The sequence below is a fragment of the Tinamus guttatus genome, unplaced genomic scaffold, assembly GCF_059628265.1.
Source record: "Tinamus guttatus ecotype Peru unplaced genomic scaffold, ASM5962826v1 Tinamus_guttatus_pri_ptg000188l, whole genome shotgun sequence".
NCBI classification, from domain to species: Eukaryota; Metazoa; Chordata; class Aves; order Tinamiformes; family Tinamidae; genus Tinamus; species Tinamus guttatus.
Window position 1 is genome coordinate 3,226,971 of NW_028288722.1, and position 109,674 is coordinate 3,336,644.

Sequence of the window (109,674 nt, forward strand, 5' to 3'; positions counted from 1 at the left end):
GAGAACAGATTTTGGGTTGGGTCCAGTTGTTCTGGGGCCGTTAGAAAGAAATTTCATTTTATCTGCCTAAAGGCATAAGCTCCATCCGTTTCCTCCACGTTCCTCACGGCATTTGACCATGTTGCTCTGCTTGCCTGGGTGCTCCTGATGGGTTCCAAAGGCGATAGTCCACCAAGCAAGCCTTGGTGGTGTCTGTGGAGTGGAGCTGCAGGAGCCTACGCAGCCAGCGCAGGCTGCAGGGACCTTGGGCTTGGGGCACCCATGGCTTGAGGGCATCACGAGTAGCTGTGGACAAGCTGGCTCCAGCACCAACTCTACCCAGCATCGGTCACTCCAAGCTGGAGGGGAGCTGCCTAGTAAAACTTTGTGGCTTTAAGGCCCTGTTGAGACACTTAAGGTCAGATTTTATCTTTTGGAAGCCCTTTGATGGCTTGGGTGCCTGCGCTCCCCTGCCTATGAAACTATCAATCACGGTTGGACCTGATGATCATGAAGGTCATTTCCAACCATAATGATTCTGTGATTCTATGATTAGCTCTTCTTGGGCTCTAAACCAGCTAAAATGAGACTGTTGTGGGCAAGACAAGATTAGGGAGCAAACCGTGACCTGGTGGGTTGCTTGGTGTCCAGGCCGGGGTGTCAGCCCTGAGGTGCAGGCCGGTCCGCGCAGGCCGCGTGGCTGCGGGGAGGCTCCGCACGGCCGGGCCCTCCGTGCCGTGTCCCCCAGCAGCCTGGGAGCCCTCCACTTCACACCTACTTACATGGCTGCCTCGCTTTATGGTCGTTTTGTCATTATATAAATATTGTCAATTGCTATAAAACAAGGCAAAACCACTGGAAAATGTCATAAAATAGATGTTTCCAAGTTTCCTAAAGGGAAAAATATCAGGGAGGTTTGGCTTTTCGTAGCAACTAGCGTTTGCTTCCCATCCAGGCACCTGGGCTGCCCTGCCTGCATTTCCACCCCGGCTATTGCCGGGGGGACGGAGATTTCCCCTGCTGTTTACAGGGCCGTGTGGAGGTGGAAGAGCTGCCACCCTGGCAGGGCGAAGCTGCCCCCACCTCACTTCTTTCTGGTGACAAAATCGCCTGAGTGCCTAAACTGTCCCTGGAAAGCTGCTGCCATCCTCAGCTGCTGCTTTGCTGTTGTGAGATAGTGGCAGGACCTCTGCCTTCCCAGTTCATCAGGGCTTAGAGATTAGGAGTTTTATTTTTCTGGGCGTAGATTTGCTTTTTTTCACCCCCCAGTGGAAGATCCAGATCTAGGTGGATCAAATCTCACTCACAACACGGCTCCAACACGGATCTCTGTGCCGGCCCTGCTGCCCATGGGCACCGCGGTCCCGCTGCCCCATGCAGGAGAGGCTGGGCACCTTGTACAGTGACATGGGACACCGGCCAGGCTGCGTGAGCGAGGGCCGGGCTGGGCCATTTTGGGGAAAACTGCCTGAGCCTGGAAGTGAAACTACTACTGTAGATGCTTGGGCATCTCGTGCGTGGATTCCTGTCTATCCGAGGGCTCCTCCGTTTGCTGACGGCTGCAGGAAGGACCAAACCCATGAAGGAGGAAGTCTCAGGCATGGGTGGGACGGAGACTGCAGTTATTAGGGGTGAGATTTTCCACAGCTTTTCCGCAGACTCTGGATGCTTTCCTGGTGATTCTGGTTATGAACCTCACTGAATGGAGGGGAGCGGAGCATCCCGTGGACTCCAGCTCCTCAGTGCATCTGGTGCAGCAAGTGGCTGGTGCGCAGCAGCGTGCAGCTCTCCTTGGGAAAACGGGGGCTGGAGCAGGGCATGTTCCCGAGTTACGCGCACGTGGAGATGCTGCCTGACACGGCCTCCCCTTTCGCCCCACTCTGTGCGTACGGCGGGCTCACCTGGCGCGATGGGATCAGCGTGTCCGTGCGGCTGGAGACCTCGTCCTGTCTCTCGGGTACTGTACAGCAGGGAAGCATTACGGCTATGACATACTGAAGAGTCTTTAAATAACCTATATTAGTTGATCCTCAGATCTGTGCTCAGGGGTAAGTCTCTGTTTAGTTTCCTCTACAATAACTGTCTCATTCAACCTAAGCTGAGAATATGTATTTTGGGGAGGGAGGGGGTTAATTCCAGCGTTGCCGTTGATTAGTTTCTTACAGGCTGGGTCGTTCCTGTGTCCATGCTTTGGAATTAGCAGACGTTAGCAGTTTTAAGGCAGTTTGGTGTCTCCGATGTCTTCAGCGAAGGGGCCGAAAGGAGCCGGGGGCACCGGGAAGCGCCGGCACTGCCAGCGCAGCTGAGGCTCTGCCCAGGGCACCCTCCTCTTGCAGCAGCTGGGTCTGTTTCCGCGGGCGCGACGCAAGGTGTCGACTCGGCAGCGCCACAGCGGTGACCCCCGGCCGTCCCCCCGGTTCGCGCCGGCCCACGCAAACCGCAAGGCGCCCTCCTTCCCCAGCCCCCAGCGCCAGGCCCTGTCCGCTCCCGGTTCTACACAAAGCAGCATGCACAGTCAGTCTCTCACGCACTCGCTCCATCGCCGTCTCCGCCTCTAGGCCTTCTTGCACTTGCCCTTCTTCTCCCGCTGCTGGAACTTCCTGAGCCGCCGGGCCCACGTATCCCGCCACTGTATCACCAGGCTGGTTTTGTCTGCAATGATGCCGCTCTGGTCGGGAGAGTCCTCGTTGTTGCCCAGCAGCAAGTACTTCTTCATGGGCTTGATTTTGGGGCACTTGCACGCTATGTCCTTGGAGTGGATCCACAGGGTCTGGTCTCCACGCCGTATCCGGTTGCTCCCTTGTTTGTAGACGGAGATGATGTTGACCGTGAACTTCCACCAGTCGGCATTCCTTTCTGCTTTCAGGATGTGAATCTGAACAGCTGCAAAAAGTCAAGGCAAGAGAGGAAAAGATGTTATGGTTTGGTAAATGAATATAAAGTCCTGATAGTGTGCGTGATGGAAATGATTTCTGCCTCTGGAGACCTGCAGACAATTCTGGTGGAGAACAACCATGGGCCAATCTGGTCATGGTTGCACTGAAGCCAGTTTTGTCTCCAGGGCTTTGGCTGAGAATGAAGCAGCCAGTGCTGATGGCAGAAGATCTCAGCAACGACAGTGCGACCACAGTGGGTGTGGGAGGTGCTCTCCAGGCCTGCCAAGGAGGAGGCCCAGATGAGCAAGACCCACTTACTTATCCCATGGCTGAGCAGGCAGGAGGACCCAGCAGGAGAGAGAAGCTGGGGGCAGCAGTACGTCAGGACCCAATTCATTCCCTGTGCTAGGACCCATGCAGGTGATGCAGGGCTACCCACTGTGAAGGGGGAGAATTGCTTCTCTCTCCTATCAGTGTCCTCAGGAGAGTCCTTCCCTATCCCAGGGACCTTCAGGACGTCACTATGAAGCAAATGCTGATGGAGCAGTTCCCCAGAGTCACTTGTGCAGCTCCCTCTTCAATGATATAAGAAAATCTTTTAAAAAAAGAGTCAGGTTCAGGTACGCCATAAGGTCACTGAGGTGCTAAAATCCGTCTTTTCCCTAAAAGCTACAAGCACAAATGAAAGTGGAAAATTAATAAACCTAGGGAAAATGTGTGCCTCCAGGGCTGAGCAGCGGCCAAGCGCAGGGCGAAGGCTCTGCGTGCAAGGTGAGCGTTGCAGGAAGGACAGAAACGGGACGCCAGCCCTCATCAACGGTGCTAAAACCCTGGCTTGCACCGTCGGGACCCGGGAAGAACTTCCTTCCTGCCACATGTGCAAACTCCAGCCAGGGAGACTCAACGGCAAGACTCAGTCGCTGAGTCTGGAGAGCACCGTGTGCTTCAGCAAGAGGAAAAGTTTCTGCACGGCCAGTGCCTCCCGCCCGCCTCGCTCTTCCTTGCCCGAGGGGACACTGGACACGTCTGCACCAACACCCTAAAGCAGCCCCAGGTTTTAAGATAGCACAAGCCAAAATCTGGACTGAAAATGCTGAGATTGGCCCTTATCTCCAAGCATTTGGCAGCTGGAGGTAGAAAAGATCTGTTAAGGCCTCCAGCACATCTGCCTGGGGCCAGCATAAGGAATGAGCTGCGCTGAGCACTCCGTGAGCACCTGGCATCTGAGAAGGCTCCTCCTGATGGGCCAGGATTCTGCAGCCGTCGCTGAGCCTGGATATGCAGCTGGGTCCTGCTCCTCAGGAATGATTGTGGTTGCTTTGACTGCTGTTTTTCGGGAATGTTTCTGGAGTGTGTGTTTCTTTGGGACACCTGCCTGTCATCTCCGGAGCCAGCCATGTTTGGCACTGAGCACAGACAAGGGAGCAGACAAGTGGCCTTGGACACCTCCCACCAGCAGTACAGGATGGTCACGGCATGAACCAGGAAATAGGTGTGATCCTACAGACATGTCACCACTATCCAAAATCAAGGTCATCTATACTGAGCCTGTTCCAACCTATGAAAGGATTAATAAGAGGGGAAATAGAGATATCGACGTGTTTCTAGGATATGGTTCCTGACCTGGTGCAGTTCAGTGTTTCCCATGGACGATGACATTGCTCGTAAAAAGCAGGAGTGAAGGACTGAGGTTAGTGCTCAGCGATCATAAGGACAAGTCAATGACAACCCAGTCAATCCAACCTGGATTTCTGGGTTTGATGGACTCATTTGAATATTACTTTTAATGTGCTGATTGGTAGCATCAGGCTCCTAGCACTATAGAGAGTATCTTGGGAGAAGCAGCAAGACAAAATATGAAAGGTCTGGGCAGGTAACGAGGAGATCACAGGCTCCTAGAGGAAGACTCAGTTGGGAGAACGAACGTGATCCATAAACATAAGAATTTCAAAATGATGCTGTGTTCCAGCCCCACAGCACATGTCATATAGCTCTGAAGAGGGACACACTTGCAGCCATGTGGACTGTGATGAAACCTGCTGAGAAACCTGGTGAAGACTCTGCGTCTCCACATCTTGCTCTTTCCTCAAACGTAGTCCTGAGTTCATATATTGCATTACTCTTATCTCTTCACCACCCAGCATCCATGGAGAAACAGTGATCCACAGCATTGCTGAACCAGTGCAAAGAGGAGCCTTTGCATGGTGATGTAGGTGGGAGAGGACACAAAGAAGTTGCAGAGCTGAGATGGTGACAGACACTGCTTTGCTGCCGGTGTCGTCCCGTGGGGTGAAGGAGATAATTCAGCTCACGTATGATTTCACGAAACCCTGAAGCTCCCATGGTTTTGCTTTGTGGGTCAGCACCAGGGCCATGACCCAGGTTGGTCCTGAGCAGGCTATGGAGCGACAGGGTTGTCTTCTCCTGCCATTTTCTCAGGCACAGCCTCTAGAGAACTGGCTCTGCAGGGACCTCCCGATGAAGACATGCATCCCTACACATCTGACACCACGTGCCTTGGTGACATCCACCAGCCCCCCTGCTCTTCCTCCTCCGTTGGGCACTGCATCCCAGCGCTGCCCTGGCTGGAGCTCATGGCATGCACAGCACCTGGAGTCCCACTCATGAAGATGTCCCCGTTGTAGACTCAGCTTCACAACCCACAGAGGGAAGGAAACCAAGCATTTGTCCACACAGCGTGGTGAGGAAGCAGAGAGAAGCCAGAGGCATCTTCTGCAAAGCTTCTGCACGTTCTTCTTCTGACAGCTGTCAATGAAACGACACAGAGAAGGCCAGAGAGGATGGGAGCAGCTATCGGCTGAGATCGCTTCTTGCCTTCCTTGGGAGAGGATAAACACTCTTCTCCTCCCTACAACTGGCTTCCAGGAAAATAGCTTCATTGGGAAGTGGTTACACAGACCTCATGTGTTTATTTGCTAATTGTGAGATGAGAGGAATCAATAAAATCAGAGACAGAAGGGGAGAAAAAAATCCAGTGGAAGTTCCAGCCCTGGACAAGAGACAAAGTAAAGAGAAATCTCTCCATGAAGGCTGCAGGCTGGCGCGTGTGGAGGATGGAGTCATGCTGCATTTTCCGTTTTCTGACCTGTCTCTGTAAATCACAAAACACTTTTTGACGGAGCCTTCAAGCCTCTTCTCCCTTTTTAGCTCTTACCTGCTACACCTTGGCACCTATCCCCGCTGCCCACCTAGCTGGCTCAGGGCTTAACCTCATCTGTGTCAGCCCTCAGCAAGAAATCTCAGTCACAGAGACAAAACCCAGGGATTTCTCATCCTGGTTTGACCCGCTGAATTGCCAGAGGAGCAGCAGCACCATCACGTTAAAGCTGCGACGTTCAATCCCATTTCAAGCTCTGGAAGGACAGAGGAAGCCAAGCTGCCCAGCCCAGCAATGCTTTTTAACACATTGCAAAATACATGGATTTTTTTTTTCTCAGATCATGTCATAGACACCAGATGCTTTCACTAAAAAAAAAAAAAAAAAATCGCACAACCCCAAGCTCTGACCACGTATTTCCCAGTCTGGTGTGAAGGTAACAAAATGTACAGATTAGCCCATTTTTATTTTTTTGGAAACAAATCTTTCCAAAAAGGCTTAAACCTTTGACCTGCCTTGGTCCACACTGACAAAATGGAGAAAATGAATGAAAAGGAACTGGAGCGAGGTGGTTACAGGAAACTCCGCTCTAAAATACACAGTCTGTATTTTTTTTTCTGATGTCAAAGCCCCGTCCCTTTTTTTTTTTTTTTTCCCTCCCCTCTTTTTGGTTTTCTTAATGAAGTGGAAGGAGTGAAAGCCTAGGTGAGGCCTGGCTGGCAGCACCGCAGCTGCGCTCACTGACAGCAAGTTTTATGTCCCGGCTTTGCTGGGAGGACCCGCGGTGTCCCCAGGGCGCGCGGCGGAGACACGGCCCCGGCCAAGCGCCTCTGCTGCTCCTGGGCGCCGGGAGGAGCAGAAAACGCAGCGTTTGGCCCCAGTTTGCTCCCCAGGGGCAGGGGGTGCTCAGGCACCTTCCGAAAAGCTTTGGTGGCTTCGGAGCTGCAGCTGAGCCATGAATGTGGCTGGGGCGTTGGAGGCTCTTCATCCCCATCCTCTTCCAGGGATGCAGAGAGGTGCCAGGAGGACTTTTGGGAAGCACCTAGGCTGGCCGGGTTCCTCCTAAAGGGCATGTAGGGGCTCATTTTTTCCCATGAAATGCACCCCCGACCAGCCCACCTCCTTCAGCACCCAAATGCAACTGCGTTTCTGGCCCGGGTGACCACGGGCAGCACTGACCAAGGCTCCGGCTCCCTGGTGTCCTGAGGGTCCCTTGGTCCCCCTGCGGGACCAGCTCTGGGATCAGACCTTCAGGCTGTTTTGAGCTGGGGAAAAGTGTTAAAATCAGATTTTTTACCACTTTTTTTTAATTCACTTTACACCCAGCGGTGAAATTTGCCTGTGCCTGGTTGCCAGTTTCCTACCGGCTTTAATATTGGAGATTTATGACTCTTATTAACTGGGGCTGGCCCAAGGAGGGGACATGATGTGGCCGCACACTTGCTCTCCTTCGTTCCACATGCGTGTACTTGCGGCAAGGGGTTTCTCCCTGATTTTTGGGCCAGGAATGGGATTCCTGCACCTTAATCTCTCACAGAGTTCAATTTCTATTGATTCCCTCCAAAACACCCTGCACAAAAAGCTACAATCAAATAAAAATAATAAATAAATAAGGGAAAATATTCCCTTTGGTTCTCTGGATGGCCGAGGGGCCTGAAGAGCCCTGCAGAGGAGCACAGCAGGGTGGTTGCTCCCCAGCCAAGTGCCTCTACTCTGGCTAATAGGGGTATTTTTCAGATACTTGGACACAACAGTGAGAAAAGGAGCCTCCTAATTGGCCTCCCGCTGCAGCGTTGGGCTCTACGTCTCCATCAGGCCTCCATGCGCCTTCGCGAGCCTCCCGGGCTGGGCCGCCACCGCGGGGCCGGCCGAGCACCCGGAGAGCACCCGGAGCAGCGGGATGCTCACTCGGACCGGCCGGTCGCCTCCACTCGCTCCTCCTTTCAAGCAAGTGTCACTCAAAGCAGCGCAGAAAGGGCTCCTTCCCGCACCCCCTCCTCCCCTTTCCCGCGCATCCCTCTGGAGCGCTTCATCCCCTGGGTGTTTCCGCGGCTCTTCGCACTCCCTTCCTCCCGCTGGGATCCCGGTGGGCAACGAGAGGCTGTTGAAGTCCCAAACCTCTATCAAACCTTCCAACCAGATTTCAGTCCTGCTCCAGCAGGAGCCCAACCCTTACAAGACACTGGAGAAGCCAGGTGGAAAAACAAAATCATATCTGTGCCTGAGGTGGGGAAGAGCGTTTGTCAGCGCTCACAACGTATTAGACAGCAGAGAGCCCTCACTGGCCAGACCTCGGCTCGGCCCCTGCGGCCGCGGGCAGCTCCGCAGGACTTGCTTTTCCCTTGGAAAGCTGCTTTCCGCAGGGGGCACGGGAGAACAAACAGGCCCACGGCGAGGGACGGCCGCATGAGAAAGCGCCGCTCGCCGCTGCGCGCCAGCCCAAATCCCTCGGCAGCCCCCCCGCCGCACGGGCAAACGCGGCCCTGCGAGCGCTCAGCGCGTCGGGGTTTAACTCGGTCAATGCAGGGGACAAGAAAGCGCGGGCGCCTCTCCCCCCCGCCCGCGAGCTCCTCCTCGCCCGGCGCGCCAGGAGCCGTCAGAGCACAAAGCCGGCGCGAAGCATCCCTCGCCGCCGCCACCGTCCCCGCCGCGAACGGCCTTGTCCCAGGAAGACGCCGTGAAGGGCTGGTTAATGGGAATTCGTTCTGCTTTGGCAAACACTTCCCGGATATGCGGAGCGGCTGCTGGAGGGTTCGGAGCGGCGGGGAGGAGTCCGCGTTCCTCCGGGAGCCTTTGCTATGGAGGCACAGGGGGCTCTGGTCCCCTAATGCTGGGGGACACCCGGCCGGGACCAAGCCCCACCAGGGACCGAGCCCTTCCCTCTCCCCTTCTTTTGGGTCACTCTCCAAGCAGGACATGCTGGGATGTGTCTTGCACCGGGGCTGTTTGCTTCGCCCTCATGGTAGCCAGAGCCGCACAGAGGTGGCCGCATTTGGCTCTCACCACAAGTCCCATAAACTGGTCCCAGGAGCCCCTGGGATTTGCCATTGCATCCAGGAATGGGAGAGATGCTCCTCCAAGATGGGCATCTGCTCATGGCCCTTTCCCCATCCACGGATCAAACACGATGGATCGCCTTTTCCCAAGCAGTTTGTACCTTCCCGTAGGATCAGCTTCTCCCATAACAATCCTGGGTTTGGAGATGGGAGCTGATTTGCAGCATACCGATTTAGCATCATTTCTAAACACCACCTGACAGAGTCCCTCTATTCGACCATCACTGCCTGATCTCTCCAGGTCAGTCCGGCTCCCACCACCCAGCTCAGCCCAGCAGCAGTGGCCAGAAGAACTCGGGCTGCGTGAGGGCAGGATGGGAGCAGAGCTGATCCCCTCTAGCCCCCTCTCAGACGGAGGGAGGGACTCACCAAGGTGGGGATGGAGTTGACCCATGTTAAAAATAACTCGAGAAGAACTGAAGGTGCCTCTGTGGGGGTCTGGTCCAACCATCCTGAGCAAGGTTGCTCCAGAAGACCATTTTTGACCGTCTCTGAGGATGGGGATGCCTCATCCTCCCTGTGCCCCATCCCAGAGGTGCACCACCCTCTTTACATGTTTGTGTATGGACTACAGGGCAGAGACATGATGATGATGAAGAACCATCTGCAACTTGTCCCTTCTCTGCAAGTGCAGTGAGAAGAACCACGGGCTTCTGGGGCCCACATAGGTCACGAGAAGCCAGGTGAGGAGACGAACCCTGATTTGAGGGACTACCCAAACACCGGGGCTCAGGTTTTAAAAGCAACACATCACACCCAAGCTCGGGGCTGAACATCACACCTCTTGTTTCCTCTCCAAACAAGGGAGAAATGATGCCCTGGATTGTCTGGCCCCCAGGGCACCTTTCCAGCCCAGGTGTCTGCAGCAGGGACTGGCCAGGACACCTTGGCTTGGCTACAGCCAGGACCCAACTGGGACATCCTGTGCCAGGAGCATCCCATGCAGGGAGCATCCCGCACCAGGGACATCCTGTCTCTGAGCAGTGTTTTCCTTGCAAGCAGGGCAGCAAGGGGCAACTCACCGTAGTCTTTCTTACAGTACTTCTTCATGTTGATCTTCAGCTTCCCCTTGGACGCCTTGCAGTATGAGTCACAATCTGGCCAGGGCGAGAGGGGGAGGGCAAGAAAACATTAACAAAACAAATTAGCCCTAAAATGAATAAAAGCTGGGAGGGTGGGGAGTGAGGGGGGGGAGAGGAGAAGGAGAAGGAGGAGGAGGAGGAGGGAGGCAGCAGCTCAAAGCCCTGAATAAGCGGCGTGCCGGCGATATCCATCTGCCGGCCCCGAGCCGAGGGGGCATTGAGAAAACCTGCCGCTCCAAAGAAAGCAGTGCACAAAAGCGCCGTCCGGCCGCCCCGGCCCCGCATCCTGGGAGACCCTGGGGCCTCCCTTATTGTGCCACCCAGGGCTTTTGAGAGCCACGCAGCCCCCCCGGCCCCCGGCCCGCGGCGCGGAGCCACAGAGGCCCCTTTGTCGCCCCGCGCCCGGCGGCCTTCGGCCTCCGCATTCATTGCAGGGCCGTGCGGGCCGGGGTCGCCCTGCCACAGTGCGGGTCAGGGAGGAAATTAGCAGCTCGTGAAGCATTAGCAAAGGCTTTTGGTGGCCCCTCCGGTGAAGTGTGCAAATAAAATGCCCCCAGCAGGGCCTGCGTGCTCCTAATGGGCCCCTGGCGTGGCTGCCAGGGCCGCGTGCGCGGGACGTCCCCGGCCCCGGAGCACGGCCCTGCGGCGCGGAGCACGGCTCCCTGCTCCCGCGCGCTGCAGGAGTCTGCGGGAGCCGGGAGAGCTCGACGCAGGCCGGGAGGGAGGCCGAGGCACGCGGCGGGGAGGTGACCGTCGCGGCTGAAGCGGCTGAGGGACAGCTCGGCCTGCTGCGCCCAAAGAGGCCTCGGGTAGGAAGGCTGCTGTGGCTGGAGCACAGCAGCCACCTCCAAAGCGGGTAACAGGAGCTATCAGACGGAGCTGGGAGAGGAAATAGGCTGTTCTTCCTCCTTTAGCTGAACCCCAGGTCTGTGTGGTGGGTTTGGTGGGTTGAGTGAGCCCTCGTAGGAGCAGCAGCTCTGGGCTGTGGCCCTGCAGCGTAGGAGGTCTCCATGGTGGAGGCTGCCCGGGTGAGGAGGACAGCAAGGTGTCCAGGCAAAGCAGTGTGTGCCACACAGCCCCTCAGCTCAACGGCCTCTGCACAGGAGTGTCCTGCGCTGTAGGACCCACATTCACAAACAGGGTGAGCTCAGGGGGACAGGAGATGCTCCATGAGGTCTCCTAGTGCCACCCACCACTCCCTGCTGACAGTAGAACCAAACCCAGCCTGGTCCAAGAAGCCACCTCTTTCTCAGTTCAGAGTTGGAGAGTGACAAGAGAGAAATGCAGAGAGCAGAGCATTCAAATAGACCAAGAACAGCACAAGATCTCACTGTGATCTGTGCATGTCCCATCCCAGTCCTTCCTCACCATGGCCAGCCAGACAGTCACATCATGTCATGTCATCATCACCCTCCTGGCCTAGGTATCTCCATGGCTGCCTTCTGTTCTCATTCCTCAGAAGAGTATGCATGAAAATAAGTGGCTTCATGCTCTGTTGACATGACCTAAGTAAAGTCAGGGCTAAAACCAAAAGCTATTATTTGAAAGATCACCTTTCAGCTCCGAGAGGGCCAGCCAAGATCCTAGCTTCAACCTGCCATGAGTTCTTAGAAAGTGAGGAGCCGAGATGATGACGAAGAGGTTCCAGCAACCATTGCCTTCCCTTTGTTTTCTTCATCTAATGTGAACCTGAACATCTCCCAGCACTTGAAATGCATTAAGACAGAAGTGAATCTTCCATTTAAAAATGCCAGAAGCTTACACCCATTTTAATTACTGTCTTGTCATTTCTGTTGCTGTTGCCTATAGGGCTTGCACTGAGAAAACCACTCAGCTGTCCCATGCACTAAATGTTTAAACTCACTTGCCAGAGCCCATTGTGGTGGTAGGAAAAAGAAGGCAGCACTCATAGTTCAGAAGATGGGGATTTGCTAGCAAAGCATGGACCATGCCCAAGTGGTGGGACGCCGCCATGCAGAGGGACGTGGCTGGTTAGTGTCACTGAGCGGGGCTGGCCAGGCTCCAGGGACTTGCCGATTCACTGGACTTCCCAAGGCCCACATAGGCAACGCAGCAAACACCACCAGCTCACCCTATGAGGCATGCGCCAAGGGAACAGAAACACAGAAACACGATCCAACAGGCTGGTAAAATGTTCCTGGCCATGAAGATGGAAGGAAAAGACTATAAAGGAAATAAATGTCAATGCACTGATTCACCAGCCCAGGACGGCTTTCTCTAGCCTGCTCGGCTGAGTGAGGGACTGACAAGAGATAGGCCCTTGGGTTGCTCCAGCAGTCAGGATTCTGCTCGGTGTGGATTGCTAATGTTTTCAGGACACTAATGGGGTTATGATAATCATGATGATGATGAACACTGCATTCTTTGGCACAAAAAATCCTGGAGCTGCATAAATATTCATCCCTTCTGGTGCATGCCCCTGGTAGGCAGCGTGGAGATTGCACTACCTGCGCTGCAGCAGAGAGTCTGGCACATGGACAACGCACTCAAGGGCAGGTGGAAAGCAAGTAACAAAGCAAGGACCTTCAGCTAAGCTTGAGCCAGCCAGAGAGGCACAGAAGAGCACCTTCTTGCATCCCTAGGCTTGCTGAATTTCCCAGGTCCTGCTGGGATATTTCAGTCTGCCTGAGGTTATTGATCTACTGGAAACCTGTCCTGGGGAGCTTCCCAGATGGAGAAACTGAACAGGCACTGCCTGGCCAAGCCACTCCATGGGGCTGCACCAAAACCTCCATTCACTCTGGGACCAAAACCACATTTGTGGTTTGAGACATCCAGTGACAGCCTAAATCTCTCCTTGCTTTTAGTAGTGGTGTCCCTCCTCCCCCAAATTATCCATCCTTTTCTCTTGTTTTTCTTCTCTCCCCCTACTCTCTGCGCCATAGGATGTATGAGAGCCTCAGCTGGTTTAAATTGAGCTTGATTGTGTCCCAGCTGGTGTAAATCAGTGTATATCATCAGATGCCAGAGCTGATTCCCATCAGTGAAGCATTTGTCCCAGTTGGTTTCCTCAGTCTCCTGCGTGGAGAGCTTGCCTGCTTCATGGGTGACTTTGGAGGTCTTCTGGGGTCTCTTTGGGCTGACAAGTTAAATCTCCAGACATGAAGTAAGTCCTGTGCTTGTGTTTGCCAGCAAGGGGTGCTGCATGCTCGAGACTGGTACTGCAAGACTGCTGCTTGCTCCAAACAAATGCATTGAGAGGGTGCTCTAGGATATTGTTTTAGCCCTGAAAAATACCTTACTCTTGTCTATCAAGTGATATTTCAGCAGTGTGGACTTTTGTAAGAAGGTTGTTGGGCTGCAGGTCCCTTGATACGAGATGAAAACGGAGCCAAACTTGGAAGAAGGGATGGGAGGAAGAGGCAGCAAGTGGAAATGGGAGGAGAGACAAGGTTTACTGGTGGCTGGAATGCTTCAAACTCTATCAGTAACTCGTGTCTTTGCTGGTACAGAGGGCTCTTGCAAATCTGCTCTACTTCTTCCTGCTTACCAGCCCACAGAGTCCCAAGGCAAACACCCTGGGCCTGGCCATGTGAGAGGCTCCTTCTCCTGCAGGTTTCTCTGGTAGGTTGTGGAGGATGAGCAGTGGGGTGAGCTGTCCTTGAAGGTGGATGCCCAAGATCAACTGAAAGACTGGGCAAGAATGAAATGATGCTGCTTGACGAAGAGGTTAATTACATCTGCTTTGCAATGGGGAGCAGTCTGAGAGATGACTGCTGAAGTGTGGGCTAGTAAGTAGGGCAGATGCGTCTTATCCACCCAGGGTGCAGTGTTGGAAGGGAGATTCCTTAGCTTGGCCCTGCAGGGCAGCTGACTTGGGCATCCTTTCTGCATTGAGTTCACATTTCTAGGAGTGCATTTCTGCACTTCATATATGTATATTTTTCCTTTTTTCCCGTAGATGTGGAGGACATTATTCTCTTCTTTTCTGCTCCTAAATTTTCCAGCTGAAACCAGAAAGACTCAGAAACCAGGCAGGGGAAGATGCAGCTCTCCGGGCGGTTGCAATCTTGGCACCAAGTGATGCTGTTGCTCCTGATGCCCCATAACGTAGCGGGAAGCTGCATCTCCCCGTGAGCCCTGCCACGCAGAGACAAGCCGAACGTTTTGCTGTGAGAAAACACAAACTTTCTGTGTTTCCCGGGTAAACAGAGCGAGAGGGAATTCGGAAACATGCAGTTGGCGCTACTCGCTCCGCGCACGCCGAGGGCTGGGAGCAGGTGGCGGGCGGCTGTTTTGTGTCCATCACAGCTTAGTAAAATGTGTCAGTGTAGCATTCAGCAGCTTTACAGCTCGGCCCATCCCCTTGATATAACTAATTCCCTGGCTAAGCAAAGAGTTTTCACAGCTAAACACCTTTTTTGTTTTGCCTTTTTTTTTTTTTTCCCCTCCAAAAGTTGCACTTTTTGAAGAATGTTTTCTTCGTTTTTGGGGATAGTTTCAGCAATGCAGAGCTGGGATTATTAGCAAGAGACTTGAAAGAGCTGTGGAAAAGGTTAGGGTGGGAGGACCTGTTTACCCCACGCTTGTCTATGTCCCCGTGGGATGTGTCCTTATGTCCCCGTGCGATGTGTCCCGTTTCTGACTGCCGAAGCCCATCCGATCTTTTGGGCTCAGGGTTGTATAGGATGAAATATGCTGACGGAGGCCTCAGCAGAGAGTTCAGAGTCATGTTCGCAAGGAGAAGCTATGCTGAGACTGCAACTTGCTTCGCTTGCAGTTCAGAAATGATCTTTAAGCCTCTGCGAAAGCCACATGTCGGTAACGGAAATTAAAGGCCCCTTGATTCTGACATGATAGAACGATTAAAGCCACATTTCTTGGCCTGGGTACCTAACTCAAAACACAGATATAAGACTTGGATCCCCGAAGGTATTCAGATTTCTAATCCCAGTTTATGCAGCTAAATTCCTATTGATTTCCCCCAGGTAGGGCCCTAAATATCTTTGTGGGCTGTGTTCCAAAGCATGGGTGTTGTGGTCTAGAAGGGAATACCCGACTTTGACAAATTGGCCTTAAAGTTCTAGCCAGTGAAGGGCTCCTGCCTACCTTCTATCTGCATGTTCCTATTGGATTGAATTTCCTTTTCGGGACTCGGTGGGTGGCTTTCTTGTACTGTGGATGCCTGGGCTCTCCCATCTCCCTTTGGTACCAGGTGGGACATGACTCTAGGCAGTCACTAAGCAGAGAAGGGAACCAAGCCACAAAAAGAGGTTGTGGGTCCAAATAGAAAATCTTACATCTGCCTTGATTTCCTTTCATGAAAGAAGAATGTGAAGAAAACAGAGCATGGATGGCTGAAGGAAAGGCTGGCACTGATGAGATGGAGATTCTGTTGTCCATGATTGATGTCCATGTCTGAACTAAAGTTGTCCATGCTCCCCACAAGGAGACAACTCTGGCCTACAAGGTAATGTGTTTGCAGAGCTCCAGAAATCCATGTCATCCCCAGGGGCCTGTGCTCTTCATCCGGGCTGTTCACCCTGCAGAAAATAGTCTCCAAACCCAAGACACTGTTTGTGAGAAAAGCCTTCAGATCTGAAGAGGGGAGCAGTGAATGTCTTCAGCATGTGGTTGGGAGCACAGAGGAAAAGCCCAATGAACAGAGGGGTCATTGGGGAAGAAAGAGCAGAATCCATCTCTATAATGTGGCTGATCAAGGGCTCAGGCAACTGCTTGGTGCTGAATGGAGAAACTGCCTGTGCTGGGAATGGACAACATTTCTGTGGGCAGTCTTGAAGCATCCCAGCATGCTGGAAGCCTTGCTTTGAGTCTTATGGCTCTCAGCAGAACATAGCTATCAGCCAGTGCAGTATCAGGACAGAAAACAATGCCAGGATTTTGCCAGGATTAGTTCTGAGAAGTTACAGCAGGGATCTTCTGGCCCCCAGACTTTTGGACATCTTGGCTAAATGATCATGAAACTCTTTCTCTTTTTCCCTTCACCCCACCCACCCCATATTGAAGCTGCTCCTTTCTTCTATCCCAAAGGATTATTTTAATATTTCCTCCATCAGTCTGGGTGAATGACTGTTAGAGTAATTTTGTAGAGTGCCAGCTCTGCTGGCCAAACATTCTTGCTCCAAACGAACTTCTCACTCATGTCCTTTGCTGACCAAGCGTCCCAAGGGAGGAGATGCTCTGGAGTAGCTCTTCCGTTGCCTGGGGAGTATAGATGGGATTTAAAGCTGTTGCACATGAGGTCCGAATGGCAGAGGAACACAGTGCGGAGGACTGTCTCGCTCCCAAGCCCACACGCGTTTGGCTCAGGGGCGTGCAGCCTGCTGATTGCTTTCAGGTTTCTCCCTGTGTGCCGAGCGGCAGGGGCTGTGCTGGGTACAATGTCTCTGGCTCGTAGACCGCACATTGACTGCGAGGAATTGATGCTGTAATTTAATTTTGGCTGGCCTTGAGTCAGATGCTTTGTCTCAGAGCTGCCTTCTTTAATGTAGAAGCAAGCTTAAGACAGAGAATCCCTCCTAGGTTATTTACTTTAGCAGTGGAATCGTTTCTTCTGTGCTCTCCCAAGCACCCCCTGCAGCCCCTTTCCCTGATCCGGATGCTGAACAGAGCGGTGGAGGCTGTTAGGACTAAGCTGGCTCTTCCTCTTGCACTGGCGATGACCCAGCTAATGTGCATAATGCCCTTTGCAAAGCTACCACTCGGATCAGGGCTCTGGGTTTTGAGGCTGGCTGCGGGACAGAGCGGCCTCCGCCGCCTCCCTGCAAGGGCATTCTGCACTACCAGCTCCTGGCAGAATTTGCAAGCCTTGGATGCGGGATAAACTGGACCTGAGTTGCTACAGTCAGGCAACGGGATGTGCAAAACTGTCCCAGACGGTCCCCCTCTTCTCAGCCTGTGGTCAGGGATCCTGAGAGTCTGGGTCTGCTTCTGGAGGGTCCATGCTAATTCCTAATGGAAAGAACGTCTCCAGCATGGGCTTGCACTGAGCTGTGTGGCCTTGCAGCACTCCTGGCAATGCTGTTAGAGCCTGCAGTTCAGCAAGGGTTGAAAAGTACTGGATGGGGTATTGGAGCCAGCTTGGCTTCAAGTTGGGAGAATTGGGCTGTCTGCAAATGCCATGTGCCCCTCCGGACATCCGGGCTCTTCTCAAGGGCCAGCTTGCCTGCAGACAGCCTATGTGGTTGTGGCTGAGTGAAATCGGGGTATTTATGCATCACTAGATTTATGTAAGCTTGTGTCCAGAAGAGCTGGACACAAGGAAAGTTTAGGCTTGAGGCAAGGTTTAGTCCAGCATAACCTCATGTTGGGAATGGGACTAAATCCCTCTTGACTCCTCATTGTCTGCTCTAGACCTATTTCTCCATCCCCAGCCACCTCCTGAGCTGACACAGGGCTTTCAACCTCAGAATTCCAGTCCTGCAACCCCGGAGTGTGACTCAACCAGGCATGACCAAGCAGCTGGCAACATGCTGAGGGTTTATGCCCTCACCCAAGACCCCGCTCCTCCACTCCAGGCATCCTCGGAGAGGGTCTGTGACCAAAGGCCTGCTCTCCTTGTAGACAGACCATGTAGACTACATGGAGATAGAAAATGTTGACTAAAGGTCCTGAAGCTTTTCTGGTCTCCAAAGTGACCTCAGGAATGCTTTTCACCAGCACACATGTACATGGGGCATGGGGGCCGTTTCTGCTGCACAGCCTTGGAAAAAAGTGAAAATGCTCTGGCTGATGCACTGGCACAGACACTGCAGGAGCAAGATGTGTCAGCCTTGTCTAGGCAGGAAAAACTGTAAATCATATAATTTCACTATTTTTTTTTACTGTTTCGTAGGCCCTAGCATTTCTCCAAGACACTTCTAGGGGGCATTGAAAACCCCTGGCAAACACTTTCCTATAGCTCCCCAGGACACCTGCATTGAAAGGATCCTGGTGCAACAGCCTGTTTTGGAGAGATCCTGGAGCAGCAGCCAGGCTGCTCTGGAGCTGAACACAGGACTGACTTTTTCTCCTTTTCTAGACAGTGCCAAGGGAAGGGATCGTGAAACTATGACTCTGAAACAGGCCAGGCAGTGCCCAGTGCAAAAAGGGAGCCAGATCTGTAGCCCTCCAGGCATTTCCAGCAAGGATAACTGCCATTAACCTCTCCCTTGGAACAAGAAGGTGCAAATGAGCCCACAGTAGCCTCCTTTCTTCTGGCTGAACAAGATTGATTGAAAAACAAATTGGCGCAAATAAAGCATGTAATTAGATTAAAGCCTCTCGCCTGGAGCAATGAGGATGGAAAGCAGAGGCCGGTGGTTTGCAGGACTGAGCCCACAGTCCTATTCCCACCTCTGAATCATCTGGCATGGCCAAATGCTCAGATGCCACCAGGTCCCTGGACGGGGCTGCCAGCATCCTGCAGGAATGGAGGTGGGGCTGCCACTGCCTCCCTCCCTCCTGCTGCTGGCGTGGGGGGCTTGAATGTTTTTCCCTGGCCTGGGGGGTATCCAACCCATGCATCTGACATGGCTTAGGGACTCCACTTATCCCGGCACCTCCTGTCCAGAGGCACTGAAGCCCTGAGGCTCTGGACTGGGTGGCACCTCTCCATCTGTCCCTGTAGAAGCAAAGCCCCAGGCTTGAGGCTGAGGCCCTCGCCCAGCCCTGGAGATACGTGGGCCATGCTCTGCCAGTCCCAACTGCACTTCGTTACTGCCGAGCACTTTCCCTTTGGAAACGGACCCCAGCCCTCTGCGGCTGGCCAAGGGGCAGCCCCGGACCCACGCTCCGACTGCGGACAGACTCCAGAATTGCCTCTTGCAGCCTCCCCTGGGGACACGGCTTTGTGCAGAGCTGCAGTCAACATGATTAAATGCATTAATAGGAAACCATCTGTCTTCAGCAGTATGGGCCACCCTGTAAATCCCCAGGCTGACAGCAGCTCCCCGGCTGAGCGGGCTGCGCGCTGGACAGAGCACGGCGTGGGCACGATGTGACCGGAGCTGGGGGCAAATCCCATGTTCTACTGCAGGGAAAACGCTGCCATCGAGAGCAGGTGCTGGGAGCCAGTTTTGCAGAGAAGGCTGTCCCCAGTGCCATCCCCAAGCTGCTGTGCTCAGAGCCCAGCACGGCAGTGTCCCAGAGCCGGGCACAGGGAGAGGTGGAGATGCAGGGTTGTGGGGAGGCCTGAGAAGAGACTTTAAGAGCTCAGTGCAGCTGTGCAGGACAAATTTCTGCCTTTTTTTTTCCATCTTTCACAGAATTTGTGGAATATTTTGAAGCGTCCAGAAGAAGTTTCTTCCCTGGACAGCCCTCGCCTCGCCCCCTCATTGTGCTCAAGGCCATTCACTGTGGATCACTGTGAAGAAAATCCTCTTTTCAGAAGCAAGCTGGGTCCCCCAGCCAATCAATCAGTCAATCAGTCACTCAGTCAATCCATCATTCTCTTACAGCCTGAGACAAGCAGGAGAATACCCATGCAGGACCGCATTAATTACTCATTCGCCTGGGTACAAAGCTAGAGATCCCCAGACTGAGCCCGAATTTCCACCCGGGTGACCAAAATAAGAATTTGGCCTCCCGATTGTACTGCAGATGGCTGTGGAGACCTCGGGGCTGTCTGCAGGACGCTTCTGGCTCCCAGCAGCGCTGGTGCTCACTCGTGGGATTGCTTCCTCGGAGCTGGGAATCTCCCGCCGCCAGGGCATAGCCTCCCCCACACCGTGCCTCTTCCCAGGCTTTGGGAACATCCGTGCTGAGACAGAGCAGGCAGGGAATGTGCTCCAAGCCCAGGTGGGAGCCCTTTGGCTGGGAGAGGAACATTTCTGAACCTTCCACCAGCCCCTCGCTCTGCTGAGCTGCTCCAGATGGGTGAGCACGAGCGCGAGCGTCGCACGCACACGCGCGGAGGCCTCTCCAGCCAGTGTCAGAGCCAGGTGATGACCCAGCCGTGTCCCTGCTTGAAATCAAATAACCTCAGGCTAAGCAGCACTCTGCTTGCAAAAGCTTTGTGATTTCCTTTGTTGGTCTGGAGACAAATCTAGTCTGAAATCAGCTATGTCTTCAGGCTTTTCCTTTTCAATACACATTGGCTGAAAAAAAAAAAAAGTGTTCTTCTGAGTCTTTTCAAGGTTCTTTTCATGCTAAATTTGCAAGGTGTTGCAATACGTATGTCTTTCTCTTGCTCTCAGTTTCCCTCTGTTAAAGGAGATCTGCCCCCAAAGTAGTCTCTTACACTAATGTATGTTCTTGCATTATACTTAAGTGCTCCTACAAGTAGTCAAAGAGCCCTTTCAAAAAAGTGCTTGGAGATAGACAAGGGATAGACAGGTTCAGCTGGAAACCCTCGCCCTGGAGCATTCTTGCGTGTTTTCCCTCTTCCCAGCAGGCTGGAAGGACAGGGCTCAGGAGGGTCCCAAGGCAGCTGCCAGTTCCAGGATGCTCCGGATCCCGTGCTCCTCTGCTTAGTGGGGAGCATCCCTTCCTCCTCCTCCTTCCTCCTTCCGCCTGTCCCCAGGCAGCACCCCTGGTGGCAGGAGCATCTGAGCATCTGCCAGACCCCTGCACAGGGTGGGCTGCAGGAGGGTTCATTGCTGTAACTTGCTGATCCCAGAAGCTAATGCTGCTAAGTGCCAAGATGCCCCAGCTGCGACCTGGACCTGCAGCCACTGGGATGCCCGCACCAAGCATGTCCACCTGAGATTCTGGAAGGGTTCAATGCATGTTGGGAGTCACTTCTAAGATAAAATTTATGGACTCCCAATGGTTGCTGCAATTGGAGATTCAAAAGTTTCCTGTCCTGAAGCATAGGCCATGGAGAAATGGCTCCAATCATTTCCAGTTACTTTAGTTCTTCTTTAAAGTGAGCAAACTGGGAAATTGGGAGGAGTAACCAATACCTGCCGAGGGCTGCGCTGCCATCCAGAGGGACCTGGACAGACTGGACAACTGGGCGATGAGAAACCTCATGAAATTCAATAAGGCCAAGTGCAAGATCCTGCACCTGGGGAGGAATAACCCCAGACATCAGTACAGGCTGGGGACCGACCTTCTGGAGAGCAGCTCTGCAGAGAGGGACCTGGGCATCATGGTGGACGACAAGGTGACCATGAGGCAGCAGTGTGCCCTCGTGGCCAAGAAGGCCAATGGGATCCTGGGGCACATTAAGAAGAGCGTCTCCAGCAGGTCGAGGGAGGTGATCCTGCCCCTCTACTCAGCCCTGGTGAGGCCGCATCTGGAGTATTGTGTCCAGTTCTGGGCCCCACAGGACAAGAGGGATGTGGAGCTGCTGGAGAGAGTCCAGCGCAGGGCCACAAGGATGATCAGGGGCCTGGAACATCTGCCCTATGAGGAGAGGCTGAGGGAGCTGGGCTGGGAGCTTCAGCTTGGAGAAGAGAAGGCTGAGAGGGGACCTGGGCAGTGTGAGAGGCACTGTCATTTTCCAAGCAAGCCTCGCACCCCTTATGGATGTTGTGGAGGCAGCTGGCTGCCCACCTGGTGTTGACTCCTTGCTTCCAGCTGCTCCATCTCATTAAAAGGTGTTATGGTATATTCCTTTCCTAATGTCACTTTTCCCTTGAAGCTGTTGCTGCAGGGATGATCACAGTGTTTATAAGATAGGGAAGTAAGTGGACCACAACCTCTGGGAGTGGAGATGTTGACCCTAAAGGAAAATGTTCTTCAGGAACAGATGGGTATAAACTGTCCAGTAGGCTGGAAATAAGGAGGTGCCTTCCAGCTACCGTAGCCATGAAATTCAAGAGCTGCCCAACATGCAGTGGGAGCAAATGATTCAACTCATCTTGAAATGGTGCTTGATGAGGCTATGCCTGAGAAATACGAGTGTCTGTGGCAGCAAGCCTGAAGGATAAAGGAATTTTCTTTCTTGCTTTGTCCCATTACAGGACTCCTGTGAATCTGTGACCACCCTATGACAATCTTTGTTTTGCTCTTTTGCCACGAGCCAGTCCTGGAGAGCGTTGCTACTGGATGACCCAGTGAGTGCCCCCAAGATGATGGGAGTACCTGAGAGTAGTGCGTTCTTTCTGGAACCTGCTTTGCTCCATTTCATCTCAAATTAAGCCTTCTGATCTTCACCCAAATGGAAAAATAACTGTTTTGGAGGAGTAGACCCAATTTGGCTACCAGAACAAAATGTTGTCACCGATGGCAGCCTGTGGCATCTGGGTCATTTGGCAGGTGCAGAGACAGGAGTGTCAAGAGAGGCTGATGTCCCCCATTCCCAGCTCCTACTGGTGGCATCCAGCTCAAACTCAAAAAATCTGCCCCAAAGCCCATGTCTTTAATCACGGGGCCACTGTCCCCTGATGCTGGTGGGTGTCCATGTGCATCCCATCCACTGGGCTGCCTGAGATGCTCCTGGGCTCCATGGCAATGTGCAGCACAGCGGCAGGAGCTCAAGCCCCACGACAGCCCCCAGCACCTCCTGGATCTTGCGTTTCTCTGCTCTATAGAGGCTGACCACAGCATGGGCCTGGTTAGTGCAGGATCTCAATGCAGATCCTTTCTCCATCCAAAGAAAGGACCCATCTCCTCCTGGGAGAGAGGATGTTTTCAAGTGAATGTTTCCTACTATTTCCTATAAAGTTGTTTTTTTCCCGGAGTGATGCCATAACCTTTGTGTGTGTTTTTTTCCAAGTGAGACACGCAGGCAGGAACAGTCTTGAAAGGCTTAGAAAGCCAGCCAGATTTGTTGTCCTTTTTTTTTTTTTTGGCCTTGTGAGGATCTCAGATTGTTCCAAAATAGAGACCTGCTGCCCATCTCCCTTCCCTGACCACCTCCGGAAGATATTAATCACACTTGCATACCACAGCATCCAGCATGGGCCCTCATCCACTTCTGTGTTGGATTGCCTGTAAACTTTGGGACAGTGATGATGTGGAGCCAGGTTTTTTATGGGTCTGTCTTCACTGAAGGCTTCATGGTGCTCCCCATGGCTGAGTGGCGAGGCCACAAGTCAAGTGTTTCTCAGAACAGATGATGCTCGCTGGGCTGTGGCAATCAAATGCCCTGCAGCATCTCTCTCCTTGCACCCGCACCCTGCCTCTTCCTTATCAGCCAGGTACAAAAGGGCCTGGACAACACCTGGAGCCCAAAGGTCTTCTGGAAAGGTCAGATCTGGGCTTTAAACCCAGGAGGCCTATTTCTAGGGGAAAACCAGGCAAAGTTGCATCAATACAATCACCTGTTTTTTATTTAAGCCCATGAGCTGAAATCATCCCCCTAAGATAATCATTTCCAAGCCAATCTGGATTAGATTCAGATAAGAGACTAACTGACTGGCAGGTTTGTAAACCTTTCCCTCCGCTGTTATTTCTGTCCTTTCACTGTGCCCCTTTCTCATCACCAAACAGACCAGAAAAGAACTGGATATTCAGAAGTGCTTTCCTAGCCTGGACACAAAATCAAGAAGACCCCCCTCCTCATCCTCAAATCTGGCATGGGAGACGATGAATGCATTTAATCTAAACAAAACCATTTTGGACATTTTCCCAAATTGATTCGAACCTCTGAGGGCTAAATGGAGCCAGGCAGGACCTCCACACACCAAAGTCAACATTGTTCCACTCGCTTGTACCCAAGCCAGCTTTGGCCCATGCTTTTTTGAAATTTACCCCTCGTTCACTTAGATCATTGGTGACGTTAATTCAGTTCTTGGCGAGGAAGCAGCTTTCTGTCATGCTCAGCTACAAACAAAGGAAAAAAAGCAGCATCTTTCCCAGAACTGGTTGCGCCCGAAGTCTCCTGCTAATTTCTTCTGGATTTCCATCCTTATAACCCATCACTGTTGTATCGTGGGGGGCTCCAGCTACTCCTCCAGCCTTCATCAGGGACACCAATTTAGCAGTTGCCAAGGGAAAACCAGGAGTTTCTACAGGATGCTGCAGGGTGATGGTGGGAGCTGGGTGATGCTGAGACCTGGGGCTGTCTGATAGTTTGTCCAACACTCTGAAGGGAAGGCTTAAAATATAGAAGGTTCAAGCTCTCTGGACAAAATGCTGCTTAAAAAGTCCAATAAAAATCACTGCAAGAAGAATTATTATCAGGCGCTGCGAGACATCAGGCCCATCAGATTGCTCAGTTTGGCTCAGTCTCCACTGAGCTGTTAAAGAGAGAGCGCCACACGTTGTGAGCTGCTCCTGGAAAGATGGATTGGTCTACTGTAACGGATCCAGGCAGGGAATGGGGAAATCCTGCCTTCAAATAATGCTGGAATCCAAGAGACTTTGTCAAGTCATTTTTCATTGCTTCTAGGACTCTTGGTTTGCTCCCAGCCCACGTATAACCTTCTCTTAGCTTCTAACAAGGCAGCCTTTGCTTAAGCCCCTAACTTCTCTAAGGCTTTTCTGATTACGGGCTTTAATGACGCCCGAGAAAATAAGAAGAGGATGCTGAGTTACAGCACTGGGTTACTGCCAGACTGAGCCATGCACCTCTGAACCCCTCCTAGCAGCCCTATTGATGTTCTCCCACACGTCCTCCAGGCAGAGGGTGGGTGGATGCGTGATGGGGTGATGGGGAGGGCTGTGCTGCCCTATGTAGGGTGCTCTTAGAGGATCCCGAAAAGATGCTCTGCAGCACTGCAGTCCCTCAACCCTGCTCACCCCACACACAGCTCGGGGGCTGCTAGCCCAGCTCTGGCCCCCGTCCCACCTGCAGCAGCGCTTGGCCCTGAGCCCGTGGCAGTGACTCCCAGCCTGGTGCTCCTGCAGGTCACACTGCCACAGCACATCAGCTCCGGGCAGGCGCTGACGACCGCTGTAGCCAATCGAGGTGGCACACGGAATTTAGGATGGCCGAATGCGATTACCCTAGTTGGCATTTGCCCAGGACAGTGCCAGGGGTTTGCAGAAAGGAGCTGTTTTTTCCCCTAGCTTTGTTGGTAACCAAAAGCAGGACACGGGCTGGGAGATGAGTGTCACCCGCAAACCACTCCTCACCCTGTGAATTGTGCAGGGAGCAGGGCTGGGACTTCCGCAGCGAATTTCTTTCAAGCCAGGATGTTGGCTGATGGATGTGGGTAAATACCGCTTCCTCCAAGCCCTCCGCCTGCATTCAGACCCTGCTCATGAACACGCTCTGGGAAGATGCGAGAGGACATGGGGCCTGGCAGGAAAAGAGGCTGTGAATAAATAACAGAGAATCTCCTCAGCAAAGCCCTTTTGGACTCTTGAATGGAACTATGTCCAGAAGAAACGAGCTCACAAAAGCAGCAAAAGGACATCAAGAGTTCTCTGTGGCCAGTTCAAATGCAGACTGCTCAAGTGTCACATCATGACACTAGCTCTGAGCAGCTGGCAGGCAACTTGGTGTGGCAAGTTGCATGCAAAGCTAACCTGGGAGGGCCTCAGACAGCAGTGACAGGGCAGGGAAGCAGCTTTTTACTTGTCCACAAATGCACCCCATGCTCCACAAGCCAAATCACAGCCAGCAGAGGTGATGGCTCAAGCCAGGCACTACCTTAGCAAATGGCCATGGTATGAGGAGGCTGTGAGACTGCTCAAAGGGTTGCCTGTTATCTCTACACAGATGCAGTTTGCTTTCAGGATCGAAGATCCTAGCAGGGGCCATGAGAAGACTTGGCTACAAATTTTCACCTGCCAAACACCCACATTTGTTGGCAGAACTTGTGTAAGTCTCCCTGGCATTCAAGTCTGCTCTGCCATCTCTGCAATATACTGGGAACACTTCCGTCTAGGGAGTATGTGAGGATGAGGAATAGACAGACCCTGGTTTGGAACATAAACTCACAGTGTTCCCAGGCCATTTTTTTCTGCAAATCACTCCTAGATAGCAGGATCCTACGATCAGCAACATCTGAGCTGGAGGCTGACGAGGAGCGGATTGTTGGTGTGAGTCTTTGACTTCCTTCCTGTGCTTTAGGTTACTGAAGACACTTCAAGAAGCACATGCAAAGCAATAGCCACAACCTCTAGGCTGCAAGGTATTTCTTGCTCCTACCAACCCGAGAGAAAATAGAGTGTTGCACCTATTGTGTCTACAGGAGACAGAACTTGGCTTTTAAAGCAGTCCTACAGAAAGATCTGAGCTTTACCTTCCTGTGACACTGGGAACTAAAGGTCTTGACCCTTTGCTTCTTAGGTTTGCCATCCTGGGAAGAGCTCCTGAGCATACAGCAACGCACACAGCTATGTGAAAAGCCCTGGCATGGGTGCACGCGCTCCTCTCAGAATTCAATTCAAGGTGATATTCATCACTTTTAGTATAAAATCCTTAATTTATGAACCTTCCTGCACTGGTGAGACAGAAGTAAACAACCTTTACTCTCCGTGTCCTTTGCAGACTTGGCACTGTTCAAACACTGCAGGAATCTGTGAGCAGCTGGACAGGATAAGTTACTTGCCTGGCATCCCCAGGCCCTCTGGCTTGAGCTGTCGGTGCCTGCTCAGACATGCCAGACCTTGAGGGGGTTGTGTACAGGCCTCTGGAAAGTCCCTCCGTAGCACGGAGAGGACAGGTTTTAGCCCCTTTGGGGCTTAAATCCGGAAGAGAGGAAGGTGGGGAATTGGCTGAACTGTAAGTTCTCTTACAGCACTTCTGTCTGAGAAGAAAACCATTAAAGTTTGACAATCAACCACTGCCCTCAGTCCAGAAGGTATATGACAGGCGCTGTCAATTCACTTGTGATTTTCTGTACCTGAACATCATGCTGTGATTTCACACGCCAACCAGAACTCACAAGGTGAACAGGGTTTCCCTGTGCCATGTCCTGCCCTCCAGACTGGGCTGGAGCAACTATCGCTCCCTTTACTGGCCACCACAAGGCCAGCAACAACAGCAAACCTGGAACCAGCAGAAATGCACTATTACACAGAGATTGGTCTAGAGCCCTTACCTCTTTCCCATCATGTGTTGATCCCACTTGAGTAACCTTGGAGAGCTTATAGATTTATGCATCTTTGGGAAAAAACTATCTGCATCTTCTACATATGCCCACTTGCTCCTAGAAGCACCCGTCTCTGGATGCTGCACACTTGTTTTGAGGACTTGGACGTTTTGGAAGTAAGAGGTAGCCACTTAATTTCAGTACAGGCAATGTAGTATTAATTTAAAGTATCTCAAAAGATGATCACTCATAAAGACATTTATTGTCAAGGCACAACGAAGGAGCTTTAAAAGAAGAGACAACGTACCTGCAGGTTCTTCCGTGCTGCTGGCTGCAGTGGTGGGAGGAGCGGCAGGGATCTCTGTGCAGGGATGGGCAAAACAGGTAGGAAAGGAGAAAATACAAAAGAAGGAGGCATTATTCCAGATCCCAAAAGCTCATGCCATGCACACACATTTGCTCCTCCTAAGCACATTTACGGTTGAGGTATGGCCTGAGTCTTGCAAGAACCTCAGAAAAGTGCACAGACTAACACACCAGGCACAGACATGCTGGCGAATCTTCCCAAGTGGGTGAGGAGAGTGGTATTTTATACCAAAAACTGCGGCTTGTGGCTAAAACAGGAATGTGGCTAGGTGATTCCAGGTTTCTCAAGCTACTATCATGCTGCTGGCCAGTTCACTGATGTGGTGCCAGAGCCAGCGGATGCTGTGGTGTACCCTTGTGACCCAATGCAATTACTAAATCCAATAGTTTCAGTGGTGATGATGAGCTCTCGCATGCGCTTGGAGGATGCACAAGCTCATGGCTGCAAAGTGGCCGTCCCCAGTGGGACACAGGAAAAGGGAACATTGCTGCCTTGTGCTATCCCAGGATGGCCCTCCTTTCCAACTGCTGTTTCCATTCCATCTGAGGAAGTGCTGTCTACATCTCACTCCTTGGAGTGAGATAGGATGCAAGTAAAGTATCACATCTATTCTCTGGGATGGAAATATTATTTCTCATATTTAAGGGAAAAGCAAATATATATACAGAGCTGAAACCACATAATGTTCTGGATCTTCATGCCCAAGTCTGACTGTGCTTGTTAAGGTCAAAAGGATGGGCTGCAGGTGGAGAACATTAGATGGTCCCAACTTCAGCAAGATGATCTGTTTTCCCCCACTGCACCTAGGGAGCTCCCATGAATGATATCTACTGCATGTTCAAGGATCAGTGGTGTGATTCCTGTGCATCCATGGGAAACTGGGTGTAGGAAAGACCTACTGGTCAAAATCCCTAGCTGAACAGGCAGCCCTACCGTGCTGAAGCTGACGCCTTGACAGATGCTCCTGCCTGTCACTGTGGGCTGCAGTGCAGGCAGGGCCCACATGTGGTCTCGCTCATTTCCCACAAAGGGATTTTTTTATGTGGCGATAAGTCCCTGGGGCAAGGAAAATACGTAAGCAATGCTAAATCGGAGAGTAACTGCGTTCTTGCAGGGAAGGCGGATGGGCTCATGCACTCACATATCAGCCTTCTCCTGGTTCCAGGCATAGCAGTGTGGACAGAGGTGAAAGCAAGTGCCCTCAGCCCTGCATGTATAAGATGTATGGGTATGTTTGTGAATTACACATACACTCACATAGGATAGGCTGGATAATGTTTTTCAAGGATGAAAATGTGGTCTTTTCTTTTTATTTTTTATTAAGATGACATACTCATGTTACCTGGAACCTGTGACTTTACAGACAGGCAAGAGCATTAACATCCTTGCAAGTACATTTCTATCAAAAGCTTCAGCCCCTGGAAAAATCTATTTTATAGTGAGAAAGAATTGAACCCAATAAAGGGAAAAAAAACCTCCCTGTGTGGCAGTGGTGTGAGGCAGGGAGCAGTGCGTCCCGCGGGGCCAGGCGGGCAGCGGTACCCCGGTGTCCCCGTGCCGTGCCGTGCCGTGCCATGCCATGCCGTGCCATGACACCAGGCTCTCACGCCAGCTGATTCGGCAGCTAGTGGGAGCTTAGCCCCACTGTGAGCGCCTGGTTTGATCATGTTGAAATCCTGTGTCTGTCTTTATTTAGCGCAATGAATCCCAAGGGAGATGATGCAAGGAACAATTTACCCTCTGATTTACCATGGCCCTGGGGGAACGATTAATGATAAACCTTTGCGCATACTTGCTGCAGAGCATACCGGAGCCATGACTGTAGCATCTTGGGGAAACAAGCATCTGGTTTGAGCTCTTTCCGTCCCATTGCGACACGGGGAAGAATGAATCTCAAGTGACCAGAAACCACCGTGGAATGTGCGTTAGCTGCAGTCCGAGAAGGTGGAGAAAGGCTATCATCTACCCGGCAGTTTGGCAACGGTGGCACTGCGAGGCAGACGCTGGGAATGGACAGAGCTGGAAGTAATTGTGGGTTTCTGGCAAAGACTTGGTTCTTTCAACTTTCACCTTTCTCTCCCCGATGGGCCTTTTTTTTTCCCCCTCTAAGCAGTCCCTTCTGCCCAGCCTGTGCTGTGTTTTTGATGCACCTCTTTGGGGAGGCAGGTGGGGAAGTCTAGCATGGTTATGTTTTTGATGCGTTGTAGGAGCGCCTGGATGAGCCAACAGCATCTAAGCACCAGGCACGGGTTGGGGTGCTGAATAGCGAACGTCTTGCCCATGGGCTGCCCCACAGCTCTGGTGGGCTTGGATGGGGATATGGAGGGGAACATGGTGGTGGTGGGACTTTGGGCACTGCGCCTGGTGTTTGGTGCTGTTTCTTCAAGAGCAGATGGCAAAAGCCATCTTGAGGAGGCCAACTAGAAAGCAAAACTAGGGAACCAAGCAGGAAAAAGCACATGCTTCTGGCTGGGTTGTGTGAGTGTAAGATGTTGGGTAGCAGTTCAGGTGCTCCCAGCTGCGTTATCACAGTGGTGGCTCAATCCAGCCGACTCCATCTCTGGTTTGAGCTCTGGGTGATCGCAGCATAGCCCAGTTTGGGAAATAAATTCTGCTGATAGCAATTTGCCACAGGATCCGGACCTAACATGGTGCCACAAAGAAGCAAATGTGCTCCCCAGCCACCTCTGGGGTCTGCAGAGCAAAATCACAGATTTCTTGAGGGTTACCAACTGCAGATGCACTCACACAACCTACCCACTATGATAAACGAGCCAAGTGGAAGTCAGAGTTGTATTTTGGATGTATGTGTGCCCATTTTTGCTAGTGCGGCTGGCTGAGATTCCCAGATGGCCTCTTTCCTTATAAACAAGCCATGGGCTAGCGCAGCCTGGGTTAGTAGCCACTCAGGCTGGCAGGGCAGCAGTTGAGCATGTGCTTTGTTCCCAAAGGTTGTGTTAGAGGCTAAATACATTGTGTTAGACACAGTAAAAATGGTCTACGTACTTATGCAGGGGGCAATGGGTGACCGGCTTTGCTGGTAGCCTTTGGCACATCGATTGCATGTGATGCCCGTCACGCCGTCCTTACAGGGACACTGGCCCGTGGTCTGATTGCAGGTCTGGCCAGCAGCGCCCACAGGGTGGCAATCGCATTCTGTGGGGGACAATACACAGCAAGAGGGTCAGCACGGGAGATTAGAGCAGAACCCAACACATTGGCTCACGCACGATGGCTTCAGCTCCACTTTCTCCATGAACTTGTCCTCTGGACAGTGGTTGTGCTTACCTGAAACAAAGGTGACATTTTGCACATTGGGTTTGAACAGCCACCGCTTGAGTGGGAAGGTGATGGAGGTGACCCCACTGCCATCAATGCCAGTGTGGAGCTAGAAATGGGAGAGGGGACATATTGCTTGGACATCACCCTTGCTCTGGTGGCCCCTACCTGGCTGCCTGGGCTGCAGTGGAATTGTGAGACTCTGCTCTGAGGACACCCCAACGTGGCTGCTGCAACAGTGGGGTCCCTGAAACACAAGGACAGAGGTCGCAGGACTCAGTGAGCCCTCACGTGCTCCCTGGACCCAACAGCATAAGGAAGAGGGGCAGAAGCAAGTTGTGTTTCAGTGCAGGAGAACTCAGGCAAGAAGCAACCACTTTTGGGACATTGTGAATTCATTTCACGTCTGATATGAAGAAAAAAGCCCTCTTTTCAGCACTGTTGCTCGAGCCCTCTCCCCGCTGAGCAGCATCCCTGGCAGCTGGTGCTGAGGGCGCAGGAAGGAAATGCCCTTGTGGGTTACGCGCAGCCTGGAGGACCTGCTGTTCCCGGCCAGATGGATGGAGGCTTGACTGCGGAGCCGGGCAGATGTGAAGGGTTTGGCAGGGGATGTAAATACTGCACTTGAAATCATTCACCATCTCATTTCCCACAGTGGGACTTACCGGCGCAGCTGTTTGTTAAAAAAAAAAATAAAAAGAAAAGAAAAGGAAAAAAAAAGAAAAACCAGCATTAGGGCCTGTTATCATCACCGCTCCAAAAGGATTACGGCCTCGCACATTTGTTAACAGCCCTGATTTCTAAGAGCTGCGAGCTCTGTGCCAGACTGTGGTCTGCCCCTGCTGAGCTGTGGCAGGGAAAGGCAAGAAAGCTTTCCTTTTCTTCCGCAGCATCCTCCGGATGCAGCCAGCCAAAGCCCTGCCTGGGGAGCTGATCCCTCTCTCCCCAAATCCCTCATGGACGCTGGCTGCCAAAAAGAGGATTTGGGGGCAAACTTGCCCCCCTTGCTTGCTGAAGACCGAATGGGCCTGGAAAGAGGCTGGTCTGTGGACAGGAGACCTGCCCGGCAGCTCCAGGAATTCCAGCTGCCTGGCATGGCCTCCAGACACCCCAAAATCCCACCGTGGGAGCATATTGCCCCCATGAGGGATGGTGCTGAGGGCTTGCACGCTCCTTAGATGCTTGTTGTGGGTTTGGGACATGTTGCATCCATCCCGTTTGGGGGCAGCATCTCATACCCAGCACTTCCTTTGCCCTCGGTGCTGAAGACCAGATGTTACTCCCCATCTTGTGGCATTTTCTTGGCCAGCCTGGATCAGGACCATGTATCACTGCCCATCAAAATGCTCCAGGCAGCTGGGAACGCATCTTGGAAGCATTACAGTCCTCATGTGCCAACGCAGAGCCACCCCTCTGTCCCTCTCGCTGTCACCAGTCTGCTCCAGCTCATTCTCCGAGTGTCTGTCGGCTTGACCTGCTCCACCTGGGTTGGGTCACTGGGCAGCACGTCCTGGACTGCTCGAGCCCTGCGAGCTTTGAACTGTGCAGGGAAATATTTGCATGGTGGTGATGGGGGAGTTTTGCTGCTCTTTTCCTCCCCTAATAGTCCTGATTCGGGCTTTTTATTTACAAGTCCTATTCTCCCACTTATGCCTCCCCTGCTTGCATGTAGCAGAAAAACAGTTTGCACTGGAAACTGAAAAGCTGGAGAAGTCTAAGGGGAGCAGGAAGGAAAGGAGTTAAAGAGGAGAGAACAGCAGAAAGGCAGGATTTAAAAGGGATACAAGCAAAGCAGGGAAGGGTTACACAAGAAGAAGCAAAGGGCAGGAGGAGTGGAGAGGAACATGCCTCATGTTACACTGCCTGCAAACCCCCATCCTGTGAGTAATCCTCACCCCAGCGAATGGATTCCACTGATTTCAGTGGGACCGCTTTGATGAGAAAGGGAAAAAGAAAAAGGAAAGAAAAAAGAAAAAAAAATCATTTGATGAGTAAGGTTTGCAGAGTCAGTCTCCTGGAGGACAGGCGTGGGTCTGTAGAGCGCTGAGCTCTCTTTTGGACACCACGTAAATAAATGCTTCCTCCCTGCATGAGGTAATGCCTCGGCAAGGCTTGTCCGAAGCTTCCGGGGTATTTGCACAGTCGTGTCTGTATGAGGTTGTCTGTCCCCATCAGGGCTGGAGGCTTCGCAGCCCTGCAGCCGTATGACATGGCCAAGGCTGCTGAGCAGTTGAGTGACAGAGCTGGACAATACCTGTCCTTGATCCCAGGGCTGTGCCGATGCTCCGCACGAGAGATTCCTGGCTGACAGCAGAAGGTGCTGCATGATGTACTTTCTGTAAGCAGTCCCACACTCTCACTAGTAGCACCAGGTCAACCTGCCAAAACACTCAGGACCCTGAATGTCCAGGATGACGGCAACATCCTCAAATATGTGGACTCATTTTGACTTTCCTGTCTTCCAGAAAAGCTCTCCAATCAGCAGCAACTCAACTTTCCTAGAGTGGGGAGGTAGGAACCAGCCCCAAGAGTGTCTGCAGATGTACATACATATTTGCAGTCCCTATCCCAGAGGAAATGAACCAGTGCCAGCAATTAGAAGCAATTAAAGGCAATTTGCAGTTCCTTGGCCAGTGCAAACACTTACCGCCAGCATTTACAGGCTCTTCTCGTTCCCCAGCCACGGAGTAGCTGAGCTGCTGGTGGTTAATGCTGGTTTTCCTAGCATGATTCAAATTCCTTTGGTTATAGCCCCAAATCGAGAAAAGAATGCACTATAATCACAAAGGGGATGTGATTAGTGCAAACACCTTTTTGGCACCCTCACTGACATTATGTCATGGATCTTTTGAACACGTTTTCATGCCCAGACTTTCTGAGGATGCAAGTGTTTGTCCATAAGCCCCTGCAACGCCGAATATCCACACGCTCCAACACCATGTGAAACAGAGACTATGAAGCAGCAGACCTGAGAATTCATCACAAATTGCCCCGGGACGGTGCCTGAGGCATTGCTAGAGATGACAAGGGTGCTAACACCTAACTTTTCTTCTGTAACCCCATGCCTTGCTCAAAAGGATGATTCCATAAAGGAGGAAGCAAAGCTCAGAGGAGCAAACAAGAACAATTTGTATACAAGAAAATCATATGCTTTTAATCTATTAATTCACACAGCAGCAGGTAGAAGGCGAGTAATTCCAATGATTCAGTAACTTTTTCAGAAAGTCTTTAAGAAAATTTGTGGTGTTTGTAGCAGTGGTCACCAAGAATTACCAGTGAAAAATAAAGTTCTTCCGTGCTTAAGAAACTGGCTGTGGAACAGAAAACGAGAGACGGGAGCATATGATTTAGCTTTTAATGGAGAATGAGGGTTAGCAATTAGGTTGCCTCTGTCCAAAAAGCTGGTTTCTCTTATAGGATATCAGTGACCAAGAAAGCAAGAAGGTAACAGTTTCTCTAAATGACCAACTTGATTTTGGCCACCCAAGACTCGAGAAGGCAGCGTGCATCTTCTGTGAGACCAGTCCAAGTTAGCTTAACGGGCAATGGAGTAACAGATAAAAGCCAACACACAGAAGGATGCATAATTGGAAGGAGTGAGCAGAATGGTTCATACACACTGAAAGGTCCCAGTTAATTGTAACCACTCCAGTGAAAGATCTAGGAGTCAATGAAACATCTGGCTGATTGCATTGGAGCTCAGAAGAGCAAACAAGATAGTAGGGTGTATTGTGAAAAGGGTAGAGAGTAACACTGAGTATAATATCATGACACTAGAAATCAATAGTACACCCTCAGCTGGGAAGCCAGAGTGAAAGGCACAGAGAGGCACCCATCTGAGGGTGATGGGAAAGATTAGAAGAGCCTTGCCAAGAGATGATGGAGGAGTGCCAAGTAACGCACTGCGGAGAAGGTCAGACAGGTGCTCCTCTCCATTGGTCCTTAAAATACAGGAACAAAGAGACATTCAATGAATTTAAAAGGCAACCTTTTTCAATGATAAAAGCAAATGCTTCTTTGCACTGCACGTAATTAACTTGTAGAACTCAGGCTACGAGACACCATGGCAAAGACCCAACAGGATTAGATAGGCCTATGAATGAGAACATCTGTAGTTACATTAGCTGGGATTAATATATATACGGATATAAGCACTCCAAGCCAGCTACTAACTGCCTGCAGTTAGGAAGAAATTTCCCCTGGGAGCAAGCTATTGCAAAATTGTCTGTTGTAGAGTTTAATATTTTTGTCTGAAGCTTCAAGACAAGTCACTATTATATGCATGCATCTGGAGAGACAGACGGTTGTCTGCTTGAGCATAAGCAATGGTACTTTTTTTTATGTTTCAGCTGACATTTGGATGGTTTGGAACCAAAAAGTCTGAGAGCAAAACCTGAGTCTGCTCATGAGAGGATATAAAATTCCCCGTTAGAGTGTTTTAATTTGTAGCGATCTATCTGGCTTGCTGAAGATTGACAAATAGCATGACAAAAATGCAAATATTGTTCCACCCTTAAATTTTGGTCAGAAGTATTCCCAGCTGCTAATCTTCCTCCTGTTGCATGTATTGAAAAGTAAATAGAGGATCAAATCTCCAGGATTAGCTCTCATCAAGCATGATGGTTTTTCGAGAAGGTGTCTGAAAGGACCTACATTTTTGGAGAATTAAAATCTTCCTGTTTTCAAGGAAGCTGTTTCCTTGGAATTTTTGGGGGCATGATGAAAAGTCCATTTGATGGCACAACAGAAGAAAAAAAAGAAGAAAAGAGTTTGATTTCATTACATGCCTGGATTTTTTTTATGTAGTATATTGTTTGGGATGCCCAGATCTAAAACACCGATGTTTGAATAATTTGCACTGTGCAGCATGCTGAGTAGAAAAACAGCAATGAATTGAACTGGAAAAAAAAAGCATACCTTCATTTCAATAATCATTGATTAAGGTTCCTATTCAGAGAAAGATCCTTCTTCAGGAACTCATGCTTAATTTTAAGTATGAACCTAAGTCTCATGTAGCCAATGTGCCGTAGGTCTATATTACATTCAACAATATTCTTAAATACTTTTCCAGAATCATGGCCAAAATTACCTCCTTTTTCTTTCTTTTCTTTTTCTTTCTTGCCTCCATAAATGTCCGCTAGACTGAAAAAAAAATACAGTTTTCTACTGGAAAGTGCACCAAAATCAAACTTCGTGTGTGAAAGCTCTGATTTGAACAATATTTTTAAGACAAAAATGTCAAAGCATAACAATTTAAATAATTTAAATTTGTCTATTGCTTCAATAATGCAACATGCATCATCTTGATGCAGTAAACATATTTCCCCTAGTCTTATGTTTTAGTATTTAGAGACTTATTTCAGATATTATTACTTAAACAAATCCTTGGTTTGCTCAAACTTTTTTTTTTCACTATTTTGTGTTTGGTTCAAAAGTTTAGTTTAAATTTTGATTCTATGAAACGCACCTGGCCAGGGAAGGCAAGGGAGACTTGTGGACCTCCTGTAGGGATGGGTCAGATGATGTTTAATGGCAAAACATCTTGACCACACAAGATTCCACAAATTTATTTTTGAGGGAAGGGAAAAACTGTGGCATTCCGTGTCCCCAGGCTTCATCGTGGGTTGACCTGCTGTCTCCAGCCAGCAATGGTGCAGGTTGCCTCGTTCATTTTTCTATTTGAAAATGTCGGTTTTGGTCAAAGATACCCAAGGGCAGGTATGGAGGCAGAGAACAGCTCTGGCAGCAGGGCAGTCTCCAGACACTATGTCTACATGTCTCTAAAATCAAGACAATGTTCTACCGACTCATTCAGAGCAGGGGAAATTGCTTCTTGTGTAGCCGCACCATGATGAAGGGTTACTTGCAGGAAAAAGAGAGGATTGGAAAATACTGCCTTTTTTCTTTTTCTTTTTCTTTTTCTTTTTCTTTTTTTTTTCTTTTTTTTTGGTACTGATGTATTTTTTACATGGTTCCTGAGGAAATGATGTTCCTACACGCATATTCTCCCACTGATAATATTTCAGTCAAATCTGGCAGCAGAACAAAAATCTCAGAGATAATGAGGTTGCCACAAGCCTTGTGAAACGAAGTGGCTCCATAGATGAGAGAGAAAACACAGAAATAGCTCAAAAGGGGAACCCTTCGGTATGTGCACAGCCCTTATCAGACAGAAAAGAATCCACAGAGGGGCCAGATAATCTAATGTGCTCAATGTCTGAGAAAAATTGTAATAAAAACTTCTGGGACGCTAATCCAGAGTTCCCTGCATTTTGTTTTTGTTTTTGTTTTTTGATGTTCGAAGAACTCTATGTTTAACTATATGTTAAGGCAAATTATTCCCTCCTTTTTTTTTTTCTATCTCAGTGACATGCAAAAGTCTGGGTGTGCAAATGAACTCAGCAGTTCTTGCTCTGTCTCAGACCTTTGATGGAGAACTGGTTTGTTTGTTTGTTTGTTTCAACAGTGGTGCCAATTCCCTTCTACTATGTCTCACATGAGGTACCCTGTCACTTCTGAAAAAGCGTGGTGCATTACTGCCTTTCAGAATTGCTTTTGGATGTGTTTCATAGAATCATAGAATCATAGAATCATAGAATGCTTAGGGTTGGAAGGGACCTCTAGAGATCATCTAGTCCAACCCGCCCCGCACACGCAGGGACACCTAGAGCACGTGACACAGGACTGCATCCAAGCGGGTTTCTGCTGAAAAAGCAAAACCTAAACTACAGTGTTGAAGGTTTTAGGTCCCAAATTTAAGATGTGATTTTCAGCAACCCAGAGAAGTTCCATCTCCATGTGAGGAAGAACTTCCCTCCTGGGAGGGTGGCAGAACCTTGGAACAGGCTGCCCAGAGAGGCTGTGGAGGTTCCGTCTCTGGAGATCTTCAAACCCATCTGGATGCCGCCCTGTGCCCCATGCTCTGGGTGCAGAGCACCTTGCAACCACCACGCTGAGCTCAGGATGTCCCTGGCAGCTTCTAGTATGGCTCCTTTTCTTCCTGGAGACCTTTTGCAGCTGTTTCAGCACAGTGCTTCCTGCTCTTCTGTACTAAAAGAAATGGGAGCTATCACTTTGTCACTAAGAGGCATCTCAGGCTAAACCAGCTCTCCCTGTGCTTTCCTTCTCTGGGAGCTTCTGCTTTGGTCCCAACTTGGCTCAGCGGAACAGGAAGAAGAGCAGGTGGTGTCCACTACAAGGGCTTTCCCCAGAAGGAGTTCTGGGAGACCCTTGGCACCACAGCAGGCACATATGTGCTCCAAGAGCTTATGCCAGCACTGGGGAGCTAGGGATGTTTCCAATGCACGTGCTGGATGCTGGCCTGGAGAAGCTGAGCGGATGTATGAGAGTGATACATGGAGATTTGCACTGGAGGTCAGGCCCTGTCCCAGTGCAATGCTCTTATTTATGTCTAGATGTCTTCCCAGCCCATTTGAAGATATGTCAAAGGCCCCCTCTGCACTTCCCCTTCCCTAAACTAGGTCTGTTTTAAATTTGACTTTAAAGGTGAGCTATTCTCTACCAATACCCGGATGTCCAAAAGAAGATGACCCTAAAGGGGAGGGAAGCTTTGCCAAAAAGAGTTTGGGAAGTGTCGATGTGGCTTTCTGGAGGAGACCAGGGGCCCAGTGTAGCAGCAGTCTCGCAGTCTTGGTGAAGGCAGGGAATGTTGAGATTCTGTGGAGATGCCCGGCTTGTGGGTGAGAAGACCTGTCATTGATGAAGAGTAGGGTCTTGCCAAGGGGTCAAATCATGCAGGGAAAACGCCTGAGTGGGAGTAATATGTGAAATCATTGACTTCCCTGGAGCTTTAAGATAGCTGCAGTCGAAGCATATTTTTGGCATTGAGGTGAACTGCTCTGATATTATCGCCAGGCACAGATAGGCCTCTCTCTCTTCTTTTCTCTCTCTCTCCTTGTTTTAGGATAATGAATTTGTAGGCCAACTTTTGGAGACCATTACGGAGCAGAGCACAGACATGTGTGCTCCATCTGGGATGAGGACAGCAAAGCCTCCCCACAGAGAGGGATGCCCCTTGCTGTTCCCTGGAACGGGAGACTCTGCAGGTCATCTGGCCTGTGAGGAGCTCGATTCCAGACTGCCTCAGATACATCCCACTGAAATCAAAGCTCTGTGAAAATGCTGCTGGATGCTGGGGGAGCTTCCCTCACTGGGACCAGAGAAAGTCAGCAAAGAATTTGCTAGGAAGATCAGACAACAGGATCTTATTCTTGTTCCAGCTAATTTGCAGAGAAATTAAGAACGAGTACCAGTATCAAAGTGCTTTCAGATGCGGCAGAGGTGCAAATTGCCCTATGATGAGTTAGGAAGTACAAAGCCTTTGGATAAACAAGGGTAACAAGCATGATAGTTGTGGTTTCTAGATGCTCTGGGGCACACACTCCAATGACCATGCATGGCTGCACCTCATGAGCTGGGTGGAGACATGGAACTGCCCTGGGCTTGGAGATGAAAGGGCTGCACGGAGCTCCTAACATTTGGGTTGTTCCTTGCTGATGGCTCACATCATAGATTAGATTTAATTAGAAAGTCCTTGGAACTGGAACGCGTGCATGAAAGGGAGAGAAGGACTGAAGATTGGCAAATGGATCCCCATCTGTCTTGAAGCAATTAGAAAGTGTCTCAATAGCTGTGCAGAGCCACAGTAATATTCCACCTCTCCGATGCAGCAAACTCTTCCCACTCTGGGTCATACATCACTGGCTGCTTAACTTTTAAATTAGTTGCTTAAATATAATTAAAATCACATATGTGTAAAAGCTGGCATGGACACATAAAGGTATTTCATCAAGCTAGAGTCTTCATTAGAAAAGAACTCAAACTCACTCCTTTTCCATGCTTTCGTGCTACAAATTCAAAATATTTTAAGAGTTTTCGTAATAATTGTTTCCCTTTCTGAGGCTGAGACCCTCCCAGCCCAAGTAGGTGAACAATGTGGCCCTGCCTGGGGACACAGAGACCCTCCGCATGCCTTGGAGGTGCCTGCACTTTGGGGCAGACCCGCTGAGGCCTCCTGAGAGGTGCATTGCTCTGGGACACTTCCATGGACCATGCCTGGGACTGACAGATTAATGCTGCACTTATGTGAATTTTCTCAGATTGGTCTGTGTATTCCTGGGAGTTGTTGATGACAAGTTTTAGATGTAGAAACCATAAACCAGCGCTCAACACTTGTAATAATATCAATACAAAGAATTATTGGTCCTTCGGGAGCAGGGTGACTGAAGCATAGCCACTAACAAATTCAGTATAGAAAAATAACTAGAAAGTTAATGCAGCAAAGGAAGAGCATTCCCTAATGAGAAAAGAAAGTCTGTATTTTTCAGATCAATGCCATGAATGTCTGGGCCTTTTCCAGTGGTGTGATTTTTTAGAGGTGATAAAGTCTTGATGCAAGAACTTGATTCAAATCCTGCCAACCCTAAGGACTGGCTCCTCTCTCCTCTAAATCATAGCTCAAGTTAGTTTTCCAAGATGAAGAAAAGATGAAAAGGATGGGAAGGAAGCTTTGATAGTGAAAGACAACTCTGCTGGTGGTGTTTAAAGAATTTATCGACTTGGACTTCATTGCATGAACACAAACACAAGCAGGACTAGAGATGGGCCTCAGTATGAGGCTGCTACGGGGACAGAAACCATCTCTCCTGGGATGCAGTTCATCTACTCCTAGAGTGGACATCAACGGTAGATCTAACAAACTGATATCCAGAAGAACCGAGTTCCCTGTGCTGATGGGATAGAGTCTGCTGACCCACCTTGACAGAGATGTCTCACTATGACGAGGAAAGGCCAGGACACATCTTCCATGGCCAAGCCAGTCCATGGCATGGCAGGGTAAGTCCTCCTCAGAAAGGGCTGGTAGAGGATCCCCAGACCGTCACAGGCTGAGGTGTTTCATTCAGTGATTCTCCAGGGTCTCTCTACACTCTTCATCAGAATCTTACATGTAGAAGTCAGGGGAGAACAAGAGTGGGAGATCAGCATGAGCCTGACTGTGGAGCCCATCCTCAATCTTTGCTCTGCTTCATACAATATGGATTTTACCCTGGCTGCCTATTGCATCCCCAGCTTCTTTGGGAAGCTCCAGACAGCGGGAACAGGATTCATCTCCCTTGGCTTTAGCCATATAAAAATGAACTCTGTGCTTTAAGCTGCGCAAGCAGCTCCCTCTATAGTCAGTGGAGAGAGATGGGGAGCACCTCCCAATGTGCCATCTCCAGGGCTCTCAACTCATATACATAGGGCAGAAGGAGTCATGGGGCCCAGCTACTTTAGGGCACCTCTCTACTCCAATGCGTGCAGCTGGGTGGGAGCAATCGGCATCTGCACCTACCAAACCCAGGGTCTGGAAGTGCAGCCCACAGAGATTGCAAGCAATCTCCCTCCATCTGACCCCAAACTGTTTCCAAAAAGCAGTGTCAAAATCTTGTACCTCTGGGTGTGCAAAACAGGGTGGGAGCACTCTTTTGCATAGGCCAATAATTCTTGAAAACAAATGTAAAATTCTGCCAGGATCACCAAAGGTCTAGGGCTGGAACAGTGTGGTGGAGGCAGCCAATCCCTTTTTCAATCAAAATCCCATATCCTAATGAACGTGATCGCTCCCGGTGCCAAATTCTGCCCCTCCACAATGGGTTTACACTGGCGGCCTCAGCAAAAGTGCATTCACAACACGTATCATTTGTCATCTTTTCATCAAAAGGTGTGTAAATCCTTTCCTCAAAGTTCAGAGCTGGTTTATAGCAAGCCTATAAAGCCTTGTAGAGTCTCTGTTCCAACAGGATTACATTAGAGCCAATAATCTGGCAAATATCAGAAGTAAATTTAATCAAAAGAACTAACACCAGTGATTTATAGCTGCTCATGATGGAATGGAATGGACAGAGGTTTGCAGGACTCAGACATGGAATTTCACTTGCAACATCATTTGGAGCAGAGGGAAAGCAAAAGAAATGGGAAACACAGTTTCAGTGCTCTGGGAGGTGTTCGTGCTCTCACAGAGTATCAGTGAGAAAGAACAACCCATCTTTGTTCCAAGTTTTAAAAGATGAGCACTCAACATCTCACGTCTGGGTTTCGGTTGCTAAAAGTTAAAAAAAATGTCAGGGAGACAAATTGCCAGGAGAGCCCCCACACCTATACGGTGTCCCTGGGGAGCAGGATTCAAACGCAGCTGTCTGAAGGGAGGTCCATCCTATTTCTGAGCTATCTGGAAGGAGGCCATAGATGCCCCACGGCAGAGGACCAGCCGTAGCTGGTCTCAACTCGAGCGCATCCATGCGAGGCCGAGCAGAGATCACTTGTGCAGTCTGACCTCAAAACTCCGGGGCAACCCAAGCTCTTACTTGAGTAACTGGTGTGTCTCGCTTCGCCTGGCCACCCACCAGCAGCACTCGTAGCGCTCCTTTAGCTCACAGCTCTGTCCTGGTAGGTTCTGGCTCACTCCCAACATTGCCACTTCATGCAATATCCCTGCTCCATCTGTCATCAATTCTTTTGCATGTGGTTTGCAGACTTCATGCCATGTTTTGCCTGTTGCATGGCTCTGGGACATGGCATCTCTGATTACTGATGACTTTACTCTTTCTTTTTGCTTCCTGAAAATAACTGGAAGCAAACATACAAGCGAGCAGCATGGCATGACTGCACTACTGTTTGGTTAACTACCATCAGCTTAGAAGTCACCTTTAAAGCCTAGTTTCTTATAAGCCTACAAATGCTGTTAAGAAAACTTCACTTAATTAAAACAGCTTAAAAAAATGAGGCACATTTTATCGTAAGTTTACTACTAAAAAAAAAGCATCACTCTAGGACGGACAGCATGGCCTAGCTTTGCTTTCTGCTCGTCATGTATTTCACTGTCTCAACCTCACACCATAGTCCTTCAATATGTGCAAAAGTTTGCAGCATTTGCTTTTGCTTCAGAGTTAAAGAAACAATAAACATGCAAACTTTTTAACACTAATAATTTGGAAAAAAATAAGTTACCCAAGCAAGGCATTCAGGCCATCATTTAAAATAACACAATTATGCCACTATCGTTCTCCTTTATGCAACATTATATGCACCATGAATTGAGATACATAACCTAGCCTATAGGATGGAGTGAGAGATAAGAAACATGAGGAAGAGGAAAAATGGTTTAGCTGAATGAAAGTGTCTGTTAGGCTGAATTAATGAAGTCAAGTTAATCCAAAACATCTTCAGCAGATCGTTCATAGAACATTTGTTTCATGTTCACCCTAGCTAACATATGCTTGTAAGGATGGATAAACTTGCTGCATAATTCCTTAACAGTTCTCAATCAATTCACAAGATGATCAAATGCATTTTGTTTAAAAGCATTATGTGTAAAACATGAACAGGGCAGTGTAATGGTTGAAAGAATCAAGTCTGACAGAGAAAACACAATCTGCTGTGTGAGATGAGATGTAAAGCAGTTGTAAGGGAGATGGCAGACACTACCGGACAGTTAATTTCTTAACTCTAAACACATTCAGTCAACATGAGATTCTGGGAGAGCTTTGCCCATCAACAGGTGGCTTGGTGACATGATAAATTAATATTGTTATCAATGGAGGAATGGCTGAAGTTATTAGGTGGTGATTCTTCCTAAATGCCTGTTTTTAACAATTATTTCAGAACGATTCCTGAATCAGTGAAGAAAAACAGAGAGAAAAAATGAATCCCCTAAATCATAATCAGACCTCAGGAAAACTATTTTTCAAAGGAACATCCTTTGCTGCAGAAAATGTCATTTCATCTGTGTCTGTATAAGACACTGGATTACACCGACAATAAACCACGCCAAATCCCGTGAAATTGTGCTAAGACCCTGAGAGCTGCGGAGCTGCTCATTTACTAAGCATATTCATTGCATACCTTGGTGATTATTAGATCCAGTAGCTGCATTTATAAACCGTGGGCGGGTTAGAGAAGAACTTGAATTTGTCGATCTCAAGTTTCATTAGAAGGAGTCGCTCAAGAAGGCAATGGGAGGACTGGAGAGCTATTGCAAGAGCAGTTAATAGAGCGATTCAGCAAAGGAGAAAGGCTGCTCTGAAGGAGCCCTTTGGCTCCCCTCTCTGTTGGCTCTCTGGCCTCTCCGGGCCCCCCAGATTCCAGTTTCTCCCCCACTATGGGTCTGCTCCTGTCCCACCAGCACCCATCCTGACCAAGCTGCAACCGTCGCGATGGCTGGGTTGTAAGCAGCTCCTCAAAATCATTTTTACAAGGTGAAAAAAAAATGAAAAAGTGGGGAGCAGCACTGTCTAAGTAATGATTTCTTTTTTTTTTTTTTTCTGTTTTGGCAAACAGGCTCTGTTTTCAGTGGAAAAAAATACTAAGAAGAGTTTTCATTAAAAAAGAATTGCAAACGCTGAAGACCTAGAGCTTCCCAGCCAAAAATATCCAGCTCAGGCCAAAAAGTTTTCCTTTCCTTCTGGAATGGAGCATTGAAAGAGAAGAGAGCTGAAGCTTTCTGTGTGAACCCCCAGCACCTCCTCAGCTGAGGTTTGAAACTGTGTCCGATTTATTTTGCCACTTCTAGCAGACAGCGGGGACTTTTTTTTTAAAAAAAAAAGGTTCGTTTTAAGGAGTTGCTCTTATACAAAACAACGGAGTGAGAGGGAAACACGCGGAGAGGTGGCTGTGCCATGAGCGCCCACGGCCGCTCCGAGCGTGCAGGGCTGCAAGGGGACGGGATCGCTTCCCTTTTGGCTCCCAGCCCCGCAGTCGGAGGAGCAGGCGGGTCTGTGGGTGGGCTGGCCACCGTCCCTGCCTCCCGCCGCAGCGAGATGCCCACGGGGCTTTGGCGGAGGCCGGCGGTGCTTCCACAGGGGCCCAGCCGTGCCCACCGGGGAACGCCAGGCGGGAAGCGAGCTGCTCCGCTGCCACGCGGGACGCTCCCGGGATGCTGCCCTTGGCACCGTTGTCTGCTCTCGCTTCTGCACCAGGTGCTCGCGCGGGCTCCGAATGCAACCCAGCACCACAGGCTCGTGTGGGAAGCTGTGGCAGGCCAGGGGTTTGCAGTGAAACTTGTAGGTGCTGCTTTGAGATGCTAACCCTGCAGCTGGGATCTACCCATGTCCGCTTTTATGTTCCTGCTGGCCGTGACAGAGTGGCATCGGAGCAGAGGGGCGCAAAACATAGATGTTAAATAATAATATGGTTATATATAATAATACATATATATGGATATATATAAGCTATAAGTGAGAAAATAACCCCTTAAAGGCCAAAAATATTCTGAAATTCATCCTCAGCAGCAAGGATTTTTTTTTTAAATCTTTATGGCCTTCTCCTCGCAAGGCAGCTGGAGAGATCAGGGAATGACGAATAAGTAAAGATGGAAAAAGAAAAGCCACTCTGAAGGTTTGGTTTGGGGAGAAAGAGGAGCAGGATGAGTTTGGCCATTGAAATAGCTGTGACAACAGAAGGAGGAGGAATCAGAGGAGCAGGATGCGCTTGTGGTCCCATCCCTCCCGTACCTTTGCAGGCTTTCCTGTGGGAGATGGGCTTGGAGAGGTCCCGGTAGAAGCCCTCCTTGCAGTAGTGGCAGTGCCGACCTGCCGTGTTGTGGCGGCAGTTGAGGCAGACCCCGCCGCTCTTGCGCCCCGACAGCTTGTAGAGCTCCATGTTAAAGCGGCATCTCCGGGCGTGAAGGTTGCAGTTGCAGGCTGTGGAGAGAAGAGCAGGAACGGTCACCAGTGGCATCCTGGGGGGGAACAGGGAGGCATCTACCTCATGGGGTCTGCACACTAAGCATCGAGTCCGGTTTTGGGACCACGCATCTGTGATGGAAAGAGGAGGGTGTCCAAGGAGGGGACTCCGCGATGGCATTGCCAGCTAAGGGAAGCCCTCTGCTGACCCAAACCTCCTCAGGGAAGTTGGCATGGTGGTGGCAATTCTGGCCTTTTGGAGGGGCAGTGTGGGGTCTGAGAGCACTGAGACTCTGCAGGGTTTCACCATGGTGACCTACAGCAGGAAATGCACCTTTTGCCTCTCCCCGCTCTTAATGTGACTCAAAAGCTGGGTCCCCATCCTCAAAATCATTTCCTGGTGGCTATGCAAAACCCCTTGGCCCCACCAATTTTGTCACAAGTGCTCTGCACCATTAGGGAAAAAAAAGTTTCTCCCTTGAGCTGTTAGAAAAACAAGTTTCCAAGCACCACGGGCCCATCTTTCCCACCACTTGCCGTTGCACGCAGTCCCAGCACATATGGGTATTTAAACTCCATATATTGGTTCAAAACCTTCTGAGCTTATTTCTGCCCTTGTATTTCTTGCTTGGTTTGGTACCTGCAGCATGAGGCTCTGTTACATTTCTGTGGCCCAGGATGTGCCAACAAAACTTAGTCCGCCTGCATCAGCATCTCTTATCTTGTTCCTGGGACACCCAGTTAGTCAAATACCAAAAAGTCCCTCTCTGCTTTGATTGAATCTGCTGTGATTGAACCTGCCAGGAGATACCCAATTTCTCCACCATATGCAGCCTAATGTCAACACAGGGACTATTTTAACAAGGGGCCTTTGCAAAAGAAAACTTAAGGACTTCAAAAGCTCGACCCCAGAGCTGTCAAGGGAACATCAAGAGGCAGTTGCTTGGGCAATGTGCTTTGCAGAGAATTTTATAGCTTGTTTTCTTTTCCCCTTGCTTTTATTTGCTCTTCACCCCTGAACAATGCATCTGTGCAATGCCAACCCACAGCTGGGCCTCTCGGCTCTGCAAGAAGGTGTCACCACTCTGGGCTTGTCACCTTCCTTTAGTGTAGAAACATCTTAATCCCTCATTCCTTCCTGTTTACCTTATGGTGCTTGCCCAAGACAAAGACATGCTGTATTTGCTTAATTATCAAATTTCAGCCCAGAAAATTAAAGTGCAGTTCTGGGTTATTTATTGGGAACAATCCTTGAATAACTCTTGACATGCAGCCAGAGGGTAGGTGGAGAGCAAAACCCTCTGGCTGCCTCAAAGCTGTGGGATGAGAAATGCCCTCTCTGCTCTTCCTCTTGCAATTTGATTTTTTCTGGCTAACACAGTGAGGCATGGCCTCATCTCCCCACCAGACCCAAATGTTTCCAGAGCAGGAGATGCAACGACCAACTTCCCGCTGGTGAGAAGAACAGCCCCGGAGAGGTTTGTCGACCGGGAGCAAGTGAGATTCCTGACACCAGCCAGGGACATCACTTTCATCTAAGGACACCTGAACGGGACAAGACAATCAAGGAGAACAGAGAGCCAGTTCCTGCTCACAGAGGGAATTACTTCTTTTTATGGCTGGCCTGTCCCAGGGACATATTTGCTGATGCTACAAATGCAGTTAAACAGGCTGTTGGCATCTAAAAGAAACGAGGGAGCATGCACCTGGTGCTTTCTGTGTTCCCCCTTGTAGATTTTTCCTCTTCCATCTTAATCTCAGGAAGAGCTTTCTAAGTTTTTGCTAGGAGCACCCTAGCAGCTGCTCAGCTCTGGTATTCTCCTTTTCCTGCGGGTTGCTGAGCAGCCCCTGCCAACACCACGGGTCTGCGGTTGTACAACTAACTGTTGTACAACCAGAGGATTAGAGATGATTCTTGCCCTGCACAGCTTATGATCTAAGCCTGCAGAAAGGAGGTGGTGACGCATTTAAAGTACCAGTCCTAGTTTTACAAAAGACAAACCAAGATATTCAGCTCAAACATTTTCTTGAGTCATGCAGCAAGCATACGGCAGTAGTGAGAACGGAGGATTTAGTTCAGCCTAGTGCCTTCACTGCAAGTATGGTCCTGATGAGAGGAGGATGGTGGCTGTGGTGTGGAGGCAACAGTCCAGAAGTCCTCCCACCTGTAGGTAGCTGACAAGGCAACAATCTTTGTCCTCAGAGGCACCAGCCTCAGGACTTGGGCTTTGGAAAAGGAAGCAAAGAAATTCCCCACCTGGAAGGTCTGTCATCCCAGATATAGGTTATAAATCCTGCAGGCACATCTCCAGTGTTCAAAGACTTGAGGCACATTGAAAACTATGTCTTGAGTGCTACAAGCTACAGGAATTAGTTCCAGCTGATAAATGTGAGGAGATATTTATCCATGGAGCTTCAAGAACTCATGGAAGATCTGGTTCTTGCTTGTAGCTAGCAGATACACATGTTTTTCAATGAGCATGAAAGCTCACCTCATTCTAGAACATATAAAATGCTCTTCTTCCTCATGCTTCCTGCCATCACCACGACACTTTGCTGGGCACCAGGCAAATGGAGATCCCCTCCTAATCCAAGGCACATGGATGCTTTTTCACCCTCCTTTTGAATACACCCATTTGTGTAGAGAGTATGGGCCAAACTGACTCAAGGAGACTAGATTTAATCAAAATTGTTCTCTCCCATTCTATATCTAAGTGTCTGAGCCCTGAATACCTGGGCGCTGTGTCCTGCCTGCCATCGGTCAACACTAACAGTCAGGTAAGTCTCTACCCTGATGCTCATACAGGTGCCCAGTGGGAGAGGTTTGGTCTGACTGGCCCATCAAGGCATAAGAAAGATCCTTGCTGGGGACCAGGCTGTGACATCATGGGATTCATCATGCTGGCACTACAGCTCAGAGAAGACAAGTGGTAGGAGCTCAAAGATGCTTGATGGACGCAATGCCTGAGATGCACCAGAGCTGGATTTCACAGATCCAGCAGCACATTGTGATACCTGCTGTTACCCTTAGGTCCCGCACCTGGCTCTGTAAGAGATCCTCGTGCATGGAGGACTCTCCTTGTGCTCTTTCCCAACACGTTTTGTGGAGTTGCACCAAGCCCGAGTGTGAGGCGCTCAGGAAATGAGTCTACCATCCACCCTTTCTCCCCAGTCCGATGGTTAATCACCCACTGTGCTAAAGCATTTTGCCTTGTTTCTAACATGAATTGGTCTGGCTTTAATTTCCAGCCACTGCTTCATGTTTTGAATTTCCCCACTTCCCTAAGTGGCTCTTCAGTGACCCATCTTTTCTTTCTACGAACGTCACTGTAAGAAAATCACATCCCAACATTACCATACCCAATGCTTCTCAGGCTGTCCTTTTCACCCAGTACAGAAGATGCATCTGCATGGTCTGCAGACACGCAGCAGACCTGGCTGGGAGCAGAACATTTGCCAGGTTCTGGGAAATCTCCGATGAAAGGTTTTGGCTCCGGTTGCTTTGCACTGCTGCTATCTCCTGCTCCTTTTGTTCTCTTACTTTGCCAAGGACTTCACTAGCCTTTTGTATGCCGATTTTATTGTGCACAGATGTACATACCTTCATCAAACAGTCCCTACCTGGGCTGCCAGGCTCTGATATGAACAACCAGATATCAGTTAAATGCAGATGTTTAGAAGCATAGAGAAGACTGGATCTGAAAAGAAGAGAGCTGTGGTTTGGAGCCTGTTGAAGAAACATCAACAGCAATAAATCCTCAATAAAAAATTGGTTTTGGTCTTGGTCAAATTAATTCATAGAAGAAGGTCAATGCGGGTAGGGTTTTCCATATGCAAGAATGAAAGGAGATATCTGAAGGAAAGGAGCGGGCTGGAGATGTGAGATGGGAGCTGTGGTCACGGTCTTTTCTGCTGCCACGATGTCCCTCAGGCCCTGCATCCAGGGCCCTGTATCTCCCAGGACACATTCCTCTCTGTGGTTTTCATTCAGCAATGACAATGCTTCGAGTCTGCCCTTTCAAAAGACCCCACCCTTTCAAAACTTATATTTCGACAATTTTTGAAATGAAAATTGCTTTTTTTTAAAAAAAGCAAAAACCCCAACACATTTTGTTTTAATTTTTATGAACAATAATTTGGGGAGAGGAAGAAGGAAAGAGAAGACAGAGGATAGAGGAAGCCAGGGGCTGAAAGTAATCTCTAAGTTTTACTTGAATTTATGAATAAAATTGGTCTCTTTAAAAGTATTCTCTTCCAAATCTCTCTTTCTCTTTTTTTTTTTTTTTTTTTTTTCCCACAGAAAAACACTAGTTCAGCCCCAAGCATGATTTCTCTCCTGCAGGAGCAAGTCTCACATGTCTTGTCCTTGTGTCCTCGGCAGCCTGGTGCAGATAGGGACTTACCACCTGGCTGGTTGCTGAAACCCACTTCTGCCAGGAGCCTCTTCTCTAACTCAGAGCAGCAAAGGAGGAAGGCCCATGGATTCCCTAGTCCTGAAAATACTCTTGGCATTTTCTTTTTTTTTTTTTCTTTTGAAGGACTTATTTCCAGCAGAAAAGTCTACCCTTGAAATAAAGTGAGGTGGGCAATGGAGATGGAGGAGCCAGGCCCTGCAGAGACCTGTCTGCTCGCTAAAATGGGGAAACAAAGGGAAAGTCCCTACAGACCAGTCAGGATGGTTTCCTTTATTCCCTACAGCATTGCATCCTTTCAGGCCTGGTGTCATTTGGTTGGTTCGTTGGAAGTTTTGGAGCAGCCAGGCATGAAACCGGAGCTGAGACGTAATGTCCCACAAAGGTGCTCACCCTTGAGCTGGAGAGTGGGATTTATATTCATGCCTACTACAGCAAAACAGAAGGGCATGGATGCACGCAGGCCATGATAGGAGTGAAGTACTCCATGATACTGCCAGCGTTTTGTCACTGGAGACATCGGAGTTGTCAGCAGTGGGATTGCCCATCACCCTTGCCGCTAAGTGACTGAATCCATCCCTGTTTGCAGGACAAGCTCACAGGACCAGCCGCTAGGGCTGCAGGGCCAGGGCTCTCCCAACATGGCTTGGTGCCATTAGCCACAGACCCAGCTGGCCGACACCAAACAAAAATGTTTGCTTGGGAAAATGTATCTGAATGTGCTGGTAAGTCTGCGTATGGAGGAGGATCGGAAAGAGGTTTGGATTGCTTGAGCTAGTCCACCAAAGGGGAGATCCATCAGCCTGCTGCGACTAGGAGAGGGAGACCAAGGGCTTACGTTTTCCTCACAGTCAGAGTGAAGGGATGGAGGAAAGTGTGCAGAAACACCACCTAATGCATAGCTGTATTTTGGCATCGTCTATGAAACCTTAGCCACAAATCCAGCCTGCAGCAGAAAAGAGTTGATGAAGGAAAGCCCTCTTCTTGCTGATTCACCCCTGAGCATTCCTTGAGTTTGGTTGGGGCCAAAGCTGTGCTGGGGAATGTGCTAGCCCTCTGATCCTTCATTCTGGCAACCGAGGAAGGGTCCTCGGTTGCCAGAGGGTACTGCAAACACCGGAGAGGAAAGAGGGAAGGGTCCTGGGAAGGAATGTGATGATAAAGTCTTCCTGACTGCACAAAAAAATGAGTAGGAAAACAGAGGAGATTTGTAGGTATGAAAAAAAACTAAGGAATGACAATTTCAGGTAGAAACCACATCAACAGAGAGAGTCTGGTCTTGTCCACCTCCTCCAGACTTGTTCTTGAGAGTGCCATGTTGCTGCCTGGAGGTCCTGGAAATATCCCCCACTTGACTTTGGTTCTGCAGGGTGTGAGAACACTTTGCAGTATTGGAGTTAAAGTTAGTAACAGCAACACTTACTTCTGCCCAAGATTTCCAGTGATAAGACCCTTGTTTTCTTCTACATAAAAAACGCCAAACTCACTGTTTGGCCTAAAACATTTGGGACCAAAAGTCTGACTCAGACAGAGTAATTCTGGAAAACTTCCTGATAAAATGATTCAACTGCTAATGAGAAACAAGGCTAGTGAAAAATATAGTGTTATGTCAATGCTAACAAACTTGGGGATTTCTTTCCTTAAAGAAAATCTATCAGCTTTATATTTGAAGTCTAGACTTAAGACGAAAAACACTGCTCCTTGGTAGGGATGTTCCTTTCACTGTCTCTCAGAACTGATAAATTTGACTGAGTTTGTAAGTTGCTGAAAAATGGGAAATGTGCTCAATCAAAACTGATGGAGTTTTGCTGCTGAATTCCCTGAGCATCTTATTTTTACTGGCCAACCTAAGCTCAAAACAGAGCCTGCAGAGACAGGATGGGGTGGAGAGGGAGAGATCAGCCAAAGTGTTAGGTGTCAGGAAAGGGTGGCTGGCCAGGGAGCATTGCCTTGGATGGATCTGGAGATCTGGAGACAGCTGGGATTAGGGATGGGGAGACTCTAGGTGTCTGGATGAGTTGAGGGTGGCCTGAAAATACAAACTCAGTGGAAAAGGAATGAGGTGGGAAGACACAGGAGTAGCGCAGCAGGAGGAGGGACAGAGTCCCCCTCCATTCCTTAGAAGGATGTCGGTGGGTCCTCGACCCTCCTGCTTGCACCCCAAGCCCTGGAGAGCACCAACAGCCAGTGGCAAAAATTAGTCCTGCTAGTGACTGAGCCCAGCGATGAGCACAAATAGGCTGCATGCAGTGGGCATTAGCAGCTGCTGAGCTCTGCTAGTCCAGCAATGCTCTTTATATAAACAAATTGCCTATGTAGACCAGACTTCCCAAGCAACCTGGTTTACTAGCAGGAACGTTAGCAGGAAGAGTGAACTTTCAAAGCTGCTAGGGACAAGGGAGGAAAAGCAAATGCTGAATGTCAGCATCTGAGAGATCCAGCCTATGAATGTGATTTGGGGATTTGCCCTCACTCAAGCAGAGGATATGACTAACTCTGGCACCTCCAGCTGCCAACAGCACCTGAAGCCAGCTCAGATATGGGATGTCAAAACTGGGCAGCACACAGTCGGGAAAGTCCAGAACTAGCACCTGAAATGACTGTGCTGACCTGTGATTTTGAGAACACATACATTGAAAAAGTCCAGAAGAGGAAATAACAGATCCCCTCAAATAAGCTATTGGGGGTTGTTTTGTTAATATTCACAGTAACCCAACTTTGCTCCAGTTCTGTGAGACCAAAGCTCTTTTTAATAGCATGATATTCCTTCAAAAGTCCAACAGTCTCTGCAAACCAGGCATAGTGGCTCCCTATCCACCCCATCTGATGGCATGGGAACTGGCTCCAATGGTGAGAGACACCACTCTTGACTTAACTGGTAATGTGAACCTGTCTGAATGTGGTCTGATGTATGCTTTTATTAATTTCAGGGAAGGGAAATATTTTTGTAGCTGCTTCCACAATTATTAGTTCCAGATTGGACTAAGAACCCAAATTTCACTAGGTATTTCCAGGCAGTCCACATGATATTTCTGGCCTGACAGGAAGCATCAGGAGGAAGAGCAAGATTTATTCCTGGGTGATTTACAGCTCTGAGATGTTCAGATTAAAAACCAGATTCTAACCATCTCTGATCAGATCTCCCCATTACTAGCTGACACATGTGGCAAACAGCTGTTTTCAGCCAGTGAGGCCTCAGTGATTTGCATGCCCCTGCCTTGAATCCTCTGGGACATTTACAATGACCTTCAATGACTCTTTCAAAGCCTCCAGGCAGTTGACTATCCATCAACAGTCAACAGGGACGGATAAGAAACCTGTTGGCCTGATGAGTTTTATTGAAATATTATGAATTTAGTGGCAACCTTGTACTAAAAGCATTTTTTCTAAGACAAAAGCAGCCTTGCACAATACAACATGCAAATCATTGACCAAGTCTAGCCTTGTTATAGCTCACATGGTTGTGCTGAAGCTGCCTGCTCAGGAGTAGTCATGGGTGTATTTGGTGCAGCAGCTAAGGTTAGTGGTTGCAGCTCCTCCTTTCTTCTTCTACTGGGCATGCCAGGAGCTAGAACCTGCCTCTCTTGAAGGGAGAAAATTAATTGGAGCTTTCATCAGCGCAAGCACCACTGCAAGCTCTGTGGAGATGAAGGCTTGAGCCTCCTAGACAGTTCATGAGTCCGTGTTGACAAGGGCCATGAGGGACCTTCTCTAAGGGGTGGAACAGGAGCTCCAGTTGGACCTTGCATCTGTGCTGACCAAGAGGTAGTAAGGGACCCAGTCAGACTTGAGTGCATGCCAGTGTCCCTTCATTTCACACTGGAACTGACACATTGCACCCGTGTTGAGAATCATGTGAATAGGCATATTCTCAGTGATGTAGTAGGAACCTCCCTTTCTTCAGTAGCTGAGGACCCGACAAAAAGATTTTTCTGGAAATCAGGTATCATGCAGGAGATTTATAGGTATGCTTAAGCCTGAAAATATTTTTTTTTTGAAAGAAAATGTCAAGAAGCAAACTTTTCATTTCAATCTGGGAAACCTAGGCTGCCATACACTTTCTTATTTAATTGCATCATGCAAATCCAGCTTCTGAGGTTGTAAATACTTTGAAAGAAATTGTTTGTATCCTGTAATTCACCCAGGTGCCATCCTAAGGCCAGAGCTGATGAGAGAACTCACCCTTCAACCTACAGGTTATCAGAGAAAGTGCACAGCAGTCAGCCTTGCACTGCCCGCTGAACCGACCTCAGAGGTGCTCATTAAGTGTCGATGTTTATTTGGAGCCCGAGGGGAATCCACTTGGGAACAATTTATCCACTTAGACTGCTGGCCTTTGTGGTTTCTCTCTTATCGGGTATAGATCTGAGCGAGAGCTTTCCTATGAGCACTGCAGGGCTTGTTGCAGCCACCTGAGGGTTAAAGTCACAGCAGAAACAGATACTGAAAGAACCAACACATTCAGAGCAAAGGTTATTTGAAATGCAAAGGGTCTGATAATGCAACAGATGCAGTAAAGAGTGAAAAGCTTCCAAAGTCGCTTTTAAAACTGGTCGGTCTAAAAGGACCAGGAATACAAACAACCTCAACTCTGCTTCTATCATTGCCCCAAGGAAATGGCAAACTTGGCCATGAATACCCCACAACCGAGGGGTGAAAGCTGTGCAAAGCAGCTTGAAACTAGCCAGCTCAGGCTGCGATTCCTCCAGGGCAGACCCAGTTTCGAACCATGCCACTTGTGTGCCCAGTCACTGTTGCTCCAGTTGTGCTAAGTCGACTGCCTGTGAGGTCGGGCTGTGCCAAGCTCTTTTTTAAAAACAAACAGAGCGTGCTCGAGAACGCGGTGTGTTGTTTTAACCCTCCATCATTTCCCAATCTTGTTTGGAGCTAGGGAAAATGTTCAACCAGCACCGGCCAGATCTCCCACCAAAGGGAATTGAGGGCAAGAGCAGTTGGAAAAGCCCTGTAACATACGTGGCTGGTCACCCCCCAGCAAGTTTGTGCTGCTCAGGTTATATGTCCATGGTGCAGCTCATGGGGACAGACTGGGGAGCTGCATTTAGATCTCCGCATGGTGCCCACCCTGAAAGAGGAGCTTTGCCATCACGGGCCCAGAAGAAGTCGAAGTCATGGACTAACTGCAGCCAGCTGGCTACCTGCAGCAGTGACACACAGGTGGTACCGCTTGGATCACCTGTGCCACCATCCTTCTGGCACTTCCCCTTGTCACTGCCCGGACCCTGTGGGCCAATAGAGCAGCCATAGACTGTAAACATCAGCATGGGGGTGCCCCTTGCTATGGGCAACCTACCTCCTTTTCCCAGAGGCCAATCCACATGCCAACCTTCACTTTATGGGCAGGAAAGTGACAGCAAATAGAGGCCAAGTGTCCCAACTCAGGCTGTGCCACAGGACAAGGCAGGGAGAGGACACATTGCTCTACTGAGCACTAGCAGGATGCTTCCCTGGTCTGCTAAGGGCTTCTCCAGGCGCTGGTGTTCCAGAGGGGTTCCATGGGGAATAGTCTGGCTCAAGAAACACTTTTCTGAAGACAGAGTCCAGCAGGATTTTGCTTTGGAAGCCCAGCCAGCAGCTTTCACCTTTCAATTATCCTGTCTGCCTTCCCAGAGACCAGCTTTGCCATCAGCTTTGCCATCCCAGCCATGGTTCTCCAGCTGCTGGGCAAGGTGGCCCAAAGCAAAGGGACTCCTGCCCGTGTGGCAAGCCTTCCTCGAGCACAAGGAATAGCCTGGGCATCTGGCCGGCTTCAGGACTCTCTGGACATTGGTCTTTCCTAGGGAAATGCCCCCATGCAAAATCCTTTTGCTGGGATGCAGATCTCCCCTCTCTGTTGCAGGACAAGGGGCCGCACTGCGCGCAGCGAGGGGCTGTTTCATGTTATACTTGCCAGCCAAGGGGGCCTGCCTGCAAAACACTAGCTGAGGCACATGTGCACATGGAAAACATCATTCCGGCAGCCCGGGGCTAAGCACCAACACGTCGCCTGCTTATTATGTTAATAAAATGCATTAGGCTGCTGCAAATTAATCCCCGTTTAATCACTCCCGGGTTGGGCAGGACCCATAGTGGTACGGGCCATCCGTTCCCCATGGAAGGGCTGTAGGAAGGTGGGAAGCCCATCTCCCACACGTTGCATCTGCTCCTCCTGCTCTGCCCTTTTTGCTGCTCTATCAACGTGACAAGTTCACAGCCATCCCAGTCCTGGGCAAATCCACAGTGCTCAGATCCCAAATCATCCTCCCTCGGAACAGGCACAAGTGTGTGCCGTGCCTGGCTGTGGAGCCGTGAATCTGGCGGGTCCCTGGTTCTTCACAGGCCTTTTTCCTCCTCGCCATTGTCATCCCTGTGTTCCATCGCTCCAGCGCTCACTCTTGGCTGCAGAACAGTCGTGTCTGCAGGACCAGCCCTACACTGAGGACAAGGACAGGCACAGCCTGAGCACACAGCACTGGGTGCTGGAGCCAGCTCGGCTCTCACTACTCGGGAGCTGCACTGAGCTGCCAGTTCTCAGCGCGCTGCCTTGGGTTCCTGCACCGCACGTCCCTGCGATGGGGCCAGCCCTGGCTAAGGTGAAGGGTGCCAGGATTGCCTTTCCTTCTTGCTTTGTCGTCTCTCTGGATCCAGGGCTGTAATCCGGATGTCCGGAGCAGGTGTGGAGAGCCCAGCGTGGCTGTTTGCTTGCCGCTCTGAGTCCTCCTTTGAGGCCACAGCTAAGCCCTGGGCAAACAGCAATATCTTATCGCTGCCTGCATTATCGAGGCATTGAAGAAAGAAGGAAAATCCCGGCTTATGCACCTGATTGGCACTCCCATTGCTGCGGGCATGGAAATGTTTGCAGGAGGTGTCAGGACAAGCAGGTTTCCTTTCTGCTCAGCACAGGCACGATGTAGGCCAGGGCAGCACTGCCCTGGGTTTACCCTGGGGTGTTTTGCTTTCCTAGAGATTGGGTTTTTATCAAGAGCAGACTGGCTTATCCTGTCTTATCAGAGCAGCGGTGCTACTGTTAGTAACTCTGTAACAGGCTCCAGGCTAAAAATGGTGATTGCTACCCGGGCTGGAGTGGATCTCGGAGGGCCAGCACAGCCACGGAGCGAGCGCAGGATCCTCTCCCCATGCAGGAGATTTCCGTGGAAGCAGCTGCTGCTGTCCTGGATATTTTGCCCTGTCATTCATCAGTCCTGAGGCTCTTCAGGTGCCAGAATTCAGGGGCATCTCATAGCCCTGCCTGGTCTGGTGCTAACAAATCCTGCTTTCGTCTCCTCACGTGAGGGCACAGTTATATCTGCTTTTATGGAGGGGGGAAACAAGGCACAGAAAAGATCACCATCTAATCACAGCGGCTCAAGGTTCCTAATAGAGGAAACAAGGAGGTGGCAATTTAAGTATCTTCGAGACCAGCTCTGTTCCAGCCTCTCTGGGATCTCCTGGGAGAAGGATGCTGTCACCAATCTCTTAAACTCATGCCCACCGATGCTTTCCAAGCTGTGTTGTACCCACTGTCTAAAGCGGCATGAAACCCCACACGGGCATCTCACACGTGTAACCCCAGGGTGACTATTCAAAGCCACACGAGGCAAGGAAGGGATGGAGAGATGAGGATGAGACAGGCCAGGCCCCAGCAAAGGTGTTGACAAGCTCCAGTGGCTGGGGAGGAGGAGGAGGGTGAGTGATATAGGGGGTCTAAGTGAGTCCCTGTCTTCGGGGAGGCCATTACCCCTGCACGCTCCTGAGATACTCAGATTTTATCATCACCCTTTAATTAGCTTATCACGGGCAATTACCTCCACAGCTTAGAGTGCCCCTGGCATAGTTTGCAGATCTGGAACATTTCAAACCTGTTCGCTAGTGCTGCAGCGGCGACATCCCCAACAAATCTACAAGACTTCTGGGCTGGGAAAGGCAGTCTGCCTGGAGAACTGAGCCCCACAGCTCCTGCCTGCCCCACACAGCACTGAGGGTGGCCAGGAGGATGCTCTCAGATGGGTTGTGCCACTCCAGGCCAAGAGATGGACCACTTTGCCTCTAAAACCATCCAGCCCTCCAGCTGGAGAGGACTTTTGCCCTGAATCTTGGCCTGGAACTGATACAGAATTCATGACCATCACTCTGGTTGTCAGGAGAGATGTTGGCCTAGAAGATGTTATTTTGCCCAGGGCCCAGCCTGTAACAAGCAGCAAGGCCAGCGCAAGGAAGGAGTATAAGAAGGTGCTTGCTTGCATGGTTATGGGGTGGCCTGAGCATGGGCAGGATTTTATAAAGGCATAAAGGCAGTCCCAAACATATTCTCCTCCAAAAGCACCCTAAAGTTATGTCTAGAACTTAAATTTAACCTATCAGGGATGCTTCTCAGCACAGTCTGTCCTGGTGGACTCCCCTTACCCCCTGCCTTCTCCATCCAAACTTCCCAGTGGGAATGGTCTCTGGATGTTTGACTCCCAGTCATGCATGGGAGGTGTCTGGGAAAGCTGGTCCAGGCCAGCAATGTGTCGGGAACCAGGTAGCACAAACGGGCTGGACACCGAGATTTGTTGCTTGCAGCAAGAGGGTGGACGTAGTGTGATGGTGCCACATGATACAGCTGCTTTTAGCTGGTCACGGCTGGGATAAGATGCTACTGTTCTGGGATGTGGTTGGAAAAGCTGCTTGCATGGAACTAGAAAATTAATGCTGTGCAGGGCAGGGTGACAGGATTAATCCATTAATTTGGGGTTTATTCTCTTTTTTGAAGCGATCCCTGCTTTTCTGCAGTACTGGCTGCTGTGCTTGCTAACAGCAAGTCCATCTTGGTGGGAGACCTCCCTCAGGCTTGAGCTGAAGTTCATGAATTTTGCCAAAGTGTTGCGGACAGGAGATTGCATTTCTTCTAAGGAAACTGCATTTCCTCTAGCTACAGCAACTGGCTGGTGGGAAGGACTCCTGTATTTTAATTTAGCCTCTGCTTTTGAGTTTTGGACGGTGCTCTGAGCCAAACCTCTGATCCTGCTGTGATTCATTTTCAGGCGCGTGTGCCCCAGCAAATTTTTTTAAAATTCATTTTTCATACAGAATTCTTTTGCTTGATGGGTGCAGTGAGAAAATATTTCCCAAACAGGAAAGAGATCCTCCCTCCCACCCCCTCTCTCTCGTGGATGTTTTTAATAACAACATCAATTGTTGTTTGCAAAAGACTTATTCCTTTCTGACCTCAAAGCAAATCCTGGTTCATGCATTCCAGCATGGCCACAGAATAAGTCCCAGTTCCTTCCAAGGGACCTTCAAGAAGTTTTCCATAGTAAATGCATGTTATGGAAGGACCTGATCCTGCACGATGCAGAGCTGTCCTTGGCCTTGCAGGCGCTGAGGATGCTGAGTGCATTCGGATTGAACACAGGGTGCCTGGCCATGTTGTGGCCGGGCATCTCCCAGCATCAGAATTGGCTCACGCTTCTAACTTCAGCTCCTGCTGGCCTCCTCCTTCCTCCCTTTGAGAAGGAACCATCCACTTGCAGGACCCCCTCGCTTGTCCTTTCTGTTCCAGCCTGGAGTCCTGTGGAACTGTTTGGGTTTCTGATCTGCGCTGCAACATGAGCGGGATGAAAGTCCTCCCACGTGTCTTGCTGTCAAACGGGGCAGATGAGGAGCATTTGTAATGGGGTAATCAAGGGAATAAATGGCCAGAAATCCTCATGTTGCCATGACCTGGGGTAGATGTGTTTCCTGTTGTGCTATAATCTACACCAGCCCCCAGTCTGATGCCCCACAGTACTCACTGTTTAACATACCAATGCAGACAGAGATCACAGTCTAAGCGCAGTCCAACTTGGAAGTTTTGGGGCTTTCTTCCATTTCCATCTCTGACTCCAATACCCACGTGGCAACCTCAATGCTGGCTGCATGGGGAAGGGCAAGATGTGTCCCAACACCCTCTCCCATGGCAGCACACCTCTATTGACTCTGAGATAGCTAAAAGATCTATGTGCAGCCTAGTCCACCCAATCCGCTCAGCCCCAGCAGTTACTCTGTCTGTGGATCCTCCCGAAGGCTCCTCCTTAGCAGAGCTCATCACTTGGCTTCAAGGATTTCCAGCAGTTAGTTAGAGCACAATTTGCAAATTCACAGCGCCCCATCACTTGACCACAGAGATTGACACAGGCCACAGACCAAAGAACCTCAAGGCCACAGGCTCCCGATGCAGCCAGGGGGCATTTCCCAGCCAAAACCAACTTCTGACCGATAAATACAGCTTGGGAATAGCTGGAGCTGTTCATAACATCATGGTGAAGGCTTTCAGATCTAAAGGAAAGCTAATTTTCCTGTTAGGCTATTGGAAATATCCCTTTAGACCTTTTCAAAATGCAACATTTCATTTATTTTTCTCCTTGAGAAAGGGCATGGCAAGGCCAAGGGCTCCTCAAGGTGACTAGAGGAGTGAAATCAAGTCACTCCAAGCAGAGTTTTGGATTGAGAAAGTTCCGATAAAATAATTCTATAGCCTGAAATCCTGGTGGGAAGCAGCAGGGAGGACAGCAGATGCTTTGGCAAGGAAAGGGAAGTAAGAGGGAGTTAAGCCCAGCTCCAGCCAGGAGCTCTCGCAGTTTCCCAGCTTGGCCCCGTCCGCGGCCGCTCGCCCACTCTCGGCTCCCGGAGCGCGGGAACGGGGATCCTTCGAGCAGCGAGAGCATCACGTGGGCCAGCTCCATCTGCCAAAACCCACCCAGAAGAGCCCTGTGGCACAGGGGGTTCCCAGAGCAGCCTCACACACAACCCTCCCGCTGCCTGCATGCATGCTAAAGTCAGCCTGGAACTCCTGGGGACACCCACAGGCATCTCTTCGGCTCCAAAAAGCCTGGTTATGGTGGAGGCTGAAGGGCTACGTCCCTCCTGCAGTACTTTTTCAGCCATGTTGCTGGGCCGGCTGGTCTTGTGGACCACTGGCCACCTCTCCACGGATGTCCCACCTGGACGAGGTGTCACCCTGCTGCCAGTGGCCTTGGAGCAGAGCGGGACCATATTCCCCAGCCCAGCCTCTGCTCTCAGCAGCTCCAGCACACATTGGTTTCCTTCGCCTTCCTCTGGGCAACCGGTTCCCCCAGCCAAACCTCTGAAGTGTCTATGGTTTGCCCATTGCTGCACACAAGGTTTTTAAGTGCTTGTTTGCCACAGTTTGCATCGCTGGCACAGAGCTCGCCGCAGCCCTGGAAATAACCCTGAGCTGAAGCCTGATCCTCACGGCAGGAAATAAACATCATTTTATAAGTGTTAACAGACAGCCGAGCCCGGGCAGGGACACGCGGCATTTCCTAGGATCCCAGATGTTTGCAAAGCGCTTTGCCGCTCCAGCACGCTGCATCCGCGCTGATGTCAGGGAATGCTCAGGGCCTAAAGGAATGTTCCTACATTAGGAAACAATGTCTCCAGCAACCGCAAGAACAGGGACTGCAGAGGAGGAAAACGAACCCTCGGCACCCCCCCAAATCTCATCTTGTCATGACATCGGGCTGAGCGTGAGAGAGCAGGATCAAGTCTCATCGTAAAGGGCTTTAGAGCAAGAACAGGCTGCCACCAAGCCCCACCAAGATGCAAAGGGGGGCTGTATCTTTGCATGAAGCCGAAGCTCTCTTAAGTCCTTATGTGCTCAAATTTGGCCCTCAAATTGTTTTCTGGCTGTCACACAGTGGATTGGACTCATGTCCTGGCAGTCGGCAGCAGGATGCTTGCTGCCTCCCTGGGAAAAAGGCTGTTTTCACCTGAAAGACCTAGGAAGACTAGGAGAGCAAAGGTGCCTTTGCCTTGCAAAACAAACATGGACTATCTGCCTGAAACTCTTTCACATGACTCCTCCAGGAGCTGAAATCTTCTTCACTTACGGCCAAGCACGTACCCCCAGAGGGAGAAAACCCTTTTCTCTGCAGTGAAGCAGATTCTTTCCAGCTGCATCTTTTAGGGAGCAGGATTTATTTATTGCTTTTGTTGACAAGCTAAACTAAACCAACACTCATAATCTGAAATGGGAGTATCTCCTGCAGTCGCGTGCTGAGCTGGCTGGGGATATGAGCTGAGCTAGGGCTGTTGGCCAGGATCCAGCCTTGGTACCGCAGGGCCACCCATCCCAGTTGGGACATTCCATACTGCATGTCCAGCTCACCCCAGTACACCTCTCCCAGCACACAGGGAAAGCAGCACTGGAGCCAGCAGCACATGTAAGGCCACTTAAGCTAAGTTTGCCAGTGAAGGGAGGACATGAAGATGGAGAACACCAAGGATGGGATGTTTCTGGGAGCAGCAGTGGGAATGCTGTAGGACAAGTGCTCACTGTTCAATGCTGCTTAGGTGTTTTCCCTAACTACCAATCCCTGGTACATATTTTTTGCCTGCATTAAAATTGGTGGCATGCAGCAGATCTCTCCCAATGTACAACATGGCCTCACAGCCCTGCAGGGTGTTATCCTGTCCCTACTGTGGGCCAGGCCACCACAGCAGAGTGTGGTCCTGCCTTAGAGGGGACAGAGGGACCAGGGCCCATGTGATGCCCTGGTAATGCTTCTGCTGCCTACCTCGACCATGGAGGGTGATGTGAGTTGCTCTGTGCCAAAGGAGGGCATTCCTAAAGCAGTTAGGATTGTCCCAGTTGAGAAACAAACTTGTTTTCTGTTTATTTTATTTTACTATATTTTATTTTTTACTTTTGCCAGGCCATTCTGCGTTGGGTCTGTTCTTTGACCCACCTGCTGGGTGGCTGTGCCCCACACCAGGGACAGGATAACGTCCGGGGAATGGCACAACGGCATGGCCAAGCACCGCAAAATCCTCACCTGCATGTCCCTGTCTTGCAACGAGGTTCCTGCTGCGAGGTCAGTGGATCTCAGCGCACAGCTGGGCAGCCCACCCTCATCATGCACCCAACATGAGGCCTGGTAGATGAGCACTGTCCCAGACGGTCTGTGTGTCAACGAGCCCTTTGAAAGGACGCAGGACTCGATAGCACCATCCCCAGATGGTGCCTGGGGTTGTTTGCTCTGCTTCCCACCGCGCCTGCCCTTGGCAGCAGAGCTCCAAGGAGACTGTAAGAGTATCATTCCAAGGATGCACACTCCTAATGAAGCTTCATTAATGATAAGCCTTTTAAAACAACCTTTGTGTTTGTTGCCACTATGCTCACGTTTGTAATAAACTGGAAGATTAATCTTCCAAGAAAAGCAGTCCCAGCTAAGCATTCATCAAACTGAAGCCCAGGGTCCCTGCTTGGCTGGAAGAACCCTTGCATCTAGAGAAGGCAGAGGTAAAGAGATGCCTCCAGCTTCTGGAGTTCATCTACGGTGAACACATCTGCAGTTGTGCCCTTAGCAATGATGGTAACCACATCAGCAAATATGCACGGAGGGTTTCTTTCCCTCAGCCTTACTCATCCTTAACCCAGCACTGTTAGTCTTGAGCTTCTCCACGTGTTTACTCCTGGTGGGATTCCCCTCTCTCCCTTCAAAGAAAAGAAAATACCAAGAGATGGTTTACTTAAGAGAGGTCTTATTCAAGCTCACTTTCACAGCTGTATCACACAAAGGGCCTTGGCGCAGCTAACAGCCCCCCCGGGCTTTCTTCAGCACACAACTCGAAGCCTTTTTGCTCTGCTCCGCTGGCCATGCATGGCCACCATGTCCCCCTGCCCATGCAATTGCCCCTGCCCTGGATTCTCGCCACATCATTTTTAACCTTCAGCAACTTTGGCTCTAGCAGATCTATGGCTGCTCCACGGGCAGCCTATTCCGGCCAGCGCTCCCTTGTATTTGCCTCTCCAGGTGGTAACAGGCTGAAAAGCGCCTGTAATCCTCCTGAATAAACCACGCAGCACAAAAACAAAGTTGAACTCCATTATATTATGTTCACCTCCTTTTAACATAGGCTGGTGCAGCCACCCAAGCTAATGCAGGCAGGGATCTCACACCTCGCTTTGCTGTGACCCAAAAATAAGAGCCAGAAAAGCTCCCCTTCATCCCTCCCTGTCCCTGCTGGAATTATCTTCAAGCTTGCCAGTGCTCCTTCCATCTTAATTCAAACACATGGAGAAAAAAAGGCCCCTGTCCCACAACCAGTGCTTTTCACCACTTTCTTCCCAAAGTTAATTTGGCTTTTTTTTTCCCCCAGTCTTGGTTATGTTCTCTATTTGAGAACGATAACAGCTCCCATTAGAATGGTATTGCATCTCCTGTGGCTATAAATGGGAGAGACCTTGTGCCCCTTGTCTGAAAGCCATCCCTCCCAGGGCAGTGCACATAACTCCTCACTGGCACCTCTCTGAACCCCATCGACCTGCAAGACAATGTGCAAAGATAAATGGAGAGACTTTTGAAACAGTTCAGGTGACCAGCAGTGAGTGCAATGTATTCCTGATGCCAAATGCTGCATTTATGACTTGTTCTTCTGGTCCTATCCCGCTCAGGTTTTAGGCAGCCTGCTCTCCATTCTCCCTGGCTGTCAGATGATGCTTGCGGATCACCTGCTGCTCTGCACCCTGCCAAAACACTCAGCACAACCGAAAGCTGCTCAGCAGCCGCAGACAAGGCTGGGCAGATAAGAACAGCCTCAGGCAGAGAGCGGAGAAGCAGAAAAGCAGAGCAGCCTCAAGAGTTGCATCTTGGCTAACAACTGAACAGAGGTGGCTGCAACTCCCACCACATTCAGCTCTGCACCATGAAGATTTAAGCCGCCCTTGTCTTACAGAAACCCCTTGGTGTGCTTTCCGAAAGAGAACTCTATGCATCCTCCTGGTCTACACGTGTGTTTGCAGCGGTTCCCACTTGCTGTGACCTTGCACGTGCTTCTCCGGCTGCTCGCGTAAGTAGTCGTGGCACTGAGCAGCCGGCACCTCGCCATGATCTACGGGCACACGGTGTGCCAGGGGGTTTCGGGCATGCTCTGTGTGGCATCATCATCACCTTCCACCGGTGGAAGACTAGGTCAGGCACGAGAAGACAGAGCTTTGCATTAGCAGTTTGGGAGACAGCACCTGTGAGGGGTCCGGAGTGGGGCTGTACCCACTAGCATTGGGAAAAGTCCCTGGCTCCGCAAGGGCTATTCTGTTCCTTCCTTCCCTGCCTCCCCACAGGCTGACTGCAGCTTTACCTCCCTGACCTAGAGCTGCTTGGGCCAAAATGAACAAGACCTCACTGAAGAAGCAGCTATGAGCTATGTTCTGTGCATAGCTCTGTTTAGGTGAAAACAATCGCCCTCTGCCAGTTTAAATACAATTCCCCTTTCCTTACTTATATAACGTGGCAACCTTCTTTCAACAAATTCGCTTTATTCTTGGCCCAACAAAGCATTACAGAGCCCTTATATTTCTTGGCCACAATGACCAAGACCCTCAGAGGACAGCAAAGCTGTTGAGAGCCAGTGTCAGCTATGTCTTGCTGGTATGTGTCAAGGCTTAGGTGACGCACTCGTTGTGTTGGGATGTTTGATGAGGGCAGGGTATGCTGGCAGGACACAAGTGCTTTCTTCTGCCCATTTTTTGCCTCATGTCACTGTGTAGCTGAGTGTGGGTGTTTAAATGTCAGTACAGTCCAGACTGCTTAGTATCTCCTGAGGTTTTTCCTTCTATCTAATGTGTCCTGGGTGGTGCCAGACAGGTCCTTGACCCAGCATGGGAATATCCCTGGTGCTTCCTTTTTCTGGATGGATAGGGCTCTTGGTTTCCAGCAGGAAAAAGCAGAATAAGGTTTCAGCTCTGGGTCCCCACAACAATAATCAGAGTAGACCTGTTTCCCAGGACCTTCACAAGCAGTCCGAGATGGCCTGTGAGGAAAGCAGTGGAAAAGGGTTTAGATCTCCTCATGGTCAAACCCCGGCAATGATGGAGAGAGGTGATCACATGAAATCCAAGGAGATCCGCCTCGTTCCTCTTCACTGGGAATAGGCGATTGCTCCACCTATAGAGGCCAGTTTGTGAAGTCAACTGTTGTTTCAGAGAGGCGCCTTGTTAGCCTGGCATTTTCCAAGAATACCAGAGCTTTGGCAGGGGCCAAACAGCGCTCTGAGGTTAACAAAACAGCTGCATGTAGACAGGCACTCCGGTGCTTCAGAGACCTCCTTGATCAGCAGCTTGGTACGTGCTGCAGGGATCTATGCAGATGCCAGGGATGTCCCTTACTCCTCTTCCACAAGCCCTTCCAGAGGTTGGGAACACGGTGCGTCCACAGGAGGAGAGTCCATGAGATGCAACAGGAGAACAAAGTTTCCTAGGCCTGCCCAAAAGGCAGCAATTGCCTGGCTCCTGCAGGCATTTCTCCACTACAAATGAGTGCTGCAGCCAAGAGCAACCTTTCAGACATCCAACACGCTGTCTCCTTCAGCAGTGCTTGGCCTGCAATAGCAACGCCAATCTCAGGGGACAAGCCCGCCTGGAAATGTCATTAGCATGTGTCACCTCTGCCTGCTAGGAGGAATTAATCAGAATGAGGAGCCTGCTTTTTAATGAGCTCTTTCATGGTGTGTTATTGGGGGGGGAGTAAAAATAAAAACCCCCAAGCGAAACAGATTTTCCAATAAAATTTATAGAGCATGAAAACGACTTCTGGTGCTAGGGTTCAGAGGTGAGTGGCCTTGTCCAAGTGGAGGCACCACCCTCCTCTGATGAAAACAAAAGAAAAAAGCAGCAAAATCTAGGGAGCAGAGAAGTGAAATCACATCCTTCCCTGGAACTAGTAAGTTGGTTTTGCAGTCAAGTGACCCTTAGGTGGATAAACTGCATCCTTCGAAGCATCAGCGCTCGGTGGAGCTGGTATGAGCCCTCCACCATAACCATAAGGGCTGAGCTCTTCGAGAAATGCTTTAAGATATCCTTGCACACTAGGAGATTTCCTATGCACAGGTTTTACTTGCCTGGAAGTAGCACTTAACAACCTCAGTCTACTGGGCCGTACTGTACTAGGTATTGTGCATATATTTACAAGATGATGCCAGCCACAGAGAGCTCACAGACTAAATGCATTAAGTGGAGAAGACAAACTCTGAACAGTGTTGAAAGCCTGCATAATTTACAGTATTGGTCTGACAACCAGGGCTAGTGTGGGTCTACATCTGAGCTAGGCACACCAAAGTCCCTTTGAGAGTCAAGGGGGAGAAGAAGTCACCTCTGGGGTGGCTTAGTCCACCCCCAGATGAGTGTCCATGGAAGATGCGACAAGATGCTCTCTCAGAGGCTCCAGCACTCAGAGAACACTGCAGGTGAGAAGGGCAGCTGGATACCTCCCTTGCAGCCCTGGTGCAAGAAGCAGAAGCAGCACCCGGGGTGCTCTGTTTCCCAGGGCATCGTCTGCTCAGACACAGCAGCACAAGAGCAAGGGAGCAACATCCGTGCCAGCCATTCCCTGACTCCCCCCGTGCTGGCTCTGCCCGTCCTCACCGCAAAGCTCTGTCTGACTCCACCATGTACAACCACCACCCACCTTGGGAGCCAGCATCCTCCTTTGGGCGAGTGGCAGCGGGGGCAGAGAGAAGAACAGGGAAGGGGGTGCAGGATTTCCATGGCCAGTCAAGAGAACAAACTATTCTTGCATAGTCCACCCTTCCCTCCAGTAGCGAGTAATCCTGGCAACCATGACAGCCACTTCTCTTTGCCCCGGAGAACTGTATAAATCAGAGCAGAACAAAAGTCCTTTGCTAGGAGCTGGGCATGTGCACTGTGTTTCAAAGGGTAGGCACATTTCTCTATAGATCTGCATTCTCCAGGGACTGTAACTTTGACAGCAAAGAGATTAAGCAAAGCAACCCACTCAACCTATCCTTCTCCAAGATCGCTCCATGGGTGGAACAAACCCATCATAGTCAAACCACAGAGCAGAGCCATAATTCACACTTGTTACTTTACTTCTTAGTTGTTTAATGCCCTATTTTTTCCTATTTAATGTTTTCAAAGTTTTGGATAATAATTACATAGAATGCAGGCTCCTTTGGCGTTAGAGCTGGAAAACTTAGAAATAATGAAGACTAGCAAACCAAATATACCAATTATTAGAGTCCTCAGGGAACCTGCAGAGCTCTAGTGAGCTGTATCCAAACCTTAAGAGAAGTCATTCAAGCTACGTTCCTAGTCAGACTGGTAAACATGCATGCACGAACCCTCGCCCACACACCCCCAAGTGAAAAGCTTTAAATCAACCCAATGATACCAGACAAACTTTTAAAGTTAGAATATCTGAAGCTTCCCTGGCTATTAACAACCTCTCGTGCTGCAGCAGGATAGTGCTGCTGGTGGTAGCTCTCATGCATACAATAGTCAGAGCGAGCCAGATAACTTGGGAGTGAGACAGAGAACTGATTTCCTCCTGTGCTCTTATAGAGCAAGATCCATTTTTTTCTTGTAACTTTTCTAAGCCGTTAGGGTAGCAAACTCATTTCTTTCCCTGCTGTATTTGTACCAGTGGAGCCCTGGGCACAGGCCAGCTGAATGAGGTACTGAAAATGAGAGTCCTGGGGAGTTTAAGCCCTTCTGCTCCTCAGGGGTTGCTTGGGAATGGGCAATCTTTTTGTGTGTTCCTAATTATACAGCTATTTGCATGGACAAATTGCTGGCTTCTGGGCTGTCCCCAGTCTGCCTCCTTGAAGGATTGGTTATTGGGGGTGTGTGTGATCATAACCTCAGTAAGCCAGAGCACATCTCAGTGTGGTCTGCACATCTCCTGCAGTGGGCTGGGGACCAGTCCCTGTCTCACTGGCACTGCTGGAGTGGAGTTGAACATCTCTTAGGTGGCAGCTGTCTGCAGAGGACACACTGTCATGGATGAGAGACCGTCCAAAAGTCCCTTGAGGCATCTTGGAGAAGATCCTGGGGCCACCTCCATCACCCCCAATCACAGGCGGCAATGAGTGCTGCCTGGAAAGACTCTCCCTCTGCATTACATGAACATAATGGAAAACCTGGCCTGAAGATGTTTTTAAAGGGAAAGGAAGTATCAAAGACTAATGAATGAATAACAACCACACGTGAATATCATTATTGACACAAAGAAGCGCCATCCCCAAGAAACCTAATGCCATGGAGTTCTCCATGGATAGGAAAAAGCAAGGAATTGTGCAATTGCAGTTATTGTCAGACTCTGAGACCAAAGCAAGGAAGTTAAATTCAGTCTCTTGCCAACTTGCCTGGGTGTCAAATCTAAAACTGATTATGAAATATGTGTTTCACATGAAAAAAAGAATCACAAGAGTAACACTTTTGGTGGAGATGTTTGTATAAAGTATTTTCATTTTCCAGTGCGAAACATCTAAATGGAATAGAAACATTTCTGGGTTTATTTCAGATTGAAATGGTTTCATTTGGGGTTGTGAAAGACAAGACAAGCCAAAAGTTTGGATTTAGAACAAATTTTAAAAAAAGGAAATATTTCTATCTTGTCTTCAGTTGCCTTGCATCGGATAGTCAAAAATCTTCATGCAAAGGGAACCGTTTCCTCTGGGCATTCGCATTCACATCCAATTTAAAACAATACGTTTAAAAAGTTTAATAGTTTTAAACATCTCCCTTATTAGTAGCAATATAACTTCCTCTGCACAAATCACCCCATTTTGATCTTCCATCACGCCACTAATGCACATTTTGGTCCTAAGGCAGTCAGTTTGAGGCTGAATGTGGCCAGCTGGTTTCCAGACAGGCTGAGCCTTTTCTCTGCCCTTTGGCAGTGGTGCTGCTCCCTCAGCACCTCTGGGTCGGATGGACCTGGCCAGGTTGCCCCTGCAGTGCTTTGCTCCCTGTCTCATGGCTACATCCAATGGCTGTTTCATCCTACTGTAGGCGCAGGAGTCTGGCAAAGGATCCAGGTCCCACCAGAGCTTATTTGCATGCGCAAAGAGAATAAGAAACTGTGTTCCAAACAGCTTCCAGCCTATAAACTGAAGCTAAATATATTTACACTTTCCAAACTTTGGGGAAAAAATAGTGATAAAATGAGGCTAAATCTGCTTTCTATTTCCCTCTCCCTCTTTAATGTAGAGTAGGTAAGACTCTTGAGCCCTGGGGATATCTTTTATTTTCTCCTTTATGATATTTACTAAGGACTTAAACGTGGGAAGAGGCAGAAACCTATGGAGTATATGGGCTGAGATGAAAAGGTCCCGGATCCCCAGTGGGATAGGAAGGCTTCCAATTGGAGCCACAAGCTGCTTGGCTTTGTTTCTCAATTCAAACATGATACCATGCACAAAAGGAGGCAAATAATATCGCTCTTCTAGGCAGCAAGATCATGCCTTGCTGCTTGCCATGATAATAATAATTCAAAACAAGAACAAAAGAAGGATGACAGAAAAAAAAAAAAAAAAAGATTTGGGATTAAGGGCTCCCATATCCCACCTGCTGGCTCTGGGTATTCTGCTCAGTAGGCCCTCAACTTCCTCAGACCACGGGCACCCCCGGGCAAGGCCCATCCCTTTTTGGGCCACCATTGACATGCTCATGGGATCAAAAAGCCTACAGAAAGTTTCCCAGGGATTTGGTCATGTGAATAGAAGGTCAACCTATCAATGACTCCACTCTAGCACAAACACAGGGTTTATGGTTAAAGGGCAGCTCAGGTTTCCTGTGATACAGAAGCTGTGAGAGGCGCAGGCAGCACAGAGCGTGTTAATGCCTGAGCTGACCAGGCCTAGACAACTCAATGACACCCCAGGATCTCCTTGTAATCTGCCATTATATCGCCCCTTTGAGATGGCTTTCCTCAGCTCAGGGGTTCTCTCTGAGATTTGTTCCCAAGGAACAAGGCCAAGCTGGCTAGCCTGCCCCTTCCTGAATCTCAAAATGTGTGGACAATAGTTAATTTTCTCCTAACGGGACAAATACAACAAGGTGGTCAAGCTAGACCTAGATGTCAATACAACAGCTCTCTGATTCACATTTGACCTTGTACTAAAACCTCCTCCTTTTCCCCTTTAACCTTAAGTTCACATAAACTTTTAGCATCTACTACATCTGAAGGCAAGGCACTCCACAGTGCTGGAAGAATGGTCTCCTTTTTATTGGCTTGAATCAAGATCCTATTGGCTTCTTTTGTTGCCTCCTGTAGAAAGCTACACTCATCCCCACAGGTGAAGATCATTGTGGCCCATACTGGTCCCTCCCTTCCTGTGTCCTGCTCTGAGTGATAAAGGGAAGAAGCCTCCTAAAAGAAGTCTAGAGGAATGATGCTTCCAGGATACAGTCCTCACTTTGCTCCTCCTTGTGAGGAAGGGATTGAGGTAGGGATCATACTTTTTAGTTGTGGGTTTATACCAGCAGTACCGTAGAGTGCTGTGGCTCTTGTTGCATGGCCAGGCTGTTGCTGAAGTCTTCCATTATTAATGGAAGATAGCTCTGTCTACAATGTAAAACATCTTGGTGTTATGGGAGTACAAAGCAGGATGTAAGAGATGTTATTGGGGGGGTTGGGGGGGGGGGGGAAAGCATCCCAGCTCTGTTCTGATCCCATTTATTCTGAGCTGGGATAGGGAGGAGTTGCACCAAAGGGTGAGAGGGAAGCAGGCAGCCCTCTCTTCCTGCCAGCTGGGGAGCATTATCATGACCTGGATGAAGGCACAGAGTGCTCCCTCAGCAAGTTTGCTGATGACACGAAACTGGGAGGAGTAGCTGATACCCCAGAGGGCTGCGCTGCCATCCAGAGGGACCTGGACAGACTGGACAACTGGGCCGTGAAAAACGTCATGCAATTCAACAAGGCCAAGTGCAAGGTCCTGCACCTGGGGAGGAATAACCCCAGACACCAGTACAGGCTGGGGACTGACCTTCTGGAGAGCAGCTCTGCAGAGAAGGACCTGGGTGTCATGGTGGATGATAAGTTGACCATGGGGCAGCAGTGTGCCCTCGTGGCCAAGAAGGCCAATGGGATCCTGGGGTGCATTAAGAAGAGCATCTCCAGCAAGTCGAGGGAGATGATCCTGCCCCTCTACTCAGCCCTGGTGAGGCTGCATCTGGAGTTTTGGGCCCCGCAGTACAAGAGGGATGTGGAGCTGCTGGAGAGAGTCCAGTGCAGGGCCACAGGGATGATCAGGTGCCTGGAACATCTGCCCTATGAGGAGAGGCTGAGGGAGCTGGGCCTGTTCAGCCTGGAGAAGAGAAGGCTGAGAGGAGACCTGATTAGTGTCTATGAGTACCTCAAGGGAGGCAGTGAGGAGGATGGTGCTGGCCTCTTTTCACTGGTGGTCACTGACAGAACTAGAGGAAACAGCCAGAAACTGAAGCATCAAAAGTTCCACAGGAACTTAAGGAAAAATTTCTTTCCTGTGAGGGTGACAGGGCACTGGAACAGGCTGCCCAGAGAGGTTGTGGAGTCTCCTTCTCTGGAGATCTTCAAAACCTGCTTGGATGCAGTCCTGTGCCACGTGCTCTAGGTGACCCTGCGTGTGCAGGGGGGTTGGACTAGGTGATCTCTAGAGGTCCCTTCCAACCTTAACCATTCTATGCTTCTATGACGTTATGATCTTCCTCCCCATTCTGGCAGATGAGGGGAGCAAAGGGCTGCACTGGGACTATGTGGGAGCCTCTCCATGCACCCTGCTTGCCCTGCTGACAAATATTCAGTTTGCAGGTCTGAAGCCCTGCCACTCCAGAAAGCTTCAGGTCCTGCTGTGTGTGCCGAACGCACGGCTGAAATTTTCCCTCGGGCGCAGCCCCGGCAGTGGGAGGCAGCCGGAGCGCCAGCGGAGCGTCCTGGCGCCCCGCGGTGTGCCTGCCTTGGCTGGCTCTGGAGCACCTTGGCAGCCTCTGAATGAAGGTCCCGCCGGCCTTGCTGAGCCAGAAGGTCAGCGGTGCTGACAAGGCGCCACTGCAGCGTGGCAAGTAAAGGCTAAAATCTGATGTTGGAGGGAATGGAGCTCTGACTAAGGCTTCCTCGGAAAATAAAACCACTCTGTTGAGTCTCTCTGCTGGCTTGGAAACCTCCACAGGCCACCTGGAGAGCTGTGCCCTTTGCAGTTTATACAGCAGGCACTGCGCAGGCACGTCACTCTATTTATCCTTGGCATAGTGGGAGCAGGGATGCATTCTCTGGAGCACAGGTAACCGAGCACTGGCATTTTCCATCCTGGGGCTCTGCCCTGCTCCCACTGTGATCAATGGGAATGATTCAATTAAGTCCACAGAGAGACTGCCATCCGCCCTCCCATCAAATTTATCCAGTGCAGAACAAGCAGTTAGAAGCCCATAAATAAATAACAGTATTTTAATATTACTTTTGAATTAATGCCAGTGGGGTTTTTAACTTGTTAATAACCTAGTCTACATGTCCTTCCTTTGCCTGGTGTATTGCATAGGTATTGGATATTTAATGGAAAATAATGCTCCAGCTTCCCTCACAACTATATTCATCATCCCACTGTGAGATACCCTTTGTAGGTCTGAGACAACCCAAAGGGAGCTTTGTGGCTCCAAGGACAACAGAGAAGTCACAGCTTGGAGAGAAGGTTCAGCTCTGTACAGAGCATGATGTTAAGAGGCATGTGCACGTACTAAAAATAGTCACTATGAAAAGCTCCCAAACCCAACTTGGCCCCTATTCCTAGTTTGGCCCAGGACCCAGGTACTCAGGATGCGTAACCTTGGGCAGCTCTTGTATTCAAGGGCTGTCAAAGCTAGGAACCGAAGTAGGAAGGAATCAGGAAGGTCAAGGCATAGGGGTAAATCTCTGCCTGCAGAGAGTTGTGGGATCCTGCTAGGTCAAGGCCATCCAAAAATATCTGGAGCAGTAAAGAGAAGAGCTGAGAAAAGCACTCCGTGAAAGGAGAGATGCTGGGAACCCGAAAGCCTCAAAATGAAGGATGGAGGGAGCTCACAAATGTGAGAGTCGTTCCTGGGCCTCTGCCGAGCATCTGCAGCAGGAGCTGGAGCTGCAGTCTTGCCGACAAGCCTTGCGCTGAGAGGTGTTTTCAGTTGGGCTTGCTGCTTGGTTGGATGTCTGTTTCCCTTGGAAGAGATGCAGCCAAAGCTCTCACCTGTCTTGGCAAGGATGGGAAGTGGCCATGGCCATGTCACCAGAGGAAAAAGTCCCTCTTTCAGACCAACGCACAGTGACAGTGATGCTGGTGAGAGATTGCCTTCTCCTGCCCTTATCTCTAACTCCTGATATAACAGAAGTTTCTTTCCTCTGGTGTTAGTGGAGTCTTTTACTGTTTCTCTTCCTAAGAATAGATAAGTTATGTCAATCGAAACAACCTGAAGAAATAAAAATCAAGAAAGAATACAGCTAACATAATGTTACACCAGACAACCAAACCAGGGTCTGAAAGAAGTAAAGACTCCTGACAGTCCCTGCAGTCTGTTAAACACCATTGCCAGCTTTCTGATCACACCACCATGGTTGGCTATCTGAGTGCCCCTGCTTTAGCTATTGATGTTTAGTGGGATCCTTTCAGCGTTCTTTGGGGAACACAGCATGTTTTGTGCTTTGTGAGGCCATTCAGTATAAAAAATTTTCCTCTTGCAGTTTCCATACTGAGGTATTCCTTTGTAGCTATTTCAGGACAAATGTTTCAGCTCTATGAAGTTATTTTTAATGATAGCACCAAGATGCTGCTCTTCAACAGAAACTTCTGAACCAGTCACTGGAACACAGAATAGAAGGCATGCTGCACTAGCCCGACGTCATTAAGTTGTGTCTTTGCAATCCATTTAGGCCTTTCCCATAAATTTAGAGATGGTTTAAAGCCAAAGTGAACCCTAAGACTAAATCAAAGGGCAAAACAATATCTACACAAACATGTCCATATCAATCCTACAAGGTGTAACAGAGCAACAGCAAAAATATCAGTTAAAAATATCTAAAGACTGAAAAGATGATGGAGAATCAGCCTTAGTTAACTATCAAAATGATGTCGTAGTGTTAACATCCTCATTAAACATTGGAACCTTATTTTCAGTGTTCTAAACAGATTCAATTTCAGCTTGCCTTATTTTGACAGACCAATCAACCACCCACTTTCTTTTGTATCAGTTCTGCTACTAATAATGATTTTTCTGGTCATCTGTACATATGCATGAGGACAGGAATTGACCTATGTCCTTGAAGGGGTACATCAAAAGGCATTGCAAAAGAAGACAATCTGGGGGTTGTTACAGCCGCAAAACACCATTTCACTGTTGGGCAGTTGTATGTCAAAGCCCAGCTGAAACACAGCTTTGAGCAGGAGACCATGATGAACCAATAATTTTCCTCACATCTACAAAAGCGATCTGCATCATATTTATCTCAGGGAGAACCGGGAATCTCCTGCAATTTTGCTTTTATACAAGGATTTGAATTTGCAAGAGATTCAGCCTGCGTATCTGATGAGAAAGGGAAACTCTGGGTCTTACGTTCTATGCTGCTGTTGACAAACTCCACAGCATCTCCTCAGACTGGCAATTTCAGTGTCTAACAGGGTATTGAATCTGGAGTTGTCCAGGAGGTTTCTGTTCTCCATCTATCATTACTCCCTCCTGCAAGGTTGGAAATTGCTGTGGATTTAACTCTATTTTGAGAGAGGGTAGTTCTTGACTCCTGCATGGTTCAATTTCCAACTGCTTTACTCATGGCTTGTGAACCATGGCTTCTACAGGTTTATGGCAGCAGTCGTAGGTCTGCTGCAAACTGGTCCTTCTTGGTTGTTGTAATCCCTAACATACCCAAATCCAGGCTGGAGAGGAGAGCCCAGCTGGATTAGGGAAAAGTGCAGGATGGCCTCTCGCAACGCGCGCCCTGTTCCTGCTCCCCCAGTGCTTCTCCTCTAGTAGGCTGCCTGCGCTTGAGGTTCTGCACTTCATCTTGTTCATAAAACTGATGCTAGGCAGAATACTTGGCTCAGCTCAAGCATGACCCACGGCTATAAATCTGTGCTATTCCCCTTCCTTACGCCCCCACAGAGCTGCTGTCACTGCCCATTTTAAGTTGAAAAACCAAACATGACATTTCCCAGGTGCAGACATGTTAGTCTCCGCTCTCTTTCAGACTTCCTTGGCTTTTCCCTCCTTTTGAAGAGCAAGAGATTTAGCAGGCTCTCCTCCTGAATGGAAACGGTGAGGCAGCGGCCGGGCCGCGGCTGCTGGGGCTGCTCTGACGTGCAGGAGGAAGCGGCTGCCCCATTAAACGGCCGTGCTGAGGAGCAGGGCTGGAAGCCTCACCTGGAGACTGGGGAGGAAGCAAGTTTTCCTTGTTCCAGGGCTGAGAGAGGTGAGGAGCTTGTGGAAGGCTCCCTAGTGCTTGCTGGCTGCAACAAGAGCTCTAGGGAGCTGAGAACATGGGTTGTGAAAGGAGGACAGGGGAGAAAAGTGGGGAGAAGAGCAGATGATGTGGAAAGCAGATCTTGTGGCAAGGCACTAAACTGGACCCAGGGCTTCTGCCCTTGATGTATGATCCCAGCAGGACCAGTATGGCAGAGTCTCAGCTGCATAGTGCTATGGATGGTGGTTGGCAGTGCTCTTCAGGGATGTAATATCCTGGGCCCATGACTTAAGTGGAGTATAGGGAACTTTATGGACTTCTTGCTTTTAGGAAAGGATAGACAAGTTGCAGCATGACTATGAACCAAGCCTTTGGAGCCCAGATGGTCCCAGTCTCTTTCAGGTGCCATCTCTTGCCAGCACCTTTCCAGTCCCAATTAATTTATATTAACAAATGGAAATGTCCCGGATGTGTGATCCATGGAAGAAAAAAGTCCAACAACCTGCTATTACTGCCAACATGATACTAATATTAATTACAAGGATGCCTTCTTTGGTTGAGAGCCCTGTGATAAATGCTACAGAATACACCAGAACGCTATTGCCACATGCCTTCCCAGTACTTAAATATCTCACTCACTGCAGGCTCCCCTTGTAACCATGAAAGGATGAAGGATTTCCAAGAAGGGGGTTCAGAGGGGAAATAAGGTGCTCTTGAGTCATCTCTGGAAGAACATATTTCTCCCAGAGACCACATTGCCAAGAAGTGAATGACAACATTCAACCCTGCTCTAGTGTTGGCTGTAATCCTATTTTGATCAAGTTAGACTAGAGCCCGCTGAGGTCCTTCCCAAACAATATTCCCATGATTCTGTGATCCTGGAAGTACATCATCAAGAGCAAAGATCAAAGACTGAGGCAAGTGCTACCTGGAAATGGTAAACCCTGAGAACACACCATAGATTTTTTTGTTGTTGTTGTTAAAAAAAAAAAAAAGAGCCTCCCAAACTGTACCCCGAGGACAGCAGGTTCTCAAGTGGAGACCACAGTACTAAGCATCCACCTCCTGGATTGCTTCCATAAAACATGCTCTGGCTGGCTGTGGGCCCTACTGATCAACTCAGGGGGACAGAAGAGTTCCCTGCTCCTGTGGCGGCCCTGTGTGATTTTTATAGCTTATCGTCTGCTTGAGCGCCAGAAGCGCTCATGTCTCTCAGAGCTGTGTGGAAGTGGGTCTCATTTATGCAGCTGGTGCCAAAAGACTCCTCTTCAGATAGCACAGTGATAAGAGGTGACTGGGACTCTTTATGACGGTGCTTAAAGAGCTGATGACATTTTTACGAACAAAGTCCCAAGATTACTAGACTTGTTGATTCATCAGAGATGCCAAGACTCTTCCCCAGCTAGCAGACTTCATTCATATACTTCTTATTAGGTGAAATATTCAGAGTAGCCTTTCTCTTCCTTCCTCTCACTCCAAGTTGTCCTCTCCTTCTCCCGACTAGCCTGAAGTCAGATCTGGAGATAACCCCTTTCCTTTGGCTGGGACGTTTTTCCCTTTCACAGTAGGACAGGAGGCTCCCAAAACAGGAACGTCCATGGCTCTGCAGGCTGGAGCTCACCAAATGGAACTGGAAAGCAGGTCTGGATATCAGTCTCATCTTTGAAGCTCAGAAGAGGGAAGCGGGCTGAGGTGTTTACAAGGGCAGTACTGTGCATGGCTTTGCAAGAGCCAGTCCTGCCTCCTTAAAAGATAAGAATGGCTTTGAAAGAATGAGTTAAGCGTTCCTGGATATATGAAGACTTTCTGAGGAGTTTTTTAGTTTTAAATCATGCACAGGGGGCTCTTAAAGAAGCCTGGTAACCAGAGCATAAGAGGCAAATTCTCATCTTAAAACCTGTCTTGAATAGCAGAGACAAAGAGTTCGAATCCCTGCAAGACTTGGCATGCTGGGAGGGGAACAGTGCCCGGGGCAGGGTCATAATTAAAAATAATAACACTGAGCACTTTCAAAGCACTTGGTAAACATGATTAACTAATTAGTCAACTCTTTACTAATTAACCAGTCACAGGACTGGTGTCACTCAATATGTTTAATGATCCGGAGAGGGGTTGAATAGCCAGGGGCAACGTTTGCAGAGGATGCAGTAGCTGCACACAGGCTTGACTGGGGAGGCTGAGATGAGCTCACAGGGAGAAGGAATTTGGACAAGAGGAGACGCTCACTACAGGCACAGACGGGGACAGAAACTCTGTCATGCTACTGAGGACAGAGGTGTCCTCTCTTGGCAATCATCTCCCTACATCTTGCCCTCTTCTCTTGGAAGAGGCAACTTGCAGTGCATTGCCCTTGGATGCCTCTGGCTCAATGTTTGTGCCTCTTTCGGCACATAAGATGCTAACAGGATTTCTCATAGACAGCTGGACTCCTATACAACTTTGCAAATTTTTATTAGCCATCCAGCCTCTGTGAAAAGCCCATGTGTCCTAAGGGAGTCATGGGCATCAGACTTGCATCTAAGAGTGTGCACAGTTTTTATCTGTACCCATTAGAACACAGCACCAACGTGACTGTGTGGTGGGACCATGTTTCAAACAGTGCTCCAGGCTCTCTCACAGGTTGGCTGTAAAAAGCAACAGCTCAGGGTTGTTCATTTAGTGTTCTGTTGGTTGGAGAAGCATCCCTAGCAAGACAGGGAAGGGCACCCTGCTCTTTGAAGACCCTGTTTTCCTGCAGGAGCAGGGCTGAAACTTGCACACCCATCATAATGACGATACACAGTGCTCTGTTTGTCATGACAGGGTATCCCACCTCTTGGAGGCACCATGGAGCACCTGAGAAAAGCACCCTCTCCATTTGCTGTTCTCTGGCCCCTGGTACTTGAGAATTAAGGCTTGCCATCAGGCAAGTGGCTCCTGGTTGAATTACCGGCTTGCCTTTGGGGCAGTGCATGTGTCAAAACTGCAAACACTTGATTCTGCAGTTACCAGGAGAGAAAGAAAGAAAATTCTCCCATGCAGAACAGTGTTTCGAGGTCAATAGAGAAAACCTGTGGCCTGAATACCCAATCTGGGGAGCCTCGGGAGCCTGGCAGAAACATTCGAGGTCTGGGTGTCTGCGTTGTCACACTTGTAGCCAGGTTACCATGGCTCATCCGCAGTGCATCCACACCCCGGGGGGCTGCTGCTCGCCCGCATTCAATGGGTTCCGCTCTTCCAGCATTGAGGAGGACAGTTGATTTGCAGAAGAAAAGCGAGTCCTTAGTGGTCCTGTCATGTCATCACCCCGGGGTTCACAAAGGACCGGGGGCTCAGCCCACATGGCGCTGGCTGCTCGGCCCTGCTGTGCCTGTCCTCTCTCTGTGCCCCGTGTCCCCACTGGACCGGCTTCCTGCTCCCCGTCCCCGCGGCGGTTGAGCACCCACCTTGCTGTGTCCCCCCCAAAGAGGACTTGAAACACCGTCACAGGGACACAGAAAGGGCTGTGCAGTCTTAAATACACCAGTTTGGTAGCGTCACCCTGTACACACGACCTCTTGGGTGCGTGACACCCAGGTAAAGCTGCACTGGGACCCAACGGTCTCTGGATCCACTGATTTGGGCCAGGAGAAACAGGGGAATCCTGCATTTGGGGGAATGTTTCTTCCTCAATGCTTGGTCGGAGACCTGAAGGGAGAACCAAAGCAGAATGTCCAGCTGGAAGCTGTGGGTCAGGGAACCCCACGGGAGCTGCTTGGTGTCCCCTGCACCACCGGGCCCAGACAGTGATTGCAATTCCAGGGCTGTTGCTGCTAGGGAAGGGGGGCTGGGTGCCGCGGCCACTTGTCCCCATCCCCCTCCCCTCCTCCCAGGGGAAGAAAAACGAAATAAAAGCCCCGTTTCTTTAGAAAGCACAGCCTGTCTATGGGAAGGGTCCCTGTATCCATGCAGCTCTCCCGGCCTCCCGGTCCCCTTTGAGTAATCTCACTTCTGGGCCTGAATTCATTCCGACATTGTAAAGGATTAGCTGACCTCTCTTTCAGCGTTTGGTAAGCTTGGGATGTTAAAGCTTCCCCAAAATTAAACTCTCAGGAGTCCCAGCCTTGGGCTGGTTGCAGCGGCGTCAGATTGTCCCCTTGTCCTCGCTAGTGGACAGGGCCACCGATGGCTTCTGTGGGTCACTCCTGCCACCTGCACAACTACAGCCTGGGGAGGAAAATCAGCTGGTTTTCCATGGTAAGAGATGCCTTCAAATCATGCCCTGGAAGCAGGTGTAGGATTTACCCCATCCTGTGGCCACTCTGCGGTGTGAAACAGTTGCACTTGGTGGGTACCTACATTGCTGTGGGCTACAGGACTGCACCGGGTGCAGAGTAGTGTCCTTATAGATAGGAAAATAGGAAAGGAAGGAACATGAATCAGACATGAGAGTTATCAGGGACAAGCTGCCTCTTGGCGCAAAGGAGTGTTCACTCTGAAACCTAACAATGACAGATCTCTTAAATAGCATTTTGCTGCAGAACCCTCTCAGCCTGGGCTGGAGCGTGAGCACTTATGTTGTTCCCAACCTCAGATGTGGCATAGAGACATGTAAAATGCTTCCTGCAGAGCTGGACAAGGAAAACAAATCACACAAAGGGAGAGTGGGGCTTAATCCAAAGCCCACGGAAATCACTGCTTCCCTCCCGCCTGCTTTATCTCACCACCCCCTCTGAACTGAAACATTTTGCATGCAGAAATAAAGAGACTGGTCCAAGCTGCAGAGCAGACATGGGAGCCGACGGTACTCACGATTAAACAGTATTCATTGCCATCACTCTATTATTTCTGCCCAGTTAATCTAAGTTATTTTATAGCAGTTGTGATAGGAGTTGGGGGATGCCACCGTTATCTATCTGTTTATTTATTTATTAATGAGCAGCTACCTTCTAACAGGTCTGATTTACAGACTGCAGCATGATGTGAAAAGTTCTTTTCATTGTTCCCTGTTCCCCCTTTCTCAAGCAGGAGCAGAAGCCGGGAGCTACAGGGGGTAGAGGAAGCACTTCAGGAGCCCGTGCAGAGTTGCAAGTTCCCTGATGGAATAAAATGCATTGGTAATGCCAAAAAAAGAAGCTGTGCCCCAAGACATAAAACAGGATTATTGCACACTGGAGAGAAGGGCTATCATGGGCCACAGCCATGGAGAGCATCTGCTGCAGGCACAGGTCCTTCCAGCCCCCCTGGCACAAGTGATCTCCCAAATATTCTGCAGCAGCTGGAGCTCACACGAGCACTTTGTTGGGCTGGACATCATGTACCTGCGGTGCACTGAACCCCAGCCAGCAGGTCCTGTTGGATCTGTGCATTCAGAGAGGGGGGAAACACAGAGCCTCCTACACTGACGGTGACACAGTGGGGACTGTCACCTGGGCAGAAGGGACTGCAGGGTGAGCCAATCTATGTTTGCAGTTCTGTACAATGCAAAATGCCCCCTTGGCACCAGAGCAGCCATATTAATTGCCCGTGAAAGGAAGCACATCATCAGCCTTTGGGGCTGTGCAATTGCTCAGAAAGCATCTGAAGAAATTAATTCCAAAAGGTGGACATATGGGCTGCAACGCTGAAGCTGGAGCTGCATTTTGCCTCTGGTCACCGAAGCGCATAACTGAGGGCAGAATCTAGGCCAAAAGCATGTTTTCTAGTTCGTGATTTAGACACCTCCATCCACCCGCTGGCTCCTCCCTCTGCACCTGGGAATCTCGGAGGAGCTGTGGCAAGGGAACCCTGGCAGCGGACACGGGACAACCTGTGGGCAGCGGCTGGGACATGGCTGAGCGCCGTGGCCGAGCCCCTGTGCTGCAAGCAGGAATTCACTGGCATGCCTGCAGTGTAGCCGGGCACTTTGCAATATGGAGCGAGCATATAAATGCATGAGAATGGTCCATATGGCCTGGCTAGTGACCGCATGGTGCTCCCCAGGGAGGAAACCCCTTGGGGGTGGAAGGGGACACAGCAAAAGGATGGACACCCTGCATGCATCCAGGTCAGGCCCGAGGCATATCCGCTGCGGAGCCACAGCCTCTTCCCAGGTATCCCCAAGATGCTGCAAAATTTGTTATATTAAGCAATTAGCAGCAGTGCATGCAAGTTTGGGGACCTCCCTCCTGCCAAGGAGCGCATACAAACCGTATCACCCACGATCAACACGAGCTAGTTGGGTTCTGGGGTGTGCATGTATTTATTGCAGATGTGTGGCTGCTTCCCGTGCCCTGGGGTGTGCAGCGCTGCTGGACTGAAGGGAAATGAAGGTCTGCGAGTCTCAGAGCCTCCTCTGTGCAGCGCTGGCCAAAGTCTGCTCTCCCTATTATTAGGGTTGTTATTGTTGTTGTTGTTGTTGTTGTTGTTGTTGTTGTTGTTATGATTATATGCATTGCAGCCCCCTTGGGGTAATGAATAATTTATGACTCTGTCTTTATCCCCTTTCAATGGATTCACTATCCGGGGAGCCTTGCTGAATAATTTGGACTGCTCGTTTTCAAGTGCATGGACTGCTGATAAATTGTCCACTTTTCATTCCTTGGGACATTCATTGGTCACCCAGATCAGGGGATTTCTTTGGTTGTCCCAAACACGTGGTATGGTGTCTGGGATTTTGTCGGGATTTTTTTTTTTTGATTGGGTGAAATTTAGTGAAGTGGAGAGTAATAAATAGCTCATCTGGCGGGAGGTGGATTTCTGTAAAATTAGTTTGTCAAATTTTCCAGTCACATTCTTGTAAATGTGATTTCTCAAGGTGATTTCTCAAAGACTCATGAAAAGTAAATGTTATGCAGTAAATGTAAAAATAAATGTATATTAAATGCTGCTTAATATTTTAAAAGCATTCTTAAGCTTGCTTTTTGAATTAATCAAAGAAAAATACAGCTGATGATTGGGCATATGCCTTGCTCAGTGCTAGCTAGAGAGACCTGGGAGCCTTAGACATGGCTTCATCTTTGTCTAAAATTCTGGGCTAAAATGAATATCAAAAAAAGCTTGTATAGGGGGATATTTTTGACCTAATGGGGATATTTTTGTGCTAAAATAATGAACACTGAGTGTTTGTATTCACCCAGCTCCCTACAGCAGGAGCAATACAGATCCTAGTCACTGTGTGTCCTTGAGGGCAGCATTGCTCCTAGCTTAGGAACATCCCCAAACTCCCATCAGACACATGTTCGCCAGTGTAACCTCAGGCACCAGCATGTTATTCCTGCATTTTGCCATCCCCTGCACTGGAGCACAGGATGGGGATGTTCAACCCATCACTGATGGGGACCTGCAGCTCTGAAGTTTTGCTCCAAGATCTCTGGCTCCATTCAAATCACTAGAAAGTGCCACCTCCAAGCAGCAGGAAGAATTGATGGCAAAACCAAGTGACTCTACAGACCCCTCCCTTACCCTCCCGCTGCTCGACTGCCCCCCGCAAATGTCTCCAAAAGGAGCGGGGCTGAGCATCCCTGCTGGAGCTCCCCTGCACCGTGATGGGGCAGTGCCCGACCCATACCGAGCTCTCCGGCCCCGCTGGGGCTGCATCCCCCACGAAGGGGAGCAGCCAGCGCCGCAGCCTCGGGGGGCTCAGCACCACCCGCCGATTTACGAGCAGCTCCGATTTATGAGCAGCGTGCGAAGGGGAGACACTGGGCCGCTGGGCTACACAATGCGGGAATATTAGCCGCGTTACAAAAACAAACAAACCAAACCCCGCCGGGAGCCCGTTTCATTTATTTCCTTTTGTTCGGTTTTGCTTCAGCGTGAAAGTCGCCCTTTCAAGTCCGGCGGTTGTGTTCCAGCCCCGGCGGGTAGCTGATCCAAGGCGTTACACTGAGAGCTTCCCAATGGCATGTTTGCACAGTTCAATTCATTTCTAAATATTCAGCGGCATTTCCCTCCCTCCTACCCTCCCAGGACTTTCTGCCCAAGAGACGAGGGTGTAAAATACAGGGCTGGGGATAGTGGTGCACAGAGCCTTTGTGTGCAAACACAAGCTGCTGTTTGTATTTGCCTTCACACTGTCAGAGCGCAATTGTGTGCACGGCAATCCTGACTACCAGGCTGCTTTCAATATCCGCTCAGCCATCACCGCTGCCAGAAAGACGCTCCCCCTCCCCACTCACTTTGAAGCAAAGTGATTTAATTTCATGAGACTTTTGGTAATCATGTTACGATCTCCATCATTAACCAGAACCGACTCCCCGTTGCAAGAAGGCGGGCAAAAAGGCAGGGTGAGCAGCTTGGCTTGGTACAGCCTGTGTCACGAGAGCGAGGCAGAACACGCCATGGCTCCTGGGCTGGTTCTGCAATGCCTATCAGATGGTGCTCAAAAGCTATGGCCTCTTTCCAGTGATGGACAAGATCAGGGTTTGTCCAGCTCAAAGGAAGATGCTCCATGGGCATGGAGATGCCCCGTAGTTGAGACCCAACTCAAAGCTCTTGATGAGCTCTCCTGGGGAGATGCCCAAAGTTGTGAGCATGGGAGAGCCTTGCCTGGGACCTGGACCTGAACACAGCTGACCAAATCCTGAAGTGGGTTTGTAGCAAGAAGAGGAGCCAAGAGCCAGGGATGGGTTTCAGATATTAATTACAGGTGACAGAGCTAACCCCAGGTGGGAGGTGCTGGGCTGTGAGGTGTCTGTTCAAGGCTGGCAGAGGGGCCGCAAGGCCATGAGAACCCTGCAACCTTCAGAGCTGGAGGCTGGATATGTCACTCAGACACCCATGGATCTGCCCTGCAAATCATCGCCAAGGTTCATGTCTCATCTGCCTCTTCCTACTCATTCCCACGTCACTGTACACAGGGCTCAGCCCAGCTCAAACCATCTCCTGAACAGCCCCAAACCATGTACCGGGTCCCAAACGAAAGGCTACCTAGCACTTCTGATGCTGGGAGAGCAAATCCAGGTCTTTCAAGGGGCTGCTGGACCTGCCCAGCAATCCTAGGTGGGTAAAAAAAGCCCTCTTATTCCAAGCAGATATTTCATCCTGTATCTCTAAATCAATATGGCCTGAGCCTCACTGACTGCCTGAGACTGGACACTAAATATCCAAGTGGATAACATTAGGGGACATTAATTCAGCCCATGGAGGTACTATGAAAAAAACGGTCAGACTCAGTCAAAATGAAGCACAGATCACGGCGATACACACAGCACTGCAGACTGCAGCCTGGTAGGGATCAGGGTGATGAATGGCTTAGGAATACCATGGGGAAGATGACACGGAGTCCTCATCCGTCTTTCCATCCCAGTTTGTGGAGTGCAGAGATGGGCAGAAAAGCAGTGATGAGGGACGGAGCAGCCACAGAGCATCCTCGCCAAAGCTGGGATGTGCCACTGATGCTGATGTGGTAGGTGGGCAAGGGCAGAGCCCAGCCAGTGCTTCCCCTCATTGCTGTGGCCCCTTCCTGGATTCCCACATGGGACAACGGGAACCAAATCCCGTTGCCCCCCCCACACCGTGAGAAACCAGGGAACAGTCTTCCCTCTTCATTGCTGTTGAATCTGCTCACTCACTTGTCAGTGGGGTTTTCCATCCCAGCATTACCCAACAGTGGGTCAAAATTTGCCTTAAAACAGAACATGCATATCCCAACCATTCACTGTGTGCTCCAGTGACCGGTCACTCCTGCTCTGAATCATCTCTACCCTTTTCAGGGTGAACCTGTGGGCTGGCAAGTGAGTGCAAGAAGTGTGGTGCTCAGGTCAGATTTGGCTGTTTTGGCCCTTGAGGGAACAAGGACACAGGGCACATCCCTCTTAAGGGACATCCCTCCCTGGGTGATACCAGTCATTCCTTCCCTTCATTTACAAGATGCTTTTGGAAATGTTGGGAAATAAAAGGCCTGCCTGCTTGCAGGACACGAGCTCAAGCAGCTCTGCATCTGCTGCATGCTCTGCTTTTTGCATCCCTCTTTACTGGTAGCATTGCTTCATGTGGGAAGACTACTTTGGGCAGAAAGAAATCCACTCATCGATTAGGGTCCTGGCCAACTCTCAGGCCTGCTCCATCCCCCGTTCCTGGTCCTCGGACACCCACTTTGTCAGAGCCCAGTTTTTTTAGATATACCCCCAGAAAGGCCACCCTTTTTCCCCTCCTCCTTGCTCATCCTCTGCCTCCTGACTCAAACTCCTGCTCAGCACAGTCTGTGCTCCCTAGGGATGCCGGACCCTGTTCTGACGAGCGGCTCCACTTCTTCTTATTGCTAATTACTGCTGACGAACACACAGTGCTCAGCTACGAGAGACTGGGGTGGTCAAACCTGGTGGTTCCACTCGCTTGACCTCTTGCTGTGGTGTCTTGTAGCCTCCCGGCTGCACCGGCTCAGAGCAGGAAAAGCCTCCTTGTCTTGTTATCAGTCCCCTGGGCATCCTAATCCCCCTATAAATGAAAGCAATTACGCAGATATCTTTTTAAAAGCCTGTCACTTCAACCAGGCAGCAGTGTCAGAGCTGCGAGGGGATCGTGGTGGTGTGTGTTAGCTGGGGTAAAACACGGCCACCAGATCCAGCCCAAACACCAAACTGCATCAGAGGACACTTTGGGCCTGCTCCTTTGCAAGACGCATAGACAGCTCTGCAGTCTGAGACCTGCTAAACTTGTGACTGTGGCAGCTATGCTGGGGGCAAACCCGCGCCCTGGTGAGCCACGGCACTTGGGGAGGTCAAACACTGTGTTTGGTGGGTTCTGGAGCTCTTTGGGGCTTATTTTTGCCATTTGCCTGCAGCACAGGGCTAAATGACCCATGCCGTGCTCTGAAGGTTTCCTACTTTTGCAGGTTGCTTCCTCCTGTACACTTCGCAAAGGAATGCTGGGGAAGAAACACCTCAAAGCTGCTCCAAACAGAGCTGTCCTCCAACAGGTCCCCAGGAAATCCACTCCACTTGCAGGGCCCAATACCAGCACGTGTCTCTATAGATCCATCGGAACCTCCAAAAACCCTGCAGCAAACTGCAGGGTAGCTCAGAAAGAAGACGGAGGGACCTAGGGCCAACGCGGGAAGCAGCTCCCGCAGCCAGAAAACTTTCCCCAATCCTAAGGGCAAAGAGGAAAAGTGTCCAGAATATATGAAAGTGCTCACATTTCTGAACTGCTCCCACTTAACAGGCCAGGTAGGAAAGCTGAAGCCTCAGGAGAGGTTTTGAAAGCCCAATCCTTGGAGGCAACGGAAATTCGGGATACTTTCCAATCCATCCTCATAGAGACAGGATGTCCCACTCGTCAGTCCATGGGGGCTGCTGAAGCAAGGGTAGCGTAGGCTGAATAAGGATGACATGCTTAGGCCCAGAAAGTGGAGGGCAGAGATTAGCCGTGGACAAGCTCAAGGGAAGGCAAGTGTCCAACCCAGAGTGCCAAGCCTGGTTTTGTTTTAGCCTTAACTGTGCTTTTTTGTTTGTTTGTTTGTTGGTGTAAAAACCTTTCTGTTGGAAATCAGTTTAACTTTAAGCTTCCTGAGAAGAAAAGCCTGTGAGAAAGCTCTGCCCGTGCAAGGCCCGCTTGGGAGGCTACAATGGGAAGCCCGGCGGCTTACGGGCCCATATTTCTATGGCTACAGCACCCATCTGCTCAGCAATACAATGTCGCCCATATCTTGATGCAGAACCACCCGCTGGGAGCTGAACCAGGAGCCGGCGCCTGATTATGGAGGGTGCAGAGGCCCCGCAGCTCCACAAGGGCAGCTGGCAGCCGAGAGGCCCGAGCGGCTCCGCTGCCGCCTTGTGCTGCGCTACCAGGGAAGCTGCCCCCGCCGCGGTGCTGCCCCAGGTCCGAGGGCAGAGAGAATTGCAGGGACCATGTGGGCCACCCTCCTCACCGAGGTCTTTACAAGGGCACTTAGGTGCTCTGACCAGTTCCTGTGTCTCCACAGGAAACAGAGGGGAAATGGGTGCAATGGATGCGACCCTGCTCATACTGGTGCCTGCCCGCTCTGGTGGCCCTACCTCCCTCTGCTCTCTGCTCTGCTGGACACAGAGCCCCTCTCACCCTCTGTCCTCTCAGAGACAGACCTTTTGCCAAGCCCTGAAGTGCCACAGGAGAGAAGACATCATGAAAGAAAGGGAACTGCCGCCTTTCAGCCTCTGCCAGCTGTGGTCTATGGGTAGCTGGCCATCTCTGTAGCATTTCATGCCCTGACATCCCTCCGTAAAGCAGAAGCCCTTCATGGATCCTCTCTGGACCTCCAGCTCTGCTACCCAGTTTTTCCTGATATGCCTCAGCTCCTGTGAACTGTTGCAACTCTTGGGAGGCCCCTGAAGTTTCAGCAAATCACCCAGGCTCACCATCATCCAGGTCTCACCAAACCAGCATCTGCCGGATGTTTTACGCTCCCTTGAGAGAGCTTCACGCTGGGCAGATGGTTCCTTGGCTGAAGTGGGTGGCTATTTCAATGCTTGCCTGCCCATTCCCCCATCTCAAGTACCTCTTTCTGTGCTGTCCCATAGGGTATCTGCAACACCTCAGATCTTCCATGTGATTGCAAGGACCGTGTGCTTAGAAGAGCAAGTGGATAGACACCCACATGTATGAGACCTGCAGAACTGAGAGGCAAGAGAGTACAAGGACATCTCTGCCATGCAGTTCCAGATGGACCAAGCCCCCGTTGCTCTCGCTGTCTCCATCGCCATGGGGAGCTGTGTGGTCCCATCGTATGGCACCGAAGGAGTTGTAAGCCCCTCACCTTGCTGCCTCTCACCCCAGGGCACTTCAGTGACCACCATGAAGGTCCTTATGGCCTCTCTAGCAGCCGGGAAATGGCTGTGGACACACTCTGATGAGAAAGAGGGATCAATACTACCAGCGTGACCCTTCCTCTTATTTAAAGGCAAAAAGAAACTCTTGCAGAACAGCCCAGCACCTGCAGGGCTGACTCAGGGAGCCAGCTTACACACAGGAGGAGAGCCATGAAGATACTTTAAGTGAGAAGATTAACATGGGCTAAAGAATCAGGATTACCAAGGCTTAATAAGGGACACCAAGAATTCCCGGAGAGAAAATCCTACAGCCCCTAGATCCCTCTGCAGGAGCGGAGCAAAAAAAGCACTGTGCCGTGGCGCAGCCGGGCTGCACGCTGCGCTCCTGGAAGGATTTGGTTTCCTTGATTGCGGTGAGGATGGAGAGGAGCCCAACAGCTGCTTTAGTTAACACTGCCTTGCGAATCTCTCCCCGAACTGCCACGGAGATGGGAAAGCTCCAGCCCCAGGTTTGCCTGGGAGGAAGCTTTTCATTAGAAGTGTTTGGCAGTCTGCTCCACAGTTGTTACTGGTCCCTTCAGCCTGCGATGGAGTTTTTGAGCTGGGGGAGAGAATTGCTAGCAAATTGCTCTGGCATCAGAGCAGCCCAGGCCTGGAAATGCTCCTGCAGCACACAGCACAGCCCCTGCCTAACACTGGGATCCACCCATCCCTTGTGCCAAATGCCATATCTGAAAACACAGTATGTTTCCTTTTTTTCTCCCAGTAATTCAACTTGTTATTGTTAATGTTAAACACTCTCTAGGCATAATGCAAGGCCAAAATTGGAGCGCCTGGAAGCACCACTGTTATCAGGAAAATGTGCAGGTGCCAGGCACATCTCCTGTCCCCGTGGGGAAGCGGTGCAGAAATGCCCGACACAGCGCTGGGCATTTCTCAAATGCCTAGCAGGGAACGGCAGTACCTGTTTATCTGGTAGCGCTTTCCCTGGCCAACGCAAATGCAGAGGTATTTAATGCAACCTAAAGGGAGTTTTTAAAAGCGTTCTGCGGCAGTTCACATCTGTGCTTATTTCTAGCACTCAAAATAATACTATGGCTCATGGAAAGTTGGGGAACAGCATTGATTGCAATTTACTGATGATGCTAAATCTGCTCAAAGCTCAGGTCCCTGGCTACATTTTCATGTGTTTACAGAAGCTCCCTGGGCTCCGAAGACTTTCTGGATTTTTTTTTTATCTCAGCAGTTTCCTCTAAAAAAAAAAAAAAAAAAGAGAGAGAGAGAGATCTGGAAGCTTCGTCAGGATAAGACATGTTGGAAACATGGAGCTTAGGTTAGGCTGACCCAGATCTAAACATAGCAGACCCAAAGCTGCAGGGTGTCCATGCGGGAGAGACAGAGGCTGGAGGAGAGACCCTCCATCCCAGCTGACTATACTGAGCGATTGCAACAGCTTGCCTCGAAGTTGTGTCCTCCCCGGGCACGTTAGCTCCCAGGCACTCTGCCAGAGCCAGACTGCTAGCCTAAACCCTCTGGGATAAGTTTTTTGCCAGGTGAAGTTGATGAGAATCTCTATCAGTGAAAAGCTCTGCTGACCAGGATCCTTTCACAGGATCAGGTCCCTGGGAATCATTTCCCTGAGCCAGACCCCATCCTTTCCATGTACCGTGCCCAGGCATTTGCAGGCAGCAAGAAGTGATAAAGAAAAACTATATCTGTCTAGGGAAAAAAATATTCCCATGGGAAATTTTGACTTTTTGTCGAAAAAAAAAAACGTGTTTCTTATTTCAGCCCCCAGTAAGTGTGAATAGGAACAAAGATTAGGGTTTTGGCAGTGGGAATGGACTTATCGAATATAACACCCAAATTTCGAGCAAAGCAGACATGTTCTGTCACTTTTCACACTGGTTCAAAACCCTATTTTCCAGGGAGAAAAAAAAATGAGTGAAAAAAACTCATCCAATTCTCACACCGCTTGTTGTGGCAAATTCAGATAATTTGGTTAATTCACCTGCAACTTCACCACTGTTGTTAAAAAGCATCTCTTGGCCTTTAGCTTTACTTTCTCAATACATTGAGGATCATTTCGGAGTGTGGCCAACAGCATCACCATAAGCAGCCATGGATTTTAACTCTACTCGTCCCCCACCTCTCCCTTGGCCTGGAGCTGTGGCCTTTGGGCAGCCACAAATCCTGACTTTTCTCTGGATTCGGGTGAGAAACCAGGGTGGGCTGATGGTCACGAGCAAGTGGGTGGGAACTGAATGGGGTTATTGTGATCTTTATCTGGGGGGATTATTCTGGGCAGCGTAGGCTCGGCGGGGCAGCAGAGCCATTTAGTTGTGGTTCATGTTGCAGAATGATAGGTATGGACTGAGGCATTATAGCAAAAACGGACACAGGGATAGTGCTTTATAGCGACTTTACCTCTGCAGAGCAATAGGGCAATCCCTTCCCAATAAGTTCTGAAAAAAAAAGAAAAAAAAAGAAAGAAAAGAAAAACAGTGAGACCTGTGCCTGAAATAAAAAGCCTGGCATAGAGTCGTGCTTCATTGGAAACTGGGAACACGTTTCCTTTTCCTCGGAAGTAAATTGGAAGCAAGAAAGATATGAAGTACCACAACACATTTCATATACAGTGGAATTACTGTACCGTTTTCAGGAGCGCTTGAGAGACCTGCAATCCTTAGCGAGACCAAGGGTCCGGCGGTGATCCCGGACATCCCAGCACCTCACCGAATTGCCATTTCGTTTGTTTGCTTATTTGATTGATTGATTGATTAATTGCTCGGCACTGATGATAGCAATAACTCTCCTGGTGGGAGCTCATCCGTGCCCATGAAGCGGGACTGCCGGAGCGGGCTCCCGGTGACGGCGAAGCGCCGGGCTGCACCGGGCTGCACCGGGCAGAGCTGGGCTGCGGGGGGAACCTCCCGGGGCAGCTGCGGGCAGGGAGACCTCGCAGGCGGCGGAAGAAAGAGAAACCGGCCACTTTCGACATGCCTACACGCTTAATGACGCTAATCCCCGGACCAAAAAAAATAAAGAAAAGAAAAGAAAAGAAAAGAAAAGAAAAGAAAAGAAAAGAAAAGAAAAGAAAAGAAAAGAAAAGAAAAGAAAAGAAAAGAAAAGAAAAGAAAAGAAAAGAAAAAAGAAAAGAAAAGAAAAGGCACTTGCCGGGCGGCGGCTCCGGAGGGCAGGGGAAGCGCCGCGGGCAGGGCCGGGGCGGGCGGCTCGGCCCGCGGCGTTAGTGGGAAGCGCGGCGGTGGCCCCGCTCCAGCCGCTGCCGGGCAGCGCAGATAGATCACGGCTCGGCGCTGTTTACACACCCGAGCGGCACTCACCGCCGTCACCGCGGGCCCCGGGAAATGCCATTTCCCCGCCGCTTAACCCCCCGCTGCCCGCGGCCCCGGCGCCGCTCCCGCTCCGCCCCGACGTGAGGGCGGCCGAGCCGCAGCCCGGCGGGCGGCTGAGGCTCCAGGGCCGCCTGCCGTATCCCCTGGTAGAGCATCCCCCGGCGGGACCGGCCACCGGCACCTCCCAGCGCCGCCGTCCGCGTGGGTCCCGGTGCCACGGGGCAGCCCCGGGCCAAGTCGCCGCGGCCGCTGCCGGCCTCGGCGTTAAGACTCGGCTCGCGAGAAAATCGCGCTCTTTACAAGAGACACGTCTGAATGTAATTTGGGGGAAAAAAGATGGAAAAGTAAGCAAGCAAGAAAGAAAATAAAGAAAAAGCCCAATCCCAAACCAAACCGATCGGCGAGGTTTTATCTACCGGCGGAGCTGCAAATGTTTTGGAAGACGGAGCCTTGTTTTCGGCGTAAACAAGGCGGCTGCGGGTGAGAGGGGGAAGCCGCGGGACCGAGAGCGCCGGCCAGGGACGAGGCGGCGGCGAGAACGGGACAAACTTTCACCGTGGCGAAGAGAGAACCGGCCGCGTGAAAGGGAGCCAGGGACGGAGAGGGGAAGGTTGGGAGGAACCATCAGCGGGATTTGCAGGGCTGCGAGGAACAGCTACAAACTCCTCTGCCACCCGGGACGGAGGCGAGGGCTACCCCACGAGGACGAGATTTGGACTTATTTAGCGCCAGGACGGTGCGGATTCCTCGTCCGAGACGGAGCGAACCGGTTGCTGCCCGCAGCGCGCTGCTGGTTCTCATTTAGCCGCGGGGCTCGTCCAAGCGCCGCCACCGCGCAGCCAGCCCGGACCGACCGCGGCAGCGCAACCTCCGCGCGGCCCCGCGGACCGCGGCCCCGCTGCTGCCGGGCTCCTCGCCGCTCCGAAGGCGCTGCCCATCCAGCGAGCCGGACTCCTGGCGCTGCAGAACCGCCCTCGTCCTCTTTCCGTCTCCGAGGGGGATCTGAGCCCGCCCGCCTGTTCAGGCGCCCTGGCCCCGAGGCGAGGGTTCCGCCGCCGGCTCCGCGCCCGGGAGGGAGCAGCGCTCCCCGCTCCGCGCCGTTCCCGGGGCCGCCTGCCCTCCAGTCAGCAGGAGACACCCTTCCTAGCGAGCCAGGGATCCTCCGCGCACCTCTGGGTGTTTTCGCGCAAAAACTGCCTTCCCGCGACCCTCTCTGCCCTGTCCTGAGCTCCCAAATGTCTTGGTGTCTCCTGCCCCGAGCTTCCGAGTTGCTCGTTGTTCCCCGCTCCGCGCTCCCAGAGCCCCGTGATGTCGTCAACCCGGCACTCCTGCGGTGTCCCTTGCTCTGCACTCCCGGGACCCTCGGTACCCCCTGCCTTGCCCTCCCGGGTCCTTCGGTTTCCGTCTTCTTACGTCTCCGAGTTCCTCGGTGTCCCCTGCCCTGAGCTCCTGCGCCACGGTGTCCCCTGCCCTGAGTTCCCTAGTGACTCGGTGTGTCTTGTCCTGAGCTTCTAAGTGCCTTGATATCCCCCGCTCAGTGCTTCAGGGTGTCTTGGCGTCCCCTCTGTTGTCATAAATTTCTGCGTACCTCAGTGTCCTCGTCCTGACCTGCTTTCTGCGTCCCTGGATGTTCCTGCACTGCTCTCCGTGTCCCCGAATGCCCGCCTACCCTGAGCTCCGCATCCCTGCCGTGCGCTTCTGCGTCCTTCAGGGTCCTTCGCCTTGCCCTGCACTTCTGAGTCCCTCGATGCCCTCGTCCCGTCCGGCGCCCGCGCGTGACCGTGTCCCCAGCGCGCCCTCGCAGCAGCCACTCACCCACGCACTCGTTGGCCTCCCGCGCCGTCGCCCTCTGCCAGGGCCGGTCGTAGTGGAAGGGCTTGCAGCGGTCGCACTCGGGGCCGGCCGTATTGTGCTTGCAGTCGCACACCAGGTTGTCGTCGCGGTCGCGCACGCAGCGTGATGCGTGGCCGTTGCACTTGCAGCGGCCACCGACCTGCAAATCGGACACGGCGTAGAAGTAGGAGTCGCGGGCGAGCTCGGAGTCGTCCTCGTTCTCGTCGCCGAAGGTGTGCAGGCGGCTGAAGGTCACCTTGATGTCGGTGGCCGTGACCCAGTCCTGCAGCACGGGCGAGTTGTCGAAATCGTGGGCCGTGGGGCGGCCGTCCAGGGTGCTGAAGGCGATGAGGCCGCCGGAGAGGGGCCGCATGTCGGTGTGTGAATCGGTGCAGATGGCCTCCTGCTCGTTCTGCTTGGTGATGGTGGCGCGGCTGGGCTTGTTGTACATCTTGCGGCACTGCGTGGAGTAGAACTGGAAGGGCACCCAGGTCTTCCCGTAGTCCATGGACTTGTAGATGGCCATGGACTCGGGGCGCGGCGAACAGAACTGCAGGCTCACGTAGGTCACCTCGAACTTCTTGCCGAGGGACAGCGTGAGGGTGACATTGTGCGGGTACTGCACGTAGCTGTCGGACTGCCAGCACGTCAGGTTGTGCGGGTTGTTGAGGTCCGTGAGGAAGGAGGGCGGGTGGGCGCGCTTGGGGTCGGAGGCGTTGCAGAGGTGGCAGGAGCGGAGCTGCTCCTCGCCCTTCTCCGTGACCACGCAGTAGCGCGACGGCGGCTTCCCGCAGGTGCTCGACACTTTCACCTCCTTGCCGAAGGCCGAGTTGACGAAGTCGGGGATGCAGCGGCGGGGCAGCCCGTGCTCGTCGTAGCAGGGGTCGGGCTGCGCCGTCTGCACGGCGAACATGCTCATGCCGGGGTAGCCGCCGCGCAGCGGCTGCGCCAGCCACGCAGCGGCCAGCAGCAGGGCGAGCGGCGCCTCCGCGCCCTTCCGCGGCATCGTGCGGCCGCCGAGCTGCGCGACACCACGGAGAGGGGCGGCCGCCGAGCGGGGCGTCGAGAGCCCGCCGAGCTCCGCAGCCCCACGGCGCGGCGGGGGGGACAAGGGGGCTGCCTCTGCCGCGCCGCTCCGCGGGGCAACCTGGCGGAGGAGGCGGCTCACGGAGCCCGGAGCATTCCCCGCCCCGGAGCCAGCCCCGCGGAGAAAGGGAGATCGCGGCGGCGACAGCACCACAAAAGTGCCGCTGGCGGCGGGGCTGGGTCCCGCCTGCCTCCCGCCCCGGCTCTCGCACGGAGAATGACTGGCGGTCCCAGCCCCCGCCGCGTTTGAGGTCATGCTAAAGGAGTGACATTGCGCTCAAGGAACAGAACAACGACATCCACTGGCGGCTCAGCCAGAGACACGCACAGGCGTCGGGGGCCGGGGGGGATGGGAGCGGACACGGAGCCTACCGGGGGGGTGAGGGGAAGGGGGGCGGCGCCCCGACACCCAGCGCCGTGGCGGGGCTCCCGAGCGACGGGCCGAGCCGCCTCGAAGGGGCGGAGAAGGGCCCACCTTCCCCTCCACCCATCCCGGACCTTCCCTCCTCGCCTCACGGTGAGTCTTCCAGCCCCGGGGCTTTTGTCCCGGCCGCTCTGCCCCGACGGCAGCCTGGGATAAGCCCGAGCTGTCTGTGCTGCAGCACTGGGGATGCTCTGTGGGCATGTGGGCACGGGAGGCGGGAACCTGCGATCCGGATCCCCCCCGAGATTCCTGGATACCTGTCGGGACAGGATTGGAACCCTTCCTAGCTGGCCCTGGGCTGGGCTCCGCCGGCCTCCCTTTCTCTGCCTGTGCTCGAGGCGCAAGTATCTACAAGCCCGCAGTATCTACAAGGTTGCAAGGAGAGATTCTGGCCAAGCCCCGGGGTGGCCACTTGGGACAGAGGCAACGACAGTGGCCGGAGCCGGGCTCCGCTCCGAGCACGGCTCGGCTCCGAGGGAGCTCCCGAGCTCAGCCCGGCGCCTGGGGCCCGCGACAAGCAGGAAGGGGCTGACAGACGGCACTTGTCCCGTGTCCTAGCCCCCATTGCCCCACGGCTGCCCCCGCTGAAAAGGGGACCCCCGGGCAGGACAAGCCGCTGCCCGACGGCCGCCCCGCTTCAGTTTCGGTTTCGGGTCGATTCTGGCTCCCTCCAGGGATCCTCACCACCCCGAGTCTATGATCCCCGATCGCCCGCTGTCCCGACGGGATCGGCGGAGCATCCCAGGGAGCCGGAGCGGGAGGGAACAGAGGGACTTTTCCTCTGGGCTCCCTGCTCGCCCGCCCGCCCTTGATTAAAAGGGCACTTTTATTTTTCCAACCGAGGTGCCCTTTCGCGGAGCGCTGCCCAGGCGCTGTCGCTCAAGGGCCCAGGCCCTGGCACCGCGGAGCGACCCCCTCCCCGGCAAGCCCCGACGGGGCGGCCCGAGAGGACGGGGCTGCCCGGGCCGCGCAGACCTCCCCCTCCCCTCGGCCCGCCCCTCTCCCCCTCTTTGAGTTCCTTGCCACCGAGCTGAATAAAAGTGGTTGTTGTAAATTGAATTAGTGCCTGATTAATCTGCTCCCGGGCCTGCTAGCCCAGCGGGGCGTCTTTGGCAATGCAACCGCCTTCCCTGCAGGGCAGCGGGGCTCCGCAGCCTCCCTGCCCCCCATCGCTCCCCCCTCAGCCCCCACCCCCCCGCCGGCAGCCCCGCGGCTCCCGGGATTTGTTAACTCTTCCCCGGGAAGCAGCCCCCTCCGTGCTGCTCCAGGCGCCCTCGCCAGCTCCGGCTTCTCGGCCTTCGCTGGAGGAAGAGGTGTGTGTAGGGTGGGGGGGGAGGAAGGGGGCGAGGGGATCGGCTCGGCCCTGGGGGGGGATCGCAGGCCCCACTGCTCGCACGAGTCACCCAGGGACACCAACGCACCCGCGCACACCCGGACACAGACAGACGGGACCCCCCGCCCCGCAACACCCCCCCCAGTTCCGGGGTAACCCAGCCCTGCCGTACGCTCCGCTCAGCGTCTGCTTTAAGCGCAGCCCTGTTTACATGAGGCAGGGACATGACGGGGGGGCTCTTGTGGCACGGGAGCGGAGACGGGAGAGATTCAGGCCAAAGTCGCTGGAGCTGCCCGGGACAGACCTCACGCACCCCCTCGCCCTCCAGCTTTGCAACTGCGACCGGCTCTGGGGCACTCGCGGGACGTGGGTTGTCCCTCTCGGGCCTTGCAAGTGACAGAGCCGCCGGGGCACCTGCGGGATGTGAGCGGTCCCCCGGCAGCGCGCTCGCCGTCCCGCCCCAGCCCCGCAGGCACCGCAGGCCGAGCCGCAGCCTCTCAGCTGGGTGCTCTTAGGTTTCGGTGTTCTTCGGTTTGCTACAGGTGGGAGCGATTTGCAAACCCGGCAGGTTAAATCCCCCTCCATACCTCCTCCTCGAACCGGATGACCCGGTTCTAGGAGAAGCAGGTGCTATTCTGCAGGCGTCTCTGATCGTTTTCTCCCCAGGGGAGGTGAGTTTTATCCCCGATCTCCAGGCGCTCCCTTTGCCGGGGGTGGCCCTGTCCGGTCCCGGGAAGGAACGGGCCCGAGGCCTGAAAGCTGGGCAGTTCTTTAGTCTCTGGGACAGCGCCCCAAAAAAACGGCTCCTAAAAGGTGGTCCCTCTTGGACAGAACTCGCTGTTGTCCTTTGGAGACTTGTTCCCGGGCTCCACCAGCCTGCACGGTTCTGAGTCAACATATTATCGCCTCGCAGGTAAAAAGGGGGAAAAAAAAGGGGGGGGGGGGAGAAGAACCCTATATATATATATGATATTTAATCGGCTGATCACTGAACGCCCTGACAAAGACGAAGTGCCGTTTAATCCCATTAGCAGGGTGTTAATTTAACAAACATCCGGCGCTGCCGACGGGCAAGGCGGGATCGCGCTCCTGGCTGCTGGGGCGCGGGCCGTGGCTCTCGGCTTCGTTCTGCCCTTGTGTCTTCGTTTCTTATGTATTTCACAACCTCCGGCGCTTGTAATGTCTGCTGCGGTCATTAACGTGATTTACTGAGGCTTTTCTCTAATTACCTCTCCCTCAAGCTATTAAATGCACGCGAGCGGCTCCGCGGGGATGGAGAGCGCAGTTATCGGTGCCGCGGGGCTCCGGCCCGGGGGTCGCCGCGGGGCCGAAGGGCGCTCGGGAGATCGATAGGTCCCCTCCACCCCGGCTCGCCCCGTTTTTCGTTTCCGACCATTAAACCCAAGTAAGTCCGGACCAGGGGCGGGAGAGGTGGCAGCAGGTTGGCCAGGAACAGGACCCGGCTCGGGGAACCGCGTGTCCCGGGTTGCCCAGCCTGGTTGCGGGAGGGGACTGTCCTTTGCAGCTCCAACCCCTTCCCGGTGTCATCCCGACAGCGCCGGGACCAGGGGCGGCCGCCGGCCCCGACGAGATGCGCTTTGCCCCGGCCCTTTCCCCCCGTATTTGGCCAGGAAGAAGCCCGAGAAAGGAGAGAGCTAAAGGTTTTATTTTAAGCTCTCAAAAAAGCAGCCGGGAAACGCGGCCGCGACGCTCGGAGCCTATTTTAAAAGTCAAATCGCTGTGACTGGAGGAGCTCGTCCACCTCTTCGGAACAATGCGCTGTCCCGGGCCCACCTCCCCCTGCCACCGCCCGGGTGCGGGCCCTGGAGAAGGGAGGGGAGAAATCCAACCACATCTTCCCCTCCTCAAATATCTGGGGGTCGTCCCCCCGGCAGGGAACGAGAGCGGCTGGAAAAGCAGAGAAGACCCGGGTTGAAATAATCAGGAGCGATTTATTCCCCTGGAGTGACAGTTCTTTTGAGCAGTTGCCGAATGGCAGTTTCTGTCTTTCTGAAAGCTTTTCTTCCAGATTCTGTTCAGATTAGGCTGGGGAGATGAATGAGGCCATTATCCAGCGCAGTAGCTATTCTGAAATGCCAAATTAATTACCAAGGGCTAAATCAAGGCGATGGGGGCTGGAGGGGCGGGGGGCGGGGAGCGGGAGCAGTTCGAGGTGTGAAAATATCTCCGCAGCCTTTTTAAACTCAGGCACCGGGATAGGGGGGCGCCCTCCCTTCCCTCCCCCGGAGGAGCCCGATGGCAGCGGTGGCCCGAAGCCCCTCTTGCCTCCCGCGGGCCGAGCCGTTCTACGGGCCGGGGCTGACCCATAGCCGGGGCAGCGCATCCTCCTTGAGACGCTTTCCCTGCAGCGCATTGCCTGGCTCAGCCTCCCTGCCCCTGCTCGCCTCGACCCGGGGCTGCGGAAGGGGCTAGTAGCCCTGGGCTGTGCTCGCCCTATCCCTGCAGCAGCACGTTTTCGTCAGCTGCTGTGGAAGCAGCTGGAGAGGTTTCATTATTCTGTGGGCTCCAAAAGGGCTAAAGGTGGTGCTGGGGGGACTCAAAAAGTGATCAACCAGTTGCTTCTTGTGGCCTGCTGGTGTCTGCAGTGAAAAGAGGAGGAGGGATGTGGAGTGCCTGTGTGCAGGGTGTTCCAAATCTTCCCAGTGCACAAGCATACCTGGCGTGGTTTGCATTGCCTTGCTTGCAGGGTTACAAAAACACTGCAGAGAAAGGGAGGAGGAGAAGACCGGGCTGCTTTCAACCCCCCTTCTGCCCTGGGAAGCTGAATCTTCAATCCTGTGAGTAAAGGCCTGCCTGGGCAGTGGGATGCATGGAGGGCTGTGCACTGCTGCTGTGGGAGAGCTCTGTCCCCTGGGAGGTGACACAAGTTGCACATTTGCAGGAACATGTGGAAATCTGGCTGCCCGCTAGAAAGCGGGCTCAGTGCAAAAAGCGTGCACAGATAGGATAAGCTAGGAATTTGGAGAGATGTATGGAGGGAACTGGGCAAGAAGATGTTGCTGGCTCTTCCTGGACTGACATCTTTGCCAAGGCAGATCACAACACTTGCACATGACATTTAATCCCCTGCAAAGCTCTCTGGCTCTCAGCAGACAGTTATTGTCATTATTACTCTAATATTTATGCTTTGCTCTCAAGCAGATGCAATTTGCACAGAAGGCCTGATTACTTTGTAGATTGCCAGCCCATAATCTCTCTTTCTCCTGAGCTCCCAGGAAACAGCACCTCTGGCTCTATCATTTTATATAAAAATTGCCCTGTTCAGGGAAGGTTAGTTCAAGCCATGCTCCCCATTTTGGTGGGGGCAGAGCTGGGCTGTGTTAACCTGATGCTTTTTTATGAGGTGTTTCACCTGTAGAGATGGGACCTGCCGCATGGGCAGAGTTTGCAAGAAGCTGCATTTCTCTCTCCTGGGAATCAGGGCTCCTGGCTTCTAACTGATGCAGAAATATTTATGGCACTTGCCCTGCTGGTGACCAGTGTGCCTGTGACTGGTGCTACACAAACACAACATACTGTGGCAGGAATTCGGACCTGAATAAAATGCAGCTGAATTAGCTCTGAGGCTTAAAGTTTCCAACACTGTGCTATTCGGCATCTCTGTGAACCTCTGATGATCAACTTGCTTTTCAATTATACACCCCAAAGTGCAGTTAGCTGAGATAAAGCCCTGGAATACTGTATTTTCTCTTGTAAAATGCTTGCTTTAGGGCAGGCAGGCCAGAAAGCTCTGTGTATAATATTTATTTATTTATTTTTTAGAGCAGACCAGTCAGATGTGCAGCAGCCTGTGGAACGCCTGGCTTTGCTGAATGGGCTTCTAAATTACTTGTGTGTTTTTTGGGGGGATTTGTAGGTGGATTTGGCTGCTGTAGGGACCCAAGCAGCATTGCAGGCACCAAATACACATTATACATATTATATGTGTATATATAATATGTTTATAATATATACACATACAAGAAAATAGAGGCAGTCCATGATGGTAAAATTATTAAATCTTCTAATTTACTTGTGTATTTCCCTGCAGTAGCAAGGGTATATTTTGGATGAGTGCAGATAGAGTAAAAAATAATGCAAATTATCCTGGAAAGTGTTACCATAAGCTGTACACTGGGGTGAAAGCAGTGTACACTTTCTGATTAATACCTAATATGTTAGGTATAATGTACATCATCTACATCACTGTGCAGGAATATGCAAGTATCCTCCAGGCTTTAGTTGCTCTGAGATCCCAAAGAAAGCTACCCTAGATTTTCAAGCTATTTCCAAGGTGAAATTATTTTCTGAGCAATATATTACAGGGAGTGGGACAAGAAGAATGCTGTGACCTTACAGTCATGTTCTGAGCTTGGTGTGGAAAACAAAAATACCAGGAGCAAAGTGGGACTCACTTCCCTGGGAGCACCTCAGCACAGTTAAAGAAACCTTATTGCGATCTGGTTGATGGAGACCTGGTGCAAGCATCTGCTCTGATGGACCAGGTAAATCCTGGGCATTTCTGGCTGCTAGTGGCATTATTGCGAGTTTGTGGAAGGCTCTGCACAGACTCTGGAGCGTCAGCTGACAAACTGTGATATGGAAGATGCGGGATGAAGAAAACAGGTTTGGGCTTAGGAGAGGTGGATTCCCCAGCTTTGCTGGAGAGTTGGGGATTAGTGGGGTCATCTGGTTCATTTAACAATATGTTTTTGTCCAGATAGATGATTTTTTTTTTCCTCTGAGCTTTTGAGGCTAGGGGTGGCACAATCCTATTGACTAGCTAACAGTAGGATAAAAATCACAAATGTTTGTTTTGAAAATCTTAATGCAGGGAGAAGTTGTTATACAAATCTTATTTTTAGATCAAAGCATCCACCTGGGGACCTGGGAGTAAGCCCTTGCCAAGAGCTTTCTACTGATTTTAGCACTATTATCTTATGGTGAGTTTATAAGAACTTGTGGCTCTGATCCAAGTGCCAGTGCCATTCACAAGGCTTCTTCCAGCTTAGAGGGCTGTCACCAACTTGTTTTACAAGTACCTGCAGCAAGCCTGGCTGGGGTCTTGCTCCAGATAACTGGCTTTGAGTGAGGCAACTATGTGCAAAGGGATTTCTGATTCACTGGCCAAGAGCATGAAGAGCCGGACTTCCACCTAGCAGTGACCCAGAGATCGGGATTGCCCAGCAGGATGAGTGTCCCAGGTCCTGTGTGCACAGCCCTGCAGTTGTGCCTGGTGGCTGGGACACAGGCCTGTCTGTCTCCAGAGGTGGCACAGCTGTTCTTGAGGGTATATTGAGGTGTCTTGGTGTCCTCTCCAGCCCCCGAACAGTCCTGCTGAGGCAGGATGAGGCTGAGGACACTCATGAGTCACCTGGGAGCAGAGGTCTGTCCTACAGCATCTCTGCTCCAGCTGCCCTTCTGCTCTGCACTGAAGGAGGCTCTGGGATCAGCAGGGCTTCCCGACTTTCCCATCTGTGCTCAACAGGGTTGTTTGGAGATGAGCCAGATTTCATGGACTTGAGCACTTGCAATGTCCACTGGCTCAGTCCGTCCCTCTGGTGTTCAGCAAGAGGTTTGAAGGGACATTGCCACTGTGCCACCAGTGCCAGGCACAGCGTGCTTCACATTCCTGCACTGATGAAGAGGATGGAAGGGCTCCCCTTGCTGGCTTTTCCTTCTCCTGTTTTGAAATGATTTGCAACAAGTGGAGCAGAAGAGAAGACACCTGGGGTGAGGTCTTTGGGTAGAATCTGACCTCTGTGGCTATCAATCGTGCTCAATGTCTCTCTTCTTTTTCTTTTATTTTTTTTTTCCTCTTACAGGTCTGCTGCTCTGTAGGGAGCAAAGAAAAGTTTCTCTGCTTCCTGTGGTGAACTGGCAAAGTCCCAGGCACAGTCAAGCAGAGCTGATCTGAGCTGTCTGATGCAGCAGCTCACATGAGTCCCAGGTGTTGTAAGCTTCCTGCTGGTGCTCCAGAGGAAAACAGTTGACTCACATGGAAGTGGATGTGCTGTGTGAAGAGCAGTGGAGTCCCTTCTTGTTGAGTTCAGGCCAGCATTATTCAAAGATATTTGATCCTTTTACATGCTGCTTTTACTGTTTTTAGCAAAATCTGAGCAGCGGCTCAAGACCAAATCTGGTACTGGGGGAACCCAAGTAGAGAGGGAAGTATGTCCATGTTGTGGCAATGGCCAAATGTTTCCATGAATAAAGATACTGTGGTTAACATGAGCATCCAGGACAGTAAAATCACAGCCTTGCTGTGACTTTACCTCTTATGTAAGCAAAGTTCCCTTAAAATAACTAATAGAAGTGGTGACAACCTCCTCGCCTGCATTACAGGAGTGTTTGCTGGGCATAATACATGCTATTGACCCCAGCCTGATGTGGGAGTTTCTTTCTTTGGCTCTGGTTTTCATAAGAAAGCATTCCATATAGAGGCTTTCTACCTCATCAGAGATCATTTAGGAGAACCCGAGAGCATAATTTTATATGGGACCTGTGAAAGGCCATGGAGGTGAAATGCTGATCTCCTTGTTGAGAATTTTCCTCCCCGCTGATTCAGAATAGAGTCAAGAAAAGGAATTTGATCTTCTTAAGCTGGTGTAACACAAAAATCCAACCTGGGTAGTGCTTTGGGGCAAAGGGAGGGAGCAAGGCTGGGGTGGGCAGGACCAGGCACACTCTAGCTAACTCAAAAGCAGGATTATTGAGATGGAGGTCTCCAGAGCTGCTCAATTCCCACCATCTTATGCTCCTTTTGCCAAATAATTAACTCTTCTCAAGCATTTGCTTTACAGTGATGAATAGCATCTCATGGGCTCAGCTTTGTTCGCAATGGTAGCAGCCCAGTGGCAGGCTGTCTCTCCGCATTGCAGATGAAGGAGGTATTTTGCTTCTTTTTCTTTTTTTCTTTTAAAAAAAAAAATCCAGGGAGTCTCTTGTTCCCTTGTGCCTGCTCCTGGGATGGGGAATTTCTGGGATGGGGAATCTGCTGATGGAGCCAGCAGGGCTGGGTCTGGGCAGAGATAACCACATTCCTGGGGGTCACTCACATGGGTTAATACCTCCCTGGAGCAGGGTGCACTTTGGATGCGAGGCTGAGTGTGGTCTACACCAGCACCATCTCAGAGTATCCCCTGGGGCATCTGTGCCCTGCAGTTTCCATGGGCAGAACCAGGCTGAGGCCAGTTTGCTCTTTATTTGCTGCTACTGTCCAGGCAGGATGAAACCAGGAGATACGATAGCCACTGATGCCTACTTTGTGCTTCAGACAGAATAAGCCACATCAGGTATGTGCCATAATATTTGGCCAGTGCATTTCTGGTAACATTATGCTAAGAGCCTAAAGTCCTTTTCCTATGTAGGATGCTCAGATGATCTTGACCTTCCCGAAGATAGATCCAGTCTCTACCTTTGGAACTGTTGGAACATGGACCCCCTGGAGCCCAAGAAGCTAGTTATGCAGCAGGTTGGTTGTATTTGACACTCTCATTCTTCTTTGGACCCTTAGAAGGCAATGTGCTTGCCCATTGCCTTGGCTCCACCATGTCTTGTGGCCAGCCCTGCACAAGGGAGGGGGCTACAATCTCTTCCTGCTCGTGCCCTAGCTTCTCTGTGTGCTGAGGCCTCTCTCAGGAAGCTCTATTAGAGGCTGAACTTTATTCCTCAGCCACTTACTGGGGCTTCCTGGGAGTGCCCATTTCAAGGGAGGCTGCCAAGACCTGCAGAAATCACCAGTGGGTCTCAAGCAGTTGAGTGTAAGCCCTTGCACAGGGGCTTATGTCTCGCTGAAGGCTCTTTCCCAGGACAGCAGGAGACATGTTTTTCCTGAGCCTTACCCAGAGTGCTCTGCCACCTTCTTTCTCTCATTGGCAGCTGTCCTAACCTAATTATAATTAAGTATGTATTAAGCTGGGATGAAGTGGCCTTGAAGTTCCTTTAATAGAGGAACTTGCAGAAAGGTAGCTCGAGCATGACTAGGGCAGGCAGTAAGGCTGCAGGGCTGTGGGGCAGATGGTCACTGCTTCCTTCAGGGGAACCTGCTTGTTTTTCCCTTCAGAAGAGCCAAAGTCTTAGTGTTGCTAAGTCTTAGTGCTGATACAGGCTAACACAGCCCGTATCAGTGGACAAATATTGCTGCCAACCATCTCACAGCCTCCACATGCAGCACCAGGACCTCACAGCATGCATCTACTCCCTCTTTGAGGTCTTCTGGCACAGGTTAGGACTCCTTTGGGCATCCTCTTCTTGCTCTAGCTGGAGCAGCTCAGATGTTGCTGCTTCCCCACTTACCTCTTCCCTCCTGTCTTTGTCAGAGCAGACAGGCCATACAAGCTGCTCCTGCTCTATCCCAAATTGTACAGATGAAAGTACACGTCTCTAGGCCACCTGAGAACAGGAGAGCATAGAGAACAGGACAGGGAAAGGTTTCCATGGCAGTGGAGATCACCAAAAGCCTTCTGAGGTCGTGTTCCTTCATGGCTTTTGTTCTCCAAAGCTCTGAGCATCTTGTCATCTGCCTTGCTTCATCAAGGCCCTTAAAACTCATGCTTTGCATGAAATACTTGGTTAAGATGCATCAAAGTTAGTGAGACTTCAGCAGCTGCCCAGGACAGCTGAATTAAGGCCATGGGAAAGACCCCATATTATCTGCAACAGCTTTTCCCTATGGATTTCAGTTTTCCCCTGTGGATGTCAAGGGAGGTAGATACTGGCATTTTCCTGCCTACTTTGACCCCTGAGTGATAAAAGATCAAGTCTCTCCCAGATACTTGCTGGAAGCATCTCTGGCTGATGCTGATTTTGTCCTTCCAGAAGTGAGATGGTCCCAAAACTTCCCTATCTCTACACTGCCATTGTTGATACCTTGATGTCTTTACATTTTTTTTAAACTTGTCTCTGTACAACTGATTTATTCTTTAAGACACTGAGACTCCCCTCTTGTGGTGGAAATTTGGAAGCTTTCCCCACCCTGTGGAGACCTCCCCTGGCTGGCCAAGGCTGGTTGGGTCCTGCTTTGAGCTTCTTTAGGTGTAGTTAGGAGGTCTCCAGCTGCTGGCTGCATCTCTAGAGAGATCTCTGTCTTGTTTTTGATATCAAGCTGAGAGTGAGATCAATTTTGCCTAGAAATACTAGTTTCTACTCATTGGAAACCTGACTCAATAGTTCAGACACAGATGTCTGCTGGTGTCACTGAATGTGTCACCTGCATTGGTGACCCTACCCAGCAGACCAGAACAACTGTATTTCTCCCTGCCCAGCTTATCCCGTGACAGGCACAGGACCCACCAGCAGAAGACATGAAGAAACTTGCAGAAAAATACTGAAGCTCATGGAAAGGATCAGGCTAGGAGGGAGCTACAGGACAGAGCATTGCAGCAAAGTGCAGTTGCGAGTGGGGCTGCTCTGCAACCCAGCTGTGCTGGTATCCCTATCTGGAGATGCTGGGAATGTGTGCATTCCCCAAGCCAGGATAGGCCAGGAGCTGCGGATCTCAGCTTGTTAAGGAAAAGCCCCGGCTAGGAACCCTGCGTGGTTCCCGGGGGAGCTGGGAGGGACCTGTGGCTTCTGGTCCCACCGTTGTCACCGTTAGGACGTACTGCCACCTACTGGGGACATGAGCGTTGAAGTGTGGAAACATCTGGAATAGTCCGCAAAAACTTCTTAGCATCCTATTTTGGGGGTAGAGCCGTGGCCTGTCCTTGCATAGGGAGGTAAAACCCCATTTCAGGGCAATGAGGGCACCTGTGGTTTCTACTGCCTGATGTGCTGGTCACACTTACTTCTGTTGTCCATCACAAAAGGCCTATCCAAAATATGCCTTTTCCTCTGTGAAACACCAGTGACAGCAACATCCAGAAACCAGACCTGACATGTGCATGGCAAGGGGCAGGCACGGCCTGAAGGACATGCAGCTCTCTGAGCTGCAGGGCTGAGGGCAGGGAGAAGGGGCTGGGACTGCTGGTGACCTGCATGATCACAAAGCACATTGGTGGCAAGCTGGCTCCCATGGCTTCTGCTTTGCATGTAATGCTCAGGGGAGCACAGAATCTTTTGAGTGCTGGCACTGCCATGCCTGGTTGGGCAGGCCACCATGGTGTCCAGATGTCTTGTGCCAGGCCCAGGAGGGGCACAGCACTGCTGGTGGAGCTGGCCACTTGCAGAGCCAACTCTTGAGGGCTACAGAAGGCTGATTTAGCCCCATTAGAGCATGGAGCAGGGCCAATAGTTTATCTCTTCCTAGCACCTAGAGCAACCTCCCTGGGCCAAGGTGTTGACTTAGGATGGTCAGATGCTGGGGGAAGGTGGTGGTGACTTTAGAGGAGGCTGGGGGTGATGCAGGGCTGCTGGCCTGAGGGGTTGGTGGTCACAGCTGCCCTGGTTGCCATTGGCTCTTGCTGGCCTCAGGGCAGTGCTCCTATGGGCTGCTACCCCATGAAAGCCTCCCTGTGAGGTGCTGCACAGCGGAGTAGGGCTGGCTGCATATTTGGGGGAGGCGAATGGCACCTGTGGGTGCTGAGCCCAGCTCAGCCCCTGGCCGGTCCCTGTGCAGTTCTCCTGCAGAACACACGGTGGAAACCTCAGCCCACGTGGAGGCCAGTGCAGCCCAGCCTGTGGCCCCTGGGTGTGCTGGAGAGGACACACATCGAGGGGTGCTGCACTGAGATCTAGCCAAGGAATTACTCTGCTGCAAAGACTTGAGAGGAGGGGAGCAGGGGATGAAGGTCCAAAATGTGAGGAAGGGGCCATCCCATCTTGCAGGGAGTTTTCTGCTTGATGCAAGGCTGGGACAAGCCCAACTCTCTGGGGTTTTCTGTCCCAACATCTTGGAATCGCCTCCCGCTTCAAGGGATCACGGAGCACAGTGCAGATGCAGCTCCCACAGCAGATGACCAGGCAGCAGCTCGGCCTGATGTCAGAGCACTTGAGTGTCTGCCTGCTGAGATGTGCTCTTGGGAAAAAGAACAAGTGTCCTCCACCAAGCTGAACACCCTGGAGTGAAAGGCAGAGACCTTGAAAACCAACATCCTGCTCAGCTGCTCAGGGGAGGCCTTTCCTGCGGTGCTGCATCCTCTTTGGGGGGGACATGGCTCGAGAAGGCATGTCAAGCAGGGTGAGCAGAAGGTGAGATACGCTGGCAGCACTAGGGCTGTGTGACTGTAAGCCAAAGCAGATGTTTTCAAACACAGAAGTTGTTGCAGAAAGCGATCAAGTGGTCTCCCCCAGTAAGCTACCGGCAGTAAGAGAAGCAACAAGGCTAAGACCATGACCCATCTGTCTCCAATATATTTCTATGCCAGCCCTGATTACTCACTTCCTTCTCTGTTTTTTTTTTTTTTTTTTTTTTCAGAAGGAAAGAGCATGCCGCTGCTTCCACACTCCTCAGTCTCATCCAGCACCTGCTGCAAGCTGGGCCCAGCTGTGTCAACCCTTGCAAATAGCATCAGTTGCTCCTGGAGCAACAACGCCTTCCCTGCGAGGCTGAGGAGCAGCCCCACTGAGCAGGTCTCTGTCCCACCACGCTGCTGGTAGACTGGCCATGGAGTATTTCATCCGTGGCTGGTCTGGCCTGTCTGGATGAAAGAATGAGAGGTGGCGGCCAGGGCGTGAAGCCCCACAGTTTGCCTTTGTAACAGAATCAGGGAATGCTTGAGGTTGGAAGGGACCTCCAGAGATCACCTAGTCCAAACCCCCTGCTCCAGCAGGATCACTAGGTGTCCAGTGCCTAGGTTGTCCAGGGTGCTATCCAGACAGCTTTTAATTATATCCAAGATCATTTCTATGACCTTCATAATTGCCAGAGAGAGGCTAGTGGCAGCAGAGAGGTGGCTATGGGGGTTAGGAAACTACATCTGTGATCCCTCTCTTACTGTTATTACTACAGTTAGAGAGGGGGAGAGCAAAAAAGTGCAGATCAGTCAGCTGTTTGCCTACAGAGAACACAAACTGTGCAGGGTTAGTCCAGGGCCCTTCCTTCCACTGTGGCCCAGGTGTGTGGAGCTAGCCAGGAAAGCTCCAGCATTTTGCTAGATCTGGACCTCAGCGAGCCAGATTTCTTAAAGCTGTGTTTTTGCCTCTTACATAAAAGGAAGAAGGGGAAGATCCAGAGCAAATGTACTACCCCTGAAGGCTACGGCCCATTTTCATTTCTCAAAGGCTGGGTTCAGATGATGTTGAGCAATCTTTCAATATCCTTTAAATTGCACCCGAGAAATGAAAGACACAAGCCGGGTGGGAGGAACCAACACCAAAAAGGAAGTTCCCTTTTTGGTGAGTCCTGCTTCCCTTTCCCGATGAAGCTCTGCTGGCAGCTATCCCCAGTGAGAGGGCTCTGGGCTTGGAGATCCCTGCACGAACCTGAAAGCTCCTCCTCGTGCAAACACACCGGGAAGGAAGTCCTGTGCACACCCGAGAGGTGCTGTGCTACCCAAGCCGCTGCAGCTGGGCAGGAGCAGCAACCCTGGTGTCCATGCAAGGACCACATTAGTCATCCCTGACACAGGGGTGATGGCAGCCTGGCCAATGGTGACAGGAGATGTGAGGCTGGTATTCACAGCAGGGCATGGCATGGCCCACACCTGCTGCTGATGGCTTTTTTGGTGCTGAATTACTACATTTCCAGTGTGTAGCTGAACCTAAGGACACGCTGAGCTCTCTCACTCAATTGGTAGCACCCAGGGGGCCTATTTTACTCCTTATTCCTGTTCACCAGATGCTGCTTGGCTAGCTCCTGTGTCCTGTTGCTTGCTGCATCGCAGCAAATGCTGCCGGGCTCCAGTGTGTGCTCCTCCAGATGCCATCTCCAGATGGCAACACACTCAAGGGTGCGCAATGGGACATGGTGGCTTTGTGTGACCACGTTTTGGAGCATCATAAAGGTGGCCCAGACTCATCACCTCCCAAGCGGGATTGGGCTGGCAGCCCCAGCTCCTCACTGCTCTTTAGAGTCTGCGGGGAACGGCTCAGCCCAAGGCCTCCCGCACACCCAGCACGTGCAAAGCAGCCAGCAAGGAGAAAGCAGGCGCTTATGCAAATCCCCAGGGACCTGGGACGTTGCGAAAAGAGCTTCCTCCTTAGGGGCTGTAATATTG

General features: G+C 51.0%; 1 protein-coding gene across 1 annotated transcript; it reads right to left on the bottom strand.

Annotated features, from left to right (window-relative positions):
• Window positions 1–2,531: 2,531 nt before the first annotated feature.
• On the bottom strand, window positions 2,532–94,740 carry NTN1 (netrin 1). The gene is made up of 6 exons (XM_088523449.1): window positions 93,717–94,740; window positions 45,103–45,291; window positions 30,320–30,469; window positions 27,254–27,307; window positions 10,052–10,126; window positions 2,532–2,862 (listed from the first exon to the last, which is right to left on the bottom strand). Exons 1-6 carry the CDS (start codon window positions 94,738–94,740, stop codon window positions 2,534–2,536), a joined length of 1,821 nt encoding a protein of 606 aa, XP_088379575.1. The 3' UTR covers window positions 2,532–2,533.
• Between the last annotated feature and the right edge of the window lie 14,934 nt (window positions 94,741–109,674).

Bases quoted from the DNA above. Each gene is read 5' to 3' on its own strand.
- NTN1 (XM_088523449.1), bottom strand. From the start codon at position 94,740: ATGCCGCGGAAGGGCGCGGAGGCGCCGCTCGCCCTGCTGCTGGCCGCT. The intron at 45,292-93,716 runs GTGAGTGGCTGC...TTCTCTCCACAG, and splicing joins GGAGGCCAACGAGTGCGTGG to CCTGCAACTGCAACCTTCAC. The intron at 30,470-45,102 runs GTACGGGAGGGA...TGTCCCCCACAG, and splicing joins CCACAGGAAAGCCTGCAAAG to AATGCGATTGCCACCCTGTG.